General features: G+C 39.3%; 2 protein-coding genes, 4 non-coding genes and 2 pseudogenes across 6 annotated transcripts in view; 1 reads left to right on the forward strand and 7 right to left on the reverse strand.

Moving 5' to 3' along the window:
* The window catches only part of LOC122747172 (atherin-like), a 40,673-nt gene extending 33,222 nt beyond the window's left edge, over window positions 1–7,451 (reverse strand). The window contains exon 1 of the mRNA XM_043993362.1: window positions 7,419–7,451. Within this exon, the coding sequence (XP_043849297.1) occupies window positions 7,419–7,451 (33 nt within the window). The remainder of the gene's footprint in view (window positions 1–7,418) is intronic.
* A 7,273-nt stretch (window positions 7,452–14,724) lies between these two features.
* Window positions 14,725–15,261, forward strand: LOC122745523 (annotated as a pseudogene).
* Window positions 15,262–62,313: 47,052 nt separating this feature from the next.
* Window positions 62,314–90,949, reverse strand: NOP58 (NOP58 ribonucleoprotein). The gene is made up of 15 exons (XM_043995772.1): window positions 90,641–90,949; window positions 88,105–88,181; window positions 84,786–84,838; window positions 82,150–82,274; window positions 75,169–75,305; window positions 73,769–73,833; window positions 71,391–71,525; window positions 70,494–70,639; window positions 68,611–68,737; window positions 67,666–67,829; window positions 65,766–65,900; window positions 64,473–64,534; window positions 63,954–64,105; window positions 63,228–63,355; window positions 62,314–62,681 (listed from the first exon to the last, which is right to left on the reverse strand). The coding sequence occupies exons 1-15, from the start codon at window positions 90,683–90,685 to the stop codon at window positions 62,628–62,630; spliced, it is 1,605 nt and encodes a 534-aa protein (XP_043851707.1). The 5' UTR covers window positions 90,686–90,949; the 3' UTR covers window positions 62,314–62,627.
* Window positions 68,388–68,467, reverse strand: LOC122752444. The gene has a single exon (XR_006356180.1). It is a non-coding gene; the product is annotated as a small nucleolar RNA SNORD11 (small nucleolar RNA).
* On the reverse strand, window positions 70,356–70,440 carry LOC122752445. The gene has a single exon (XR_006356181.1). It is a non-coding gene; the product is annotated as a small nucleolar RNA SNORD11B (small nucleolar RNA).
* On the reverse strand, window positions 73,222–73,302 carry LOC122752401. Its single transcript, XR_006356147.1, has one exon. It is a non-coding gene; the product is annotated as a small nucleolar RNA SNORD70 (small nucleolar RNA).
* Window positions 84,602–84,689, reverse strand: LOC122752400. Its single transcript, XR_006356146.1, has one exon. It is a non-coding gene; the product is annotated as a small nucleolar RNA SNORD70 (small nucleolar RNA).
* Window positions 90,950–95,161: 4,212 nt separating the features above from the next.
* On the reverse strand, window positions 95,162–97,050 carry LOC122747173 (annotated as a pseudogene).
* Between the last annotated feature and the right edge of the window lie 24,846 nt (window positions 97,051–121,896).

Raw genomic sequence — 121,896 nt, forward strand, 5'->3', positions numbered from 1 at the left:
TGGAAAGAGGCTGTCTTTGAAAGGGTTTTCAATGTTTTCTGCTGTTTGTTCTTTGGTGCTTTCTTGATATTAAAATGCTTGCTATTTTGAGTAAATTGTTCTTGTTTTCCCTACAGTAGGAAGTCATACCATAAATTCTGGTTGGGTCTAAAAGGTAAAATTGTAACTTGTCTAAAAGAAAGGAAATTTGGCAGGCTGTGGCTCTGAAGATTTTGTGAGTAGTTTGAATCCAAAGCTGAGTTGATTCTCAGGATAATTGAAGGATAATATCTATCTATCTGTCTGTCTGTCTATGTGCAAGGCAATCTGGGTTAAATGACTTACACAGGGTCACACAGTTAGTAAGTTTCAAATATCTGAGGCCAGATTTGAATTCAGGTCCTTCTGACTCCAGGGCCAGTGCTCTATCTACTGTGCCACCTAGCAGCCCCTACAGTTGTTTATTTAGTTTTTTTTTGGTGAGGCAATTGGGGTTAAGTGACTTGCCCAGGGTCACACAGATAGTAAGCGTTAAGTGTCTGAGTCCAGATTTGAACTCAGGTACTCCTGACTCCAGGGCCGGTGCTCTATCCACTGTGCCACCTAGCTGCCCCCCTACAGATGTTTATTAAGAGCTGGTACAATGGCTCTGAAGTCAAGGGCCTGCATTCAGATGTTGCTTCTGATGCCATTTCTTGCCTCATTTCTTACCTACCTTTAATCCCTGGATGGGCGTTGCCTCAGACAAACTATGACCTGGGAAAGACCTTAGCTTAAAAAGACCAAGGTCTCCCACTGTATCTGGGGCCATCTCCAGTCATCCTGATCTATACTTGTGTCACTAGACCCAGATGGCTCCAGAGGAGAGAGTGAGGCTGGTGACTTTGCACTTAAATTCAATTCACTTGAAAGTCAAGACATCACCTTCCTGTTGCCATTGGTTTTCTTTGAGAATGAAGGACAAATAACAATAATAACAATAACAATGATGCTTAATACCTTTGTGACCTTGGGCAAGTCATTGAATCTCCTGGACCTGTTTCTTCATCTGTAAAATGTAAGGGTTGATATAAATTGCTTCTGAAGTCCCTTCCAGCTCTGTGTCTGTGATTCTGTGATCCTATGTCCTACAAATTCTCTCAAACCCAAACCCTATTTGGGTATGCTATCTGTCCTCTTTTTCAGATCCTTCCCCAGTTTATCCATAAAGACCTAACTCCAGGGACCTCTCTTCTAGTAAGCTTTTCCTAGTCACCCAAAACCACATCGATTGCTCTCTCCTCTGCAGCATGTCTGTCATCCTTACAGTAGATTTAGATTTCGATATCACGTACTTAGAAGTGGTAATTGAAGTCATCAATTCCATTGAAGTAGAGTGAATGCAAAGTGGATCCTTAATGAACACCCATATTAAGGTGTCAAGAAGATGATGAATAGTGAAGGATACAGAGAAGAAGCAATTAAAGAGGTAGAATCAAAGAGTATTATATTTCTAAAATCAAGGTAGGAAAGAGGATCCAATAAGAGGAAGTGATCAACAATATAAAAGCTTCAGAGAGGTGAGGGAGGATGAAGTTGGGGGGGGGGGCGGGAAGGCACTTGGATTTAGCAATTAAGAGGTCATTTGTTACTCAATAGAAAAATGTCAAGGGACACAAACAGGTAGTTCTTAAAACAAGAAAGGCAACCTATCAACAACTGTATTTAAAAATTGCAACAAATCACTAAGAAATACAAATTAAAACACTTCAAAGCTTCTATCTCACACCTATCAAATTGGCAAAGATGACAAAAAAGAAAAATGATCACTATTGGAGGGCGTTTTGTAGGACAGGTATACTAATGCACTGTCAGTAGATCTGTGAACTGGTCCAGCCATTCTAGAAAGTAATTTGGAATTATGGTTGAACAGTCAATAATGTAGGCATACTGGGGGCAGCTAGGTGGCGCAGTGGATAAAGCACTGGCTCTGGATTTAGGAGGACCTGAGTTCAAATTTGACCTCAGACACTTGACACTTACTAGCTGTGTGACCCTGGGCAAGTCACTTAACCCTCATCGCCCTGCCCCCCCTCCAAAATGTAGCCATACCCTTTGATTCAACAATACTACTACAAGACTTATACTCCAAAGAGATAAAAGAAAGAGGGAAAGGGCCTTTCTATAAAAAAAAGATTCATTTTATCATTTTCTTGTTATGGTAAAGAGCTGGAAACAAAGTGGATATATCTCAATTAAAGAATGACTGAACAAATTTTGATATATGAACATAATGAAATATTATTGAGCCATAAGAAATAATAAAAGGGATAGATTCAGAAAAACCTGGGAGGATTTTTACAAATCAATGCAGAGTGAAGTGAGCAAAACTAAGAGCATAATTTATGCAATAACTACTACATTGTAAGGAAAACAACTCTGAAAGACTTAAGAATTATGATCAACAGGATAACCAATTATGACTCCAGGAGATTAATAATGAATCATACGTCTCCCTTCTGGACATAAAGGTGATGAACTAGAGATGAAGAATAAGATATATTTTCAGACATGTTCCACATATGGAATTTTTTATTTGATTGTATTTATTACAAGGGAGGATTTTGTGGGGAAGGAGAGGTATAGGGAGTGTGTAGAGGTAGTGACAATAAAACAGAAGAAAGAAGCATCAGTGAAACGTTAAGAAGCAAAGAAGAAAGATCAGAAGGAGACACAAATAAACAGAGAAGTGTTGGAACTATGGTGCTAAATTTAATATATACTTCTCAGGAACCAAGCTTTATGTAATAGAAGTTCAATGTGTCACATATAATCTTATATTCTGTTCTTCTTTGTACAAGGAAATGTTCACATTTGTTGATGTTTTCAAGTTCAAAGTAATGAAAAAGATTTTTTTAAAAGGTCATTGGTGATTTTAGAGAGTTCCATTTCAGTAGAGTGGTGGAAATAGAAACTTTGAATTCAAGGGTCTAAGGAGAGAGTGGGTAAAAAGAAAGTGGAAGCATTTGTTTTAGACAGCTTATTCATAAAGTTTAACAAATAAAAGAGGTTAGAGAGGTAAGACAGTAGCCAGATAGTCTAGAAGAATCAAGAAAAGAAGTCTTCCTTATTGTTAAAAAAAGAAAAAGACTTGAGCATATTTGTTGGTAGATAGAAAAGAGTGAGTGAAAAGAGAGAAATTAAAAATATGTGTGAGAGAGAGAAATAGAGATAGGATAGATGGTCCTGGAGGAGATGAAAGGACCTGGGATCAAAGGTACAGGATAAGCCTTAGTGAGTAATAAGATTGTAAAGTGTTAAGTGTATACTTGTGAGATCAATCTCATTAATATGCGTATGTACATGTGTGTATATAAACACACATGTACATAAGTGCATATGTGTGTTGGTATTATTCATACCACATAATTCCCTGAGAAATGGAATTGTTTCTGAGAATCAGAACTGGAAGATATCTTAAAGATCATCTAGCATAACTCTCATCTTATATGTAAAGAATGTGTTAAGAAGTTTTCCTAAACTATCAGCATAATTGACCATATCAATAACAAAACCAACAGAAATCATATGATTATCTCAATAGATGCAAAAAAAGCCTTTGACAAAATACAGCACCCATTCCTATTAAAAACACAAGAAAGCATATAAATAAATAGAACTTACCTTACAATGATAAGTAATATTTATCTAAAACCATCAGTAAGCATTATCTATAATAGGGATAAGCTAAAAGCTTTCCCAGGACAATCAGGAGTGAAACAAGGATGTCCAGTATCACCTCTATTATCTAATATTGACCTAGAAATGTTAGCGATAGCAATAAGAAAAAGAAATTAAAGGAATTATAATACATAATGAGGAAACAATACTATCACTCTTTTCAGATGATATGATGTTATACTTAAAAAATCCGGGGCAGCTAGGTGGTGTAGTGGATAGAGCACTGGCCCTGGAGTTAGGAGGACCTGAGTTCAAATCCGACCTCAGACACTTAACACTTACTAGCTGTGTGACCCTAGGCAAGTCACTTAACCCCAATTGCCTCAGCCAAAAAAAAAAAAATCCTAGAGAATCAACTAAAAACTACTTGAAATTATTAACAACTTTAGCAACGTTGCAGGAAACAAAATAAAACCACATAAATGATCAGCATTTCTATATATTACCAACAAAGTCCAGCAGCAACAGATAGAAAGAGAAATTCCATTTAAAACAACTGTAGACAATATAAAATACTTGGGAGTCTACCTGCCAAGACAAACCCTGAAACTATATGAACACAAGTATAAAATGCTTTTCACACAAATAAACTCAGATCTAAACAATCTAAACAATAAAAATAATAAAAAATATTAATTGCTCATGGGTAGACCAAACCAATATAATAAAAATGACAATCCTACCTAAATTAATCTATTTATTCAGTGCCATAACATACTATCAAAAAATATTTTATAGAGCTAGAAAAAAATAATTACAAAATTCATCTGAAAGAACAAAAGCTCAAGGATATCAAAGGAATCAATGAAAAATGGGAAAGAAGGTGGTCTAGTAGTACTTGATCTTAAACTGTATTACAAAGTGGTAATTATCAAAACAATCTGGTACTGGCTGAGAAATAGAGTGGTGGATCTGTGGAATAGCATAGGTATGAATTACACTATAGTAAATGACTATAGTAATCTAGTATATGATAAACCCAAAGACCCAAGCTTTTGGAATAAAAACTCATTATTTGACAAAAACTGCTGTGAAAACTAGAAAACTGTAATGGTAGAAACTAGTTATACACCAACATCTCACACCATATACTAAAATAAGGTCAAAATAGGCACATGATTTACACATAAAGGGTGACACCATAAGCAAATTAAGAGAGTATGGAATGCTTTATCTATCAGATTTATTAACAGAGGAAGAATTTAGGACCAAAGAAAATATAGAGAGCAATACAATATGTAAAATAGGCAATTTTGATTATATAAAATTAAAAAAGTTTTGCACAAACAAAACTAATGTAAACAAGATTATAAGGGAAACAGAAAACTGGAAAAGAATTTTTGAAACAAGTATCTCTGATAAAGGTCTTATTTCTCAAATATATAGAGAACTGAGTCAAATTTATAAAAATACAAGTTATTCCTCAATTGATAAATGGTTAAAGGATATGAACAAGCAGTTTTCAGACAAAGAAATCAAAGCTATCTATGGTCACATGAAAAAATGCTCTAGATCATTATTGACCAGGGAAATGCAAATTAAAATAACTCTGAGGTATCACCTCACATCTATCAAAGTGGCAAACAACAAAAAAGTAAAAGGTTGGATGTTGGATGGGGTGTGGGAAAACAGGGATGCTAATTTACTCTTGGTGGAGTTGTGAAAAGATCCAACTATTCTGGAGAGCAATTTGGAACTATGCCCAAAGGGCTATAGAATTGTACATAGCCTTTGATCCAGCAATACCATTACTAGGTATAGGTACTAAAGATGTCCCCCCAAAAAGAGGAAAAGACCTATTTGTACAAAAACATTTATAGCAACATTTTTTTTTTGTGGTGGCTAAGAACTGTCAATCAAAGGAATGCGCATCAATTGAGGAATAGTTAAACAAGCTGTGGTATATGATGGTGATGGAATATTATTGTGCTATAAAAAAAATGAAAAGCAGGATGATTTTAGAAAGGCCTGGAAAGACTTGTATGAACTGATGCATAGTGAATTGAGCAGAACCAAGAGAACATTGTGCAAAGAGACAGCAATATTGTTTGAAGAAGAACTGTGAATGAACTTAACTATTATCAGCAATGCAATGATCCAAGACAATCCTAAAGGATTAATGATAAAGTACAGTATCCACCTCCAAAGAAAGAACTGATATTGATGGAAAACAGAATGAAGCATGTTTTTTTTCTCTTTCTTTGTTTTATTCAAGTTTTCTTGTACAAAATGACTAATATGATAATGTTTTACATAATTGCACATGTATAACCTTTATCTGATTGCTTACTGCCTAAGGGAGGGGGAAGGAGAGGGAGAAAGGGATAGAATTTGGAACACAAAACTTTAAATAAAATGCTTATCATTAAAAAAAGTCTCACTCCAACCTCATAAGATGTATGGTGTCCATTTCCTTCATCCATTGGCTTGGGTCTTATAATCCTCTCAACTTGATTAGGCAACTTCTTCACACATTATTTTGGACTGGACAAAAAAACACACCCCCTTAACACCTTCTTTACATATAGATGAAAAAACCTGAAGCTCATAGAGATGGAGTGATTTGCCTGGGGTTACCTAATAAGGAACTGAGTCAGGACTCCCATTCAGATCTTTTGATTCTTAAATACAATCCAAGACTTGTGTTTCAGTGTCTAAAATATTGCTTCACACATGGTATGTGTTTTTTTGTTTTTGTTTTTTTTGCAGGGCAATGAGGGTTAAGTGACTTGCCCAAGGTCAAGTAAGTGTCAAGTGTCTGAGGCTGGATTTGAACTCAGGTCCTCCTGAATCCAGAGCTGGTGCTTTATCAACTGCACCACCTAGCTGTCCCATGGTGTGTTTTTTTTTTTAATTAATAAAGTATTTTCTTTTTTTCCCGTTACATGTAAAGATCATGGTGTGTTTTTAATAACAGTTTTTTGAAATTAAATTTTGTTAAATTTCACTGCTCAATGGCACTCTAAGAAAAATCCTTTCCCAAAAGGAAATCTGCTTATCAGGGTTAGGAATGATGTACCACTTGATCTAAATGGGAATAACTGCTCAATATAAATTTATCATCAAAAATGAATCTCTTGTCCACAGGGGATAGATGTTGAACTTGATGATCAAAGATCTGCCTGATGCATAAAGGCATGGTGCCTAGGAGAGTTGGGGTTTGCTGAGAAGTAATAGTAGCTGAATGCTTGTACAGCTATTTGAAAGACAAACTGGAACAAGTTTGTGTAAGCCACCAGGTGAGAAGACAAAACTTAGATCAGCTTCAGTCAATCATGTGAAGCAATTGTGCATTTAAATATGTGAATGCATTTATCTCATCACAGAATTCTCACTTTACAGATGGAAAATGTAAAATCATGATAGAATAGGAAGAGGGACTAGACCTCTAATTTCATTGGCATAGGGAACTCTCAGGTGAGGACACTCCCTGGGTAGTTTGGAAAGGCTAAGTAACTTGTTTAAGATCATATTTAAAAACTAATTCCTTCTCCTAGTCAAGTCATAATCTACCTAACCACACATATATATACAAATATATAAATGTATTAATGTATTATGTATATATGTATGTGTATGTGTTAGTGTATCTGTGTGTGTGTAACCCACACCTCAAAGTCCATTTGCATGGGGACTCCCCTCACTAGTAGAGATTGGTTATTCAATTTTCCATGCCTTTATGAAGGATAGAGTTCATAAGAGTTTAGGAGAGATCCTACCTTTTGACTTCTTGCTTTGAGAAAGAAGACCATGATCTCGGAATCTCTTCAGGTCCCCGAAGGGAGAGAAAGATTCCAGGAAGGAAAAGAGCCAGCATCTTGCTCATGTTCCTAGTCCCAGGTTTCTATACCACAGACTTTGGGGAATAAAAGAAGATAATATTTGTAAAGCATCTAGCATAGTTCCTGGTACACAGTAGTTGTTATATAAAGTTATTTATTATAAAGCTAATTATTATTGTTATTACTATTATCATCAACGTCCTTATTATTTTCTCTTGGTTGAATTGAAATATCTCACTCCCAATTGGAGAGCTCATTTATTCTGTGTAGGAAGGTGAAGATAGGGACACAATTGAAGTGTTGATTCGTCTACATATTAGCAGCTTCTTCCCAGTCTTTCTCTCCTTTAAGATATCAGAAGAGAGTCTGGAACCAGTTTTCTTTCTCAAAGCTGGAAGGCAGAAGACTGGATTTCTTTTCTCCCAATTCTCACCAACTCTGCCTCTCAGGCAGACATGGAATACTGAATAATCAACCTCCACCAATGAAGATTTTTTTGTTTGTCATTCAGTTGTTTCAGTTGTGTCTGACTCTTCATGATCCCATTTGGGGTTTTCTTGGGAAAGATACTGGAGTGATTTGCCATTTCCTTCTCTAGCTCATTTTACAGTTGAGAAACTGAGGCAAATGGAATTAAGTGACTTGCCCAGGGTAACAGAGTTAGTGAGTATCTGAGGTCGGATTTGAGCTCAGGTCTTCCTGACTCTAGGCCTGCCACTCTCTCCATTGTACCCCCCAGCTGCCCCAATGAGGAGAGTCCTATGCAAATGAACTTTGAGGCATGAGTTATATGTGTGTGACTATGTGTGTGTTTGTATGTGTGTGTGGTTAGCTGCATGTCAAGATAATTTTTTTCTATCTACATTTTTGATATGGTATGGGTGGTATGGACCAGAGGACTAATAATATCTACCAGCATTTCCCCACAAAATGGATGACACTGACCCCTATTTCCCTCTTATGACAAGGATTTCTTTTCCCTAAAATGAAACAAAGTGGTCTAGAAACCTGATTGGCCACTGTTTCCTGGATGTCACTTCTTAAGGGTATAAAAAGAAAAAGAAAGTCAAGATGACCGGTCAAAAGACATATGTGAAAAGTTAGAGGAACTGACAGATATCTCTGGGATTCTGCTCATTCCTCTCCACAGATTTCTGCTTTGAAGGGAGCGGAAGTGTCACAAGGTAGTACTATCTCTTTTAATCTTGGAGAGGGCTAATGGATTAAAATGATATCTATCTGGGGCAGCTAGGTGGCACAGTGGATAGAGCACTGGCCCTGGAGTCAGGGCGACCTGAGTTCAAATCCAACCTCAGACGCTTAACACTTACTAGCTATGTGACCCTGGGCAAGTCACTTAACCCCAATTGCCTCACCAAAAAAAAAAAATTATATCTATCTGCTCTCCCTTAAATACTGCTGGTCTAGGAGCAAGATTTTGTTTTAAAACAAAAGTGTTTCTATTTTTGTGCTGGCTAAGAACTGAAAATCAAAGGGATGCCTATCAGTTGGGGAATGACTAAACAAACTGTGGTATATGATTATAATGCAATATTATTTTGCTATAAGAAATGAAAAGCAGGATGGTTTCAGAAAGGCCTGGAAAGACCTGATGAACTGATGTATAGTGAAGTGAGCAGAACCAAGAGAACGTTGTGTACAGAGACAGTAATATTGTTTGATGAAGAACTGAGAACGATAACTATTCTCAGTAATGCAATGATCCAAGACAATCCCAAAGGACTAATGATGAAGCATACTATTCACCTCCAAAGAAAGAATTGATATTGACTGAACACAGACTGAAGCATGCTATTTTCATTTTCTTTCATTTTTCCCCTTTTATTCAAGTTTTCTTATACAAAATGACTAATATGTTAATGTTTTATATAATTGCACTGTGTATAAACTATATCTGATTGCTTACTGCCTCAGGAAGGGGGAAGGAGAAGGAAAAAAGGATAGAATTTGGAACTCAAAACTTTAAATAAAATTTTTATTATTAAAAAAATTTTAATGGAAAGAAGTTTTTTTTTAAGTGAGGCAATTGAGGTTAAGTGACTTGCCCAGGGTCACACAGCTAGTAAGTATTAAATGTCTGAGGCCGGATTTGAACTCAGGTCCTCCCGAATCCAGGGCTGGTGCTCTATCCACTGTGCCATCTAGCTGCCCCTGGAAAGAAGATTTTTAAAAAATACTAAAGTTGTTTCCCTGATTACTGGCCTTTAGTTATCATTCACGAGTTTGGCTCCTTCTCACCAAATGCTAGTTATACAAGACCATCATAAATAGTGAATAGTGAGTCAATCCATTTATCCAAGGAAAACAGAAATAGAGAAGCTATACAGATTAGAATATGCCAGAAAAATATACAACTGAAAGAACTCTTTAGATGGGAGCAAGATGAAGTCTCAGATCAACCTAGAGAGAGGTCCAGATCTCATTCAAGGGGAATTCCCCAAAGTCTTCTTTTTTTTTTTTGTGGGGCAATGAGGGTTAAGTGACTTGCCCAGGGTCACACAGCTAGTACGTGTCAAGTGTCTGAGGCCGGATTTGAACTCAGGTACACCTGAATCCAGGGCCAGTGCTTTATCCACTGTGCCACCCAGCTGCCCCGTAAATAATCTTTTTTTTTTAATTCCCTAAAGTCTTGAGAGAAACAAATACAAATCAGGGATGTGTTAAGGAACCAGCTGTCACTACATATCTGAAGCTTCCAAAGTCTTTCTCTCTCTTCTTGTTTCTAGATTCAGTCCTGATCAGAGTATGGAACCATGTGTGACTCTCTTGAAGACAAAATGTCTCTCTTCTCCAAAATTCTTCCCCCTCCCTTGCTCCTTGTAGGTTCCCAGCCTTGTATCAACATTATCTCCACCAATCTGGAGTCATACTTAAGTAGCAGCATGCAAAACTCCCGAGGTTGTACTTTGGCTGCCTTACACAAAATGACTTGGAACTTATCAATTTTTTGATCTACTTTGTGAAAGCATTATGTTTCCTCATCTATGAAATAAAGATGTTAGACTATATTTGCTTTAAGACCCTTCCAACTTATCCTAGGTAAATGAGTATAAGAGAATCAGTTTTGAAAGATTCAAAGAGCCACCAGAGGGCGGCTAGGTGGCGCAGTGGATAAAGCACCGGCCCTGGATTCAGGAGTACCTGAGTTCAAATCCGGCCTCAGACACTTGACACTTACTAGCTTTGTAACCTTGGACAAGTCACTTAACCCCCAATGTCCCTTAAAAAAAAAACCCCAAAGATTTATACCAGGAATGCAGGGCTGGTTCAACATTAGGAAAACTATTAACATAATCAACCACATCAATAAGAAAACCAACCAAAATCATATGATTATCTCAATAGATGCAGAGAAAGCTTTTGACAAAATACAACACCCATTCCTAATAAAAACACTGGAGAGTTTAGGAATAGGGGGAGCTTTCCTTAAAATAGTAAACAGTATCTACCTAAAGCCATCAGCAAGTATTATATGCAATGGAGATAAATTAGAGGCCTTCCCAATAAGATCAGGGGTGAAACAGGGATGTCCATTATCGCCCCTATTATTTAATATTGTACTAGAAATGTTAGCTTTAGGGGCAGCTAGGTGGCGCAGTGGATAGAGCACCGGCCCTGGATTCAGGAGTACCTGAGTTCAAATCCAGCCTCAGACACTTGACACTTACTAGCTGTGTGACCCTGGGCAAGTCACTTGACCCCAATTGCCTCACTAAAAAAAATAAAATAAAAAAGAAACGTTAGCTTTAGCAATCAGAGAAGAGAAAGGAATTAAAGGAATTAGAATAGGCAAGGAGGAAACAAAACTATCACTCTTTGCAGATGATATGATGGTATACTTAAGGAATCCTCGAGAATCAACTCAAAAATTACTTGAAATAATTAACAACTTTAGCAAAGTAGCAGGATATAAAATAAATCCACATAAATCATCAGCATTTCTATACACGACCAACAAAGTCCAGCAGCAAGAGATAGAAAGAGAAATTCCATTTAAAGTAACAGTAGATAATATAAAATATTTGGGAGTCTACTTGCCAAGACAAACCCAGGAACTCTATGAACACAACTACCAAACACTCTTCACACAAATCAAATCAGATCTAAATAATTGGAAAGATATCAATTGCTCATGGATAGGCAGAGCTAATATAGTAAAAATGACAATACTGCCTAAATTAATTTACTTATTCAGTGCCATACCAATCAGACTGCCTAAAAATTATTTTATAGAGCTAGAAAGAATAATAACAAAATTCATCTGGAAAAACAAAAAATCAAGAATATCCAGGGAAATAATGAAAAAAAAATTCACAGGAAGGTGGGTTAGCAGTACCAAACCTGGAGCTCTACTATAAAGCGGCAGTCATCAAAACTATCTGGTACTGGCTAAAAAATAGAGTGGTAGATCAATGGAATAGACTAGGCTCAGGAAATGCAGTAGTAAATGACACTAGTAATGTAGTGTTTGATAAAGCCAAAGACTCCAGCTTCTGGGATAGGAACTCAGTATTTGACAAAAACTGTTGGGAAAACTGGAAGATAGTATGGCAGAAATTAGGCATAGACCAACATCTTACACCTTATACTAAAATAAGGTCAAAATGGATACACGATTTAGACATAAGAGGTGATACCATAGGTAAATTAGGAGAGAAAGGAATAGTGTACCTATCAGATCTTTGGAAAGGAAAACAGTTTTTGACCAAACAAGAGATAGAGTATATTATAAAATGCAAAGTGGATGATTTTGATTACATTGAATTAAAAAATTTTTGTACAAACAGAAGCAATGCATCTAAAATTAGAAGGGAGGCAGAAAACTGGGAAACAATTTTTGAGACCAATACTTCTGATAAAGGCCTCATCTCTAAAATATATAGGGAACTAAATCAAATTTATAAGAACCCAAGTCATTCCCCAATTGAGAAATGGTCAAAGGATATGAACAGGCAGTTTTCTGATGAAGAAACCAAAGCTATCTATTCCCATATGAAAAAATGCTCTAAATCTCTATTGATTAGAGAGATGCAAATAAAAACAACTCTGAGGTACCACCTGACACCTATCAGATTGGCTAAAATGACAAAAAAGGAAAATAATAAATGTTGGAGAAGCTGTGGGAAAATTGGAACACTAATCCATTGTTGGTGGAGCTGTGAACTGATCCAACCATTCTGGAGAGCAATTTGGAATTATGCCCAAAGGGCGATAAAGCTGTGCATACCCTTTGACCAAGCAATCCCACTTTTGGGTCTTTTGCCCAAAGAGATCATGGAAGGGGGAAAGGGACCCACATGTACAAAAATATTTATAGCTGCTCTTTATGTGGTGGCAAAGAATTGGAAGTTGAGGGGGTGCCCATCAATTGGGGAATGGCTAGACAAGTTGTGGAATATGAATACAATGGAATACTATTGTGCTATAAGAAACTATGAGCAGGAGGAGTTCAGAGAAACCTGGAGGGTCTTGCATGGGCTGATGATGAGTGAGATGAGCAGAACTAGAAGAACATTGTACACAGTAACATCAACATTGAGTGTTGATCTACTGTGATGGACTATATTCTTCTCACCAATGCAATGGCAGAGAAGAGTTCCAGGGAACTCATGATGGAAGAGGATCTCCAAATCCAGGAAAAAAAAAAAAAGAACTGCAGAGTATAGATGCTAAATGAACCATACTATTTCTTTTGTTTTTGATGCTGTTGTTTTTTTTCTATTTTGAGGTTTTCCATCATTGCTCTGATTTTTTTCTCTTATAACATGACTAATGCAGAAATAGGATTAATGTTATTATGTGTATGTATATATATATAACCTATATCAGATTACCTGCTGTCTAGGGGAGGGGGGAGGGAGGGGAGGGAGGGAGAAAAATCTGAAATTGTAAAGCTTGTATAAACAAAGGTTGAGAACTATCTTTACATGTAATGGAAAAAAAATACTTTATTAATTTAAAAAATAAATAAATAAATAATAAAAAGGAAAAAAAAAAACAAACAAAAAAACCCCCAAAACAAAGAGTCACCAGAGGCCCATAGCAGAACATCAGAGGTGCAGCAGCCTAGCCCTGGGGGTCCGCATAGCCTAGAGGGGTGACCTGCTTGAGCCAGCCAGTCCAACAGTAGACTGGAAGCTGAGAAACCAAGTCCTACGAACAGGGAAGTGGCTTGTTCAGTGATATGAGGTTAAATTGGAACAGGAAGGCTGCAGGAAACTGAGCCTGTATTAGAGAAGCAAAGGCAAAATAGAAGAGAATCTGGGAGACATTTCAAAGGCTCTGGTGACTGGTTGCCTATAGGGGAATAAGGGAGAAAGGGACGTCTGGTATAATAGGTAATGAATGAGGGGAATTTTTATCAAGGTCCCTGTGGTTAATGCTTTTGCCTAGTCTCAAAGGGGAGCACTACACAGACAAGAAAAACTGGTGTCTGCTGGCATGCTTTAAAAATTTTTTAAACATGTTTACATTTTTATATCATAATCATTTTCCTGTATACCTTCCTACCACCCCCACACCCTATCAGAAAACTCCTTTGTAATAAAGAAAACCAGTCAAGAAAAACTAATCAATACTACTGCATCATCATCTGAACCTTGGATTGAGGATTGGTCATTTCATTCATTTTTAGGTTCAGTTGCCTTTTTATTGACATTATTGTAGGCATTGTGTGAGATGGGCAGCAAAGTGGAGAGAGAGCTGACTTTTGAGTGAAGAACACCTGGGATTAAGTCTCACTTCTGGTACATACTAGCTATGGTAACCCTGGAGAAGTCAGCTACTTACCTTTATATCGAGCCAGGCAACCCCAAGATTACGAATGGCAGAATATATGTAAATATGCATGGGTAGAAGAGCTCTCTATATCCGTGTAATCATAGATCTCGACCCTCCCCACAAAAATAATTTTGGGTTTTTTGTTCTCCTGGTTCTAAAACTTCACTCTGTAGTCAATAAATCAATAAGTATTTATTAAGTATTGTGGTAAGGCCCTGGGATACAAATACAAAAAACAGAGAATCCCTGCCTTCTATTATGTCTCAATTTAACAAGGTTATCTTCCATTCAGAAAAGTTGTTGTTGTTGTTGTTTGTCCTTTGTTCATGAAGAGAACTATGACATGGAGATGATGTCATGACTTGTATTGAATTGGATTTTTTTAAGTAAGGGAGGGCTGTGCAAAGTCACCAGAACCATCTGGGTCCAGTGGCAAGATATATATCATGGCTTCCTTTCCGCCGGCTCCGCCATATTCCAGTGAGTTGCCAAAATGACGAACACAAAAGGAAAAAGGAGAGGAACATGTTACATGTTTTCTAGGCCCTTTAGAAAACATGGTGTTGTCCCTTTGGCTTCATATATGCGAATATACAAGAAAGGTGATATTGCATGGGCAAGGTTCAGCAAGGGTATGGGCACAGTTCAGCAAGGAATGCCCCACAAATGTTACCATGGCAAGACTGGATGGGTCTATAATGTTACTCAACATGCTGTAGGCATTGTTGTAAACAAACAGGTTAAGGGCAAGATTCTAGCCAAGAGAATTAATGTGCGTATTGAGCATATTAAGCATTCTAAGAGCAGTAGAGGGTAAAAGAAAATGACCAGAAGAAGAAGGAAGAAGGAAGCCAAAGAAAAAGGCACCTGGGTTCAACTGAAACGTCAGCCTGCTCCACCCAGAGAAGCATACTTTGTGAGGACCAATGGCAAGGAACCCAAACTGTTGGAACCAATCCCCTGTGAATTCATGGCATAAATGACTAAAAAACATAATAAAAAGATTCTTGGATTAAACAAAAAAAAAAGATATATATCATGATGACTAGAGATGGCCCTGGATGTGTAAGGTAACTGAGGTTAAGTGACTTGCTCAGGGTCACACAGTTAGTAAGTATCTGAGGTGAGATTTGAACTCAGGTCTTCCTGATTTTAGAGCCAGTGCTCTATCCACTATGCCACCTAACTGCCCCAATAAAGATTGAGAGGAGGCATCTCCTATGGTACCACCACAAACTTGGAGGGAGAGAAGGAAAGGGCAAGGCCAGCTTCCTCTGCCCTACTCCAAAATGTCTAATATTCCCAGTTAACTGAATGAAACAAACCATTGTAAGCTCTTGGCTCTGCTTGTACCTTCCTTTGGATCTGCCTCACTATTAGTTTTGCTGATGTACTTGCTATGGCTCTCAACTTTGATTCTGCCCCTACTCTCAATCCTGTGGCTTCCTCACCACCAAAACTTTGGGTTCCATTATGTAGATGTACTCCATTGTCTCTGACCTTTATAGATGATATTGACTTAAATGCTGCTGACTCCTGCATTATGGATAAAACCTGGCTCAATGTTGGTAAGCTGGTTCCATTTCCCAAGTATTTCACTCTCAGATTCCTAAGTTAGGTCTGACTTCTGAGCCACAGGGACTTTGGGCATCCCTGTGAAATCCAAGAGCATATACCCTGGGGGGCAACTGGGTGGCACAGTAGATAAAGCACCGGCCCTGGATTCAGAAGGACCTGAGTTCAAATTCAGCCTCAGACACTTGACACTTACTAGCTGTGTGACCCTGGGCAAGTCACTTAACCCTCATTGCCTGGCAAAAAAAAAAAAGGCAGAAAGAAAGAAAGAAGAAAAAAATCCAGAAGAACTGACAAGTCAGGCGTCATAACAAGATAAAGAGCTTAGAAGAATCTTGACCTTTAGTTTAACATATCAATTTCTACCTCTAATTTTCTGGCATTAGATCCTAACCTTGGTCAGAACCCAACTCCCCTATACTATGTTAATCTTATTTTTCCCACAATTCCTGACCTTACCCTGGAGATTCTCTGGCCACTACCTAGGACTGCCCTCTACCCTTAACTTTCTATCTAACTTTGCTGTGACCCTGACTGTCTGATGTCAAAGTTTCCTATATTTCTTGTTACCTGAGACTACCTGACACTGAGACCCCTAGAGGTCAACCAACCTATCATGAAATAGTCCTCACATTTATGTGCAATTGATATTGACAGACTGCCTTTCATTTTAGGACCTTTGAGGACATTATAAATTCATATTCTTTACCCGGCTTTTACAGTTACTCCAAATATCTTAAGAACTAAAGGTGATATATCCCCCTTACCCCCTTAGGGAGGGGGGAGGGAAAGGAGGGAAGGCGGAATAGAATTTGGAACTCAAAATTCTAAAGAAAAATGTTTATTTTCAAAAAAGAATTAAAGATGAAAGTTTGGGGGTGGGGAAACAAAACTAAACCTTTTGACTCTGAATCTGACATTTAAAAACTAGCCTCTTCTCTCTCTCTCTCTCTCTCTCTCTCTCTCTCTCTCTCTCTCTCTCTCTCTGTCTCTGTAAATAATGCTGATTTAAGGCATTTTCACTGTAAATTAGAATGGGGAACCATCACCCCCCCCAAAATTTAGGCAGAACATTTTTACTTAAAATGTGATCTGCTGACATTAATGACCAAAACCAAGCTATAAACCAAGGGAAGATGGCAGCATCTGTGGTGTATCAAACTTCATAAAGAATCAAGGGGAGTTCTACAGAAATCTCCAAATATCACATAGCTAAAGTATTTATCTTTAGAAATATTGGACAAGGAAAGGGTTAAATGACTTGTCTGCACATCCTGGCTTTACCACCAACTTCCTGAATTGACTCTGAACAAATCTACTTCTCTGGTCATCTCTCTGATGGCGAATCAGGAGGTTGGACTAGATATCCTCCAATGTCCCTCCTAGCTTTGTCATTCTATGAATCCTTGTTTTAAATCTAGGGCAGCTAGGTAGCACAGTGGATAGAGCACTTGTCCTGGAATCAGGAGGATGTGAATTCAAATCTCACCTCAGACACTTAATAGCTGTGTGACCCTAGGCAAGTCACTTAACCCCAATTGCCTTAAACATCTAGGGCCATCTCCAGTTGTCCTGATATATATCTTGTCACTGGACCCAGAGGCCTCTGGAGGACAGAGTGACTTTGATGACTTTGCACAGCCCTCCCTCACTTAAATTCAATTTACTGCAAGTCATGACATCACCCTGATATCATGGTCTTCTTTGGGAATGAAGGACAAACAACAACAAGGGTTTCTCTGCAAAAATCTTTGCCTTTATCTGAGAGAACTGCACTATAGGTTTCCATTACTGCATGCACTGGTATCTTCCTAACTTCAGTGTATTACATGGGTGATTTTTCATATTCAAGAGGGTGAGCAACCAACACTGCCAGGTCACTCCCGGTAAAGGCTTTCTGGGCCATCCAGGTGGCAGTTGGAAAGGAGGGCAAGTGAGTTAACAGTGTAGAGAAGGGGGCATTAAATGTCACTAGTTTGATGCATGCAAAGCAGACAGTAAATCCCAGCAGCAGCACAAACACCATGCTTGAAGGGAGGAGAAAACATTTGGTAGGAAAATGAGATTTCTAAGCTTCGAAGGGCATCTTCCAAAACAAAGCAGCGTGTGTGTTCGAATCATCAAATGCAAGAGAAATGTCATGAAATGGAGAGAGCTTAACACACATGGTGTTTGCTTGAATAAAGGGCCAAGCCATACGGCATGTTTCTGGCTTCATTTCTCAAATCACAGTGCCTCATTCAATAATCAGTTTCCAAGGGAAATTGCAGAATCTCCTTTCCTAGATACCTTTTACTTGTCACCTTATCCATGACTACTGGAAGCTAGATTGTAGTCAAAGTAGATGTAGATTAGGAGTCAAGAGACCCAGAGTTAATCTTGCCACTAACTGCCAGGGATATATCTTAGATTACTGAGACTGTTCCCCCTCCATACATTACCTTTCTGGAGGAGGAAGAGCCAAAATGGTGGAGGAAAGGCAGTATACATTACCTTTCTGTTACATTTTCCCTCCAAGACTACATTTTATATTCACTTCATTTTTTAAAGTGTTCTGTTGGTGCTTGTGTGTGTATGTTCTAAACACCACTATTAGTTCCCAATAGCCCCATGTCCCATAGAACCTTTTCATCATTCAATTGTTTTTCAGTCTTCATAACCCCATGTGAGGTTTTCTTGGCAAAGGTATGAGAGGGGTTTGCCATTTCCTTCTCCAGCTTATTTTATAGATGAGGAAACTGGGGCAAACCGGGCTAAATGACATGCCCAGGCTTACACAGCTGGTAAGTGTACGAGACTAGATTTGAACTTAGAAAGATGAGTCTTCCTGTATTTGATCCACTATGCCACCTAGCTGACTCTTTTCCTACAACAAAAGAAAAGCAATTAATCAAAACCAACCTACCACAGGCAAGCTGCCTTTGAAAATGTCTGCACATTCTATACCTATAGGCCATCACCTCTCTACTGAAGAGGCTTGGCATGTTTCATCATCCACCCTTTGGAATCAGTATTGGTTACTGTTTATAAAATGAGTTCTGTTGCCTTTTAGTGTTTTCAGTTACATTATTATAGTCATTGTGTTAATTAGTGTCTTCATTTCATTTTCTTTGTTCTATGTCCATCCATACAGATGTTTCTTTGAATTCCTTATATTATGTTCATTTCATTGGGGGGAGGGGGGGAGCAATGAGGGTTAAGTGACTTGCCCAGGGCCACACAGCTAGTAAGTGTCAAGTGTCTGAGGCTGGATTTGAACTCAGGTGCTCCTGAATCCAGGGCTGGTGCTTTATCCACTGCGCCACCTAGCTGCGTCCCCACAATGTCCATTTCATTTTAAGCAGATTTCTTCCTGGTACAAATAGTGGGGCAGAGAAAGTGCAGTATGATTTACCCAAGACCCTGAATTCCTCTAGTGATGACCCTCTATCTCATTTCCCCTTCCGAACCACTAGTTTTATCTTTGGGTCTTTGTTTCTCAGTTGGTTAAGTAGGAATAATGAAACCTTTCCCAGCTGCCTGATAGGATGATTATGAGTACTAAGTGAAATGGAATGCAAATATTTTAGAAAGATACTGTACACACCCGACACCTATCAGATTGGCTAAAATGACAAAAAAGGAAAATAATAAATGTTGGAGAAGCTGTGGGAAAATTGGAACACTAATCCATTGTTGGTGGAGCTGTGAACTGATCCAACCATTCTGGAGAGCAATTTGGAATTATGCCCAAAGGGTGATAAAGCTGTGCATACCCTTTGACCAAGCAATACCACTTTTGGGTCTTTTGCCCAAAGAAATCATGGAAAGGGGAAAGGGACCCACATGTACAAAAATATTTATAGCTGCTCTTTATGTGGTGGCAAGGAATTGGAAGTTGAGGGGGTGCCCATTAATTGGGGAATGGCTGGACAAGTTGTGGTATATGAATACAATGGAATACTATTGTGCTGTAAGAAATGATGAGCAGGAGGAGTTCAGAGAAACCTGGAGGGTCTTGCGTGGGCTGATGATGAGTGAGATGAGCAGAACCAGAAGAACATTGTACACAGTATCATCAACATTGAGTGTTGACCTACTGTGATGGACTATATTCTTCTCACCAATGCAATGGTACAGAAGAGTTCCAGGGAACTCATGATAGAAGAGGATCGCCAAATCCAAGAAAAAAAAAAAAAAGAACTGCAGAGTATAGATGCTGAATGAACCATACTATTTCTTTTGTTTTTGATGCTGTTGTTTTTTTTCTATTTTGAGGTTTTCCATCATTGCTCTGATTTTTTTCTCTTATAACATGACTAATGCAGAAATAGGTCATATATATATAACCTATATCAGATTACCTGCTGTCTAGGGGAGGGGGGAGGGAGGGGAGGGAGGGAGAAAAATCTGAAATTGGAAAGCTTGTATAAACAAAAGTTGAGAACTATCTTTACATGTAACGGGGAAAAAATTAAATACTTTATTAATTAAAAAAAAAGAAAGATACTGTACAGATCATTTAGTCCAATTCCCTCCTTTTACAGGCAGCTTTTACAGCCATATTGGGTGGGGTGATAGGTCTGGAGTCAGGAAGACATCTTCCAGAGTTCAAATCTGGCCTCAGACATTTCCTAGCTGTGTGACCCTGGGCAAGTCACTTCACCCTGTTTGCCTCAGTTTCATCAGTTGTGAGAAGAAAATGGTGAACCACTCCCAGTACTTTTGCCAAGAAAACCCTAAATGGGGTTATGAAGAGTTGGGCATGACTAAACAATAAACCTCATTTTACAGATTAGAAGATAAAGGCCCACAGTAATTAAATGGTAGAACCAGAGTTAGAAACCAGGAAAGGAGTCCCAGTCTCCTTTTACTACATCTCAGTAATGAATGCAGAGTATTTTGAGAACAGTGGTTCAGTGGAAAGAACACTGAATCAGGAGTTAGGAGAAGTAAGTTCCAGTCCTAGCACTGACACCATGTAGCTGCATGACCGTAGGCAAATCATTTAACCTCTATAACACATTGTAAAACATAATTGTGGGGCAGCTAGATGGCGCAGTGGTTAAAGCACCGGCCCTGGATTCAGGAGTACCTGAGTTCAAATCCGGCCTCAGACACTTGACACTTACTAGCTGTGTGACCCTGGGCAAGTCACTTAACCCCCATTGCCTAAAAAAAAAAACAAAAACAAAAACCATAATTGTGTTTTCTTGGAATATTCATCTAAGCATTAGTTTTTGGATTCCTGGACAGCTATGTTACATGCGACGAAGGGGGGAATTCACAAACCAATACACTCAGGAAGGACCTTTCCATTTAACTTTGTGTATTTTTCTTCCCCAAATAGAATATGAACTCCCCTAGGGTAGAGATCATCCCTTCTACTGCATCATAATGCAATGGGAAAAGTTGTGGACTTAAAATCTGGAAACCTTTGTTAGAAGTCTGGCTCAACACCAGCCATGTGACTGTGGGCAAGTTATTTAACCACTCTGAGCTCCATTCTCCCTCCTCTTTTAAAAAAAATTTTTATTGATGCCTTTTGTTTTTACATCATTTCCAAATATGTCTGCCATCCCTACACCCACCCAATGAGTCTTTTCTTATAACAAAGAAAAACAGTTAAGTCAAACCAACTGACATAGCAGCTGTGTCTGACAGAGTATGCAATATTCCACACTCAGAGTCCCCCATGTCTCCAAGAAAAGGAAAGAGGACCTCTGCCTCCTTTCTTCTCTGGTCCAAGATGGACCATTTCAATTACACAGCTTTTGATTTTGTTTTTTTTTTTTTTTAATTCTCTGTTTACATCACTGAGGTTGTTTTTGTGTTCTTTCTGTTTACATTACTGAGGTCATTATGAATATTATTTTCTTGAACTCGGGTAGCTTTTAAGAGACATGTACTTAAAAACAATAGCAACCAAAACCACAAGGGCTCAAACACATATAATGCAAATAAATTAGAAAAATGGGCCTCTTTTAATTGAAATAAAATCTCTTCCCAACTCATTCACAGGGAGGATTTATGTTTAGCATGCCAGAAGATACTTGATTTGCATTATTAATGTGTTATTAAATGGTGTGTGTGTGTGTGTGTGTGTGTGTGTGTGTGTGTGTGTAGGTGTGTGGGGGTGGGGAGTCATTAAGCTAGAGCCTAGGGCTGCTAAATTACTTGTCTCAGCAATTTCTTCCCTCTGGGTGCTGTAACAGGGCCCACTGCATGGAATAATATTCTCTATGTCTAGGACAAGCTCACACAAGGCCAAGAGAGAAGTAGTAGCTAAGGGCTTAGAAAAGTCCTTTCTGTTTTAAATCTGTATTTCAGACCTGCTTATTATCAGTGTTCGGGTCTAAGGGCTTGCTCTCAGCTCAAGCAGTAAGAAGAGCATTTTTTCAAAGTTTCCACATCAGCAAATCCCTCCAGCTTGCCCCTGGTCTGCAGCTTTGTTCCTCTGGCTCTGTTCCCTGAACACGCTAAAGATCTGACATAGAAAGGAACGCTTTCTCACTGATTTCCAATGTTAGCCTGGGGCAGTGCCACAGCCCAGGGATGAAGGCTCAAAGCGAGGCTCTGAGTTGGTGGGTAGGACATGCAAGCCAATGATTCTGCTTATCAGGTTTTCCCCCCTCCTCTACATGAAAGCACAAGGACACAATACCAAAGATAAAAGGCTTCATGTTAATACCAAACAAGTGGAAGCCAAAAAGATCTTTTGACCCACATGGTTAGTTTCCCAACTACAATTTCGGTTCAGTTATTGACTTTCTTTGTGGGTCTTTTTTATGGACTCAAGCCAGGTTTCTGACTCTTCTGGGCTATTTCCCAATCTATAGCTCTGGAGTACAGTGAAGATATGAAGTCTTCATGGTTTCCAAGGATTGGGAGAAGCAGCTGATGCCAAGACCCAGCCTCTAGGGAGGCGTTGGAACACTGAGAGCTGTCTTCTTCTCCCAACTGCTAGACAGTAAACATTTCACTTTTCCATATCAGAGTGTTAAGCAAAAAAACACTTAACTTGAAGGCAAAGACCTAGGTTTAATTCAAATAAATATTTATGAATCACCTATAATGCTCAAGTCTCAGCTCTACCCGAGTTCATTGATGTTAAGCAAGCTTCTTAATTTTTAAAAGGTTTTAAAAAATAATATTGTATTCTTTTCACAATTACATATAAAATAATTTTAAACATTGATTTAAATTTTAAAAAAATTTGAGTTCCAAATTCTCTCTCCTTCCTTTCTCCGCCCCCCTCCCCAGAGGGTAAAGGTCCTTAATTTTTCTTCTTTTTTTTTTGTGGGGCAGTGAGGGTTAAGTGACTTGCCCAGGGTCACACAGCTAGTAAGTGTCAAGTGTCTGAGGCCTGGGATTTGAACTCAAGTCCTCCTGACTCCAGGGTCGATGCTTTATCCACTGCACTGCCTAGCTGCCCCCAAGTTTCTTAAATTTTTAAAGCCTCGGTTTTCTCATCTGTAGAACAGGGATAGTATTGGTCACAGGCCTGTGATGAATTAATGCTTCCCAATAGCCTTAGCGGCATCTGATAACCTCATGAATGCCCCTTTCAAAAAAAAAAAGTCAATTATTAATGTGTAGAATTGTGATTTAGGAGGCAGTAGTTGCTGCTGCAGTGGGACAAGCTGATTCTAGGGCTGGTTTCTGAATAACAATTCATGTTTTCTATAGGTTTTACTTTTTTTTATGATTATATTTTTTTAGTTTCAAATTCTCTCCCTCCCTTTAGCTCTTCCTCCACCCAATGAGAAGCCAAGCAATATATCAATGATACATGTGATATCATGTAAAACATATTTCCATATTATAGGTTTTAAAGTTTCCAAAGTACTTTCCTTATAACTCCATGAGTATTAGACCCATTTTACATTTGGAAGATCTGACAAGTTAAGTAACTTGTCCAGAGACACTAGGACTCAAACCTAGGTTCTGTGACCTGGAAATCCAAATCTTCAATCCTCCACACTGAGTTGCCTCCCACTCTGGTGCTTGCAGGGAACTTATTAGGACCTTAGTTCACTTAGTGGGTTATTTAGTGTTGGGGTTTTTTTTTGTTTTGTTTTGTTTTTGCAGGGCAATGGGGATTAAGTGACTTGCTCAGGGTCACACAGCTAGTAAGTGTCAAGTGTCTGAGGCCGGCTTTGAACTCAGGTCCTCCTGAATCCAGGGCCGGTGCTTTATCCACTGCGCCACCTAGCTGCCCCCATGGTGGGTTATTTAGTAATAATAATGATGTTATCCCCCCTTAATTGATGGTAGAGATTTCTTTAAATGGGCAAATCCTCATTAATTTCTAATATAAAATGATTCCAACAGTCACACACTTTCCCCTCAAAATCTCACCCATTTCCACAGCTCTTTAAATACTTCTCAGAATGAATCAGAACTTTAGAGTCATCTCATCCACCCCCTCCATTTTATAGATTACAAAACTAGATGTGAAAAGGTCAAGTAATGTGCCTACAGCTGAGACTAGAACTCAGATATTTTGTATGTGGTTTCCTCTACACAACATTGGCTTTAATTATTCCATAAAACCAAGTTCTTTTATACCTATGTAATAGGAGCAGGAAGAGAAATATTGACTAATGAGGACCCAGGACTCAGAGAATGAATGATCAGATATATCTTTCTTGGTGAGCTATACAGAGCTGTGTAATATTTCTTCCCTAGTTTTGGTCAAACATGTGGAACTTTGGGGAGTCAGTTTCTGACCAAGAGTGTCTGAGAGGGTAATACCATGTGGTGATGAAAAGTTTTTTAATTGCCTAAGAAACTAGGACTAATGACTCAAGGCTGAGTTGGAATTGAGTGTACACATAAAGAGTTCAATCAGAAGATCTCCCAGTCTCTTCCAGGGAAGCTTTTAAGTGAGGAGAATTTCTGCTTTAGAAGGTTGAGGCTGGTATCTTTGTTTCTTTTATGTTTATTCTTTCCTGTTCATTGGTGAATGAATATCTGGACATGGAATTGACCAGGACATAACCTTGTAAACTTCAAAAGGTCAGAAAAGCTATTAGTGATCTTCTTACAACCAGAGTTGGTAACAGAGACTACCAGAGCCAATAGTAGCAGTAGCTGAGTGTGGTAAGGAGTTATCCCCAAGGCACAATCTGATTGATCTAGTCCAGCAGAGGAATTACCCTTCAACTGAGACACCACATCATTCAAGGAGGTAGTCTAGCCAATAAAGGTAGCAAGTTGTCTGTTAGTGATGCCATAACCAAAATAAAACTTCGTGTGGACACCCAGAGTCAGGAGTCTCAAGGTATCCCTCAGCCCCACTTGTTCCCTACATGTCTACTTCAGAACCTTTTTGTTTTAGATTGGAGCCCACTTTTCCCAGGAACTGTGTGCCACAAATTTGAGGGATTTTTCTAATTCCTATTCTTGCTATACCTCCTCAGTATTTGTCCCTTTTGTAAAAGCTAATTGATATCAGTTGACCAATATTGGCAGTAACACTCCAACAGGGGTTCCTGAGGGACAGTATAAGAAACTACAATCCATCCAGTTACCTATTGATATTACCCTGGGGGAGAAGTAGCTGACTGCTCTCTGGGTATCAGGCCCAGCAGAGTGAGAATTGGGACCATGAGCCCAGAGAAGGTGTTATACCTGCTTACCTCCTTTTTATTTTTTATTTTTTTAAGAGAGTGTGATCCCTAGGCTCAAGGTAATCTGTGGGCAGTAGAGGGAGAGCCACCATCTATCAATTAACTATAACAGAGCTGGAGCCACACAAGGGAGCAGGAGGCAGTGAATTTTTTAAATGGTGATTCCTGGAGGTGTGAGAGTAACACATTTCTTGATATTCTTTGGCTTCTTTTTTTCCAGAAAAAAGGGGGAAAGGATGTTATCCCCTCCTTACCTTCTATGGCAGGAAAAATCCAATTTAGAAATTAGAGATCTGAGAAAAAGAATCATTGAAGAACAGCCCTTCTTGGTGTAGGTAGAAGGATAGCTGCATCAAACTGATGAAGGAAAGAAAGAAAGGAAGGAAGGAAGGAAGGAAGGAAGGAAGGAAGGAAGGAAGGAAGGAAGGAAGGAAGGAAGGAAGGAAGGAAGAAATAAAGAAGGGAGGGAGGGAGGAAGAGAGGGAAGGAAGGGAGAGAAGGAGAGAAAGAAAGAGACAGACAGAAAGAAGGAAGGAAGAAGGAAGGAAGAAAAGAAAGAAAGAAAAAAGAAAGGAAGGAAGGAAGAAAAGACAGAAAGGAAGAAAGGAAAGGAAAGAAGGAAGGAAAGACAGAAAGAAAGAAGGAAGGAAGGAAGGAAGGAAGGAAGGAAGGAAAGAAAGAAAGAAAGAAAGAAAGAAAGAAAGAAAGAAAGAAAGAAAGAAAGAAAGAAAGAAAGAAAGAAAGAAGGAAGGAAGAAAAGAAAGAGAAAGAGTCTTGGAAAGAAGGAAAAGAGAATGAACTGTGTAAGATTTCACTTATCCAGGATTTTAAAGATGAAAGGAGCCCTCCAGTCCATTGTTGCACCCTCAGAGAAGTTCATTTACCCAAGGAAATGACAGAGGAAATGAATCAGTGAATAAAGTCCAGCTCAGTCACCCAACTCCACCCTTCCTCTGAAATCTCTGTCTGCAATCTCCAGGTCTTGAGCAAGTGCCTCCTTGCTGTCTGAGTATTTATTCACTAAGCTAAAGACCAAACCCATCCATCATAGAATCATAGAATTTTCGAGCCGGAAAGGCTATTAGAGATCATCAAGTCCAAACCTCTCATTAACATATGCCTAAGGGCATATGGCCCTAGAGTAGTTTATGCAAGATTAGCCTCCAGTTTCCCTTGTCTGGGGTCCTAGGACTCTTTCTACACCACCATACTTTCTACACCACCATACTTTTCCTTTGAATGGGCAAGGACTGTGCCTTGTTCATCTTTGTGTCCTCCAGGGATGCCTAGCACCTAGTTGGTGCTCAGTAAAATGTTTAGGAGAGCGACTAAGTGAACACGACCTTTCCTTTCACTTAGCAGCTCCAAGAAAGCTTCAAGTGTGGCATAGTTGCTGTAACATCTGTAGAACAAGATTGGATTAAAACTCCTCTGCTTTCATATATAAATTGGAATGGTAAAATTATTTTTCTTTTTCTGTACTTTTTGTTTAATATATTAGTCTTTAACTAAATGGATATTCAGCATCATGCCAGGATCAAAATCCTAATGGGGATCGCAGAGACAAAGAAACAATGGCATTTCTGTGGTTTGAAGGAAGTACAATGGACCTGGAGGGGAAATTCATTCTCAATACTTTTATTATTGTGAATAATAATGATGATAATAACAACTTACTGTAACCTAGTTTATTACTTTGGCAGGTAAATCATTACTAACCTCATTTTATAGAAAAAGAAACCAAAGACAACAGTAAAATCATTTAGGTGGAAATCAAAGAACAGGACAAATCATAGCAACTAATATTTATATTGTTCTTTAATGCTTAGGAAGCACTTCCCCAAAATTATCAAATTTTATTCTCAGAAGAACCCTGTGAAGAAGGTAGCACAGATATTATTATCATCAGGTTGAAGATGGGGAAACTGAGTCACAGAGAGGTCAAAGGACTTACCTAGGACCACTTGGCTAGTCAGTGCCTGCAGTAGAATTCAAAACTAGGTCCTCTGACTCTAAGCCCATCACTCTAGCGACTATGACACACAGCCTCCTTTTTTTTAGGTTAAAAAAATATTTTACTGCCAATATTCTCTCAGTCATACTACACAGAAGAGCATAATAAAACACCACAGTCTCTTAAGAATGAGAAGCAGGCCAAAGAGCAGTGGGAACATGCATGTTGGATGCAAGCAGGAATGTAGCCTGAAATGCTCACCCTCCTTACTTACCTTCACCTATTAAAAACTTGGGCTTCCTTCTAGTTTCCTCTCAAGTGCCACTTAAATAAAAAGGTTGAGTCTCTCTTTCTTGCCCAGGCTGGGAAGTGCAGGTGCCCTATCCCAATACAGCACAACAACCTACTCAATTTCCAAACTGGACCATTTTCCCATGTACCATTTTATCAGGCAAGCCAATGGTTCCCTCTCCTAGCCTCTTTTAATATGTATATTATGTTATGATAATGACAATATTTTTTCTTTTGAATAAAAGTATTTTATTATTTTCCAGTTGCATGTAGAGATAGTTTTCAACATTTGTTTTTATAAGATTTCCAATTTCAAATTTTTCTCCCTCCCTTCCCTCCCCCCTCCCTTAGACAGCAGGTAATCTGATATAGGTTATAGATATATAATAACATTAAACATATTTCTGCATTAGTCATGTTATAAGAGAAGAATCAGAGCAAAAAGGAAAAACCTCAAAAAAGAAAAACAACAGCACGAAAAACAAAAGAAATAGTATGGCTCAATCAGCATCCATATTCCACAGTTATTTATTTATTTTTTTTCTGGATTTGCAGAGCCTTTTCCATCATGAGTCCTTTGGAACTTTCTTATACCGTTGTATTGGTGAGAAGAATCTATTCTATTACAGTTGATCAACAGATAATGTTCATGATACCGTGTACAATGTTCTTCTGGTTCTGCGATGACAATATTTCTAATCAAAATATAAATAATTGCATTTTTGTTTCATTTGAAGATTTGTGCCATATTTGGTTTATGCATATTTGTTAAGGGTTTTAAAGTATTCATTATTTTTAAAAAATAGTTTATTTTATTTTTTTGTGGGGCAATGAGGGTTAAGTGACTTACCCAGGGTCACACAGCTAGTGTCACGTATCTGAGGCTGGATTTGAACTCAGGTCCTCCTGGATCCAGAGCTGGTGCTTTATCCACTGTGCCACCTAGCTGCCCCGTACTCGTTATTTTTTAAAAGAGTTAAAATCAGAAATAAAAAAGAAACTAAGGTTCAGCAGTTGTGACTTGTCTCAGATCACTTGACAGTAAATAAATAAAAGTTAGGAGATTCCAACCTGGGTGTAATGACTTCAAGCTCAACACTTCTTCCACTGTAGCCACACTGCAGACACAACCCTAACTCTTGAGATTTTTCCCTTTGCCTGATCAAACCGAAGCATGTGATTGGATATGAAGGGCTCCAAAATAACTTACTGATATTAGGATGGGCATCAAAACCCAGTGCCTGACGTGTGTTCTGCCTGGCCTCTTCAAGACAGGACTCTGGGGAACAGAGAGTGGGCTCAGCCAGTACTATCAGATGTGCACAAGAGTCTTATGAGATTCAACTGAGATAATGAATGTAAAGTACTTTATAAACTTTAAAGCCCTATGTAAATGCCTATTATTATAATTATTGTAATTTAACCCTCTTGCCTCAGTTTCCTTAGCTGTAAAGTTAGCTAGAGAAGGAAATGGCAAAAGCCTCTCTAGTATCTTTTTTTTTTTTTAATGAGGCAATTGGGGTTAAGTGACTTGTCCAGGATCACACAGCTAGTAAGTGTTAAGTGTCTGAGGCCAGATTTGAACTCAGGTACTCCTGACTCCAGGGCTGGTGCTTTATCCACTGCGCCACCTAGCTGCCCCTGCTCTAGTATTTTTGCCAAGAAAACCCAAAAAAAGGGGTCACGAAGAGTGAGACATAACTGAAAAATAACTAAACAACTTCCTGAATCCAGGTCCAGTGCTCTATCCACTGGACACTTAGCTGCCTAGTTGAGTTTACATTTACATCAATGAGCTTACATTCTCTTGAAGGGTGGGCAATACAAGTACAGGACTAGCACCTCTGGTATGATGGCTCCCTGAGCCCTTTTTTTTTTTTTTGCAGGACAATGGGGGTTAAGTGACTTGCCCAGGGTCACACAGCTAGTAAGTGTCAAGTGTCTGAGGCCAGATTTTAACTCAGGTACTCCTGAATCCAGGGCCGGTGCTTTATCCACTGTGCCACCTAGCTGCCCCTACCTGAGCCCTTTTTAGGGCTGTTCATCCATCCACCTTTGGTGTCCATCTCTCACCCAACCCATCCTGTGGCTCCAAGAAGCTGTAGCATGTACAGTGGTCACACGCTGGTAACCATTTCAGCAGACACCTTAAACCAAGTTGAGCATAACCATTAGGCCTCAGACCTGTTGGTAAGTTAGGGGGATGTCTACCCCAAGTATATGAAGACTTTCCACAGTTGGAATGGGTGGATGAGAACAATGTGTTCCAATGACCATAAAGGAAGTTGAAGCAGGCTTTGGGGGGCGCTTTAGAACTTGGTCAGACATCAAAGATGCCAAGGTCATTCACTGCATCCCAGGCCATTGCCAATAGTCTTGACTTTTGTCTTGCCCCTGAGTTTCCATGACTCTGGGAGAGCGAGTGAGGCTGACAACTTTGTGCATCTCTGCCTTACTCAAATCCATTTCACGTGCGAGTCAAGACATCGCCCTATGATGTCATTGGTCCTCCTTGAAACAAAGGACAAACAACAATATTACTATTAGGCCTTATGGTGATGCTTTCATTCCCTGAATCTTCTATGACACTGCTGCTGAGCTCAAGTAGTGTTGAAAGAGCAATAGAGGGACATGTTGTTAAATATTTCATACTGCATCTGGGAGGTGAGGGGAGATAGGGAAAAAATGTGCTCACACATACTTTTGAGTTTAATCTACCTCGTGAATTAACACTTTCTTAAATCTAGACAATCAACAAAGCAATAATAAAGTCTTGCTTTGTAGTAATTGCCAATTTCTGAGGTGTAAATTCTTACACTGAAAATTTAACAATGGTTCTTGGCAAGCTGGTTAGAGCTGGCTCCAGTACACCCCCTCCACAGTGCAATTCTAGAGATGATCAGGCCATCATTGCCTGCTCTAGAGAGGTTACACAATGCAACAGAAAGTTGGAATTGGAATGCTGAGCCTATGTGAAGTCATAGGGACTGAGTTTTAACCCTAGCTGTGCCACTTGTTGCCTGTATGATCTTGGACAAATCACTTAATGCTGGATCTCAGTTTTTTTCATGTCTAAGTTCCCCTCCAGCTCTCTTCTCCTCTCTTCCTTGTCTTGTAAGACCCTGGGACATCACTCCCCCTTCCCCATTTCCTTCTTTCCTCCAGTTTCTGAAGAGTTGGCTCTTCCCCTTGCCAAGGCCAATGAACGTAACCCTTTCCATGTTCTACAGAATATTCTTCCCACTATAATTCTCCTCAACCTTTAATCTTCAATATATCGGGGCAGCTAGATGGCGCAGTGGATAAAGCACTAGCTCTGGATTCAGGAGGACCTGAGTTCAAAGCCAGCCTCAGACACTTGACACTTACTAGCTGTGTGACCCTGGGCAAGTCACTTAACCCTCATTGCCCTGAAAAAAACAAACAAACAAAAATCTTCAATATATCCCTATTAACTTGTTCCTTCTCTCCTCCCAACAAATAAACTCACTGTCTCCCATTCCTAAAAAACTTTCACTCGATCCTACCAATCCCACTATCATCCTATAAGTTGCATCTCTTCCTCAATTAAACTCCTTGAAAATGTTGTATATATTCTCATTATAGACACTGCCTTCACTTCCTCTCATTTCAGTCTCTTCCTAACTCTTGCAAACTGGCTCCCTTCAATCAATCAGATATTTACGAAGTGCCTAATCTATCTAATGACATCTCCTTCTTGACATCTCTGCAGCATATGATACTGTTGATTGGCTTCTCTTCTCTTGGATACTCTCTTCTCTCTGGGTGTTCATGTCACTTTTGTACTTTACCTTCTTGTCTAACCACTTCTTTTACCTATGTCATCTTCAGTGTGGAGCTATCCCAAGGTTCTATCCTGGGTCTTCTCTCTTATCTCTACACCCTCTTGGTTACCTCATCAACTCTCATGGGTTAATTTACCATATCTATGTAGAAGACTCCTAGATCTACATATTCAACACTAGTTTCTCTTCTGAGCTCTAGTCCTACATCACAAATTACCTAGTGGTCATTTCCAAATGGATGTGTTATAGGCATCTAAAACTCAACATGTCCAAAATGAAATTTCCTCCCAAATCCACCCCTTTTCCAAACTTCCTTCTTATTGTTGTTGTTCATCTTTCATTTTTAAATAATATTTTATTTTCTCCAATTACATATTAAAACAATTTTTTAAACTTTTGAGTTCCCAATTCTATCCCTCCCTTCCTATTCTCCCTCCTCCCTGAGATGGTAAGCAATCTGATATAGGTTATATATGTGCAATCATGTAAAATATTTCCATATTCTTTTGCAAAAGAAGACTTGAACAAAGAAAAGAAAAAGTAACAATTGTATGCTTGAGTCTGTATTCAGACATCAGTTCTTTCTCTGGAGGCAGATAGGATGCTTTATCATAAGTCCTTTGGGATTGTCTTGGATCATTATATCATCTTTCATTTTTGAAGAAGACCAGTGACATCACAATGTTGGAGTCAGGGTAAAGTGTGTTTGGCTGTGGCTGATCAGACCAATATGAATTCAGAAGGCACTACCACAGATTGGGCACAAGTGGTCTTTTAGAGCTTTAATAATGGAAGTGGCTCTAGATTTATACAGCTCATGTTTCCTTTTGAGAGCACAATCACCTTTACTTAATGAGGTTCACAAGCTGTGTGTCCTGCTCCTCAATCTCATTCATCCCATATATTCATTCATTCATTCATTCATATACTTAGTCTTCATAATGCCTCTCTCATACATCTCTCCATTCACAGTCACCACTCTAGCCCCTCATCACCTCCCAACTAGATATTTCAATAATCTCCTGTTTGGTCTTCCTGTCTCAAGTCTATCTTTGCTCTAATCCATCTTCCACGCAGGCACTAAAGTCATTTTCTAGAGAGCAGGTCTGATCACGTCACATCTTCTCTTTAATAAATTACAGTGGCTCCATGTTGCTTCAACGATGAAATGCAAACTCCTCTGTTTGACATTTAAGTCTCTTTTCAACCCTGCTCCTTCCTACTTTTCCCATAATGCTTATACTTTAATCTCCTCTTTACATTTGAAAGTCCAGTATTATTAGCATCTTCCATGTTCTGTATACATGGTGATCCATCTCCTTACTCCTGCTCTTGGAATGTTCTTTTAAGGATCCCCTCTGTAATAGCCATGATGCATGGGCCAGTTTGACTTCACTATGAGTGAAAAAACCAGCAAAACTAGCAGCTTCCAATTTTCAGCTGTGTAGGCTTCAGGCAATATCAACACTGATGAAATGTTGGTACAGACTATTATATTTATATTTATTATTATTTTAACTTTTTGTCTTTTTTTTTTTTGCAGGGGAATGAGGGTTAAGTGACTTGCCCAGGGTCACACAGCTACTAAGTGTCAAGTGTCTGAGGCTGGATTTGAACTCAGGTCCTTCTGAATCCAGGGCCGGTTCTTTATCCACTGCACCACCTAGCTGCCCCCAAACTTTTTGTCTCTTGAGAACAACCTCCCTGCCTTTCCTGCTTCTTCTACAGGTAGTTCAGATCTATTCAACTGATACTTCTGTCAAAAATGATTTCCTCCTGGGGCAGCTAGATGGCCCAGTGGATAAAGCACCAGCCCTGGATTCAGGAGGACCTGAGTTCAAATCTAGCCTCAGACACTTGACACTTACTAGCTGTGTGACCCTGGACAAGTCACTTAACCCTCATTGCCCTGCAAAATAAACAAATACAAAACAAAACAAAAAGAACATGAAGGTCACTGATATCTGTGAGCTATATGAATGGGATGTGATAGACCCACTGTGAGTAGGAACATCCAGAAATTTCAAACAGCTTAATGGCAAATGTGTCAGAACAGTGCATTTAAAAAGATCTATAAAATCATAAGCTATTGCCAATTACCCATTGGGAGAAAATGAGGAAGAAATCAAGGAGTAGAAGGTTCTAAGAGATTCAATGTCTCTCAGAATTTTTCTAAGTGATATCATTGATAGGATAAAGTGAATGCCCACCAAATCTGTAGATGATGGTGGGGAGGAAAAGAATTCAAAATTACCTTGACAAATTTTTTAAAAAGTAGTAGGAAAAAGATAAATTCAATGGGGACAATGCATGGTGATCTAGATGGGGAAGAAAAATGAATTGCTCAAAAACAAAATGGAGACTAACTGTTGAGATATAAGAATGGGTCAGATTGGAGTACAAATTTGACATGAATCTGTCAAATGAAACTATTAGAAAAGAAAAAGACAAGCATAATCCTGGAATGCATAAACAGGTCTGTTAGTATGAGGCAATTTTCCTGCTATAGTTGGTATTTTTTTATGTGTTCTTTTTTTTGGGGGGGGGCGGGGGATGAGGCAATTGAGGTTAAGTGACTTGCCCCAGGGTCACACAGCTAGTAAGTGTCAAGTGTATGAGGCTGAATTTGAACTCAGGTCCTCCTGAACCCAGGGCCAGTGCTTTATCTACTGCACCACCTGGCTGCCCCAATATTTTCTGTTTCTTTTTCTTTTTCTTTTTTTGGTGGGGCAATGAGGGTTAAGTGACTTGCCCAGGGTCACACAGCTAGTGTCAGGTGTCTGAGGCCAGATTTGAACTCGGATCCTCCTGAATCCAGGGCTCGTGCTCTATCTACTGTGCCCCCTAGCTGCCCCTATAGTTGGTATTTTTTAACTGGCATGGTATAAGAAGCACAGGATTTGGAGTCTGGGTTCAAATCCTACTACTGCTATTTATTAGCTATGTGACCTTGAGCTAATGGCTTAACTTCTCTGGGTCTTAGTGTAAAATAAGGGAGTTAAAAGATAATCTTTCAGGCCACTTGCTGCTCTAAATCAATTAGATCTATGATTTCATTGATGTAAGAGACTCCTCCCCTGGAGGAAACTCTCTTTACCAAAACAGATATGCACCTGCTCTTTGACTCATGAGTTATCTGGGAAAATAAGAAGTGATTTGCCCTGGGTGACACAGCTAGTATGTGCCATAGGTAAATCTTGAACTTAGAGCTTTCCTGACTCCAAGCTCTCTCTCCATTACACTATGCTACCTACTATGGGTATTATTAATCTTACTTTACAAGTGAGGAAACTGAGGCTCCCTTGTGGTCATACTAGTTAAGGGTCAGAGGTAAGATCTGAGACCAGAACTCTGCTGATTCCAAATCCGTCACTCTTTTCTCTATACCTCATTTCCTGCCTCTAATCCCTGTGGAATGTCTGGGGATCATGGAAGACTTGGAGAGGAAGGCTATAAATACAACCAAAGGATTTGCAGAATATGGCCTATGACGAAAGTCTGAAGGAACTGAGATATTGAGCTCAGAGAAAACTGAAGAATTATTTAGCTTTATTTTATGTTACTCAGCTTTTTCCTCTCTACAATCTAGCCAGACTGGGCTTTTTGCTCCCTCAACACTCCTTCCTGACTTCTGCTCCCTCATTAGGGGTAGCTAGGTGGATCAGTGGAAAGAGCACTGGTCCTGGAGTCAGGAGAACCTGAATTCAAATCTTACCTCAGACACTTACTAGCTGTGTGACCCTGGGCAAGTCACTTAACTCCAATTGCCTTAAACATCCGGGGCCATCTCCAGTTGTCCTGATTTATGTCTTGCCACTGGACGCAGAGGGCTCTGGAGGAGAGAGTGAGGTTGGTGACCTTGCACATCCCTCCCCCCAATATCATGGTCCTCTTTGAGAAGGAAGGACAAACAACAACAACCTCCTTATCTTTGCACAGTCCTTGGAATGCATTCTATCCTTACCTCAAATTCTTAGAATCCTTTTCCTTCAAAACTCTGTTCAAGACAACCTCGAATGACTCAGAAGACTGTTCAATGCAGTGATCAATCATGACTCCAGAGGACTCACAATGAGAAACATGCTATTCACCTCTGGACAGAGAAGTGCTAGACTCAGAGTGCAGATTAAGGCCTAAGTTTTTGGATATGGCCAGTGTGGGACTTTGTTTTGCTCAACTCTACATGTTTATAAGAGGGGTTTTGTTTTTCTTGCTTTCTCAGTTGAGGGGAGAGGGTGGGGAATAAAAGTGGGAGGAAGAGAAGGCTGACTCTTGTTGATTGAAAAAGAACAACATGAAATTTTTTTTTAAAAAAAGGAAAAGAAAACTCTGCTCAAGCAATACCTTTTAGATAAGGCCTTTCTTGATTCCTTTAGCTGTTGTGCCTTTCCTCAAACTTGTACCTTGTAGCCTAACATCAAAGCAATGACCAGTCATGATGCCTACCAGAGTACTCACAATGAAACTTGCTTCCCACCTCCAGACTGAGAAGTGATGGACTCAAGGTGCAGAATGAGACATGTATTTTTTGGACATGGCCAATGCTGGTATTTTCATCGCAGGGGCAGTGGAAGAGAGGAAATGGATTTTTTGTTCATTAAAAAAAAAAGAAAGTTTAATTTACAAAAATGAACCATGTATTTATCTCGTAAATATTTTACATGCACTTTTTCATGAATATGTTGTCTTTCCCATAGAATGTAAGTTCTTTGAAGGCAGGAACTGTTTTGTTTCTGTCTTTTTTTCCTGAAGCACTTAACGCAGTACCTAGCACACAATTAATTGGTTCTTTTTATATATATAGTTTTTTGTGTGTGTGTGAGGCAATTGGGGTTAAGTGACTTGCCTAGGGTCATACAGCTAGTGTCAAGTATCTGAGGCTGGATTTGAACTCAGGCCCTCCTGAGTTCAGGGCTGGTGCTCTATCCACTGTGCCACCTAGCTGCCCCTATTAATTGGCTCTTTTTGTTTTGTTTTGTTTTGGTTTTGGTTTTTTTTGCGGGCCGACGGGAGTTAAGGGACTTGCCCAGGGTCACACAGCTAGTAAGTGTCAAGTGTCTGAGGCTGGATTTGAACTCAGGTACTCCTGAATCCAGGGCCGGTGTTTTATCCACTGCGCCACCTAGCCACCCCCTTAATTGGTTCTTAATAAATGTTCTATGTTAGTTTGAATATGAAGAGTTTTTCTATTGAAGCTGGCGATTGACTTGCAACAGGATTCTCCAAACCCTCTGAGGAAAGAATCAAAAATAGGCTTAAATCATTGCATAAGATTTGAGATTAGAGGAAATGATTATGTCCCTGTTCCTGATGGGTTGTTTTTGTGTATCTGTTGGATTTTTTTTTTTAAACACTGCAATGAATTACTGACAAAGATTGTGATAGCGGAGGTTGATTAATAAAGAATAAACTCTTATCTCTTTAGAGTAGTCTAAAACGGGTCCTGCCCCAACAGAGGAAGAAAGAATAGACTAGACACTGAAGGCGCCCTGAGGGTACCTTCCAGTTCTATGACTCTATGGTTCTCCACTTGGGTCCCAGCCAGACTTTTGCAGACAGCTGAAAAGGAGAGGAAGAAGGCTGTTAGTTGGGAGGGGGCCAAATCTTTTTCTCCAGGTTGAAGCCTTAAATTCCTGGCAGTTAAAGAAAGGATTTCCTCCAGAATACATTCCCAGCAATGCTCTAGCCAGCCAGTCCCTTGGTTTCACAGGGTGGGAAAACATCTGAGATTTGGGAACAGGAAACCTAATTCCTAAGGTTGATGAGAGACAGAACTAAAGGAAGGGGAGACAATGGAAAGAGAATAACATGTCTAAGAGTGGAGAACGAACAGTAAAGCCTTGATTTCTATTCTTTCTTCCCTTCACATTGTGTCAGGCACAAATCACAGTTCAAATCAGGTTTTTTGCATTTATGAAGGTGATGCCTTGTAAATATATTAGAGGGGAGTAATTCCATCTATCACCAGACTCACAATCTCTCTGGGCTTCTGCTTCACCAGCTACAAAATAGGGATGAGATCAAAAGGGGCTCTGATTCATTTTAAGGATGCAAGGCATAGTGATTGTGGGTCACTTAAAAATATATGGGATAAGAAGCAGACTATCTCTTTTCCCCCACATTCTCAATTTCCCTTTATGTTCCCCACTGATTCCTACAAAAAAAAACTAACTGGAAAAATTATACTCTAGGCCTCAAGAATTTTACAAAGCAGGGAGGAGGAAACTTACCCCAGCTTCAGAACTTGACACATACTAAGATTTTAAAAAAATTATTACAGACTTGTGATATCATTAGTAGGGAGAACTTCTAGTCTGGAAACTCCTTCCACCAATACAGATCAATAATTCATCTGCAATTTACAATCCTAGAGAGTTGCTTGGAGGAACTGAGAGGTTAGGCGATTTGCCTGTGGTCACAGTATTTAAACCTAATATTTTTAAACTCCAAGGCCAAATCTCTAGCCACAGTACCAATGCTGTCTCTCCACTACTAACTTTATTTTTTGGAGGCAATTGGGATTAAGTGACTTGCCCAGGGTCACACAGCTACTAAGTGTCTGAGGCTGGATTTGAACTCAGGTCCTCCTGACTTCAGGGCTGGTGCTCTATTCACTGTACCACATAACTGCCCCCAACACTAACTTTAAAAAGTGCTTTTACTCATTAGTTTGGTTCATCGTTTTCTTTGCTAAATTAATTCTGAAGGAATTTTGGATGATGGCAAGAAGAGGTGAGTGAAAGGAGGCAGGAGCTGTGAAAGCATTGGGAAAACTAATAGAAGACATCTTGTTTATTTTTTAGTTGGGCAATGACGGTTAAGTGATTTTCCCAAGGTCACACAGCTAGTAAGCGTCAAGTGTCTGAGGCTGGATTTGAACTCAGATTTTCCCAAGGTCACACAGCTAGTAAGCATCAAATGTCTGAGGCTGGATTTGAACTCAGGTCCTCCTCACTCCAGGGCTGGTGCTCTATCCACTACGTCACCTTGCTGTCCCTGGAGAAACTAATAGAAAAGGTGAAGAAAGAAAGGAGGCAGGTGGGGAGGCAGAAGCAGAGAAGCTGAGGATGAAAATGTGAATAGGAATAAGTTAATTGACAGCTACACGCATAGAAAAATAAAACAAACCAAAGAGAAGCAGTTAGCATTAGAGCTAATATAATGAGGACAGGAGGTAGAAGCAAACTGAAGTACTCTTAGGTTAAGGGGAGAGTGACCTTTGAAAGACAAGGGGCCTTGACCTTAAGATAAGGACATTTCTGAATTTTCAGATTCTGAGGGCTGAAACTATGTAAGCAATAAAGTTGGTAGTCAGAGTGTGGGACTAGCTCAAGGTTTAGGGAAATGGGAGCATGAATAAATGGGAATGTGGAGGGAAGGGCATGGCCAATGGTAGGGGTATTGTGGATATGGGAAATGAGACAGAAGTTTTATATATATATATATATATATATATATATATATATATATATATATATATACATATATAAAATATATATATAAATGTGGGAAATGGGAATTCTAGAAAACAGGAAGTTCTTTTTCCTTGAGAGCAGTGACTGTTTCATTTCCGGTTATATCCACAGTACCTGGTACTAAGAGGTGCTTAAGAAATATTTGTTGATTGATTGATGATTAATTGATTATATCTACCCCTTCTCCATTCCTCTAGGCATTGCATGGATCAAGCCCTTCATCACAATTTCAACAGCCTATCAGCTGGCCTCTATGAATCCATTCTCTCTTCCTTCAAACACAATAATCACCAGACTAATTTTCCTTTAATACTTTTCATTTTATCACTCTTTTCTAGAGCCTACTTTCATGTCACTTACTGCGTCGAATCTGAATTTCTTTTCTTGGCTTTCAGAGTCCTCCATAACTAGCCAGAACCCATGTATCCAGCCTTGCTTTTCACTGGTCCCCAATGTGGGGCTTCTTCTCTAGTCAGGTACATTTCTTCACTGCCTCACAAACACATCATGTATAGAGTATTCCCTTGTAAGGAATACTCTCTCTTCTCTTAACCTAGACCCTTCTTGATAGTCAAGCTCGAGCATCATGTCTTCCATGAAGGATTCCCTGACCACTCTAGCCTCATTCACCTTCCTTTTTCTGAATTCCTAAAGCATTTAGAATCTGTACCTTGTAATTTTAGGATCTAATTATCTACTCTCTTCTATCATGTATCATCTCTTCTATCATTTTGTTAGAGTTGAGGAGAGATCATAGATTTAGAACTAGAAGGGACCTCAAAATGAAGTAGTCCAGGGGGCAGCTAGGTGGTGCAGTGGATAGAGCCCTGGCCCTGGATTTAGGAGTACATGAGTTCAAATCCGGACTCAGACACTTAACGCTTACTATCTGTGTGACCCTGGGCAAGTCACTTAACCTCAATTGCCTCACAAAAAAAAAAATCAAGTAGTCTAACCTCCTCATTTTATAGATAAGGGAACTGGGTAGCAGAAAGGTGAAATGACTTGTTCATGGTCACACAGCTAATGGAGCTGGTTTTAGAACTGAGGTCCTCTGATTCCAGGGTCAGAGATCATTCTACTATATATCACACTGTCTTCTCTTGTGTCTTATACTCCTTCTTGAACCTCACACCACTTGGCATAGTGTTGTATATATAATAGGTATTCAATATAATAATGAGGTTGTGATGACGAGGAAGTGTTACAGTCAGTCAGTCAACAAGTACTTACTAAGAACTGTGTAAGGCACTGTGTTAAGCACTAGGGATAAGGAACTCTTCTAAGTGAAACATGTTAACAAGAATGTACACACAAGATGTATACAGGGTGAATAGGAGGCAATCTCAGGGACAAGGAAAGGCCTCTTGTAAAAGGTAGGATTTAGGCTAAATTCTGAAGGAAGACATGGAGGCTAGAGGTGAAGAGGCAGATGGATAGCCAGTGAAAAGGGGCAGCTTGGTAGTGCAGGGAATAGAGCATTGGACATGAAGTCAGGAAGACCTGAGTTAAAATGTGGCCTCAGATACTAACTAGCTGAGTGACCCTGAGCAAGTCACTGAACCTCACTTTCCCTTGGTTTCCTCATCTTTAAAATAGCATCTACCGGGGGCGGCTAGGTGGCACAGTGGATAAAGCACCAGCCCTGGATTCAGGAGTACCTGAGTTCAAATCTGGCCCATTGCCCTGCAAAAAAAAAATTAAAAATAAATAAATAAATAAAATAGCATCTACCTACCAGGATAGTTGAGAGGCTCAAGCAAGATGACAATTATAAAGCAATAAGCACACTTCCTAGCACATAGTAAGTGCTAATAAATGTTGCCCCACAAAAAACCCCCAAAAAACAAAAGACAAAAAATAAATGTTAGTAAGTGTAATAATAAATATTAGTTATTATTATTGGTTATTCTGACGATGATGATAGAGTCAGGAGATGGAGCATCTTGTTCAAGGAACATTGTAAGAATGGAAAGGACCAGGCTGTGAAGGGCTTTAAAAGTCAAATGGATGGGCAGCTAGGTGACACAGTGGATATAGCACCAGCCCTGGATTCAGGAGGACCTGAGTTCAAATCCAAACTCAGTCACTTGACACTAGCTGTGTGACCCTGGGCAAGTTACTTAACCCTCATTGCCCCCCCCCCCACACACAAAAAAAGTCAAACAGAGGATTTGATATTTATTTGATCTTGTAGGGAATGGGGAGCCACTGTTAGAGATGGGTCTTATTCTTAGGTCTTCCTGACTTTAAAGCAGCTTCTAGGCCATGGTGCTGTGTGACTCGCATTGACATTGTACCTAAGATTCCATTTCCACTGGAGCCCTACTCCGCTTCCCTATCTTGGTATGGAGGTGACCCTGAGAGCAAGGATGAATCAGCTCAGCCAAGTTCAGAGAGGCTTATCATGACACTGGCTGCCAGGGAGGAATTTTTTTTAGTCATAACAATTCTCAAACACTGTCTACCAAGCTGAAGGGGGGCTATAATCTCTATAAGTAGGAGAGGTACCTGCACTTAGGAAATTATTCTTGCTGTATTGAAGGTTTTAGGAGCATTTTCCTCATAAAAACCCCATGGGCTATGTAATATAAGTATCATTTACCCCATTTTTCAGGTGAGAAAACTGAAGGACTGGGAATTAAAGTGACTTGTCCAGGGTTACACAGTATGTATCAGAACTGGAACTTGAACTTAAATTTACATAACTCATCATTCCAAAGTCAGTATTTTTTCCCCACTCTAGACCATTATCCCTCCCAATAAATACCTACTAATCTGTTGAAAAGAAGGCATGGGTGGGAGTAAAGGAAATACCAAAGCCAGCCAGTGGGAGGGACCAAGTTCCTAATTCCCTTGCTTGCCTCTGAAACAGGAAACCTCTCAAAAGTCTTTGGATCAGGTTTTCCTTAACTCCATTCACTGCTTTCACTCCCAAATTACCCAGATCTACCTGGTGCCCTCCTGCCTATTTTATCTGTAACTTCTTCTATCATTCATGCCCCAACAGACTCTAGGACACAGACCTTTGTGTGTGTGTGTGCTCAGACCCAATGGCCTTGCAGTCAGTGACATTGACCCTGGCTAAGGATCAAATAACAAAAACATGAACTTCATCATCAGTCTCTGTCCAACAGGGCTTCAATGCTTCTCTGTCACCCAGGTTAAAATGAGTTGGGTTTTTTGGTTTGTTTGGTTTTTTGTTTTGTTTTGTTTTTGTTTTAACCTGGGCCAGAACCAGGGTCAGAGCCAAGAATAGGGGTCAGCAAAGTAAGTAGCTGCCTAGGGTACGGCACACCAGGAGAGAAAGGTCTGATGAAGGGCACTTTTGTTTTTGTTTTTTAGGGTTTTTTTTGTGAGGCAATTGGGGTTAAGTGACTTGCCCAGGGTCACACAGCTAGTAGGTGTCAAGTGTCTGAGGCCAGATTTGAACTCAGGTCCTCCTGACTCCAGGACCAGTGCTCTACCCACTGTACCACTTAGCTGCCCCGATGAAGGGCACTTTTTAGGAATATTTTAAATAAATTCACATATTTTCAGTGCCAGGAAATTCTATTCTTCATGGCACATGGGTATATATTTTCGATGAATCAAGATGTTATGTCTTCCAGTAAAGACTTAAGAGCTCTTCCCTCCTTTTCTTCCCTTTTATTATTATGAATTTTATCTGGGGGATGGGCTTTCATTTTCTCCAGTCATTTGGAGACTTCATTCCTTGCCCCTCCATAAATGCTGATGTGATCCTAAATATGAGTATGTAGAACCTCATTAGAGTATTCAAAATTGAATGTTAGATGGTTAGTACCACAAAAGCAGGCAGGGATTTTGTCTTTCTAAATTAGAAAATTTCATTGTATTTCATTGTATTTTTTAAAATCTGAAGTTTTGGATTTTTTGACTGTTTTCTCTCACAACCTAGCTAATGTGGGAATGTTTTCCATGACTATTCATGTATAACTTATTTTGAATTGCTTGAGTCCTTGTAGATGGGGGGTGGAAAGGGAGGGAAGAAGAGAAGTTGGAACACAAAGTTTTAAAAAATTGATGTTAAAGGGGCAGCTAGATGGCACAGTGGATAGTACAACAGCCCTGGAGTCAGGAGTACCTGAGTTCAAATCTGGCCTCAGACACTTAACACTTATTAGCTGTGTGATCCTGGGCAAATCACTTAACCCCAATCGCCTCACTAAAAAAAAGAAAAGAAAAAAGAAAAAATTGATGTTAAAATTTGTTTTTACACATATTTTGGAAATTAAAATTCTATTTAAAAGAAAAAAATGATCTCCACATATTTCACACTGTTTAATTGCATCTGTGTGTCATTTTCTTTTTTAAATTATTTCTTTTTTAAATTATTTTTCAGGGCAACGAGGGTTAAGTGACTTGCCCAGGGTCATATAGCTAGTAAGTGTCAAGTGTCCAAGGCTGGATTTAAACTCAGGTACTCCTGAATCCAGGGCTGGAGCTCTATCCACTGCGCCACTTAGCTGCCCCCATTTGTGTATCATTTTCAAGCCTTTTGCCCCAGTCTCTCATAGGTCCATATTATCAAAGCAAAATAAACAGTACTTCCTACCCCAGGTCTTCTTGACCCTCCCAGTTAGTACTCTTCACCCCTCTCCCCATTATGTTATTTTTACTTTCAGCATATTGTGTAACTAGTCACTCTTCTACGTACATGCTGTTGCCTTCCAGTAGAATATAAACTAAGGGCAGTGACTGTTTGGTTTCTCCAGCCCAAACATGGTGTCGGGTACATAGCAGGTGCTTAATAAGTGCTTTTTGGATTGAACAGCAAGGAAATAAATCGTTTACTTCCCTGGTAACCTGTAGCAGCACTGTCAATGTAAGTTAGAAGAGCCCTGGGCCATTAGCCAAGAGACTGGAGGTGCTCTGATCTAACAGGAGGGGCCACGAAATCCTGACCTATTAAAGTCTTTGGAATATAGCTGCAATCTCTTCTTCCCTTCCACCAGCATTGACAAGCAGGCCAGATTTGGGAAGGATGTGATCCCACCCTTCAGCTCGTTGCTTCATTTTCAGTCATATTCCTCAGATGTTGCGCCACCTCGGTTGAATAATCAGTGGCTTTAGTTTTTATATGGCTTGTTCTCTTTGTCTAGTTTTATAGAGATGCAGTCACAGCTGAACAAATAAGAATAGTCTGTCTCCCGGCTTTGAAGGCCATGTTTTCTGACATAAGCTGGGAGGTTTCTCAATTTAGAAAAATCATTAGAATTAAGTTTGTCCTTAAAGGAGTTCCTTCATTACTTCATTCACTTAAGCTTTTAAGCACATACTATAAACTCATCCCACCATCTGAGGGCACTTTGCCCCCCAGACCCCATACCACCACCCTCCCCTTTCCTTTTTTTTCTCTCTCCTGGCCTAGGGTACTCATAACCCATCTTGGCTACTTGGCTTGAATGAGATAGATGTTACCAACTCTATTCCTTCTGGTGAGACTGAGTTATCACCAGGCTTTACCATCCACCCTCCCTACCTCTAATACCCTTCAGATATCTGACCTGTTCATGTAAGGTTCCCATGGGCTTTGCTGTCTTACCCTGATGTCAAACCCTTTGGACTTTTGGACCTTTCCCTTAATCTTCAGCTGAGCTTTCTTTTAGGTACTGTCTCTCCCAATTACAATGCAGAGTGTCTAGGTTTTTTTTATTTTGTACAGCTAGTGCTTGGCACATAGTAAGCACCTCATATATGCTTTACTCACTCAGGCAGGCAGTATGCTGCGTGTTGGGGACACAAAGAAAAATAAGGTGGTTCCCACCTTTAAGAGGCTTATATGCTGCTATGGGAGAAATGAAATATACAGATCAATAAGTGCAAAATATATACAAAGATAATAAAGTAATTTTGGGGAAGCTTCAAGAACAGTGGGATTAGGATGGACCTCTTAAAGGATGTCTCATGCATTTAATCAGAGTACTAAAGGAGAGTAGGGATTCTAAGATGCATTGGTAAGGAGGGAGTGAATTCCAGGCTTAGGAGATAAACTGCAAAGGCACGGGAGGCAAGAGATGGAATGTTGTGTATCTCAGACAGCTAGGGAGCTGGTTTGATTGGGATGTAGAGTACACAAATTAAAGCCCAAAGGGCCTTGGTTCCTATCTTTGACAACATTCCTTTCTCAGTTTTGCCAAAGAAAGATTCCCACCTGGCATCATTGTTGAGCCCTACAGAACCCCTTCCAAAGCTGTTGGTTGGTTGCCACAAGATGTTCTGAAATCAGGGGCAACTAGGTGGCACAGTGGATAAAGCACCAGCCCTGGATTCAGGAGGACCTGAGTTCAAATCCGGCCTCAGACACTTGACACTTACTAGCTGTGTGACCCTGGGCAAGTCACTTAATCCTCAATGCCTCACAAAAATAAAAATAAAAAAAAGATGTTCTGAAATCAGCACAGCATAGGAAGTCCTTTTCTCCAAACACCAGTCACACAGTGGCATGTCAATCATCAGCGGTGAGCCCAAAGAACTTCCACCACTGTAAATAGTCCAGTGAGATCCTGTATGCCTCTTAGCCCCCTACACCTCTTTAGGCATCACATAGGCATAGGTCAACAACCAGCTAGAATTTTCTTTCATTTTAATTTTAAGATAAGATTCCTTCCACTCACAATTAATCTGTGACTAGTAGCACCTGCCAAATCTGCTTAATAATTATCTGTTTCTTGGGTCATAGATTTAAAGCTGGAAGGCAACATTCCAGGCTACCTTGTTGAATCCCTTTCTTTTACAGATGAGAAAAATGAGACCCACAGAGGTTAATTGACTTGCACAAGGTCAGGCACCTAGTAAATGAAAGATGTATTAGAACTGAGGTTCTTTGATTGCAAATTCAAATGTATCCTGTTAGTTCAATGAATGCATCAAGGCCCCTATTAAACTCCATTTAACCATGAACCACAGAAGCTAATTACTACAAAGTTCAGCGTGGTAGAGGTCCATATAATAACAATCACTTACATTTGTGTCATGTGCTTACTATATTACCTCATCTGATCCTTGCAACATACTTGTCCAGCAGTCAGGGATGGTATTACCTATTTAACTGATAAGGAAATTGAGGTTCAGAGAATGGCTTTCCATTATACCATGGTGTTGTTAATTGCTGATATTGGAATGTCTTGCCATTTCCTTCTCCAACTAATTTTACAGATGAGGAAACTGAGGTGTGAGATTAAAATTGGATATTAGATCATAAATCTCCCCTACTTAACCTTTCCCTTAATTTATCTCCCAGACTAGTAAATGGAAGAAGCTTCTGGTTTTCTAGATAGAGCCTTTATTGTATGGTAGTCACAAGGTGATGTTCATTAGAAGGATAGGAAAGTAGAAATACAATACAAATCGTCTTAAGTCTAGGCTTAGTCTATATTCTGTATAAAACTCACCAAAACCCAAGGCCACTTTTGGGGAGAGAGACCGAGTCAAGCGCGTGCTGTTAACTGAGAGCTGGCCGAGTCAAACTCCAGTCCGCGTCTGTCTGTGCAGCGCAGCCAGGAGACCAGCGGAGCAGGAAAAAAGCCCCCACTTCCGTTCTCTCCTTGCCTTTTAAGCTCGCACCCCGGAAGTCAGAAGTCAAGTGCTCAGCAGGCAATGCTGTTGGTCTCCTCCCCAAAAGGGTGGTCCTAAAAAAACCCAAAAACTGGCGTCTCTCCATTATCTAACCGACTGTTAAAACTTTTTACCACATTCCCCCCTTTTGTTCCTCAAGAAACAAAATATTTCCTTGACGGAACAGTAAAAAGAATATAATAACTATTGCTAACTAATAATATGTGAACAACAATGTAGAAAAGGAAGAGAGGAAAGTTTTGTCCAGAGGGGCGATTTTTTTTTTTTGTCCTCATGAACTGACACTTTGACATTAGTCTTGCAAAGGGAGAGCCTCTGCAGAGAGTACATGTTACAGATAGTGTATATTATAACAGAAAGGAGATAGTAAAAAAACTAACAAAACATATAAAGTCTCTGAGTTCTCTTGTCTTCTTGAAGTGGTAAGATGTCATCAGGAGGAAACTGGATTCTGGTCTGGAAAACTGGATTCTGAACTCTGCTCTGGATTCTGGTCTGGAAAAACTGGATTCTGGACTCTGGTCTGGAAAGCTGGATTCTCTTCTTTAACTGTTTGAATTGCTGTATTTTTACTAAACCTTAGCATAGCATTGTCAATGATCAAATTAATAAATTCCATTACATTCCCTCCTTTATATCCTTAGACTTCTAATAGAGGGTTGAGGTAGTTATGCAATCTGTAACACTTTTTACCACCATGTGTCTGGATCAAAGTCAAATTTAGTATGTGTTCATGATACCTGAAAATGTTATGGAAAGGTTATCATACCATATCTCATGGTTCTGAGACAGCCAGTGATTGTGCTAGGCCACAGGTGAGTTCAACTGAGTGAGATAAAAAGATAAATAAGTTCAGTTAAATTAGGTTAAATTAGGAGGGAGAGAGGATGAATACTGGACTGTGCCTAGTAATTGTGCTCTACATAGTCACCATCATAAGCAAACCATGGACTTACATATACCTGTCTCTCCTTTTGTTGCACATATATTCTCTCCAGGGCCTGCATCAGAGTTCACAGCAAGTTAGTCTCTGAAATGATAAGTTTCCATACTTCCGAAATCTCATTAATTTCACCAAAGACAGTATGATGGTAAAAATGCGTGCTATGCTGCATAACTGAGAACATATTAGTGATATATACAATAATTCCAAACCATACCCAGAGTATAATGACATATAAATAATAAACGAATGTAAATAGCTGATTATATTAGACATTGTTACATAATCTTCTTTTAGCAAGTAGACCACATCATCTTATACATGAATTCTCTAGTATAACAGTAGCAGATACTTAAAGTGGTGATTAATTCATCAAAAAGAAATAAGACTTCAGTTAGCAAGATTCAATATTCAATGTTTTCAGTGAGGTATCAAGCAATAGGGTTCAATAACCCTCTCTCAAAAAGAAAGAATAAAAAAAGGAATTCTGGTAGCTTCTGAGGCCCGATGGCCTCACCCACAGCATATACTTAAAATGCCTTTGAAAAGTCATTTAGTTTACAAAATTGGGTTTTTAAAGAAAAGCAAAAGAAACAAAAGTAAAAAAAAAAAAACAAAGCAAAACCAAAAACCAAAAATAAAAAGCAAAAGATTCGCTAAGCACCCTTTTGTTCTCTTAAAGAACTTAAAGGTGTGGTGAATTCCAGGTCTTTTCAGTGCCTTTCAAAAGTCAAAACAAAACAAAAACAAAAAGGATTTAAAAAAAAATAGGTATAGGGTAGGTAAAGGGTGGGGAAATTGAGGTGGGCCAGAAAACTAGGCCATGTGCTTCAGTGCTTTGCCTGTAGAAGGAAATGCTTGTTAAATTTTAAGGTATTTAAGCTGCTAGAGTTTGGGGTATGCCACATTGTTTTAAGTGGTTCCCCAATTCTCTGCATGCCAAAGTGGCAGGGGTTTCTGAATTGTCATTGGCCTTTCTCATGCTGTCATAATGTTCTTTATGGTAGAAAATGTGGAGTTCTCTAGCATCAGTTTTGTCTGTGCCACTGATTTTCAATAAAGGCTGATTTAACTGATGAACCACCATATTCAGCTGATGCTGCTTGGCAAATGCTACAATTGTATCATTTCCTCCCCACTTTCCAAATTTCTATACATGTTCAGGAGTTTCTAATGCAGCAAGCTTGGCTGCAGAATCGGCTCGTGCATTTCCCTTTGAAACAGGATCACTATTCCCTGTGTGGGCAGGGCAATGTACAATGGCTAGGGAAGAAGGCAGTTTCAGGGCATCTAAGAGGTCCTTGATAAGGTCCCCATTGGCAATAGCCTTGCCTGAGGATGTTAGGAAGCCTCGTTGACGCCAAATCATACCAATAAAGTGGCATATGCCAAAGCCATATTTCGAGTCAGTAAAAATGGTGGCACTCTTACCTTTGGCTGTATTACAGGCCTGGGTAAGAGCCACAAGTTCAGCAGCCTGTGCACTAAAATGGGAAGGCAGAGAAGCTGCCCAGAGGGTGTCATAATCAGAAACTACAGCAGCTCCAGTAAAACGGGTTCCCTCTCTCATAAATGAGGAACCATCTGTATAGAGGACAAGATCAGGATTTTCTAAAGGTGTATCAAAAAGATCATCATGGGGTTTTTCAGCCATATCAACTAAAGAAGCACAGTCGTGCAATGGTTCCCCCGAGAATGGTAAGTTAGGGAGTAGCGTTGCTGGATTGAGAACTGTGCAGCGTTTTAAAGTGATATTCTCATTACCTAACAGGGTTATTTCATACTTAGCCAGTCTTTGATCCGAAAAGGCTTGTGTCCTGTGACGTAGTAAGAGAGCCCCTACTTCGTGAGGGCATTGCACCGTTAGAAGGTTACCTAGGACCAAATCAGAGGCTTTTTCTACCAAAAGGGCTGTGGCCGCCACTGCCCTAAGGCAAGGTGGCGCTCTAGCCGCTACAGGGTCCAGCTGAGTTGAATAGTAGGCTATAGGGTGTTGGTTAGGTCCCAGTGATTGAGTCAGAACTCCAGAAGCCACCCCCCTTTGTTCATGCACAAAGAGAGTGAAAGGCTTACTATAATCTGGTAGTCCTAGGGCAGGTGCTGATAACAAGGCCCGTTTTAATTCTTTTATGGCTGAGAGATGCTGGGGATCCAACTGTAAAATGTCTGGGACAGAACTTTTTGTAAGAGCTATGAGAGGTTTAGTAATTTCACCAAAAGAGGGTATCCATTGTCTACAGTACCCGGCTGCTCCCAGAATGGTTCTCAACTGCCTCTTAGTAGTGGGGGCAGAGAGTTGTTGAATGGCCTGGACTCACTTAGAAGAGACAGAGCGAGTTCCAGCAGCCAAAATAAATCCTAAATATTCTACCTGGGGCAAACACCATTGTACCTTTGTCTTGGAAACCTTGTGTCCTCTCTTGTGCAGCTCCAGCAGTAAGTGACGGCTATCTTCCTGACAAATTTCAGCATTAGGAGAGGCCAAAGTAAGTCATCAACATATTGTACTAGTGTGGAGCCTTTAAAGGTAATAGAGGCCAGATCCTGCTGTAAAATTTGGGAAAAATAATGTGGGACTGTCTACAAATCCCTGTGGGAGTCTAGTCCAGGTCCACTGTCTATTTTTCCAGGTAAAAGCAAATAAATATTGGAAGTCCTCATGTACTGGTATGGAGAAAAAGGCAGAGCAGAGGTCTACCACTGTGAAACATGTAGATTCATAGGGAATTGATGAAATTATCGTAGCCGGGTTTGCAACTATAGAATGTCTAGGAATAACAATTATTAATCGCTCTAAGATCTTGCACAAAATGATAAACAGGTTTACCATCTGGCCCAGGCTTGGGTTTTTTAACTGGCAAAATGGGAGTATTGCATGGAGAGTGATGACTTTTCAAAGGCTCAATTATAGGGGTGATCCCTTCTATTGCTTCCCTAGACAATGGATACTGTGGAATGGAGGGGGGTGGTCCCCCCTTAACTTTAAAGGTAACAGGCATGGCAAACTTAAGGAGCCCCACCTCATTAGGGGATGAGGCCCATAAAGACTCAGGAATGTCAGAGGGAATTTTGGATACTTCCTTGAGCTTCTGTAAGTAAAATTGGTAATAAATGAACAGTATCCTCTGGCAATTGTAGGGAGACAGCCCCATCTGGAGCACAAGATATGGTTGCTCTAAGCTTGCAAAGGAGATCACGACGTAATAAATTTACAGGGGCATCAGGCATGAGTAAAAATGAATGTTCTACTGTTAAGGGCCCCATAGATACCATGCGAAGATTCAATTTTGCCACTCTCTGGCTCTTTCCTGAGACTCCCACTACATTCAAAAATCCTACAGGTATACACCTAGCATCTGGTTTGCTTACTAATACTGATTTAGAGGCTCCTGTGTCTAGCAGACAATTGGTTTTGTTTTTGTTTTGGTTTTTGGTTTTTTTTTTTAGTGAGGCAATTGGGGTTAAGTGACTTGCCTAGGGTCACACAGCTAGTAAGTGTTAAGTGTCTGAGGCCGGATTTGAACTCAGGTACTCCTGACTCCAGGGCCGGTGCTCTATCCACTGTGCCATCTAGCTGCCCCTCTAGCAGACAATTGTAATAAGTCTCCCCCACTTTTAGGGTGACATGTGGTTCATTACTCTGGGGAGGTGAATGGACTGGCACAAATGCATTCAAAAAATCCGGATCTGGGAATATATGACTTTCATTATCTATGTTCCATCATTCCTGTGTCCTCCTCTGAGGGGGACCTTGGTTACCATTATTCTGGTACTGCCTTTCTATATTCCTCTGAAAAGATCTATTTCTATTTTGATTTCGCCTGTAATTAGAATTTCTTCTCCAAGTCCTACATTCTCTCAATTCATGCCCCTCCTTACGACAGTAACAACACACCTTAGTGTCCTTGTTCCGGTGTTCACATGGCTGACTAGGAATCACTGGTGCCAGAATGCTCTGTTTAGGGTGATCTGGACCTTCCTCACGTGAGTCAAAGACATAATTTGCAAGTTCCTTAATCCTATCTACTGTGAGATTTCTCCAGTCTGGACATTGTTTCAGAAAGTATCTGCGTATTTCTGGCAGTGAATTATAAACAAATGTGTTGAGAACGATATAGGAATCTCTTAAATCTACTGGATCCAATCTGGTGTACTGTCTAGTGGCCTCACAAAGTCTATCATAAAATCTTTTTGGTCTTTCATTAGCCTCCTGAGGTAGGCTTAAAAATTTCTGCCAGTTTTCCGGTTTTCTAGAGCAAGATTCCATTCCCTTCAGAAGTGTTTCTCTAGCATCTTTTAATCTTTGGAAATCCCTATCATTATTATAATTCCACTCTGGATCCTTTAGAGGCCATTCCACATCGGCCTTACCCTTCGCAACAAGGGCATTTCCTGCTGAGATAATATCTGTAATCTCAGTTGGGGACAGTAAAGTTTCCATAAGGCAAGTAACATCAGCCCAAGTGGGTTGATATATATTAAATATAGTCCTTAACTGTGAAATTACAGTATTTGGATTTTTCTCAAAACTAGGGATGATTGATTTCCATGCGCTCAAGTCACTTGGTTTAAAGGGGCTATATTTTCTGTCTTGAATTGGTGCTCCTTTTTTGGTATGTTCTATAGTTTCCTGCAGGGGGAGCAGTTTCTGCTGATCTGATTCTAAACTTGGATCATCTCTAGTAGAAAGAGCCATCTTGAGGACTCTCTCCATATGTGACAATTTCCCCCCTATTATAACAATGATAATAGCAAAAATAAAATCCTTAGTCATATGAACTATGGATGTGGTATTAAAAGGTATTTCAATTGCAGGCATAAAATTTCTACTTATATTAAACGTATTTTCCCAAAGTTTCACACTTATACTATTATACAAAAAACTTTTTGCTGCCTGAATGAGGAAAAAACAAATAATGTTATGAAGGACCATTGAGTAAACTATTCCTCTAAGTCGGGATGTTATGCTGTCCCAATACATTCTGATGAGAAAAATCAAAGGGATAGTAGACTATTCGAGCATCTTGCCCTTTAAACTGGGCTGGCTTTTCTGTTTAAAGCAAGACTTTTAGAGGCCTAAAGCAAGGGAGATTAGGCAAATGAGGCAAAGTCAGTGGGGGTATTTAAGAGAAAGTCCACTAAATTAGGTGGCTCATGGCCAAACTAGGGAGGGTGGGAGGGTCCTTAAGATCCCTTCAGGGGTCGCCAAACTGTGAGATTAAAATTGGATATTAGATCATAAATCTCCCCTACTTAACCTTTCCCTTAATTTATCTCCCAGACAAGTAAATGGAAGAAGCTTCTGGTTTTCTAGATAGAGCCTTTATTGTATGGTAGTCACAAGGTGATGTTCATTAGAAGGATAGGAAAGTAGAAATACAATACAAATCGTCTTAAGTCTAGGCTTAGTCTATATTCTGTATAAAACTCACCAAAACCCAAGGCCACTTTTGGGGAGAGAGACCGAGTCAAGCGCGTGCTGTTAACTGAGAGCTGGCCGAGTCAAACTCCAGTCCGCGTCTGTCTGTGCAGCGCAGCCAGGAGACCAGCGGAGCAGGAAAAAAGCCCCCACTTCCGTTCTCTCCTTGCCTTTTAAGCTCGCACCCCGGAAGTCAGAAGTCAAGTGCTCAGCAGGCAATGCTGTTGGTCTCCTCCCCAAAAGGGTGGTCCTAAAAAAACCCCAAAACTGGCATCTCTCCATTATCTAACCGACTGTTAAAACTTTTTACCACAGAGGCAAACAGGGTGAAGTGACTTGCCCAAGGTCACATAGCTAGTAAGTGTCTGAGGCTGAATTTGAACTCAGGAAGATGAGTCTTCCTGACTCCAGGCCCAGTGCTCTCTCCATTGTACTACCTAACTGCCTATATAAAATCTTGTACCTAATTGCAGCACTTCAACAATGAAGAGCTGGAAATCTATGTTTAACTAGTCTAGAGGTATTGTGGTGTGCATAGAGAACTAGCCAAGAAGGGAGCAGCTAGGTGGCGAAGTAAATAAAGCACTGGCCCTGGATTCAGGAGGACCTGAGTTCAAATCTGGCCTCAAACACTTGACACTTACTAGCTGTGTGACGCTGGACAAGTCACTTAACCCTCATTGCCCCACCCCCCAAAAAGAGAGAGAACTAGCCAGGAAAAATTGAATTCAAGTCTCACCTCTGACACACACTGGCTGGTTGACACTGGGTAAGTCACAATCTAAATTTTAATGCTCTAGGCAACTATTTAAGACTCAAGTTTCAGAGAAGGTGCTGACTTGCTTGAGACAGCTAGGTCAGTGGATAGAGTACTATGCTTGGAGTCAGGAAAACCTGAGGTCAAATCTGGTCTTAGACACTTACTAGTTTTGTGACCCTGGTTAAGTTACTTAACCCTGTTGGCCTCAGTTTCCTAATTTACAATGAAGTGCAGAAGGAAATGGCCAAGAAAACCCCAAATGAGGTCACAAAAAGAGGGAGACAACTGAAAAGAGTGAACAACAAAGCTGACCTGCATTAGTAGGACTTCCCTCACCTTAAAGTTCACAAAACTAATGGAAATCACAGGTTCATTCCCTATCCAGCTAGTACACAGATATCAGGTAATCAGAGGGGTTTTGAGGTTAGCAAAATCACATGGGAACTTCCAGAGTCTCGAATCCATAAGTTTACTCTCTTGCTGACGGTTCTCCCAAAGCATCTGGCTTTATTCCTGTGTGCTATTGCCCATGTTTCACACCTGACTTCTACCATACTGACTACGACTTTTTTATCTTTGAATACATCGAACCCAATTGAATTATAGCTTTTTTTTTTGGTAGGGCAATGAGGGTTAAGTGACTTGCCCAAGGTCACACAGCTAGTGTCAAGTGTCTGAGGCCGGATTTGAACTCAGGTCCTCCTGAATCAAAGACCAGTGCTTTATCCACTGTGCCACCTAGCCGCTCCCTTGAATTATGGCTTTTGCTTTTAAACCAAATACATGACATGCTACTCATCTGAGAATTTATCTGAAAATTGTTCTGTAAAAGTAATTATTTTTTATTTCTTTTCTTCATAATTCCACTTTTATTTTTCAGTGAGAACAGCAATGGACACTTTTATGACTTGAAACTAAGTAGTGTACTCCTATCAGAAAACTCCTTTTCCTTACCAAGACCATTTTAGTCATTTAGGAATGGGAGGGTGGTTAATTGTTGCTAAGATCAATGGGTAGAATTTTATTTGGCTAGTTTAGAAAATAATGATAATATGAACTTGGATTTTTTCAAGTTAATTTTATCTAAAATTTAAATCTAAGCAGGGGGAGGTTATTAGGGACTTAAGTGAATGTAATATCAGAGAGATATAACATACACTCCCCTATCCCAAATGGCTATGATTTTCCCCAATTATTTTTTTAAACCATAAGCCAATATCATCACGAATATTGACACAAGCATTTTTATTTTATTTTTTATTTTTGCAGGGCAATGAGGGTTAAGTGACTTGCCCAGGGTCACACAGCTAGCAAGTGTCAAGTGTCTGAGGCTGGACTTGAACTCAGGTCCTCCTGAATCCAGGGCCTGTGCTTTATCTACTACACCACCTAGCTGCCCCCTTCCCCAATTATTTTTATTTTTTTTCAGGGCAATGAGGATTAAGTGACTTGCCCAGGATCACACAGCTAGTAAGTGTCAAGTGTCTGAGGCTGGATTTGAACTCAGGTCCTCCTGAATCCAGGGCAGATGCTTTATCCACTGTGCCATCTAGCTGCCCCTATTTTTCCCAATTATTTATGCCAGTGCCTATTGATGACTATCTAAAGGTTCTGTTTTAGTTGTTTTTCCTTTGGTTTGCCAAGTAATACATGACTGAATATTCTTGGTATTCAAATTAAGCTCTGGGTTGCCAGAGGATAACCCAAGTTTGGAAAACTGGAGACCTTGCAGGTAACACACAACAAATTACTTCTCTATGAAATGCTTCAAAAAAGAATTGCTATTTTTGTCCTGCAAAGTACTGAAAATCTAATATGACTAACATATTTAAAAATGTACCTGCTGTATGTTCTCCTGCCTAAAATCTTAAATCTCTCATCATTGCCTCTGTGATAAAATACAGACTCCTAAATTTGGCATTTAAGGGCCTCCACAATCTGGCTCCAACCTAATTTTTAAAAAAAATTATTTTCATCGAAAACTTAAATATTAGCATTTCTATATACTAAGGACAGGAAAAGAAAATTATACATGCAAATGTGGATGTCATATGGTTTTTAAAGTACAGTTATCCCTTCTATATTGCAGGGGTTAGGGGCGTGGCACCCCCTTGATGTGGAAAATCCAAGTAAAAATTCTTGGCCCTCCCTTCATACCAGAGAAGAAATCTAGCTTCATGGATTTCCTTCTACTTTTTATTGATTTTTTATGCATCTCTGAGTTTCTAAACTTTGTTCCCAATTAAGTGCTCTCTCTCCCCTCAAATTTCTCTTCCTTCTCCCTGTCTTGCATTCTGTCTGTTCATGTCATATCAGCTTTGGTAGAATGTAAGCTCTCTGGGGGTAGGGAATCTTTTTTTTTTTTTTAATTTTGTGGAAAACTGGCCTGAGTCATGTTCAGGTGTTGCCTCTGATGCTTACTGGTTTGAGTGACTCATGACCCTTTTAATTTCAGTGATCCAGGCAACTATCATGAGTCCGAATTGGAAACAGGTCCTGATCTGTGTTTTTGGTGGTACTTCCCTTACTGGCATTTTCCTTTAACCAATAAAATCATAAAGTGGTAGTCTAAAAAAAAATCTGCAGCCTAGCACATAGGCAGCTTCTAAGTTGTTGGGTTTGTTTTTGTTTTGTTTTTGTTTTTTGAGCAGGGGAAGACACAAAGTCTGAATAGCTCAATAGGAAGACAGCCCTAGCAGTAAAAAAAAGACTAGAGAGGGCAGCCTATGTGTAGTTAGGGCTGTTTTGGATATAATAGCTCATGAGAGATGCAATGAGAGCCTGAACTAGGATGGCAGTGGTGTAAGTAGAGAAACTGCAAATGTCAGTTGTAATCGGCAAGCCACTAGATGGGGTCAAATTGAAAGAGGGGGAAGGTTGTTTCAGGGTAAAGATGTTTATTTTGGTTTTGGACATGTTGAATTTGTAGTGCTGACTGGGGCATCCAAGTGGAAGTATAATAGTTTTGTATAAGGCCAGAGTTAGAGATGAAGAATATGGTAATTATCACCATAGAGAATTTTTTTTTTGGGGGGGGGGGTGAAGCAATTCAGATCAAGTGACTTGCTTAAGGTCACACAGCTAGTAAGTGTCAAGTGTCTGAGGCTGGATTTGAACTCAGGTCCTCCTAACTCCAGGGCCAGTGCTCTATCCACTGAGCCACCTAGCTGCCCCAAATTATCACCATAGAGGTGATAACTGAATGGGATTCAATTTAATTCAACAAACATTTATTAAACATTTACTACAAGATAACCTCTGGGAATAGGAAGATGACAATTCAGTTGTCCTCAAGAAGCTTACATTTTACAAGGGTGGGGGTAGAGGGGAGAGGATTTAATTCATACACAAATAAGTATGTCAGAATGGTAAGGCAATCCATCCCAGGTCATGCTATTTGCCCCAGGGCAGGACATTTCAAGGCCCTCTAAGGAAGAAGAGGGTTGATAGAGCTGTGGTTTGATGGAAGCTGGGAGATGCAGGGTATGAACAAAAATCAATGCCGCCAGAATAAGGGAATTTATTGGGGTTTTTTTTTTTGTTTTGTTTTTGTAAGGCAATTGGGGTTAAGTGACTTGCCCAGGGTCACACAGCTAGTAAGTGTTAAGTGTCTGAGGGTGGATTTGAACTCAGGTACTCCTGAATCCAGGGCCAGTGCTCTATCCACTGCGCCACCTAGCTGCCCCATAAGGGAATTTATTAAATGGGAATCTGAATCAAGCATCTCTGATAAGAGTTTGACATTTAAGAAAACATATAACTGACACATTTAGAAGACTAAGCCATTCTTTAATTTCATTTTTAAAAATTCTGAACTTACCAAATAAAACAAACACTTTAATATACAGTACACTGGGGAACAGGAAAGAATTGTACATGAAACAGTGAGTAATACAAGCTACTTTCCAATAGATAAATGGTCAAAGGATATGAAAAGCTGTCAAAGGAAGAAATGCATCCGTCAAAAAACACTCAAAAAAGTTCCAAATCACTTAAAGGAGAAAAAAAAGATTGTTAAAAATTGATGTCTTTTGTTTTATGTCACTTGTTCCTCCTTTATCCACCAAGCGCTCCTTCCTTTGGGATGAAGATTTAAAAAGAGAGTAAGTAGTTTAACAAAACCAATGAGCATCAACCATGTTTGATAAGGCATGCAATATTGCACAACCATGGGCCTCCCCTCTGCAATTAAGGGGAGGAGGTACATTTTCTTAAATATTCTCTAAGCCTTTAATTATATTTTTTAATTGTTATGTTTGCATTGGTAGTCATTATGCATATAGTTTTCCTGGTTTACTTCGCTTTCCATCTGGTCATATGTCCTTTGATGCTCTTTTGAATTTTTCATTTTTATAATTCCTTATGGTGCAATAATTCTCTTACATTAATGTACAATTTGTTTAGTCATACATATTTAGTAAGCACCTACTGTGTTCCCAACTGATGGACACCTACTGTTTCCAGCACCATGAAAGGTGTTGTTATGAATATTTCAGTATAAATGGATTTTATCTTTCTGTTTTTGAACACCTTGAGGCGTATACCTAGCAGTGGGATCTAAATCAAAGACTACTTGTGCCAGGAATTAGGCTAGGCACTTAAGTAATTATCGCATTTGATCCTCACAACAACCCTGTGAGGTTCTATTACTTTCCCCACTTTACAGTTGAGGAAACCAAGGAAAACAGTGGTTAAGTGACTTGCCCAGGGTCACACAGCTAGGAAGTATTTGAGTCCGGGTTTAAACTGAGGTCTTCCAAACTCCAAGTCCAGAATTTTGTTCGTTGCACCACCTAGCTACATACATAATAACATTAGGCTGTCTGTCCCCAGTGTCTGGAACGGCCCCATTACCTAACATCAATAACAATAAAGCTAGAAATTAGGGTTTTAAGGTTGGAAAAGCTTTATTTATTATTGCCCCCATTATTATTATTCTCCTGTTATTCTTCCCATTTAACAGATGAGGAAACTGAGATTCAGAGATGTTAAATGACTTGCCAAAGAGCATACTGCTAGTAAATGTTTGAAGCAGAATTTGAATTCAGGTCTTCTTGGCCACAAATCTAATATTTCATTCATTTTGCCACCTAGCTGCCCCTTTCGCATCGTACTTACCAACCCAACTGGCCTAACTGCTGCATATATAATGACAATGAATTATCATTAACTTTTTCCTTTCTCATCCCATACCAAAGCCCTAGAAAATCCACCTCCACATCGTCTCTCTATTCCCATGCTAGTATAGGCCCCCCATGCCTAATACAATTGATAGCTTCTTTTTCTTTTTTTTAAGTGAGGCAGTTGGGGTTAAGTGACTTGCCCAGGGTCACACAGCTAGTAAGTGATAAGTGTCGGAGGCCACATTTGAACTCAGGTACTCCTGATTCCAAGGGCCAGTGCTGTATCCACTGCCCCAGTCGATAGCTTCTTGATGGGTCTGCCTACCTGTTTCATCCTTCAGTTATCAGACTTGGCCTCTTCTTATACAGAAGTGACCACATCATTCTTCTAGTTCAAAGTCCTTCAAAATCTCGTTATGGCTTTCTGAGCAAGTTCAAATGTCTTTTGCCTGGAAAGCGAGACTGCACCAGAACAACTCCCACCACTTTAAGGTGGACCTGTAAGGTTGGTACATTTTGGCCCCTCATTACTTTGCAGGCTTTATCTCATGCCAACCCCCAAGTTCTCCATGTTCCAGCCAAATGACACAACTCCCAGGCGCTTCTGTGTGCCTGATGCTTTTCTACCTTTGTTCCCTTCTTCCCTTTGCTTGGAATGCCCGCTCCAAACCCTTTCTTAGTCAATTCCTAGCAATCATTTAAAGCTCAACCCAAATGCCTTTCCTCTCCTACGCAGTCCTTCAACTCACAGTGCACTTTGCCACATTACCCTATCCTAGACTGTAAGTGAATGGGCAGTGCTATGTCTGAACGGTACTTGCCTGGGATTATGCAGCAGGCAGAGACATTTGCTGAAATACTGTATTGAATGAATGCGTGTGAAGGCAATACGGTAAAAGGTGGTATCCTTTCTGGAAGTTTGGCAGTGATGGGAGGGAAGAGAAAGACAAAATCGTTTGAGATTGCAAAATCAAGGGAGGCATTCTTAAAGATGAGAGAGACCTAAGTATATTTGCAAACTGAAGAGGATTGGTGATGCATGAGAAAGAGGAGATAATGAGTAGAAAAAGGTCATGGAGGATACTGAGACAGAATCAAATGAAATTCTCAAACACCAGCATGGAGGATAAAAACAACACTAGCATTTCCTCTACAAGCCCTTAAGATAAAATCATTCATGGGCTTCCCTTAGAATCTGTTTTGTGGAGTTTATCATACTCAGATTTAAAAGTTTTCTTTTAATTGGCTAGTCAAAATTAATATTAAAAAATGAGTGTTTTTAATCATTTTACCTAAAAATTCAGTCTCTTTAGCAAAGATGTCAAACTAAAATACCTTTTAGTTAGCAATTCTATTGCCAACAGGTTGGTTATTTTAATTATTTGTGGATCTCAGTTTTTCCTGACAGCAGGGCTGAATTTGCTTATTTGTAATTTCTGCTTCTGTCTTCCAGAGCCAGATGGAACACGAAGTCACTTCTCACCTGACGCTCTCCTTTCAAAGACAGCTCTCATATCCCTTCTGTCTTTTCTTCCTCAGATGAAACATACCCTTTACATAATTTGCATGTGCCATGAACTAAAGGTCCTTCCCCATCCTGCTCACCCTATTTTGGACCCTGTCCAGATGACCAATATCCTTAAACTATAGCACCCAGAACTGAAAGGAGTACTCCAGATCAGAGGTGATGAGGGCAGAGTGCAGTGGGAATATAACCTCCATTCTTGGAAGTGAAGCCCCTCTTTATAAAGTCAGAGAATGTTCATATTTTTGGATACTACAGCATACTGCCAACTAATACTGTCTACAGTCAACTACACCCCACCTCTCCTATCTTTTTTCAAGACTTGCTGTACCTTCTAGCTATTGGCAGATCTATAAGCTTCTGAGAAGGTCCTTGACATTGACACAAGCTAGGGTAGGCAACTTTATGGAGAATGAATAATCCACAGCAAAACTCAAGTCAAAAATAACTCAGTTTGGTTTTCATCCTTGGAATTCAGATGCCAAAATAGTTCTTACTTTTACACAGATTTCTGGGTGGATCTGCCTTTCCCAGTGAATTCAAATAACTTTGATTGGTTACCAAGGCTTTTTATTTGACCCACCCAGTCCCTTCCAAATGGCTGATTGTCAGAAACTGACCTTCCATAATGAAAGGGTATTTACTATTTAATTTTTCTTGTTCTTTTCTCCAAGAATTTTCAATAAAAATGATTTTAATCTGCATTAAAAAATATCTGTCAGGGCAGCTAGGTGGCGCAGTGGATAGAGTACTGGCCCTGGAGTCAGGAGGACCTGAGTTCAAATCCAGCCTCAGACACCTGACCCTTACTAGCTGTGTGACCCTGGACAAGTCACTTAATCCCAATTGCCTCACTAAAAAAACAAAACAAATAAAGCAGACATGGAAGGTACAGATTGTGAAGGGTTTTGGATGTCCAGAAGGACTATGGACTTGTTGACAGAGGAAAAGGGGAGCCATTCAGGCAGTGTGATTTGGTCAGACCTGTACATCAGTAAAATCGCTTTGGCATCTGTGTGGAATGTACACTGGAGAGCTTAAGAGAAGTGAAAAAGACCAACCAGTACAGGTCCAAAAGTACAGGTGAGAAGTGAGAAGGGCCTGATAGAGGTGATACAGTGGTAGCTATGTGAATGGTGAGGAGGAGACAGTTCTAAGAGAAGTTGTCACTGATGAGACTCAGCAATTTTGTGGAGATTGAGGAGTTAAAGGTAACAATTTAGGTTTCAAACATGCATGACCAAAAAGATGGCCATCCTCTAGGGAGAAACCAGAAGTTTGGAGGAAAAACCAATTATTTCAGGTAAGTTGAACTGGAGGTACCCACAGGACATCTAGTTCAAAATGTCCAATAGAAAGCTGGTGTTGGAATACCAGAGCTCACACTGGAGAGAATGAGATTCCCCAAAGAGCATAGAGCAAAAGGAGAAGAGGACCCTGGACAGGGCCTTGGGGCAGTCAGTTAGCAGGCATGAGGCATGATATGGACAGGGAGCCAGCAAAGGATACTGAAGAGTGGTCATATGTTGGAGAAGCTGCAGAAGGTGCCCCAAACACCTAGAACAAGTTTTTCTAGTTTTTTCTTGCCTTCCCTTTGATATAACGGCTCTCCACGTTACCCTTAACAACCATACCAGGCTGAATGGCAGTGTGAGGACAGCCTAGGAGCAAACTGGCCTCTGGGCTGTAGTTTCAGCATCAAAGCACAACGTGCCAAGGATCAAAGATGAGCACGGACTACTAGAAAACCTGACACTGGAGGAAAAAGGGCTGGGCTCCAGACTAAGCCCTGACCCTCCAGGCCTTAAATGTTCTCATCTGTAAAACAAGGGGAAATTGGGCCAGATAACTCTTCTGATTCTTTTTTACTCTAACATGCTATGCTATTATGGCATTAGGTCAGTGAATGAGGATGCCAATGCTGGAAGGTATGAAAAATACAACTGATTCATGAGACAAAGAAAATATCTTTACTTGTATATCAACGACTCTAGGACTCGGAAGAGTGAAGTAATAAGGGTTTGTTTTTGTTTTTGAATCAGAGAAAATGTCAAAAAATTAAGTGTCCGGTTCAGAGTTGAGAACCATAAAAAGAGTCTAGCTATTTTGTCCTCTTGTCCTGGTATTTCCTTTTTTTTCTTCTTCTTTTTTTTTTGTTGTTGTGGTTTGTCCTGGTATTTCAAAACCCATCTCTGGCATGTGTCGAGCTGAACTGGAAGCAGACACTACTCAAGTTCTCAAAACCTTTAAGTTGTTCCATGTCATTCATCCACAGTCTCTTTCTTTTTCTTCTTCTTCTTCTTCTTTTCTGGACTCTGAAAATAATTAAACAGGATAGAGAATTTTTTTAGTGAGCTCTGAAAACAACTCTCAATTTATGCTAGCAAATATTTTTTTTAAAAATTCTAATAAATAAGCCTTTTACGATCGTTATTTAAATCTAGAAATGTGACATCACAAGCTCTCTCACCCCCAAAACTCTTTCCCTTTCTCCTGTTCCAGGGGGTTGGCAAACTACAATTCAAAATGTGGCCAACCACCTTCTTTTGTATAGCTCCTAAAAATGGTTTTTACATTTGAAAATAATTTATTGCATTAAAAAATGTAAAAGCCATTCTTAGCTCACTGGCTGTACAAACTGACTCTTGTTCTATTCCAAACCCTCAGTAAAATAATCAGCCACAAAGTAATGGAGTTTCGTAAATACAAGTACCAGAAGAAAATCAAGTTGTAAATGATTTTGCCTATCCATCAAAAAAGATGAATATTAGATGGCTGTGTATGGTACCAATATATAATGATTTACATGTAGGCTTGTTTCCACAACCAGAAATAATACAGTAATTAAATTTGAATCATACTTCAATGACTATACTAGTGGATGGCTCCTCCTCTGAAGGAATTTCTTCTTTAACTTTCTTCTTTTTTTCCTTTTTATCCTTTTTCTTTTTCTTCTTTGCAGAATCAATTTCTACTTCTTCATCTTCCTCTGTAAAGAAGAAAAAATACAGATCATGTAGTCCAACTTTTTCTTTTAAACAAGTTGACGGCTTGAGGTTTGTCAGAATTCCTCACAATGGACCTCAATGCCTTCAGGATCCTTGCAGCCAAAAAGAGCATCTACCTCCAAAAGACATCATTTGACTTTTTGACATGAACCCATGGCAGAAGTAGAAGAAACCAGAAAAACCATCCAATTTCTTCATTTTACAGAGAGCAACATGAAGCAGCTCCTATGAGTCCTTGACAAAGGGACAGCAATGTAGATGAACTTTTTGTGCTCACAGCATTTTGTTTTTAGTGCTGGTTTAAGAGGACTCACTCTCACTCCCCCCCCTTTGGGGCACCCACTTAGGAACAGCTGTCTTAAGAAAAGAGATGTTTTATGACACTGAAAGAGTTTCTCAGTTACAAATTGGCTAGGCTTTATAGGGGCCTAACTCCAAACCCTGACATCACAAGCACCCAGCTCTAGCAACCAAACTTAGAATACTATGATTATATTTAAGGTCCCCTCCAAGATCACTAATCAGCAACTAACAAAGAAACTCAAGTATAGCTTAGACAAAAGAGAAATTCAAAACAACCTTTAACTTCTACAATCTTGGGTTTTTTTGCTTTTACTTCAACCTTCGGTTCATCATCATCATCTTGTTCTTCTGACACTTCTTGAAACTTGCGTTTCTTAGACAATGTTGGAAGAGTTGAGTCACCGGATGGATCATAAGTTTTTATTTCACTGAAAGAGAGCCAAGTAATTTCATAAAGCTCTACAGATATTTGTGGATCTTTTTAACTGGAAGATTTTTGGAATTCTATACAGGGTGCCATAATGCAGGTTTTAACACTAGAGAGTGTTATGACTTGTATTTAAATGTTTAGGGAGGTGTATGAGTCAAATATTAAAATGAACTTTTCAAGAAAGTCTAATAGCTAAATAGTGGTGAACTAGCGGAATCAATGTTCCCCCATTTAGAAGTCACAATGGCACAAAATCATCTTAAGATCTCCGTCTAGATTGCCAAGAAGATGCACCTTGTGACAGTTAAGTTTACAGCAGGTGCAGCTGAGCCCTCCCCTTATACAATGAGCACCCGCCCACTTACCTTTTATGGAAATACTTTTCTGTTTTTGCTAATGCCTTTCCTGTGCCACTGATTTTTCTTATCTGAAAAGGAAAAGAATAGTTACCCACAATCAAACTATCCATTTGGTTTCTCATTTATCCATATTACCTGTACTTGTAGACTTTATGCTAGTGTCCAATGAAATCACTGAAATAAGACAAAAAAAGTTCACAAGGGACACAGGAGGACTGGGTTAACTTTTTGTGAATGTGTCACTTATATACTGCTTTATGGTTTACAAAGCAATTAATAGACACTTGTGCATTTACAACTTGCAATAATCATGTGTGGTAGGTACTAACACTATCGCCATCCCCATTCTATAGATGAGGAAAGTAAAACTCTCTATGGCAACCAGGTAGTTCAGTGAATAGGGTGTTGAGGGCCTAGAGTCATGAAGCCAAGAGGTCAAATCTGGCCCCAGACACTATGTGACCCTGGAAAACTCATGTAAGCGCTGCCTGCCTGCCTCAGTTTCCTCAAATGTACATCAGGGATAATAACAGCACCTACCTCCCAGGGTTGTTGTGATAATCAAGTGAGCTACTGTCTGTAAGATGCTGGGTACGACATAAGCAGGCACGTAATATAACACTCTCCACACCCATCCCCTGCTGGGATCACACTGTTAGTCAATGTCAGAAAAAGACTTTGAAGCCAGGTCTTCTTGACGATGTCAGGCACTCCACTATATCCTGTACTTGGTTTTGTTAGACATAACACAAAGAAGAAACTCTTCTAGACTTGTAGTGGAATGCCAGGATGATGCCGGTTGATAAACTGTTCCTGGCTTCTTACCATTTAAAAACACACACACACACACACACACACACACACACACACACACACACGACTGAGCATGGTAAACATAAAAGATACCATTTATTTCTTTTTCTTTTTGTTGGGGTAATGAGGGTTAAGTGACTTGCTCAGGGTCACACAGCTAGTGTCAAGTGTCTGAGGCCAGATTTGAACTCAGGTCTTCCTGAATCCAGGGTTGGTGCTTTATCCCCTGCACAACCTAGCTGCCCTACTTACTTCTTAAAATGGTGAACTAGTAGTAAGCTTTAGTAAACCTCAGAAAAGACGTACAGTGATCTGCACAGGTATAAGCATTTAAGAATTCACAAAACTATTATTTTGCTCTTTGCTTGCTTTATTTAGGGCCTTAATTTTGTCCTTAATTAAAATGTACTAAAACTTCAAATTAACTTCTTCCCCTGGTAACCTTCTATTTTGTTGTTTGAATATTAGCAAGGACATAGCTCTTACCCCTCTCTCTTCCAAATGCCTCAGCCGAGCTTCTAATTTGGCTCTGTTTTCAATTCCCATCTCAGCACTAGAATCCTCTCCAAAAGCATCATAACGGATAGCCAAAGCAGTTTTGGCTGCCAACATTCGAGAAATCTGGAAGAGACACAGAGGATAAGGACATTTGACACACCAAGATAATACAGTTATACTGCCCTCTCTGCATTCTTTTTCTTGTCATTTCCAAGCTTCTGTGACTAACACCTAACCTAACCCATGTTTTGACATTACCCAATGGGGGCTTGAGCATTCATGTTTTTGAAACACAGTAGCAGCCAAATCACCTAGCTGTTCAGTCTCCTTTTCCACTTTACTCCATGCTCTATTATCTCCCAGAAGTTAAAACTCCATTTTTGGAAAGCTGGTGGGTCATCACCAAGTGCCTGTCACATTCTCCATCCATGAGACCTCTGGCTCCCTTTCCTCAACATGGACCCCATGGCCTACCCCATTCCTGAGTGTTACACCAGTTAAGATTGTTCCAACAACCCTTGCTTTCTTGCCTATCCTTCCTTGATTCTTTCCTTGTGAACCTCCTTACTAGTCACACCCCCCCTATCAATTTTCTCTTCTTTTGTTGTTTCTGGGATTAAGTATCACTGGGAAAAAAAGCACAGCACCAAATGGATTCCAGCCACTACAAATGTCTGCTCTATAGCCACCAATGGGATCTCCGTATTTCTAGACAATACTCTTGCATGCATAGTTTCCTCCTCCACTGTCAATGTCTTGCTCTTCAGCTAGCTTATTCCATTTACCTACAAATTTCCTAAGGTTTCTTTAAGTCTAAAACAACCTTCCTTTGAGCCTCTTAGGTCACATCTAGCTCACATTCCATATTTCTACAACTGAAAAAATATGGCTATACCCAGAGCCCCTCCTTTCTCACCAACCACTTCTTCCAACTCCTGCATTGATTTCTGACTAATGAAACTAGTTCAAAGCACCCTCCACACCCCAACCAATCTTGTTTAAGAAGACTGACTAGCCTGTGCCTAAGGTTATTATGCAAAATGATGGAACCAGGATTTAAACTCTTGCCCCCAAATTCCTAGTCCAGTGTTTTTTCCTTATGTACCATGCTGGCAGTCCATTCACCCCTTCCCTGCCAAATTCCTTCATTACTCTAAATTAAACGATTAGTTCTATGCAGATATTTCACATTTTTATCTATTATCCAGTATCTTGTGCTATTTGCACCAGAGAAAAGATACTGTAGAAACAGCACTGAAGAGTCAAAGATGGGGAAAAGAGACTGATCCTACTGTGTAGGTACTGCAGATCCTGTTAATACCAAAACAAGGAATGTCAGTAATTATGGGCACATATGTTTTCTCTTCCACCTATACAAAATTCGCACAAGTCATCTACGTGTGTGTGTGTGTGTGTGTGTGTGTGTGTGTGTGTGTGTGTGTATCAAAGACCTCCTCAATTAGGGCATTAGGAAACAGACTTTTACAAGACAGTCGGCAGTGACCCACATCTTTACTAGTGCAAAATTAACTGAAAGATGTAGAGAATCAAAGATCTTGTTTATTATCTCTGTTGATTCTGAAAAAAGCAATGGATTCAGAATTAAAAAAACAAAGCAAAGCTTTCACAACAAAGCATCTTTACCTACATTACTCCAAAAATATTCAGCTGATGTTTTTAACCCCTCAGAAATTCTGTTAATAGACATCTCTCATTCTATAAAAAGTTGCTATCTCCTCTCCATTTGCATGGAAAAGAAGGCAATAGTTGAGACAAACTATGCCTGCTATATGATGGCAACACACGAAGCAAGACACTTCCTAGAAAGAAATTTTTGTTAATGTTTCTTCTTGAAAAACAGGTATCTGAGCAACCTATTGCAACTCACTTTTCCTTTGTTTTTGGGGGTGCTTTGGCCCACAAGGGAAGCATGATAAATCAGGCCATATTTAGGGGTATCCCGTCTTGTCTTCAGGGCTCTAAAAAGGGCCTTCTCAGCTCCAAGTATTTGCACGGTGGAAGCTGCATGCTTTGCCAAATTCAAAAGGGAACCTAGGATAGAAAGAGGTTACAAATAGTACTTAGTTTTAAACATGCAAAGTGTGTGAAATCTTGAATTAAAGTGTGGATGGTCTAGCATTGAAAACTGTAAAGATATTCTGTACCAGTGTGTATAGGTCTTTTTCTACAGCTGTTTAAAAATAAGAAGTAAAATACCAAATACTTTACCAGCAGCATTTAAGTTTAGGGTATACAAAGATCAGAGGAAGAGAAAAAGGATGTGTTTGAATAAACAATTTTAACTAAGGATAACATTTGCTCAAGTTCAAAAAGAACACTGATTATCCCCTTTTAGTTACTACCCTGGAACCTCACTATCCTATCATCTGAGTTCCATGTTGTGAGATTGGCATAATCATTGGCTAAGTGAGGTCCTTTTATATTTCACTAACTAAATCCCACTGGATCTTAAGGTGAACATTCTATTTTGAATTTTACCAGGTAGGTAGTGTTAATGCAGGGTTCTCGTCTACATCCCTGTGCTATTTAACCACCAAAGTTATAAGTCACGTCACAAGCTTCTAATCCAATCTAACAAAGGGGCCAGAAGTGTCTCAGAAGAGGTAGTGACTAGAGTTGCCCTCATTGAAAAGAAGTCAGGCAAACAAATTAAAATCATCATTGATCACTTTAGCCCTCAGTTTGAAAACCCACAGGACTTGTAAAAACTGTTCAGTAGCTTTTCTTTCATCTTACTGTAAGAACTCCTAAGAAAGCTCCTGGATGCTTATCACTAAAGGACACACAAAAAATTCAAATGACAATGACTTACCTGCATGAGAAATAAGCCTAGCTCCAACTAGCTCACCGACCATCACTGTCACATTGGGGGCTATGGCCATCATCCTGTTTTGGAGATATTCATACAATTGGTTTCGATACTCTGAGATCTCAATCACCTAGTACATACACACATACATAAAAAAAAAAAAAAAGGTTAAATATCCTCTAACAAACTGCTCCAGTCCAACTGAAGATTAAAAACAGCTATTACAAAAGGGAGTCTGGGAATACAGTTTTTAGCCTTAAATATAAAAAGTAACTGGCAATGGTATATATTATAGATATACATTTGTAATGAAGTAATATCTACATACACATAAGTATATTATGCATGTGTGTGTATATATATCTATATCTATATCTGCACATGTGAAATTGTATCTACATGAAACAAGTGAAATCATATGCACTAAAAAACAACAACATAATGGTTCCTTAGTCCTAAAAGTCAGTATTTTAGAGAAATTTTCCCTACTACTCCTGCCTTGTAAATATTCATGTACTCAAGAATTCCTCCTTGAAGAGACAAGACAAGCAGTGTATTACACAGCTGGCCTTGAATTCTGAAAGGTCTGGTTTTGGGCTCTGCCTCAACCATGTACCAGCTGTGTGATCCCCAGGCAACTCATTTAACTTATCAGTGATCAATATACTGGCATGGTATTTCACCCCCCAAAATTCTTCAAACTAATAGTCACAGGGTATTGACAAAGAGAAACAAAAATATTCCTCGGTCTGAGGAGTACAAGACAATTTAATAATACAGTACTAAGATGATCCAGGGTGAGGGGCAGCTAGGTGGCGCGGTGGCTAAAGCACCAGCCCTGGAGTCAAGAGGACCTGAGTTCAAATCTGGCCTCAGACACTTGACACTTACTAGCTGTGTGACCCTGGGCAAGTCACTTAACCCCAATTGCCTCACCAAAAAAAAAAAAAAAAAAAAAAAAGATGATCCAGGGTGGTCATACCATCAAATGGCAGGGAGGCCGAATATTGGGAAGATTAAGGAAATCCAAACAAGTGGCAGAGAAGAAAATGGTAAACTATTTAGATTTGATTGTAAAATATCTTTGTGATTTGGGAAGCTTGGAACTAGTGTAATAAGCACCTGGGAACAGCATCTGTTAACAAGCAGCTAAATCCAGATCTTTATAGCACTCTCATGTAGTCAGCTTCCTATTACGTTGTTTTGTTGCCAAGTGTGTTGGTATTAACGCTCTCAAATTAAACTTTCTACTTCAGTGACAATATTTGTCTTCTAAGTTAGGACTGCTGTATAGGTCTTCAAGGGAAATTATAGCATAATGCATAACCAAAGAATTGCTATTTGGAGGAGGATGGTAAGACCATGACCATAGGCTTGAGAGCTGTTGGAGGGGCCTTTAGGTCATCCTATTCAAATTCTTCTTTTTACACACAAAATCTGGGATTTAAACTTCTAGCTCCGAATCCAGTCCTTTCCCCAGTTCTATATTACTCCTCCTGCCCCTCATTTCTCAATCACTCTACTATTCTGAAGCTGATTATCTAGACTTGGGGTTACAAGGCTCCCTTACTTTTTTCTTTCTCCTGCCTCTAACTTGCCATCCTTTGGAGAGTACAGAGAGGAAAAATGGTAACAACTTATATAAAAAATTTGCTAGGAGTTTGAAATTAATTCACCTTGTGATACTCCCAACAACTCCTTAGGAGTGTGCAGACCTTTCCATAATTATTTCCCAAACGTGCAATTCGAGATGGCATCAGATGAGGTAGTGACTGCAAACCCTCATATTTCTGTATCGGGTGAGAATCGATACAAAAATCATCACTGCCATCCCTACGGTTACTCATGCTAACTTCCTGGCTGAGCACTCACTAGAACTGCTTTACCTGGTTGCAGAGGTGCAGGATATTGTTTATGTCTTCTTCTGAAACTTCAGTTCCCATAGAAATCTCTGCAGCTGCTTTCACCTCAGCTTCAACCTCCTCGGATAAAATTTCAGAAAGATCGGAAGAAGCAAAGTTCTGTCTGTCTCCTGGGGAGGGAAGAGACCAATCAATGATTGGCGAATGGATGAGCACACACATGACATGACATCAAAAGGTTAAAGATAAAATGGCCAAAGACCCAAATGACAAAATAAGAAATCAGTGAACAAATTTGGTTCTGTGGTTTTCCCTCTTATGACAGAGCTTTAGATACACTTGAGATTTTCTAGTTTTCTAGTTATTTAAAAAGTATTTACTCTAGGTAACAAGGGCAAAGCCAAACTCTCCGAGAGTATAAGGCGGTACACAGTAAGAAAAGAACTGTTTGTTTTGGCAAAAGCAGATTTGTAAACTTCCAAGAGATAAGAGCCTGGAATGTGCTGTAGTGAGCCAAGTGGTATCAGGATATTCTACTGTGACATACTAATGCATCATGAAACCATACAAAGAGTCAAACCCCACCAAGTAATTTCCATGTATCATAAACAACCCTCTCCTTGCTTCCTTATTAAACTACATGGGGAGCTTCTTTTAAAGCCTTCATCTGGCATCAATAAACTGCAAACTGACCACAAGAATCAATAGACATTCTTTGTTGTGGAGGAGTGATGATAAAATCACAGTTCATCAAAACGATCCCCAAATCAAAGCCCAAGTCAGAGTAACACCCTCCCTGCCAACAGTATTTAGAGAGCTGTATCGCAGATTTTTAAATGCCAGTGCATACTATTGGAATCAATGGTTAAACTTTAATGACTGTTCTTGTCCTAAAAGATAAGTGATAAATAATTCACTCACCAACTTTCCGCAAACATTTGCAGTAAGTTAAGTTATCTGTAATGATTTTTCCCAATTCGGGGAAATGCCAACCGTACCATTCTCTACACCGCATAATATAGTTATTCAGTTCTTTATCCAGGTCATCTAATAAAGCTGTAACAGGTTAAAAAAAAGAAGAGAGAGAAATATAGCAAGGCCATTAGATGGTATTACTTTGCAGAGATAGGAGACTATGGCTACTGAATACTGCATTCAATGTTGAAGTGTTGGTTACTTTTGCTAAACCATTTCCCCCCTTTGTTGTAATAGATGGTTCTTCTGGGGAGGGGAGGGACATATTGGCAAGTGATACTTATATAAAAATAAAAACTATCGATTTTTTTTGGTGAGGCAATTGGGGTTAAGTGACTTGCCCAGGGTCACACAACCAGTAAGTGTCAAGTATCTGAGGCCAGATTTGAACTCAGGTACTCCTGAATCCAGGGCCAGTGCTCTATCCACTGCGCCACCTAGCTGCCCCAAAACTATCGATTTTTAAAAGGCATACATATAACTGCTAAAATATTCTAAATCACTATTGACATCTTTAGGCTGTACTTCATTTTGCTTTTTCAATCAAACAAGTCCTGTCTTTGCCAATCATAGAAAACTGTTCTCAACATCAGAGAAAACGGCCTTGACAGAACACAAGAATTTACTTCATCAAAACACCAGACTGGGAGACTTACTAGGTAGATCTGTTTATGGAGAAAAGGCGCTAGCCTTAGGTCCTACCTGAATTCCTTCATCTACTTTAGCTAAGAATTCTCTCCCTGAAAGAAGGCATTTCTTACTGTACTCTACCCCAAGGTCTTTAGATTAATATTTTGTTTTGCATTTCTCTCCTTATGACTTGTGGCAACCTTACCCTAACTTCTGAGGTACAAAAGATGGCCAAGAAGGTAGGTGACTGCTGGAAAAGTTTAAATCAGATTTTAAAAAACTGGGTGGAGATATTTTCTAGAATATTAACTGTAGTAGTTTCTAGTCTATTAATAAATTTACAAATGATTAAGCCATAAAATTTTTTTTCTGTATGTCAAGAGACCTTAAGCACAATCAATATTTATTTTAATGGGTATTTTTTATTCAAAGCCAGTATTCACAAGAATCCAACCTTAAGAAATGTTAAAATATTAAATTCTTCTAGGACATGACCTATCGTTTGGCTTCCTAATAGTTTAGTATTATTATCGTGGGCTTGAAAAACTTCTCACGTCTCTTAGCATTATCAAACCATTTTCCTTTATTTGTCTGATGAACCCCTCTGCTAAAATATTGTCAAACTCACTGTAATCTATCAATACTATTCCACCCTACCCTTTTATTGCTACCTAAAAAGCCTACTAGCACATTGCCGAACCACAGCAAAGCAGGATGTAAAGCAGGATGAAGTATGTATGAAATCTAAGATCAAATAAGTTCATTTGTATTATCCAAACAACCACATCTTTACTTCCCCTTCTCAAGTTGTTTATTTGAATATTACTTTCACCCTTTCTTCCTTTTTATTTCTAAAGGAAACATTGTGTTCACATTAGCATGATTGGCATTCAAGATTATACAAGTCCACATTTTTTAAACTTAAGCAAAAACCAGTTGCAAACAAATTGCTGAGAAAAGCAAAATTGAAGTATAAGAACTCTTTTAAACAGATTAAAACCCCCTAAGTAAAAAGACAACAACTCTTGCATACTCAGAAAGAGGATGGAACACTATACTACTCTCTAGAACATCATAATACAAAACAAAAAAGTACTGAAAGCATATGTCTTCTCTCTGACAAACAGAGAACCAACATATTGTTATTTTCCTTGTTGTCTCAGTGGTAGTGACGAATGTCAAATCATTTCTTTTCATTCAACAAAATTCCATCACTGACAACAAAATATGGAAAATTAAAGAGTATCAAAACATGTTATGAAAATGACCTATTATAGAGTATTCTTAGTAAATTAGGACAATTAAACATTTTCACCTGGGACACTAAAGTGTGGGGTTGTTTTTTTTTTGGGGGGGGGGTTTGAGGCAACTGGGGTTAAGTGACTTGCCCAGGGTCACACAGCTAGTGTCAAGTGTCTGAGGCCAGATTTGAACTCAGGTACTCCTGACTCCAGGACTGGCACTCTATCCACTGTGCCACCTAGCTGCCCCAACACTAAAGTTTAATCCCCTTATGTTATATATAAGGGAAGTGAGGTCTATTAACTTGCCAAGATCACAAATCTAATCTGTGATAAAGCCAGGAATAGAAACCAGATTTTGTGGCTTCCATACACAAGCTCTTTCTACTATATCACATTGCATAGAATGGGACAATTAGGAAAAAAAAAGCTCTGCATAAATACTTTACTTACAGATTGCCTGAACAATCATGGTATCCACTTTATCAGCACTAAATTTCAGCTTATACCGAGAGAGGCTGTGAAAAGCAAAGAAGTAATTATTCTCCAGAAAAAGCATTTCCTTGCAATCCTATTGCCAGGATTTATTAACATTAAAAAAACCCTATAAGACAAGAGAAAGCATGCCGATAGTTTGTGACAGCTTCTGAGTTTATACTGAGATCTACTTACAGTGTTAGTGAAGAGCTATTTTTAAATGTACTGTTCCTATTAGCAAGGCAGATGAGAATAACACTAATATATATACACACTGTACATTTCTATGAACTACACATTAAAAAATCAATTTGATAATTACAGCATCTTATTGCTAAGGATTCATTCACTGGGTAACTTAGGCTTCTAATCAGTAATCAAATATACAAATCTAAACTCAATTCAACAAAGATTTATTTATTACTTATTATGTGTAAAGAGCAAATTCAAAGAACAAGAAAATATTCCCTGCATTTAAGAAACTTACATTCTATAGGTGACACTCAACATCTACGCTGCTGTAAGGGCCAAATTTAGTATGGGGAGAGTTATGGGAAGGTTACCATACCACTGTTATATATAATACAAGGTTAATAAATCAAGGACAGAAGAGCAGGTTTGGATAACTATCTGTTAAAGATGTTGAGGAGAGGAGCAGCTAGGTGGCGCAGTGGATAGAGCACCGGCCCTGGATTCAGGAGTACCTGAGTTCAAATCAGGCCTCAGACACTTAACACTTACTAGCTCTGTGACCCTGGGCAAGTCACTTAACCCCAATTGTCTCAAAAAAAAAAAAAAAAAAAGATGTTGAGGAGAGATTTCTCCTGGGGGTAAAAGGTTAGATTAGGTGACCTCAAAGATTCCTACCAATTCTTAATATTTATTTGTCATTCTTTGGTAGGGCTAGGAGCCAATAAAGAAAAAAAAAAATGAAGACATACAGGCAAAGAAAGACTCAGAGTGAGATTCAGAAATAGGAATAACAGGGACAGCTAGGTGGTGCAGTGGATAGAGCACCGGTCCTGGAGTCAGGAGTACCTGAGTTCAAATCCGGCCTCAGACACTTAATGCTTACTAGCTGTGTGACCCTGGGCAAGTCACTTAACCCCAATTACCTCACTTTAAAAAACAAAGAAAAACGAAATGCCTAGTTATCTAATACGAAAACAATCCATGTTTAAAAACAAAAGCAACCCCCCCCCCCATATTGAAAATTTTCTCTCTTAATATGTTCCTGCCTTGGGAATAACTGAAGAGGAAAAAGTTCTAGTGTTCTCCCCCTTGGGTGATTCCCCTTTCTAAATTTTAGTCTTTAGACCAGAAATTATAATGCAGTTAAAGGCATGACAGGATACCAAAGAACAAACAAAACTCACCTGTGTGCTAATCCTAGACACATAGCTGCCATTTCCCGTGATGGCAAGCCAGTGATTAAGCCTTCTATCTGTGAGCGGATTCCTCTCATTAGTTCAGTTATGGTAGGGCTGTGGATACAACTGAGGTTCAGTTTGTCCTATAGGAAGAAAAACAATCATGAGATATAACAAATTTTCCAACATTTCACAATACACAAAAGATCACTGGCAAATAATCCCCTTATCTCTGGGGCACACCAACATGCATAGAAATATACAGGGGCTGTATATATTTAGTAGAGGTTCTGCAGAACAGTATGCGCTCAATGTTTACGGACTGACATGTTTTCACCTCATATATAGGTAGACCAGCTTGTTGTTCAATCGTTTTTCAGTCATGCCTGACTCTTTGTGACCTCTTTTGGGGTTTTCTCAGGAAAGATACTGGAGTGGTTAGATATTTCCTGCTCCAACACATTTTACAAATAAGGAAATGGAGCCAAACAAAGCCAAGTGACTTGCCCAGGGTCACACAGCTAGTTAAATGTCTGAGGCCAGATTTGAACTCACAAAGATGAGTTTTCTTGATTCCAAGCTCAGCACTCTATCTACTGGAGCACTTCACTTAGCTGCCAACTTGTAAATGAGCTGTTTACTTAAAAAAAAAAAAGTCAGTTGGAATTTTTATATTAAGGGTGTTTAATAATGGTGGTTAGGTTCTTGTGCTATCCACAAAAGTCACATTAACTCCAATTTCAAATTCCGCAAGAAACTATAAATAAAACATTAATAATAGAACATGACAAGTTTAATTGGAACATGTAGATGGAAATTTTGGTGGATTTTAAGAGACCATAGTGCTGCTTCACTCATTACAGAAACATCTCATTAAAATAAAATGATCAGGTAATGAAGTGCTTTACTTAATTCAATTTTCCTGAAAATGAAAGTTTATTTCTATAGGCATAACAACTTATTTTAATCAGTTTTAGATAAAAAATTTTTTCTAAGACATTTTTCAGGGCTTGGGAAAAAAGAAAACATCAAAGTACAAAGGGTGCCTCAAGTCTTTCTGCAGTGTTAAGCTCATACCTGTATTCCAAATAGATCTGTGATCCAATGGATAGTTACTTCCTTCTATTGATATATATTATTAAACCCATCTACACTTGTCCATGTCTTTACACTAAGTTGTCACGAGGGTCTGAATCTGTACATCTTACTGGGAATCCTTGAATTCTCCTAAAATCTCAGAAATATCAATGGAGCACACAGGTTACCCACTGATTAACTCTCACTCGAGCTACATATGAGTTTTCTTTTTCACTCATACATTTCCTTGATAATGCTGTTTCTTCATTTCATTTGGAATGTGTCCTTAACTGCTGATGCCCACTATGCACTTCTCAACTATCCTCTGGGTGGACTCTAGCTTAAAATTTTAGGAGCCTAGAACATTCCACCATAATTCATGGCCACAGGCCCCCACCCCCGCCACAGGCAAACTATAATCAACATGTTGGTCTCCAGTCTATTTTCTTAAAGTGAGAAAACTAATGTTTTTATATCTTAAAATGAAGTTTTACTGTATTAAAAATGTAAAAACCATTCTTAATACATAGGCCTGGTCTGCCTATTTGGCCCTTGGTCTGTAACTGGCACACCCTTGAGGCAGAGGCTTAAAGAACCTTGCATTCTCCTGCTGAATTCTAGAACCAATGTATCCACCATTTGTAGCCTCTATCCAAGATGCCAAACATGCGTATGGATGAACTCTACAGGCTCTTCTGTGTCTACTGTATCAGAACATATTAGACATAATATAACCTCTTCTTCACAAGTCAGTAACTTAATTATGTGCACCAGTTACTGTGTCAGACTACAATAATGTCCTTAAGGACTACTATCATATGTAGGACTGGTTGCCCCGTAACTAAATCCACTTTTCCCCTCCATTTTTAGGTCTTATGGATATATATTTTAGTTTTTCTGACTCCTTCCTGTCAGCTATCACTTCCTGTTCCTGTATGTCTGTGTATCTATTTCTCCTAGCTCCACTATTTCTTACTTGCTATGGGCGTGGAAAGCAATAAATCAACTTTGTAGGATTAGTATGCAAAATAAAGACTATACAGGCCATTCCTCATTCAGAAAGACAGCTGATGGGTAGAGGGCTGGAAGTCAGGAAGACCTGAGGTCAAATCTATCCTCAAATACTCCTGGCTATGTGATCTTGGAGAAGTCACTTAACCTGTTTGCTTTAGCTTCCTTAACTGTGAAATGAGCCTAACAACCCCTACCTTGCAGGGTTGTTGTAGGGATTAAAGATGATATTTGCAAATATGCTTAGCAGTGCCTGGCAGACAGAAGGTACTACAGAAATGCTTATTTCCTCCCTCTGCTCTCTATTTTAATAGGTATCTACCACCTGATAGCATCCTTTACTGTTAAGTTCTCTAAAGACCGGTTACTGTATTGATTGGAATTTTTATATCTTCAACATTGTTTTCTTTTATTGTGGCCATTATCGTGTATTGCTCCTAGTTCTGCCCCCAAAGGCCAAGAACATTCTATTGCACTGGAGTGCATTAAAACATCCAGAATCTTTTTCATCTGAATTCTTGCCTGACCAATTAGGAATGGTGTCAATGAGTGTCTCAGGATCAAGCAGGTATCATGATCTTACTTCATTTGTAATATTTCATGAGTTGCTAACCCTTTCTTTGTATAAATGAGTTACGGTTCTGACTGGGTTAGAAGGGATGTGTCACACCTGTCAGCCACCAGAAATGTGAACTGAAGGGCCTATTCCCTGAGACTTGGGGAATGAGGAGGCAAGAAGTTGAGAGGGGCAGAAAGATAATCTGCATACACACAGTAATCCCTAACAGTAACACCAAATGGAACAGCACCAACTGTTAGAAGCTTCAGTTCACATCAGATCTTAAATTCATGCTCTGTACCACAAAGACTTAAGACCCTGGATCCAGACTTCCCAAATCATCACCTCAAGATTGGTCCCAGTGGAAGCATGAGTAATATATCATCTATAGTCTGTGTTTTGTTTCCCAAACTTCTTTGTCTGCTTGTATAAGTGGTGGCCATAAGGAACTAAACAAGCCAGACTATTTTCTTTAGAACTCCTGGGTTCAGAAAGGTCTTTTACTTCACCATAGATGTGGGTGCACAACTTTGTGGTTAAATGTACTCTTCTGTCCATTCCTGTGGGGTGCTGACTCCATGAAGGCAAGGCCACATAACTAGGGCTCAATGGAATACACAAGTTCAGGGAAGATTTGAGTCTTTATCAGTGAGGCAGTGTCTTCAAACTGATTATGACTGGGCAAATCCATAGTAACCACACCCTCACAGCCACCTACAGACAGTGCTGAAGCAATCTAAGAGTTATGGAGTCAGCTATTTTGTTTGGTGTGGTCATGTGCCATAACTCTAAGGGGAGGATGGTATTGGTATTGGCCCAACTTAAGGTTAGGGGCTAGCAGTGCAAACTGGTTCTTAAATTTACAAAACAGAAATACTGGATTTTCCAACACCCCTGGTCGCTCAGGAGTTTATCTGCAAACCACTGTATCTCATTAAAAACCATTGTATGGGAGAGATACCCTTCCATTATTCTGGTTCTCTCCCTGTGGTCACGCACAGTATTGCAATAAAACTTAGGAAACTGAAAACAAACAAAAAAACCCCATTGTATGAAGACCAAATCCTCCAAGAGACCATGATCAAAGAAAGGAACAGACAAATACTAATAAGCTGACTTTCCAGAGGCTTTGCACTCACAGCCACTGCTTTTGAATAGAACTTTCCAATTCTCTTCTCAGGATGTCAGTTAACTGACCACTCCCATTTGTCTACCCCTACTAGATAGCAGAGATTATCTCACTTTCAGTATTAGTTCCCCCAGTCCTTAGTGCAATACCTGGTGCATGCAGGCACTTAAGTGCCTTTTCATGCCACATAAGTTCTTTTAATGTCCTCCCAAGTTTTTTCTAAATTCTTTGATTCTATAATTTGGGGGGGGGGGGGGGCTTTTTGGTAGGGCAATGAGGGTTAAGTGACTTGCCCAGGGTCAAACAGCTAGTAAGTATCAAGTGTCTGAGGCTGGATTTGAACTCAGGGTCATCCCGAATCCAGGGCCTGTGCTTTATCTGCTGAGCCACCTAGCTGCCCCGATTCTATAATTTCTTATGGTACAATTATATTCCATTTTATTCATGCACCACAAGGGGTTTAGTTACTCCACAATTAAGGGGCACTTATTCTCCAGCCAATTCTTTCCTATTAGTTATGTTTGTCATGATTAGTTCCCTGAACCAACCACCAGGTGGCACAACTGTCTTATGAAAGCTTGTCTGTTACAAGACTATCTGGGTGAGTATGCCACCTACAGGTCTTGGCTTGGGAATGAAGCCTGCAGGTATAGAAACAAATGTACACAGACCCGCAGAATGCTTGAGAAAGGGAAATAACAGCATCTCAGACTGTATGTAAAAATAAGTCATGCACTCATTGGGAGAGATTATCTCAAAGGGGTGAACATAAATAAAAGTGGCTAGTACAAAAAGCAAAATTAGGGTTCTTTGTGTTCTCTAAACCCATCTTTAAATAATCCACTTAAAACATAATTCGGGGGCAGCTAGGTGGTGCAGTGGTTAAGTTACTGGCCCTGGATTCAGGAGGACCTGATTTCAAATCTGACCTCAGACACTTGACACTTACTAGCTGTGCGACTCTGGGCAAGTCACTTAACCTCCCAACTGCCTCACCAAATAAAATAAAATAAAATAAAAAAACCCACACCCAACCCCGTCCCCCACCAATAATTCGGCTTGTAAATAGTACCAGTCTGAAGAATACTTGAGACAATGTTGGATAAAATTACTGGGGGGGGGGCCTGCAGGGCAATGAGGGTTAAGTGACTTGCCCAGGGTCACAAAGCTAGTAAGTGTCAAGTGTCTGAGGCCAAATTTGAACTCTGGTCCTCCTGAATCTAGGGCCAGTGCTTTATCTCCTGTGCCACCTAGCTGCCCCCAGATAAAATTATTAATGAAGATTCTGAATGTCAATTTTCTTGGGGGAGACAATTATGTAAAACATTATATTACTCATTTTGTACAAGAAAATTTGAATAAAAGGAAAAAAATGAAAGAAAGTCAAAAATAGCCTGCTTCAGTCTGTTCCACCAGTATCAGTTCTTTCTCCGGAAGTGGGTAGTATGTTTCATTGATAGTCCTTTGGGATTGTCTTAGATCATTGTATTGTTGAGAATAGTTAAGTCATTCACAGTTCTTCACCAAACAATATTGCTGTCTCTGTTTTCTGTATACAAGGTTTATATAAGTCCTTCCAGGTTTTTCTGAAATCCTGATGTCATTTCTTATAGCACAATAATATTCCATCACCACCATATACCAGTTTGTTTAGCCATTCCCCAATTGATGGGAATTCCTTTGATTTCCAATTCTTAGCCACCAAAAAAGAGCTGCTATAAATATTTTTGTACAAATAGGAATGACAAATTTTTGAACCCAGCTCAGGGATGTTTTAAATGATCACTAAAATCAATTGGGAGGTGGGGGTGAGAGGGGGTTAGATTGCTCATAAAAGGTCAGTAAAAACAACTTTCATCAAAAACAAACAAAAAAACCAAAAAAACAACTTTCATTTGGTTTAACCCTGTTAAAATGTACGGTATGTTAATGGGCCTAAAAGAATTTTGAACTGGAAGGAATTTTAGAGGTCATTTGGACTAAGCCTCTCATTTTTCAGATGAGGAAATTGAGGCCCATAAAGCTTAAATAATTTAGCTAAGGTGCGCAGAAACCAGGATTCCAACCCATGATGTCCAAGAGCAGGTAGAGTGATTTCCCCACTAAGATATTACTTATTAATTTATTCTTTGTCCTATTAAGCTGATACTTTAATTATTAAACCTACCACTAAAATCTGGGGAATGCTTGGCACTTTTGATCTTCATTCACTTCAGAGGAAGTAAGGGATTGAAGAATTGTCTAAGGTCATTTCACAGAGCAACAATGGTTGGCTTATATGGCAAACAAAGTGAAATGGGTTTGATTTGCCTTTTGGGGGAGGGGCAGGGGGTGGTGTGGGGCTATATATATATAAAATTCATGTATATTTAAGCTTTTTTTTTTTTTAAGTGAGGCAATTGGGGTTAAGTGACTTGCCCATGGTCACACAGCTAGCAAATGTTAAGTGTCTGAGGCTGGATTTGAACTCAGTTACTCCTGACCCCAGGGCTGGTGCTCTATCCACTGCACCACCTAGCTGCCCCTAAGCTTTTTTTTTTTTTTTACAGTGAATGTGTGGGTTATGAAAGTACTTTTATTTTCTGTAGTAAGTATATATATATATATGTATCTTTACTTATTTTCCACATTAATTTAAATAATTGAGAAAAGGGTAAAAATGTATTTTACAATGAATGTGGAAAAACAAATCAGTATTTATAAACCTGGATCAACAAAACAAATTATATAAAAAACTACCCCGAACCTCTAGGGAAACTATATAAAAAGTACTCAGTGTAATGAGCTCTCACTGTCAGGTGGGAGAGGATTAAACTCAATGCAGAAAACACAACTGGGTATACTTCAATTGAGGAATAACCGAACAATTCAAATAGGAATTTGTTGGATTATTTTACTGTAAGAAATGAAAGAGACTTGGGAAACCTTGCATGAACTCCCAACTGTATGGCATTTTATGCTATTTTACAATAATGTAAAGGCAAGAATGAATAATTCAAATCAATGCAATGACTGCAGTGAACAAATAGAGAATTGTACTTCTTGTCTTTTTCAAGGGTAGAATGAGACATTTTCGGACACAGACAATGGGCAGGGATTTGTTTGGTGTGACTATATGCACTTGCTACAAGAAAGGGCTGACATTTCATTTTGGAGGGTGATTGGATAGTGATTTAGTGACCGACCCCCCAGGAACAAAGTCCATTCTTACCTTTATGACCCCGCCTAGTTTGGCATCAGCTACAGCTAGCTGTTCATGGGCTTCTTTTGCAGCTATCTTCTTCAGGACCTTCTTCAAATTCTTACTGAGTTTACCTTCTACCAAAGCTGTAGAGGCTTTTTAGGAAGAAAAAAAAGTAAAAACCCAGAAGTTAAAAAAACCTAAAATTAAACAAAAGTTACTTTATACTACTAAGAGCAAAGCAATGCTCCTTACAGGAGGCCTCAATGTCAGGAAAAATCTATGTCCTTGAAAAAAAGGGTACAATTAAATGTAACAACAGTAAAGCAAACAATTTTACTCAAAACCCTATATTAGGTTTTGAGAGAATCAAAATTGGATATATGGAGCTTTAATCTTTCCCTTTTATATATACAGCCATCCACCCATCCATCTATCTCTATATCTCTATATCTCTATATCTCTATATCTCCCAGGCCAATAAGAAAAGGAGCCTCTGAGCTTTAGTTCATAAAGGATCAGGTTTTATTGCTTGGGAATTAATTAGAACACGAAGGTGAAACCAATTAAGGAAATAAGTAGAAATTTGGATATCATTAACTCACCAACCCAGAACTTAGCAGTCTGCAGTAACTCAGCAGTTGCCCAAACAGAGTATGAAACACACGCTCTGCCAAGTCCCCGGACACCACCAGCCTGAATTCCCAGCCCTAACACTGATTTATGTTTTTCAAAACATAATGGGATTATACACATAATTTAATTTTCTGAACTCTATTAATAAGGATTATTGCTATTTTATGGATGTCTTTGTTGTTTCAAACTCTTCATGACCCCAATTGGTGTTTGTTTTGTTTTGGGGGGAGCAATGGGGGTTAAGTGACTTGCCCAGGGTCACACAGCCAGTAAGTGTCAAATGTCTAAGGCCAGATTTGAACTCAGGTCCGCCTGAATCCAAATCCCCCCATTGCCCTGCAAAAAACAAAGAAAACAAGATACTGGAGTGGTTTGCTATTTCCTTGTCCAACTGAGGCAAGAGTTAAATGACACAGCTATTAAGTGTCTGAGGCCAGATTTGAACTCATGAAGCCATGACTGATTATGTCACATACACCAACTTATCCATGCTTCTACATCCTAAATTACACATTTCACCAACAGAAAAAAAAAGTGTGTGAAATTATGTATGTGAAAATTTGTGGAGGAGGGGGTTACTCACTGTATCCTAGGCTCGAAAGTAGAACCATCAGTGAGAGCTGGCAATGATGACAGCCACAAGGTGATGAGTAGAGGGGGTTATAAAGCATGGCCCTCGAGATACTGGAGTCTAGTTAGGTTATAACCACTCTGGGGGGCATGGATGGCTCAGTGGCAGAGTGAAGGAACAGTGAAGGGGACTGGTGTACTTATGTGGAGGACAACACAGCTATGGAAGAAAGGAGATGATGTGACCAATCTTCTTGGATGGCTGCACACCTTTTAGAGTTAAGCCATGACACCCACCGAGAAGGATGAAAGGCTAAACTAAAGAAAATAGGTGCAAGTCAAACCTGAATGATAGTAACAGACATTTAGATCATACTTTCAAGCTTGCAAAGTACCTTAGAAGAGCCTCATAACAACCCTGTGAGATCACTGTTATCAAAGGTATCAAAAAAGGTTAACCACTTCCATTTTATAGACTTTACAGGTTAAGTGACTTACTTTGAACTGAATGGTACCATTGCTACCATTCAACTTGTCTGACCCCAGCTTAAAACCCAACACTGTACCAGTACAAACTGTTGTGTGAGAGAGAGAGAATGAATCTATGTATGTATATGTGTATGGATTCCTCCTTTTCACAAAAGAGTGACAATGATGAATAAGTGCAAAAGCTTCTGTGATAGCAAACAATTTTAGTTTTTTTGACCCCTGGATATTTTAAGCCTATTATTTTAGCATACTTTATCCATTTATAACCACTATTTTTAATGAGTTATATAACTGACGGCTAATGACCTCACATCACTTAATCCACCTGACATCTTAATAGCTATCTTTGAATTAGATTTAACTGAAAGGAATAATTTCAATTCTGGAATTTTCCCTCCAAAAAAGGAAGCCATTACTTAGCATCTTATCTGTAGATAGGAATTACAAAGTAAGAATTCATTAGGTGGTGATTCATATCAGAAAAGGATTTAACATCAAAGCCAAAGAGTTCCCATTTAAGAGTTTGTTTAGAAAATATTAAGCAATCTGACAAGAGCTGGAGGGATTGGGGGAATTGATACAATTTTAAAGTTGTCATTCATGAAATTTCAGTGTCTTAATAGAAAAAGCATATCATTTGATTTAGAAATTTTTCTGCACAATCTAAATGTATCATACTGAAATATACTCTCTATATATCTCACATTTAAGTATACTCCACTTATTTGAGAATTCAGACAATTCTATGAATTGTCTCTCCCATCAATCGCATTTTATTCATTTTAACTTCATTGTTGTCTCAGTGGTAGTGACGAATTGGTGAATGAAATCATTTAAGATTCAGTTCCAACATATGTACATCATTGACAACACAACCCTGGCTAACTCCTAACTGATGCAAATAAACTTTTATTACAAAAAGCAGATCACAAAAATAAAATCAGACAAGGTTTCTTCTTTTTTCCTTTTACCTGCTAATGCTTCGGTTGTGTCCTGGAACTTCTCAAAATGTTTTAGTTTTACTCTGAAAGGAAAAAGATACTCATGTTATCACAAGTACACTTTAGCTTTAGGTGGGTCCCACCCTCCAATAACTGCTATTTATATAGAGAACTTTGCCAAGTGTTTCACATATATTCTCTCTCATACTGAGGTATTATCTTCCTATTTGAGAGTACAAGGAGACCCTGACTTGCTCATGGTTAGTTAGCATATTTCAGGTTTATCTGAACCCTTACTCCCAAGTCTAATGCTCTAGTACACAATGCTCTTTTTCTTCATGCAAAAAACCTTCCTGCCTTAGCAGTCTTTGGCTCTGTGGCCAAAAAACTTTCCCTGGAGAACAGCGCACCACCCACTGAATCAGCCCACCTGAAAACCTTCCCATTTGGTAATACCTGCCATAATTTGTGCTCTGCTGACACAGCCATCTTCATAACAAAATTAAATATACCAAAATCAACATGGAGATGGCAGAACAGAAGGCCTTATCATGGATAAGATAATAACTGAAGTACTTTATAGATCACACAGAAAACCTATTAGACCACCTATTATTAGCTTATGTCTGAAAAAAACCATTCTTTAAAAAAAAATAGATAAGAGTATGGCAGCTTTTAAGCTTGAAACTCTTGTGTATAGCCTTAGAATAACTGATGAAGGGATGTCCATTAGCACCTCTATTATTTAATATTGTACTAAAAATGTTAGCTTTAGCAGAGAAGAAAAAAGAATTAAAGGAATTAGAATAGGCAAGGAGGAAACAAAACTATCACTCTGCAGATGATATGATGGTATAGAGAATCCTAGAAAATCAACTCAAAAATTACTAGAAACAATTAACTTTAGCAAAGTAGCAGGATATAAAATAAATCCACATAAACCATCAGCATTTCTATACATGACCAACAAAGTCCAGTAGCAAGAGACAGAAAGAGAAATTTCATTTAAAGTAATGGTAGATAATATAAAATACCTGGGAGTCTACTTGCCAAGACAAACCCAGGAACTCTATGAACACAATTACAAAACACTTTTCACACAAATCAAATCAGATCTAAATTATTGGAAAGATATCAACTGCTCATGGATAGGCCGAATAATAAAAATGACAATTCTACCTAAATTAATTTACTTATTCAGTGCCATACCAATCACACTACCTAAAAATTATTTTATAGAGCTAGAAAAAATAATAACAAAATTCATCTGGAAAAAGAAAAATCAAGAATATCAAGGGAAAAAATGGAAAAAATGCACAGGAAGGTGGGTTAGCTGTATCAAATCTGAAGGTCTACTATAAAGTGGCAGTCATCAAAACTATCTGGTACTGGCTAAGAAAAAAGGATCAATGGAATAGGCTAGGTACAGGAGACACATTAGTAATGTACTGTTTGATAAACACAAAGACTCCAGCTTCTGGGATAAGAACTCAGTATTTGACAAAAACTGCTGGGAAAACTGGAAGATAGTATGGCAGAAAGTAGGCATAGACCAACATCTTACACCTTATACTAAAATAAGGTCAAAATGGATAAATTATTTAGACATAAAAGGTGATACCATAGATAAATTCGGAGAGGAAGGAATAGTCTACCTTTCAGATCTTTGGAAAGGAGAGCAGTTTATGACCAAACAAGAGATAGAGAATAATTATGAAGTGCAAAATGAATGATTTTGATTACATTAAATTAAAAAGGTTTTGTACAAACAGAAGCAGTGCACCCAAAATTAGAAGGAATGCAGAAAACTGGGAAACAATTTTTATGGCCACTACTTCTGATAAAGGCCTCATTCCTAAAATATATCGGGAACTAAGTCAAATTTATAAGAATCCAAGTCATTCCCCAATTGAGAAATGGTCAAAGGATATGAACAGGCAGTTTTCTGATGAAATCAAAGATATCTATTGCCATATTAAAAAATGCTCTAAATCACTATTGATTAGAGAGATGCAAATTAAAACAACCCTTAGGTGCCACCTGACACCTATCATATTGGCTAATATGACAAAAAAAGGAAAATAATAAATGTTGGAGAAGCTGTGGAAAAATTGGAACAGTAATGCATTGTTGGTGGAGCTGTGAACTGATCTGACCATTCTGGAGAGCAATTTGGAATTATGCCCAAAGGGCTATAAAGCTGTGCATACCCTTTGACCCAGCAATACCACTTTTGGGTCCTTTTCCCAAAGGGATCATTAAGAAAGGGAAAAGGACCCACATGTACAAAAATATTTATAACTGCTCTTTTTGTGGTGGCAAGAAATTGGAAACTGAGGGGATGCCCATCAATTGGGGAATGGCCGAACAAGTTATAGTATAGGAATGTAATGGAATTCTATTGTGCTGTAAGAAACGATGAGCAGGAGTTCAGAAAAACCTGGAAGGACTTGCATGAACTGATGAGTGAGATGAGCAGAACCAAAAGAACATTATGCACAGTATCATCAACATGTGTTGGTCAACTATGATAGACTAGATTCTTCTCACCAATCCAACGGTACAAGAAAGTTCCAAAGGACTCATGATGGAAAAGGCTCTCCAAATCCAGGGGGAAAAAAAAGGAACTGTGGAATATGGATGCAGAGTGGACCATACTATTTCTTTTGTTTTTGGTGCTGCTGTTTTTCTTTTTGAGGTTTTTTTTCTTTTTGCTCTGATTCTTCTAACATGACTAATGCAGAAATATGTTTAATGTTAATATGTACATATACATAAAACCTAAATCAGATTATCTGCTATCTAGGGGAGGGGAGAGGGAGGAAAATTTGAAATTGGAAATCTTATCTAAACAAATGTTGAAAACTAAAATAAATAAATACATTTTAAAAAATAATACAGAAAGAATAACTGATGAAAAAAGTAATTATAAAGAACAAACTTGGACACACAAAAAGACATAAACACACCTCCCTTCCCCTTCATATTGATGGGGGAAAGAGGGGAGCCCCCTCCCCAAGGATGTTATATATTTTCAATATTGATCAGTTTTATTTTTTTTTCTCTTAAAAAATTCTCCAGGTGGCTCTCTGGAGGAAGGGACACTAGGGGAAATCTCGGTGATGCCAATACAAGAAATATCAACGAAATCTATATTTAAAATGTAATTACTGGGGGCAGCTAAGTGGCACAGTGGATAAAGCACTGGCCCTGGAGTCAGGAGGACCTGAGTTCAATTCTGGCCTCAGACACTTAACACTTACTAGCTGTGTGACCCTGGGCAAGTCACTTAACCCCAATTGCCTCACTAAAAAAAGAAATTAAAAAATAAATAAATTTAAAGGCTTACATTTTATTTGCTTTCTCTGGAGTTTCAAATTCTTTCCACAAACTGTCCACCTCTTGTAATTTCTTCTCATTCAGAACCTGGAAAAGATCAGTTAAATTAATTTTTTAAAAATGCAATAGCTAAGGTTTCTGATGTGTTCATGTTTTCTTCTTTACTAAATATGTAAGGATAGTAGAAACCAGTTCCCTCTTCCATAAATGCATGTGGGAACATTCATATTTCTTCTCTACCTGGTCCTTATTTTTCAATTAAATTAACTAATATTTACTGTGAACCCACCATTCTAAAACCTTCACTAATTTCCTACTCTGATGTCCCATGCTGGAGGTGATACTAGGTCACTGAAAGCTAAGTGGAAGCTCTAGCAGGTTGTTCCAAACTGGAAAGGCTTCAAATATGAACTAAATTATAGAGGCACATCAAGTTGGCTACAAGCCTTGACCATCAACTAAGCTACAGAAGGGAGGTATCTTGTGTCTGGAGATTACCCACCCTGAAGAAATTACAGATCCTTGGGGGTGTTGGAAGTGCAAATCCAAAGAACTCAAATCACTTTATAAATGTCTTAAGACAGATAAAGGTGATAATTACACACAGCAAGAACTCAGGAAATATTTGTTGAAAGAATGATCTAGGGGGGGCAGCTAGGTGGCGCAGCAGATAAAGCACTGGCCCTGGATTCAGAAGGACCTGAGTTCAGATCCAGCCTCAGACACTTGACACTAGCTGTGTGACCCTAGGCAAGTCACTTAATCCTCATTGCCCGGCAAAAAAAAACCAAACAAACAAAAAAACCCCACAAAAGAATGATCTAAGATGCTGCTGAACCCCACTGTCAGTAAAATATGTACTGTGAGACCCGAGTTTGTGCCTAGCAAATTATATCCTTTTACCTTGTCCTGTTGTAGAGGGCACACATTTTCAGGTCTACCTAAAATCAAAGGTAGCATAAAGGCTTGAATGAAGTCTGACCCTCCTATTTTTACAGAGGAGGAAACTAAGACCCCAAAAGGTTAAGTAATTTGTCCAAGACCACAAAGTAGTAAGGCAGCAGGACAAAGGATCTGAACCCAGGATGAAATCAGCCATAACTGCTCATTGAAAGGGGAGGTCACACCAAAACTGTCTAGTCAACAACAAAGACAAGGAAAGAGATTCCCTTATTCTCTGGCCTACTTAGCCCTTTTCCACCTTCACTTCTATCTTCTATATCCTGAAGTTAAAAATGAGAGGAAAAAAAGAATCATTTGTCTTCTTCACACTCTCAGAACACCACCACCAACATAGTGTCCAAAAGACTTCAGATGAAAACTAAAGGCCACAACTAAATGTTCTTTCTACAGCTACTCAATAAATGTCAATTCCATGTCCTTATGCCCTAATTGCCTTTCTTGGGGGGAGGTATTGGTCAATGTAGCTGATAGGTTACTAGGTAGCACTTGCCACTCTTTAATGTACCAAATAATGGTTCACCCCCTCCCCATTCCACACCATTACCATAAGGGAGTCTCATACAGGTAGTGCACTTGTATTTTAAAAATCATTCAGTAGTTCGATTCCAACCTATTTTTATACAACCCCTACTCAATCAACTCATTTTAATAAAGAAGTGAATGCTTTGGCAATGTTAGCGTTCCTCTTGCTAGTTTATCCTTTCCACTCCACTCCATCTAGTCAATAAACATTATGAGCTTCTACCAAGTGGGCTAAATGCTGGGGATACAGAGAGAAGCAAAGGGCAGTCAGTCCCTGCCTTCCAGCTCACAATCTAATGGAATGAACCCCAGGGCTATGCCTACATTTCCTGGCACATTAAACAATGTGGCACCGTGGCCACGGGAGCCGGCAGTCAAACCCGAGTACAAATCCAGTCTCAGAAACTTATTGATGGCAGGTCACTTAATCACTGCCTGCCTCAGTTTCCTCATCTGTAAAACGGGCATAATAATTATAGCCACCTCCCGGGGTTGTTGTCAGGATCTAAGGAGTAACAGTAAAGCGCTTGGCACGTAGTAAGCGCTACAAACGTTAATTATTATCAGGATTAGTTTACTTGCTACGAAACCTCTTCCTCTGAAATCCACCTCGGGCGCCACCTCCTCCCTTCTCTTCCCTAACTCCCGAGCTTGCCGCCCGGGCCGGGGCCTCGCTCAGTCGGTCATGGTCACGTGAGAGCGTGGTCGTGGGGCAGCACGCAGAGGACGCTTTATCAGCGTCCCACAGACTCGGGCTCAGGTCACGCGGTTTCCCGTCCGCGACACGGGCCAAGCAGGAGGCCGGGGAGGTCGTGCTGGGCCGAAGCCCTTCTGAACCGGGGGCAGTCCCCGCAGCTCCACGAGGCCGGGCGGTCCCATCCCCTTCCCCGCTTCCCCCGCGCTCAGGCCCGTTCCAGGGCTCCGCAGCCCCTGGGGCCACGTGCTCGCGGAGCGGCTCCCCCGTCCCCCCACGCTGCAGCTCGCCGCACGCACCCGAGGCCCGGGCCGGCCAGGGTCCGACCCCGCCGCTGCCCCCACAGCACCTTGTCTCAGCGGCCTACCTTGAAGATGGCGTAGCCGGCCGCCGTCTCAAACAGGACCAACATGGCGAGGCCAGAGCGCGAGAGGCCGGGCGGCCCCCCGCACACGTAGAACCCACGGAGAAGCTGGAGGGGGCGGGGGAGCGGCGCCCCGGCCTCAGCGGCCCCCTCGGGAGACCCTTAAGTCAGTCTTACTGCCCTGGGCCGGCGGGAGATGTCTGCAAACTCCCGGAGAGCGAAGCGCGCGCAAACTTCAGACCTCAGAGCCCAGCACAAGTGGGCTCATGGGAAGGCAAGAGAGGGGAAGGGGTAGACACCGGATGAAGGTACAGAGGCTGCTGGGTTGCGGACCGCCACTTCCGGGAAGAAAGGCCCATGCGCGTGCTGGTGCGCACGCGTAACAGACAAAGGTGGAAAGATAGGTGGTTAGGTGGATCTAGTTCCTTGGGCGGATCCGAGGGAACGAGCCCCTCCCCCAAACCCGGGTTTAGGAAATGAATGGTTAGAGTCCCGTGTTTAGATGGGCTGGAGATTTTGAATTAGCAGATTAAAAACCTGGAGATTAAGGTGGGGCGCGTGACACGAAGTATGCCCCATTACTGGTTTTAACAAGTCTTAAAATGTAGGAGCAGGGCTGGAATGTAGTCTCTCTTTCAGCCTGTGTATTCCAGCAATTTCTGAGGACCTCTTCTTAATGACTTTGTAATTGACTTGTTATTTACATGTGATTTTGACAAATTGCCCACGAAAAATATATACGTACTAAATATTGTATGCATATGTAGGCACTATATACACCATTATGTAATTATATAATAACTTGTTTAATTTTATATTACATACTTGCATATTATAAGAATTGTCTCTAGAAATGATATATATAAAATATAGAGATATGCCTTTGTAGTATATAGACATCTATATACCATATCTATGGAATGTAGAGGTAGTGTATATTAAATATATAACAATAGACATATATAGTATAAATAATGATAACTAATAATTACTAATGAACTACTAAACTAATAATAAACAATAATAACTAATACATATAAAATATCTGTATATTGGAAGTGCAAGCATTTTATTTGCAGAGACAGTGTGGTATGGAAAACGCTGTGTTTTAAATTCAGAGCTAAGGCTCTGTTTCTAGTTACTACTCGTGTGATAACTGGGAAGGGTCACGCAGAGCCGCACTCTGCTCGTTTATAAAATGAAAGAGTTGACCTAGAGGCTTCCAAGGTTCCTGTTATGCATTTGATCTGTGATCCAGAAGGGCTCCAGCCTATTTAGAAGGAAGAATGGGCTCAAGCACATAAAAATTTCATTAAGTACTTAGCACTCTCCACTCTTTAATCAATCGGAACTTTTACTAGGTGCAAATCAGCATTACAAAGGACAGCAGAAGTATACCTGGACAATTTCATTTGTTCAGTCAAGTCAAAAAGCATTATTAAATGCGGGGCATTTAATGCTGGGGATATAGTGAAAGGTTAAAAATAGTCCATATCGTCAAGGAACTCACTTCTCCCCTACCCCCCCCCCATTTTAATAGTATTTTATTTTTTTTCCAGTTACATGTAAAGATAGTTTTCAACATTCATTTTTATAAGATTCTGAGTTCCAAATTTTCCTCCTTTCCCCCTTCCCTCCTTCCTCCCCAAGACAGCAACCAATCTGACATAGGTTATATATTTACAATTATGAAACATTTCCACTTTAGTTATGTTGTGAAAAAAGGATCAGTATAAAAGTCAAAGACCTCAAAAAAGAAAAAACAAAAATTAAAGTGAGAATAGTATGGTTTAATCTGCATTTAGATTCCACAGTTCTTTTTATGGACATGGAGAGCATTTTCCATAATGAGTCCTTTGGAATTGTCTTGGATCACTGTATTTTGGAGAAGAGCCAAATCTATCACAGTTGAATCATCCCACAATGTTGCTTTTACTGTGTACAATGTTCTCCTGGTTCTGCTCACTTCATTCAGCATCAATCCATTTACATCTTTCCAGGTTTTTCTGAAATCTGCCTGCTCATCATTTCTTTTTTTTTTAATAGAATTTTATTTTCCAAAATATATGTAAAAACAAATTTTAACATCAATTTTTTTTTTTAAATTGTGGTCCAACTTCTCTTCCTCCTCCATTCTTACCCCCCCACCCACTAGAACTCGAGTATTTCAAAATAAGTTATACATGAGTAGTCATGGGAAACATTTTGCTCATCATTTCTTATAGCCCAATAGTATTCCATTACATTCATAAACCACAACTTGTTCAGCCATTTCCTAATTGACGGACATCCCCTCAAATTCCAAATCTTTACCACTACAAAAAGAGCTGCTATAAATGTTTTTGTACATGTGGGTCCTTTTCCTTTTTTTTTCTGATCTTATTGAGATATAGACCTAGTAGTGGTATTGCTGGGTCAAAGGGTATATGCACAGCCCCATAGCCTGTTGGGCATAGTTCCAAATTATTATCCAGAATGGTTAGACCAAGGAACTCACTTTCTTAAATGTCGCCAAATTATGCATGCCTTTTGATCCCAATATATCACTACTAGTAAGTTCTTTGAGGGCAAAATAGTCTTTTTTGCCTCTTTTTTTGCCCTGTGCTTAGCACAGTACATATTGGGTACTTAACTGGGTGATTGATTGATTTACTAGGAATAAGATATAAAAAAAGAAAACCCCCTTTTTTTTTTTTTTTTAGGGAGGCAATTGGGGTTAAGTGACTTGCCCAGGGTCACACAGCTAGTAAGTGTGTAAAGTGTCTGAGGCTGGATTTGAACTCAGGTCCTTCTGAATCCAGGGCCAGTGCTCTATCCACTGCACCACCTACCTAGCTGCCCCAAGAAAAGCCCTTCTAATGGGGGAGACAGCATGTATAGTGGTAGACTATAAAGTAGATATAGAGTTACAGAGGACATGGAAAGTAATCTCAGAGGGGAAGGCCTTAGTAGCTGAGGAGGGAGGGTTGAGGGAAAAGTCTTGCAGAAAGTCAGATTTTCAGCTGAAACTTGAAGGAATTCAAGAAGACTAAATGTTAAACTTGAGGCTAAAATAGGAGACATCTAGTCTAAAAACACTGGGACGGGAGATTTGAGTGGTATATTGGAAGAACAGTAATTCTGTTCATGGAGGGGTGTAAAGGTGGGAAGGGGGCAGGTTGTGTAGACCTTTAAATGGCAGAGGACTTTATATTTGATCCTGGAGACAATAGGGAGTCCACTAGAGTTTACTGAAGAGTGGGGTATGTAACATGGTAAGGCATACACTTGAGGACAATCACTTTGGCAGTGAAATGGAGGATGGGTTGGAATGGAGAGAAACTTGAAGCAGGAAGACCAGTTAAAAAATTCTCCAAATAACATCACTATCTCCAACATTCTCCTGGGAAAAGTGACAGCCGAAGTCTGTCACTGCCCCTGCCCATGCCTCAGCCCAGGTCTTTCTACAGAACCCTAACAATAGAAACTATGAACTTCTCTCCTCATTTTTCACCCACTACTAACCATATGATTTATCCTGTTTCTCACCTTATCATTGTAATAATTAATGGCCATTTCCAAGAAAGTTGTCCCTTGCCCTTTCCTCATGTTCTTTCCTTCACATAGTCCTCAACCTGATTCTATTCATATCTCAACCCAATCCTTTCCACCCCTTCCCCTGGAATTCCCATTTAATACTGAACAAACTCTTCCTTCTGGATTTTTCTTGTACTCTTTCCATCTTTTAAGGCCTTGTTGAGACCTAGCTCCTTTCTGATGACACTAAATCACTGATTATCCTCTCCAGCATTGGTTTTAGCTCCTCTTTCTTATACATATTCAGTGGTATGGAGAAAGTAAAAATATTCCTTGCTCCCCATTATCACTTCCAGACTTTCCCTCTACCTCCTTCATTCAGTGACCTGTCCTCTTTGGAAGCCTACACAATTAAATTTTCCCATCCCATCAGAATTATGGTAGCTGTGGTGCCAATCCTCAGATTATTCTTGTCCTTTTTCAAGGAGATCAGCCCTAGGTTGATATCTTCCCTTCCTCCATAACTCCTGTCCCTATACTAGAGGACTTTAACATTCATGTAGATGTTCCTTTAAACTTCCTAACCTCTCATTTCCTTGAATTTCCCAAGTCCCCTGACCTGTTCTTTCACACTAATTTAGCCACACATGACAGACACTAGATATTGCCATTATTCAAAAGGGTTCTACTTCCCTGATTAGATACTCTTTCTCTATTTGACCATGATTTCCTGTCATTCCAGCTCTCCTTCTGCTTTGTCCCTCTTACATTCATTTTTTGCTTTCATCAAGATTTCCATTCCCTCCACCTTTAAATACTTTCTCAGGTCATGATTCCTTATTTGACTTCCTTGTCTTCCCTCTCTATTCTCGACCCAATAGTTAGCCATTTAAACTCTATAGTGTTCTTTGCTCTTGAATCCCTTGTTCCCTTGTCCTATCACCACTCATTTCTTGCCAAATCTCAGCACTGGATTTGGTCTCACTGGATTGGATCTGCTTCCTCCACTTTTTTTTTTCAAGGGGAGGGGGGGAGAGAATTTATTGCCCCGCTCCCTCCCCCCAACCAGGTAATTTTTCCTTTCGTCCACCTCTCCAAGCTGCCCCGGCAAAACTCCCTGTAGTGGGGGGTAGACCGGATTAGGAGGGGTTAAGGAGGGAGAAAATTTCAGAAAACAAAAATAAAACCACCCAGCACTCCTTTAATAAAAGTCTGCAGTAAAAAACAAAACGAATTAGTCCTATCTAGCTGCCGCATTAAAATGGTAGCTAGTGCAGGGGTCTTTGCCTTCGGGAAGGGGAGGCAGAGGGCCCCTTGACTGCTCCTTTTTCTTTTGGCTGCATCCAGGGCAAGAGGAAGGCAAAGCATATGGCAGCAAGGGGCAAGGAAGCCCTGTGCTGACCTCTGGAGTCCATCTGCCTTCCCTGCACACCACGGACTGCAAATCCAAATGCGGCATGTGCCCGCTTTCAGGGCTGGGAGCTGCCTCCCCGCCTCTTCTTTGGGGGCGGCTTGCTGCATGTTTACGCCTCTTCTGATTGTCAATGTCCAGACCAATAAGACTGGGCATCAATAAATGTCTCCCAAAACATACCACTCTTGGTCTTTGCTGCTTCTGTTGCCATTGCCAACCAAAGGGAGGGAAGGGCTAGGGTAGGTGGTCATTCAGCGATGTCAATCACGAGGTCATCATCGCCGTCCAGGGCATCGTTTCCACTCCCTGCATCACTGAACATCTGGCGCGGTACGGTGCTCAGGATGGTATGTGGGGGCAGCTTAGGAGGCCCCAGTGGGGCCAGGGTTGCCCCTACCCCAGCACCACCAGCTCCCCGGCCTGGGAAGGTCAGTGAACCCCCCCACTGGACACTCAGATGGCCCCACTGCCATCTTGAGCTTCCGGAGCAGGCGGGGCCCTTTCTCCCGCTTGGGTCTCAGGGGGCTGGGCTCAGGCAGCTGCAGGGCCAAGTAGTCGGAGGGGAAGGGGGAATATGGAGGGGAGGCCAGCGAGCTCAGGTACGGAGAGGGGCCCCCGGAGGCTTGTAGGGGAAACCCTGAGGATGGGGGTAGTGAAAGGCCAGAGGGGGATGGGGCACCCCCCAGAGGGGGACTTCTTTTCCTCTTGGGGGCTGGTGTCTCAGTGAGTTTGGGTGTGCCCTCTGTCTCACAGTTATCTGAGGATGCTGTGGCATCTGAATCAGGCATCTGAATGAGAAGTCTTCAACCACATTTTCATACTGCAGAAGACGATCCAAAAGGAAACTTTAGTCCGGGACACCTTCAGCAGCTTTCTCGGCGCCTTCCTTAGTTCCTCCCGAAAACACTCATGCTCATAGATTAGGAATTTGAGTTTCCGTTTCAGGTTCCGGTATTTCTTCTTGTAGTCCACCTCGACGTCCGCTTGCCCTTTCGTGGCTGGCCGGGGGAATTCACACTCACCCCGGGCGTCCGATGCTCGATCCTAGTTAGGCTCGGGCGACAGGCCTTGCCGGGGAGGCCCCAGAACTTTCCTGCCCGGATGGGTCTATTACAAATTCATGTTATCCAACCTCGACTTAATTCTCATTGCATTAAGGCAGTCATTTATTCCACCCTAATACATTCCTCACAAAAGCTATTGCAGAGCTTCTCTTCCCTTCCAAAACTCCTCACACCTCCTCCTCCTCTTCTCCTTCTTTCTCTCTCTCTCTTGTTTTTTTGCGGGGCAATGGGGGTTAAGTGACTTGCCCAGGGTCACACAGCTAGTAAGTGTCAAGTGTCTGAGACCGAATTTGAACTCAGGTACACCTGAATCCAGGGCCGGTGCTTTATCCACTGCGCTACCTAGCCACCCCTCTTGCCCTTCTCTTAAAGCTGAAGATCTTGCCTCTGACAAAGAGGCCATTCAGTGTGAGTCCCATCGTCTCCCATTTTCTTAATTTCAAAACCCATTGACATCATCTTCTATTATCTTCTCTTTACTTTTTTTTTAATTTTTAGGAAAATATATTTTTAATTTTTTAATAAATGTTTTTATTTACAGTTTAGGGTTCCAGTTTTTATCCCTCTTTCCCTTCCTCCCTTCCCCTCTCCCTGAGGCAGCAAACAATCAGATATGGGCTATACATGTATGATTATATAAGACATTACCATATCAGTCACTTTGTACAAGAAAATTTGATTAGTAGAAAAAAAATGAAAGAAAGTACAAAATAGCATGTTTCAGTCTGTTCCATCAATATCAGTTCTTTCTTTGGAGGTGGATAGCATTGATGTGGGCTGGAATTTGGGGTCAAATTGATTGTGAGTCGTCCCAAAAGAATTACAAGACTCAGTGACTCAGTTTACCAAATTTTATTGCAATGCTGTGAGTGATCACAGGGAGAGTACCAGAAAAGTGGAAAGATATCTCTCAAATAGTGAAAGGAAAGACGGTTATATTTATAGTATGGATAAATTGATTATCAGTCTCATTATAATAATCTCTACCTTGGGGAGGTACAGGAGAGGGCCTGTCTTTCACATTATAATATTCTCCACCTAGGGGTGTTACAAGGGAGGGCTTATCCTAATTTGGAGTTCCTAGGGTCCTAAGCCAACCCCTAAGGCGGGTACCTTTTTCAGTGGAGGTGTGTTTTTGGGGTTTACATGTCATAAGGTGAATCTGGGGACAAATTTGGCCTTTTCTGCACATGTCTCTTTCTGATTCCCATGGCTAGTTTCAAAATAGAATCATTTTTCATTAGAATTTCTATAGGTTGTCTTTTTCCTTTATTGTTATTTTGACTTGACTCGTTCTGGTCTGTTATGGATGTTGATCACTATGGGTATGAGAATCTAACATAAGCTATCCATTAACTGAGATGTGACTCCCTTTTAGAGCTAATATCTGTACTAGAGCTTGGATCTTAGGTTTTTCTATTAACCCTTTTTTGCCTCCTACATCAGTATGTTTCATCAATAGTCCTTAGGGATTGTCTTGAATCATTGTATTGTTGAGAATAGTAAAGTCATTCACAGTTCTTCATCAAACAATATTGCTGGGCAGCTAGGTGGCCCAGTGGATAAAGCACCGGCCCTGGATTCAGGAGGACCTGAGTTCAAATCCAGATTCAGACACTTGACACTTACTAGCTGTGTGACCCTGGGCAAGTCACTTAACCCTCACTGCCCCGCACAAAACAAAATATTGCTGTTTCTGTGCACAATGTTCTCTTGGTTCTGCTCACTTCACTAGACATCATTTCATACATGTATTTCCTGGCCTTTCTTTCTTTCTTTTCTTTTTCTTTTTTTTTTTTGGTGAGGCAATTGGGGTTAAGTGACTTGCCTAGTAAGTGTTAAGTGTCTGAGGCCAGATTTGAACTGAGGTCCTCCTGACTCCATGGCTGGTGCTCTATCCACTGCGCCACCTAGCTGCTCCTCCAGGCCTTTCTGAAGTCATCTTGCTTGTCATTTCTTATAGCACAATAATATTCCATTACCATCACACATCACCACAAAAAGAGCTGCTATAAATATTTTTATACAGATAGTTCTTTTTCTCTTTTGGGGGATATCTTTGGGATAAAAACCTGGCAGTAGTATTGCTGGATCAAAGGGATTACTCTCCAGAATGGTTGGATCTTTTCACAACTCCACCAACAGTAGATTATTGTTCCAGCTTTCCCTGTCCTCTCCAATATCCAATATTTTCCGTTTTTGTTATATTTGCCACTCTGATAGGTGTGAGGTCTTCTCCTTACTCTTGACAAAGGTCAACTTTTCTACTTGTGCTCTTGATCCCTATTTCTTCCTTAGAAGATTGCATTGTAAATCATTCTCCTTTCTTTCAAATCTTTAACCTCTTTATCAACACGCCCAAGTCTCTTATTTCCTTAAAACACCTTCATTAGACACTACCATATCCCTCAAACAATTATCCTATATCTCTCTTCTTTTCTTAGCCAAATTCTTTGCAAAAATTATCCACACTTGCTGCCTCCATTTCCACTCCTCTCATTCTTCAATCTTTTGTAGTCTGATTTCTGGCATTATTCATCTGAAACTACTTCCTCAAAAGTTACCAATGATCTCCTATAATGGCAGACTGGAGCATGTCTATAGTGCCCCAGATGGCATTTCCACATGGAGGATAATAGGGAGAACATGACATTTCTTTATGCAGAGAGAGGATGCTGCTTTTGGGAGAAATGTGATGAAGTATTAGGGGACTCTCCCATTCTTGGGGAGCATAGTAACTGGTAAAGGAAGTGGAGCCCATGACCTTGTGAGTTCAAAAAGTCTGGAGAGCACCTCAACATCCTATTTTTCTGGAGTTTGGGTTTGAAAGCAGAAAAACATCTATGACCTGAAGAGCAAGGAGCAAGGGACCCAGTGGTGGCTAAGATATCCAAAACTAAACATAGTATACCCAGTGGTCTAATGAAAACAGAGTACAGAGGAACCATTACCTCCTTACTCCTGCAAGCTATACCTGTCTTAATGCAACTCATGATAACATTAGTTTTTTGGCTGCTATATCACACTGCTGCCTAATAATTAACCTTACAGAATGCTCTGAAATGCTCAAGTTTATTATTGAGGCTTTCAGCATGGTGACAGCTTTATTGTGAAATCTTGGTATTCATAGGACACACAAGCTAGATCAATGGAAGCTCACTGCATACCTAGTTTTGGAGAGATTGGCCAACTTACCTGTTCACAAAATAGTCCCAGAGCATGGGGGTCCTGTAAAGACAGTCTACCACAATCACTTATTGATAATAGATGAGTTGGTTGGACTTCGTGATGAGCAAATTGAGACCAATAGATATTCATTTTATTGGAATCCAATTGAAAGATACCACCGAGGCAGCTAGGTGGCACAGTGGATAAAGCACTGGCCCTGGATTCAGGAGGACCTGAGTTCAAATCCAGCCTCAGACACTTGACACTTACTAGCTGTGTGACCCTGGGCAAGTAATTTAACCCTCATTGCCCTGACCAAAAAAAAAATAATGGCTCATAAACCGATATTTCAAGTGAACAGTTCACATACTGTATTTCAACAACTAGTTGAAATAATAGGAGAGGAATGAACCCAGAGGTGATACCTTTTTGCCTAGTACTTCTTTCTGTACAGCTCCCTAGGTACAGATTTGCCTTTTGTAACATAGTAACATTACACTGCAGTCTAGGACCTCTATGAATTCCTATTTAGGAAGTCAGGACTATAATGTTGATAATAATTATGAGCATTCCATACCAACAACTAGGACTGGGATAAGGTAGATAGGTCAGTAGGTCTCAGAGTAAGGAATATCCAATCAAACCTTTAAACAGGGCTCACAACCTTCCTGGTAACTCCATTTTCCTCAGCTGCTCTGCTTGACTTCAACTCCATGGAATAATATGACCCAGTGCCTTGTATTCCCTGACCACCTCAGGCCCCCTTTTCAGGTTCCTTTTGTGTGTTGTCTTTCCCTATTAGATTAGATTGTAAACTCCTTGAGGACAGAGACTCTCTTTTTCTCATTTGTATCCCCAATTTAGCACAGTGCCTGGCATTTAGTAGGTGCTTAATAAATGCTTATTGAATTGAATTGAATGGTTTCATGAAAGACCCATTTGGTAAGAATGGTGGCCTGCCCCAAGTGGCTTGTGAGGTTGGTAAAATTTTCACATATGTTATTTCATGTCACAGTTATATTCCATTACATTGAGATAGCGCATTTTATTCAGCCTTTTCCCAATTGTTGGATGCTTTGGGGTTTTTTTTTTTACTTATTATAAATAAATTACAAAACTGCTACAGAGATTCATAAACAGAGCTTTTTCTGTTACAACTACTATTTATAATCAAAATCATGGTATATTGATTAATAATAACTCCCATTTAAATAGTGCTTTAAAGTTTACAAATTGATCTATGTTTTGTATCTTTTCTCATTTTGATATTCACCACAACTCTGTGGGAGGCATAAAATCTTTACAATATAGTTGTAGCACAGGGGCAAAGGGAATGAGCAGTTTTGACACTTTTGCTATTTTGCAGATTGTACCAATTCAGAGCTTTAACAGTGTAATTGTATACTTATGTAGGGAAACCATCAAGGTTTGTCAGATGGCAAGAATGTAGAACAACGAACAGTGTTTTTGTTGCAGGAAGACATGTATGATAAGGTTCAGAAATTTTGAACAAGGAACCTAAAGGAGAGGCAGACAGCTATCAGTTCTACCTAGCTCTTTTGTTCCTGCTTTGGCTTAATTTGCTTGCCTTCTGGGAGCAATGATTGGGGGTGGGGGTGGGATACACAAAATGGATAGAGAGAGACACAATCAGGGATTTTGCAGAAATTTGAAGGAATTTTCTAACCTCAAGTCAAATTATTGCCTGGAACTATTAAGGCATGCTAGACACAGAAAATATTCAGCCAGGTACTCGAGGTGTGGGGAGAGAGAGAGAGAGAGTTTATTGCTCGCAGGCCCAAAGGGGGTTTCAAGCCTCCAACAGTGGACCCCGAGTTTTGTAGCCCACCTGGTTATATACAAAAAGAGTAGGTGTGGTATAGTGGCAAGTTCAGTTATTCACCTAACAAAGGATGCATAGTGGCACCTAGTGGTTTAGTCATCATTACAGGAATACCTAAGAATGAGGTCAATGGTTAAGGGAGGCCTGTCGTTGCAGCTGGGGTACCAGAGCCTGTCTGAGACAGACAAGGTCAGAAGACAGAGATTACAGGCCTGCAGCTGGAACTGGAACACAGCAAGGCCAAAGTCTGTTTAAGACAGACAAGGTCAGAGGCTATGTGTGATTTTCTACATCAGAACCAGGGACTTTGAATAAGAACAGATTACTTGTAAGAAGAACAGACAATCTTAACCTCAGGGGTTCTTCTGATAGCTTGGCTTGGATGTAGCTCTCTTTATTATAAAGATGCTATCTCTCCCTTACTGAGGAGAAGACTACTAGCTACTGTATTCCATCAGATGGTAGAAAACAGCCAACACCATTTCTTTTTTTCTTTTTATTTTTTTTGCAGGGCAATGAGGGTTAAGTGACTTGCCCAGGGTCACACAGCTAGTAAGTATCAAGTGTCTGAGGTTGGATTTGAACTCAGGTCCTCCTGAATCCAGGGCCGGTGCTCTATCCACTGAGCCACTCAGCTGCCCCAAGCCACTTAGCTGCCCCCAACACCATTTCTATAGACCAGTGGAGATGCCCAGCAGGGATTATGGTATTCCCAGAAAAGAGAAGACTCAAAGAGCAGCATGATTATATCACCTCATGATGTCAGTGGTTCTGTAGCATTGGAAGAATGAATCACCCCCAGTGAAATCTGTGATGTTTAAAATGTTTATCAATGATGTACATAGTAAAGGCACAGATGGTATTTTCATTGTAGTGGCAGATGACACAAAGCTGGGAGAGACAGCTAAGATGCTAGATGAATAGTCAAGATTCGAAAGGATCATGACAGGCTAGAACGTTGGGCTGAATCTGACAAGATGAAATTCAGTAGGGATAAATGTGAAATTTTGTACTTGGATACAACAAGAATCAAATTCACAAGGATAAGATGGAAGGAGGATCCATCATATGACAGCAGTTGCTGTGTGAAAAAACATCTTTTAAGGGAATTTGCTAGATCTTGTGCGATCCTGACTGTGGCTCCATGATATTATAATTGTTTCTTTCTGGTTGTTTTCAGTATTTTCTCCTTAATCTGGGAACTCTGGAATTTAGCTATAATGTTCTTGAGAATGTTTATTTTTGGATCTCTTTCAGGAGGTGATCAGTGGATTCTTTTTATTTCTATTTTACCCTCTAGTTCTAAGATATTAGACAGCTTTCTTTGATAATTTCTCTTTTTAAAATAATAAATATTTAAATTTAAATTTTGAGTTCCAAATTCCATCTCTCCTTCTCTGTCTTTCCTGCCCCCTTCTCTGAAGTAGTAAGCAATCAGATATAGGTTATACATGTGCAATTATGCAAAACATTACAATATTCGTAATTTTGTATAAAAAAACTTGAATAAAAGAAAAAAATGAAAGAAAGTGAAAAATAGCATGTTTCAGTCTGTGTTCAGTCAATATCAGTTCTTTCTTTGGAGGTGGATAGTATGTTTCATCATTTGTCCTTTGGGATTGTCTTGGATCATAGTATTGCTGAGAATTGTTAAGTCATTCACAGTTCTTCATCAAACAATATTACTGTCACTGTACACAACATACTCCTGGTTCTGCTCACTTCACTATATATCAGTTCATATAAGTCTTTCCAGGCTTTTCTGAAATCATCCTGCTTGTCATTTTTTGTTTGTTTGTTTTATTTTGTTTGGGTGAGGCAATTGGGGTTAAGTGACTTGCCCAAGGTCACACAGCTAGTAAGTGTTAAGTGTCTGAGGCCGGATTTGAACTCAGGTCCTCCTGAATACAGGGCCGGTGCTCCATCCACTGTGCCACCTAGCTGCCCCTACAATTATTTTAAATGGAATTTTCCCTTCTATCTCTTGCTGCTATGCTTTGTTGGTCATATATAGAAATGCTGATGACTTATGTGGGTTTATTTTATCTCCTGCAACTTTGCTAAAGTTGTTAATGGTTTCAAGCTGTTTCTCTAGGATTTTCTAAGTAAACCATCATATCATCTGCAAAGAGTGATCGTTTTGTTTCTTCCTTGCCTATCCCAATTCCTTCAATTTCTTTTTCTTCTCTTATTGCTAAGGCAAACCTTTCTAGTACAATATTAAATAATAGAGATGATAATGGGCATCCTTGTTTCACCCCAATCTTACTGGGAACACTTCTAACTTATCTATATTACATATAATGTTTGCTGATGGTTTTAGAAAGATACTGTTTATCATGTTAAAGAAAGCTCCATTTATTTCTACCCTCTCTAGTGTTTTTAATGGGTGCTGTATATTGTCAAAAGCTTTTTCTGCAGCTATTGAGATAATCGTATAATTTTGGTTAATTTTGTTATTGATGTGGTTGATTATGTTGATAGTTTCCTAATATTGAACCAGCTCTACATTCCTGATATAAATCCCACCTCATCATAGTGTAGTATCCTGGTGATAAATTGCTGTAATCTCTTTGCTAATATTCTATTTAGAATTCTTGCATCAATATTCATTAGGGAAATTGGTCTATAATTTTCTTTCTCTGTTTTTGCTCTTCCTGGTTTAGGTTTTAGCACCATATTTGTGCCATAAAAGGAATTTGGTAGTATTCCTTCTTCCCCTATTTTTCCAGATAGTTTGTATAGTATTGAAATTAATTGTTTTTTAAACATTTGGTAGAATTCACTTGTAAACCCATCTGGAGATATTTTCTCAGGGATTTTATTGGTGGCTTGTTCAATTTCTTCTTCTAAAATGGGCTCATTTAAGGATTTTATTTCCTTTTCTGTCAATCTGGGCAATTTGTATTTTTGTATATATTAATCCATTTCATTTAGATTGTCAGATTTCTTGGCATATATTTGGGCAAAATAGATCCTAATTATTGCTCTAATTTCCTTTTCATTGGTAATGAATTCACTCTTCATTTTTGATACTGGTAATTTAAAAAAAAATAAATTAACCAAAAGTTTATCTATTTATTGTTTTTATAGAATCAGCTCTTAGTTTTATTTATTAATTTTATAGTTTTCTTGCTTTCAATTTTATTAATCTCTCCTTTGATTTTCAGAATGTCTAATTTGGTATTTATTTGGGGATTTAAAAATTTGTTCTTTTTCTAGCTTTTTTAGTTGCATGCCCAATTCGTTGATCTCTTCTTTCTCTTTTTTATTCATGTAGGCATTTAGAGATATAAAATTTCTTCTAAGAACTGCTTGGGCTGCATCCCCTAAGTTTTGGTATGCTGTCTCATTATTTTCATTCTCTTTGATAAAATTATTGATTGTTTATATGATTTGTTGTTTAACCCACTCATTCTTTAGGATGAAATTATTTAGATTCCAATTAATTTTTGGTCTATTTTTCCATGGCCCTTTATTACACGTAATTTTTATTGTATCATGTTCTAAAAAGAATGCATTTACTATTTCTGCCTTTCTGCATTTGACTGTGCCTATTCTGTTTTTTAAGGAGTCCTTGTCTTCAGTGAATTTTTGTGCCTCTTTTGTCAAGGTGTTGATTCCCTTTTTATATTGTTCTTGCATTCCTCTCATTTCTTTCCCATTTTTCCTATACTATCCCTATCTCTTTCTTTATTTCTTCCAGGAATTCTTTTTGGACTAGGGTCCAATGAGCATTTTTCTATGAGGATTGGCTTGTGGCTGTTTTCATGTTGTTGTCTTCTGAGTTTTGTGTCTTGGTCATGTCACTTTTTGAGTCCTTCCCCTTTCACAGCAGTTTCGCATGGGGCTAAAGTTCAAAGCTGTCTCAGCTTCCTCCCAGGCTGGCAGACATGGTTCCCCAGCCTACTAGTCTCTGCTCCAAGTGACTTTTGGGGTGACAGAACTGGCCTCTGTTGGATGTGGGACTCATTCCCTCAGGCTTTTATGGAATCCCACACAGTCTTCCACACATGTGTCATGCCCCAGTTCCCTCTGTTCCTCAGTTCTCTAGCCAAGCTCTGTTGCAGTATAGAATCCTCCCATAACTTGCTGCTGCTTTCACAGACTGAACAAATTTCATCTGTTTGGATCTCCGTGGCACTTGAGTTGGGGGAGGAAGGTTGAGATATAGAGTTGCATTCCATTGCAAGTGTATGGATTGGCTTACAAAGCCCTACTACATGAGTGTGGTAAGCTGTGGTGGAGGGGATGATGAATAAGTCATTAGAGGTTAGGAGTTAGCTTTCTCTGTTGTTCATTCATTGAGTTTTTGTCTTGTTTGTGTTCTTAGTCTTCTAGACTGTGAAAGCAGTCAAAATGGCTTTATTTCTGGTTCACAATTTTTATTTTGAAGAGGCTTGAGATATTATAAGGAAAAAGCTAGTTTTTTATCTTGTTGGTCATGTGTCCTGGAAGATTTAACCCCACCCCACTGCCAACTGAATTTTATTGTTTTTGTCTATCTTTTCCAATTAGGTAAACATTGGTTGAATTGGATTGGTTTGTCTATATCAAAGGGCAGCAAAGGGTGGAGTTTGGGGAATAAACCCACAGGGAGTGTCATAATCTTCTCTTCCTCCTCATTGACAATGTCATTAGACAGCTAGGAACTGAAATAGGACAAATTAGATACTTTAAAGAAAGGTAGCTTCACGGAAAATGACCTTTTGGGGAAGGAGAGTAGTGCAGGCTACTTTCTGATGCTCACCATTTCCTCCTATTGTAATTAGTGCACTTGCAATGGCAGAAAATTGTATAATAAGTTAGAGAGAGAGAGTGTGAGACCTGGATCCTAGTGTCTCAGGATTGACTCTCTATTTTCATTGCCTTTGAGTTTCACACTTTGTGTTCATTCACCATTATCAGGGTTGTAGCATTCAGTTGCTGCTGTTGAAGCTGGGCTTTCTGATTACCATGTGGGCAAACTGACTTTGACAGTCACTTCTGAATGGTTTTGCAAGAGATGGGGAGTGGAGAACCACTGCCATCAGAATGAGACTATTGGAAACCAGCCTGTGAATGTGATGCAGATACTGAAGTAGAGTAAGGGAGCTGAGCTCAAGGAGCAAAGACTTTACTTCCTAAAACTAGACAGTGCAGAGGGATGATATTCTTTTATCACTCTCTTCCTAATTTCCTTTGGTATGGTTAATGCCCTGGAGCTGTGGTCCTGGAATGTACCATCTCTCCTCCCCCCAACCCCCTTTTCCTACTATCTGTAGGAGCAAATGGTTTGGAGATATCTTTCTGCCATCCTGAATATCTGGAAGAGAAAGCAGGAAGAGGCTTTGGAAGATATATGCCTCCATGTAGGAATGACTAACCATTTCACTTCCATTTTCAATATAACCATACTATATTGATTTTCTGAATCCTATGAATGTTGGGAGATTGTGACTGTATAGAGGAGAATCCAACTGCTGGGCAGGGGCTCTAAAACTATGGACTTCATTTTTTAAACATTTAGTTAAAAATTTTTATTTATTCTCAATTACATGTAAAAATATTGAGTTCCAAATTCTTTTCTTCCCAACTGTGAGATTTAAAATTGGATATTAGATCATAAATCTCCCCTACTTAACCTTTCCCTTAATTTATCTCCCAAACTAGTAAATGGAAGCAGGTTTTAATTTTCTAGATAGACCTTTTTATTTATATTTATGATAGTCACAAGATGATGTTAGTTAGAAGGATAGAAAAGTAGAAACACAATACAAATCGTCTTAAGTCTAAGCTTAGTCTATATTCATTATAAAAACTCACCAATCCGAAAAAGACCACCTTTGGAGAGAGAGTCTGTGCCGCGCCGTCAGGAGTCCCGCCAAGCAGGAAAAAAGAAAGCTACTCCTACTCCCCCAAGCTGTTTTTGGAAGCTTATTTATAGATCTGGAACAGAGGCGGTCCTTATACACTGCTTCAAGGTTATTGGTTGGCATCATCCAAATCCATTGTCTTTGAAGGTGTTCTCAAGTTGAGTTCACAGTCTAGTTTCTGAGAATTACACCTTCTTAAGGGATAACCAGGTATGATCACAATCCAATTAACTTGATATAATCCAATTAACTTGAAGTAGGCTTAATCAGCAGTCAATCACTCTCACTTGATTTAATCAGTCTTGATTAATCTCCAGGTGGGTCTTTGAGTATCTGCTAAATCCCATTATTTTATCACATTCCCCCCTTTGTTTCTTCTAGGAACAGGTGTTCCTTGATGAAACAGTAAAAAATAATTAAGTCTTTGGAAGTCTTTTCTCAGTTCTCTTGTCTTCTTGGATTGGTAAGATGTCATCAGGAGGAAGCTGGATTCTGGTCTGGAAAGCTGGATTCTTCTTCTTTAACTGAATTGCTGGATTTTTTACTAAACCTTAGCATAGCGTTGTCAATGATCAAATTTAGTACATTCCATTACATTCCCTCCTTTATATAATAGAGAGTTGAGGTAGTTATGCAATCTATAACACTTCTTACCACCATGTGTCTGGATCAAAGCCAAATTTAGTAACATGTTTATGTCATCTGAAAATGTTATGGAAAGGTTATCATACCACATCTCATGGTTTCGAGACATCCAGTAGGCCATAGGTGGATGGATTCTGACTATGCCATCAGACTTAGTGAAAGAAAAAGAAAAATTTTAGAAGGGAGAGAGGAAGAAACTGGACTGTGTCCAGCAATTGTGGTCTATATAGTTGCCATCATAAGCAAACCATAGACTTACATGTACCTGTCTCTCCTCCTGTTGTACATATATTCTCTACAGGGCCTATATCAAACTCATTGTAAGAGCAGTTAGTCTCTGAGATGATAAGTTTCCATAATTCATAAATCTCATATTAATTTCACCAAAGACAGTATGATGGTAAAAATGCATGTTATGCTGCATAACTGATGATGTACTTGTTATATATACAATAATTCCAAACCATACCCACAATGTACATAGTCACAATGACATGTAAATGATATATGAATGTAAATGACTGATAATATTAGACATTATTACATAATCTTTTAGCAAGTAAACACATTATCTTATACATGAATTCTCTATCTAGTATGACAGTAACAGATACTTAAAGTGATAAACAATTTCATCAAAAAGAAATGAGTCAATATTCAATATGTCCATTGATAAATCAAGCAATAGGTTTTAAACATAATACCATAAACAGACTCATTAAACTCATGGTTCAAAAAACAAACAAACAAAAAAGCAGTTTACCTGCAGAAGGAAAAGCTTGTTAAGGTTAAAGTATTTAAGCAGTCAGAATTTGGGGTATGCCACATTATTTCAACTGGTTCTCCAATTCTGTGCATGTCAAAGTGGCAGGGGTTTCTGAATTGTCATTAATTTTTCTAATGCTATCATAATGTTCTTTATGGTAGAAAATGTGGACTGGCTTGCTTACTAATACTGATTTAGAGGCTCCTGTGTCTAGCAGACAATCATAATAAGTCTCCCCCACTTTTAGGGTGACATGTGGTTCTTTACTCTGGGGAGGTGAATGGACTGGTACAAGGGCATTCAAAAAATCTGGATCTGGGAATATATGGCTTTCATTATCTATGTTCCATTCCTCCCCAAGACACCGTCATTCCTGTGTCCTCTTCTGAGGGGGACCTTGGTTACCATTATTCTGGTACTGCCTTTCTGTATTCCTCCGAAAAGATCTATTTCTATTTTGATTTCGCCTGTAATTAGAATTAGAATTTCTTCTCCAAGTCCTACATTCTCTCAATTCATGCCCCTCCTTATGACAGTAACAACACACCTTAATGTCCTTGTTCCGGTGTTCACATGGCTGACAGGAACAACACACCTTAGTGTCCTTGTTCCGGTGTTCACATGGCTGACAGGAACAACACACCTTAGTGCCCTTGTTCTGGTGTTCACATGGCTGACTAGGAATCACCGGTGCCAGAATGCTCTGTTTGGGGTGATATGGACTTGTCTCACGTGAGTCAAAGACATAATTTGCAAGTTCCTTAAGTCTATCAGCTGTTAAGCTCCTCCAATCTGGACATTGGGTCAGAAAATATTTGCGTACTTCTGGCAGTGAATTACAAATAAACATGTTGAGAATAATATAAGAATCTTTTGAATCAATTGGATCTAATCTGGTGTATTGCCTAGCGGTCTCACAAAGCCTATCGTAAAATCTGCTTGGTCTTTCATTAGCCTCCTGAAATGTGCTCATAAATTTCGTCCAGTTTTCGGGTTTTCTAGAGCATAATTCCATTCCCTTCAGAAGTGTTTCCCTAGCATCCTTTAATCTTTGGAAATCCCTGTCATTATTATAATTCCACTCTGGATCCTTTAGAGGCCATTCCACATCGGCCTTACCTTTCGCAACAAGGGCATTTCCTGCCGAGATAATATCTATCATCTCAGTTGGGGACAGTAAAGTTTCCATAAGGCAAGTAACATCAGCCCAAGTGGGTTGATATATATTAAATATAGTCCTTAACTGTGAAACTACACCATTTGGATGTTTCTCAAAACTAGGGAAGATTGTTTTCCATGAGCTCAAGTCAGTTGCTGTAAAGGGGTGATATTTTCTAACCTGAACTGATACTCCCTTTTTATTAAATTCTATATCTTCCTGCAAGGGAAGTAGTTTCAGCTGATTTGATTCTAAAGACTGGCCAATATCCGTTTCTGTAACTGGGTTACCTCCAGTATGGGGAGCTATCTTAGCGTCTCCCTCGCCACGTGGTGAGGCTGGGTTACCTTCAGCAGAGGGAGCCATCTTAGTGTCTCCCTCGCCACGTGGTTTACCTTTAATCTCCTTCCATATTACAACTATGATAATACCCATAATGAGAGTTACAGTCATGTGAACTATCGTGAGTATGGTATTACAATTTATTTCAACTGCAGGCAAAAAATTCCTACTAATATTAAACACATTTTCAGTGGAGACAGTTACACTCATACCATTATACCAAAAAGATTTTGCTGTGTGAGTGAGGAGGAGACCTATAACACAATGAAGGAATACCGAGTAAACTAGATGTCTAAATTTGGACAGTATGGTACCCCAACATGCTCCAATGCAAAAAAACGAAAAAACCAAAGGGAAAATGACATATTCGATCATATTTTAAACTGGGCTGGCTTTTTCCTTTAAAACAAGGCTTTTAGAGGCTTAAAGTCTTTAAGGGAGATTAGACAAAGGGAAATTCCGTGGGGGGGGGGTATTTGGAAAATCCACCGAATTAGCTGGCTTGGCCAAACTAGGGAGGGTGGGAGGGTCCTTAAGGTCCCTTCGGGGTCGCCAAACTGTGAGATTTAAAATTGGATATTAGATCATAAATCTCCCCTACTTAACCTTTCCCTTAATTTATCTCCCAAACTAGTAAATGGAAGCAGGTTTTAATTTTCTAGATAGACCTTTTTATTTATATTTATGATAGTCACAAGATGATGTTAGTTAGAAGGATAGAAAAGTAGAAACACAATACAAATCGTCTTAAGTCTAAGCTTAGTCTATATTCATTATAAAAACTCACCAATCCGAAAAAGACCACCTTTGGAGAGAGAGTCTGTGCCGCGCCGTCAGGAGTCCCGCCAAGCAGGAAAAAAGAAAGCTACTCCTACTCCCCCAAGCTGTTTTTGGAAGCTTATTTATAGATCTGGAACAGAGGCGGTCCTTATACACTGCTTCAAGGTTATTGGTTGGCATCATCCAAATCCATTGTCTTTGAAGGTGTTCTCAAGTTGAGTTCACAGTCTAGTTTCTGAGAATTACACCTTCTTAAGGGATAACCAGGTATGATCACAATCCAATTAACTTGATATAATCCAATTAACTTGAAGTAGGCTTAATCAGCAGTCAATCACTCTCACTTGATTTAATCAGTCTTGATTAATCTCCAGGTGGGTCTTTGAGTATCTGCTAAATCCCATTATTTTATCACACTCCCCACCTTGAGAAGGTAAGCAGTTTTATATAGATTATAAATGTGCAGTCATGCAAAACATTTCCTTAGTAGCCATAATGCAAAAGAAAACATAGACCAAAAAAATCCCTAAGAAAAAAAAAGTAAAAAAAAGTATGCTTCAATCTGTATTCAGACTCTCTCAGTTCTTTCACTGGATTGCATTTTTTATCCTAAGCCCTTCAGAGTTGTCCCAGATCATTGTATTGCTAAGAATAGCTGTCATTCACAGTTGCTCATTATATGATATTGCTGTTACTGTGTACAAAGTTCTCCTGGTTCTGTTCACTTCATTTTGCATCAGTCTATGTAAGTCTCCCCATGTTTTTCTAAAACCATCCTGCTCATCATTTCATATAGCACAATAGTATTCCATCACAATCATATCCCTAATTGATGGGTATCCCCTCAATTTCCAATTCTTTGCCACCACAAAAATATAGATTTTTTTCCATAAAAGTATTTTACTATTTTCCAGTTACATGTAGAGATAGTTTTCAACTTTTTTTTTTAATTTTTAATTTTTTTTTTTTTTTTGCTGAGGCAATTGGGGTTAAGTGATTTGCCCAGGGTCACACAGCTAGTAAGTGTCAAGTGTCTGAGGCCTTGACACTTGAACTCAGGTCCTCCTGACTTCAGGGCTGGTGCTCTATCCACTGTGCCACCTAGCTGCCCCACCTTTTTTTTAAAAATAAAAACATTTATTAGGAGAGGAATACAGCCAGGAACCAGATCACCTTGGTGGTGAAATGTCCCACTGTAGTAAGAGAAGGCCTGGTCTTTTGTACCTTTACAAAACAAGGAAAGTGGAAGGAATTATAAAGCAACTGGGAGGGAAATGCAAACAAGGAGAGGATTTTGGAATAAAGGAACATCAGTAAGATAAACAGCACCCATCCATATCTTGCATATCATCTTTCAGACTTTGTTATTGCTTATCAGTGTACTGAGGTCATACTCTGCCATACCTCATAGGAGGTTGGAATCTTTTGGATTACTTGGAGTTCCAATGCATTCCCACAACATTCCTCCCTGCCCTTATTTTCTTTTCTTTCTTTCTTTCTTTCTTTCTTTCTTTCTTTCTTTCTTTCTTTCTTTCTTTCTTTCTTTCTTTCTTTCTTTCTTTCTTTCTTTCTTTCTTTTTTTTTGCAGGGCAATGAGCCCCCTGCCCTTCTTTTCTTTTTTTTTTTTTTTAAGGCAATTGGGGTTAAGTGACTTGCCCAGAGTAAGTGTTAAGTGTCTGAGACCAGATTTGAACTCAGGTCCTCCTGAATCCAGGGCCCGTGCTCTACCCACTGCGCCACCTAGCTGCCCCCCTGCCCTTATTTTCAACATTTGTTTTTATAAGATCTCTAGTTTCAAATTTTTCTCCCTCCCTCTCTTCCCTTCCTCCTCTCCAAGACAACAAGCAATCTGATATAGGTTATATATGTATAATCACATTAAACATATTTCTGCATTAGTCATGCTGTGAAAGAAGAATCAGAGAAAAAGGAGAAAATCTCATAAAAGGAAAACAAAAAAAAATAGAAATAGTATGGTTCAATCTGCATCTAGATTCCATAGTTCTTTTTTTCTGGATTTGGAGAGCATTTTCCATCATGAGTCCTTTGGAACTATCTTGGACCATTGTATTGCTAAGAAGGGACAAGTCTATCAGAATTGATCAACACACAATGTTGTTGATACTGTGTACAATGTTCTCCTGATTCTGCTCATCTCACTCTGCATCAGTTCATGTAAGTCCTTCCGGGTTTCTCTAAAATCTGCCTGCTCATTGTTTCTTACAGCACAATAGTATTCCATTACATTCATATACCACAGCTTGTTCAGCCGTTCCCCAATTGATGGGCATCCTCTCAATTTCCAATTCCTTGCCACAACAAAAAGAGCAACTGTAAATATTTTTGTACATGTGGGTCCTTTTCCCTTTTTTATGATCTCTTTGGGAAAAAGACCTAATAGTGGTATTCCTGGGTCAAAGGGTATGCACAGCTTTATAGCCCTTTGGGCATAGTTCCAAACTACTCTCCAGAATGGTTGGCTTAGTTCACAGCTCCACCAATAATGTTTTAGTGTTCTAATTTTTCCACAGCTTCTCCAACATTTATTATTTTCCTTTTTTGTCATATTAGCCAATCTGATAGGTGTGAGGTGGTACCTCAGAGTTAATTTGCATTTCTCTAATCAATAGTGATTTAGAGCATTTTTTTCATATGGCAATAGATAACTCTGATTTCTTCATTAGAAAACTTCCTGTTCATATTCTTTGACCATTTCTCAATTGGGGACTTGGATTCTTACAAATCTGATTTAGTTCCCTATATATTTTAGAAATGAGGCCTTTATCAGAAATATGGGCTACAAAAATTATTTCCCAGCTTTCTGCCTCCCTACTAATTTTAAATGCATTGCTTCTGTTTGTACACCCCCCCCCTTTTTTTTGCAGGGCAATGAGGGTTAAGTGACTTGCCCAGGGTCATACAGCTAGTGTCAAGTGTCTGAGGCCGGATTTGAACTCAGGTCCTCCTGAATCCAGGGCCAGTGCTTTATCCACTGCGCCATCTAGCTGCCCCCTGTACAAACCCTTTTCAATTTAATGTAATCAAAATCATCCATTTTGCATTTCATAATATTCTCTATCTCTTGTTTGGTCATAAACTGTTCTCCTTTCCATAAATCTGAGAGGTAAACTATTCCTTCCTCTCCTAATTTACCTATGGTATCACCTTTTATGTCTAAATCATGTACCCATTTTGACCTTATTTTAGTATAAGGTGTAAGATGTTGGTCTGTGCCTAGTTTCTGCCATACTATCTTCCAGTTTTCCCAGCAGTTTTTGTCAAATACTGAGTTCCTATCCCAGAAGCTGGAGCCTTTGTGTTTATCAAACAGTACATTACTAAAGTAATTTACTATTGTCTCCTGTGCCTAACCTATTCCATTGATCTACCACTCTATTTCTTAGCCAGTACCAAATGGTTTTGATGACTACCACTTTATAGTAGAGCTTCAGATTTGATACAGCTATCCCACCTTCCTGTGCATTTTTTTCATTAGTTGCCTTGATATTCTTGACCTTTTGTTTTTCTAGATAAATTTTGTTATTATTTTGTCTAGCTCTATGAAATAATTTTTAGGTAGTGTGATTGGTATGGCACTGAATAAGTGAATTAATTTAGGTAGAATTGTCAAAAAATATAGATATTTTGTACATATAAGTCCTTTTCCTTTTTCTTTGATTTAGTAGTGGTATTGCTGGGTCAAAGGATATGCACAGTTTGCCCCAAAGGATATGCCCCTTAGGCATAGTTCGAAATTGCTCTCCAGAATTGTTGGATCAGTTTATAACTCTACCAAACTGTGCATTAGTGTCCCACTTTTCCCATATCCTCTAGAACATGTCATTTTCCTTTTCTATCATATTAGCCAATCTGATAGGTGTGAGGTGGTACCTCAGGGTTGTTTTAGTTTGCATTTCTCTATTTAATAGTGATTTAGAACATTTTTTCATCTTACTATAAGATAGCTTTAATTTCTTCATCTGAAAACTGCCTTTTCATATCCTTTGGCCATTTCTCAATTCAAAGACTTGTATTCTTATAAATATGATTCAGGGGGCAGCTAGGTGGCGCAGTGGATGAAGCACCGGCCCTGGATTCAGGAGGACCTGAGTTCAAATTTGACCTCAGACACTTGACACTCACTAGCTGTGTGACACTGAGTAAGTCACTTAACCCTCATTGCCCTGCCAAAAAAAAAAATGTGGGGGGCAGCTAGGTGGCACAGTGGATTCAGGAGGACCAGAGTTCAAATCCAGCCTCAGACACTTGACACTAGCTGTGTGACCCTGGGCAAGTCACTTAACCCTCATTGCCCCACAAAAACAAAATGTGATTCAGTTCTCTATATATTTTAGAAACACTAACTCTATTGTTATTTTAAGTGGAATTTCTCTATCTTTTGCTGCTGGATTTTGTTGGTAACATATAGAAATGTTGATGATTTATGAGGGTTTATTTTATGTCCTCCAACTTTGCTGAAATAATTATTTCCACTAGTTTTTTAGTTGATTCTTTGGGATTCTCTAAGTATATCATTATATCATTTGAAGAGGGTGATAGCTTTGTTTCTTCCTTGCCCACTTTAATTTTTTCAGTTTCTTTTTTTTCTCATTGCTATAGTTAACATTTGCACCATATTAAATAATAGTGGTTTCATAATGGGCATCCTGGCATAACCCCTGACCTTATTGAAAAGCCTTCTAGCTTATCCCTATTACATGGAATTAATATTTTTTATCAATATTCATATTATTAAATTAAATTCCAAACTTGTGTAATTTTGGGTTTAAACTATTCAGTGTCGCCCTGTGAAGCTACATTCAGGCTGAGGGGGAAGTCTGTGATGATGTAGTGTAAGTACCCTCTGGTGGCCAGAGGGAATAATACAACTACATGGGAGTTTATTCTTTTTTGGTCTTTTTTGGATACTATATATCTCCCACTCGGGTATCTTTGCCAAGAATATCCCAAGTAGGGTCTAGATGAGTCTGACACAACTGAAAATGACTCAACAACAACAACAACATTACAGTATATCCCTTTGTACAAGATAATTGATATAAACTAGTTAATCAGTGTTGGAAGCAATCAGTATTACACATTGAATGGTAGGGGACTCATAATTTATAATACTAGAATCCCCAACCCCTCTGGGTTGTCAGTTACTATCTGGAGAACCAGACTTCCTGAGGGAGTGGGATTTGGGAGAGTGAGCCCAAATGGGTGGGGGTTTGAATCTATGATATTTCTTAAATTCTACTCTTACTTTATATTTATTAAGTTCTATTCTAGTGTAGATCAGAAGTATACAACACCTGGGTAGCCCACAACACTCCTGAGTTTACCTGAACCAGAGTAATATGTAATTGGGAAATATTTAGCAAAATAAATATACTGTAAAACATAGATAATGTTAAGATGTAGTTTTCTAAGTCAATATGATGTGGCAGGGATCCTTCTGTACGGTGTAGTGGCCCTGTTTCTATTTAAGTTTTATACAACTGGTGTAGATCAAGACATCTGAAGACAAAAACTTTGCTTATTAATCCAAATAATCTTTTTAGGTGAGTGCTTTTCTCCCACTGGCACCATAGAATAGCATTAACTCAGGCCACTGGGGTACCACTTAATAAATATAGTAGAGTTCTATTTACAATAATAAATGGACTGAAAGTCAAACTTTCTTGTGGCTAACATGCCCCAAGAGTCAGGTTGTTTGGGTTGAAGTCTTGACTGTCACTATCTTATGGGAAATACAATCTTTTTCTGCCTCAGTTTCCTCAAATATAAAATAAGCAGATTGGTCTAGATGATTTCTAAGGTCTCTTTTAGTTTGAAGATTTGACATTTCTATGCCTATTCAAGTAGTATACTGGATTAGCCACATGTTCTCCTTACACAGTGATAAAAGTTGCTCAGACTGCATTGTACTCTCATAAGAGAAAAGGATATAACTTCACAACAGTGAAAATAAGTGCCTAAATGCCACTGAATACATAGTAATCTCATAAGTTTTTTTAGTTAGAATATAGCAACTAGAAAAGTGTTTACTGAAATGCATCATATAGTCTAAGAGAAACTACAGAGAACAGTTCTTTCTAGACACCTTCTATATCATTGGAGTTTTAAACTCAAATAGAAGCAACTTCCTGAAAGCCACATATCGATTTAGAAAACCACACATTAACATTATCAATGTTGTATTTTATTTTATTTTAATTAAACATTTACAAATTACATTTTAAACTGGTTCTGAGGCCAGGGGTTTGACACCTCTTTCTTACATGAATTCCCCAACTGGTAGTACCTTGGCACAATTTCTGAATTACCTATTATCTATTTTACATATATCCTTATATGTATATGTATAGTGTCTCTCCCAATAGTATCTGAGGTCTTGGAGGAAAGGGACTCTTCCATTTTTCTTTATGTCCCCAGCACCTAGCATAGTGTCTGGCAATATAATAGTCGATCGACTGACTAAACAAACTTTATATTGGGTCTTTCAGGGACAGTTAAAACTTCAAATAATAGTCTTTTTGACAGTGCTCATGTAGCTTCTTCCAGAGAAAGGCTGACTACATCTCCCCAAGTGTTTTAGCATAAGCTAGAGTGCTGAAGTATATCCATTCTTGAATGTTTTTAGTTCAAGCCCCCATTTTAGAATGTTTCTTCCCCACTGTTAACAGCCTCAGTTTCATTTAACCAATTCTTTCACAAAGGGATATTTATTTTATTTTTAAATTTTTTAAAAATTTATTTTTGCGGGGCAATGAGGGTTAAATGACTTGCCCAGGATCACATAGCTAGTAAGTGTCAAGTGTCAGAGGGTAGATTTGAACTCAGGTCCTCCTGAATGCAGGGCCAGTGCTTTATCCACTGCACCAGCTAGCTGCCCCAGGGATATTTATTTTAAAGATGGAGTAAAAACAGAAGTTCCAAACATACCTCTGTCCCCCACCCCCATGCCTGGGTGTACAAGTTCCTCTATATCATTTAAGTCCTTCACTCCTTGCAAAGACTGGGCTCAGACTTAAACCAGCTGTAATATAGCATTTGCCTCAAATTCATTTCCAAATACAGCATGACCAATGGGTAAATGAGTCTGCATTTCTGTTACTGTAAGCAAGTTGCTCTGAGACTTTGCTCCTCAGTGTTTATTTTCCCCAAAATTCTGGCATGGACATTCTCTGGAATTGTTTTGAAGCTCACCATGTCATAGCTATCTCTAACATTTTTCAGGAAGGATTACATTAACAGAGACAGAAGAAAGGCAGACCCATATGTTCTCTGCTTCAGGCCAACTTTAGGGGAGTTGGTGAATTGGACCGGAGGTCTTTCTCCAACCTTGAAGGATATAGCAGCTCTCCTTCTTTCTCCAGAGACAGCCAAGCAGTGAAGGGCCAGCTCCAAGACTTGCCCTGGTTTACTAATGTCTTTGAATGCACACCAGTTCTGACATTTTAGATAGTTGATGATCCAACTCTTCATCTTGTGGTGAACAGACAGGAACCAGCTCCTCAAGTCTGTGCATGCTCCAAATCGGGGAGCAGGGCACTTCCATCACATTTCAACATGCTTTTCTGGAAGCAGGCTCCCTAGCCTCTTCCATGTGAAATGTTGCATTAACCCCTTCTCCCTTAACACTAACAAAGATGGGCAGGCTGGCATTTTTTCTTAAGAGAAATTGACAGCTCTGGATGTAGAACAGAGAGTTCTTAACCTTTTTTATGGACCCCTTGTCAGAATAATGTTTTTAAATGCATAAAAATATAGGATTACAAAGGAAACTGAAATACATACCTTTTTCCATCCAAGTTCAGAGAGTTCAGACTCCCCCAAATGGGATCCCTAGGTTAAGAATGCCTGATCTAGGGGCAGCTAGGTGGTGCAGTGGATAGAGCACCGGCCCTGGAGTCAGGAGTACCTGAGTTCAAATCCGGCTTCAGACACTTGACACTTACTAGCTGTGTGACCCTGGGCAAGTCACTTAAAGCCAATTGCCTCACTAAAAAAAAAAAAAAAAAAAAGAATACCTGATCTAGTGAGTATTCAATTGTGAAAAACTTTAAGATTGTGCTCAATTAAATTTTTTTCAAAGGTGTTCCTTTTATTTTCTAAAGATTCCTTTAGTTTAGATTTTAAATTCCTGGAGGCCAGGAAATGTCTAATGTCTTTTTTTGTATCCCCAGCAGCATTTAACCAAACTGTGGCCTGGCAATCAATAAATATTTGTAGAATTGATTTAAACCTGCTTTGATATGTCTTTTATTTGAGACTATTAAAAGCTAAGAATTTGCCTTGAATTTGAACTTACTGAGTAGAGCCCACAGTGATAGGTTTAGTTTGATATACGAATTTTAAAAAGACAAACTACTTTGTACCCTTTCCCCCTCTAACTTATAGTTTCTGTGAAAAAAACATTGAACTCGTAGGTCACAAACTCAACATGTTTGGTTTTTTTGAGGGGCAATGAGGGTTAAGTGACTTGCCCAGAGTCACACAGCTAGTGTCAAGTGTCTAAATCTGGATTTGAACTCAGGTCCTTCTGAATCCAGGGCTGATGCTTTACCCACTGAGCCACCTAGCTGCCCCCTCAACATGTTTTTGAATTGAAAATGTTAGCTGAGTGGAATGCTTGTTAAATGTTCCTTTTATTAATTTGTCTTTAAAATTATTTTAATTAAGGTCTTAGGGGATTCTTATCTTGAAATTTACTAATCTTTGGCTTATTTATTACTAGATAAGTGGCTATTTTCCTTTATTCATTATTTGTCCCTGTTTAATCATTGTGTCATCTCTAACAAAATCAACTCAGAGACTAGAAAAATACATGAAAACCTGGATATAGTATTGTTTGTTTCATTACAGAGCAAGGCTCAATATAATGTTTTTGTTGTTGTTGTTGTTGTTGTTTTTTGGTGGGGTAATTGGAGTTAAGTGACTTTCCCAGGGTCACACGGTTAGTAAGTGTCAAGTGTTTGAGGTCACATTTGAACTCAGGTCCTCCTGACTCCAGGGCCGGTGCTCTATCCACTGTGCCACCTAGCTGCCTCTCAATATAATGTTTTAATCTGCCAACATTTTGTCTTTTTCTCCTCTTTTCTATTATCTTAGCCTATCCCTTTCATTCATAGATATTGCTTACTTTCATTGGGGAACATAAAAGCTGCTCTAGACTTGAAAATATGATTTTGATTACTTAATCATTTATTGATCTGTGCATAGGATGCTAAACCTAGAATTAGTCTGGGAAAAATCTGTTGCCCTATTTCTTTAAAAAAAATAAATTAAAAATTTTAATTTTTATTTCCAAATTCTCTCCTTCCTTCCACCTCTCTCCCACCCATTGAGAAGCCAAGAAATATGATACTATGAAGTCATGCAAAACATTTTCACATTAGCCATGTTGTGGGGGGGAAGCAAGAAAAATTAAGAAAAAGGAAAAAAATATGCTTCCATCTGTACTCAGTCCATTAATTCTCTCTCTGGAGGTAAATAGCAATTTTCACCATGAGTCCTTTGGAATTATCATAGATACTGATCAGAGTAGCTAAGTTTTTCCACAGTTCATTATCACTATAATATTGCTGTTACTGTGTACAAGGATCTCTTGGTTCTGCTTATTTTATATATATACATATATATATATATATATATTTATTTATTATTAAATTTTTTTTTTGGTGAGGCAAGTGGAGTTAAGTGACTTGCCCAGGGTCACACAGCCAGTAAGTGTTAAGTGTCTGAGGCTGGGTTTGAACTCAGGTCCTCCTGACTCCACTGCACCACCTAGCTGCCCCTACTTATTTAATTTTACATCAGTTCATATAAGTCTTTCCAGGTTTTTCTGAATGCATCCCCATCATCATTTTTTAGAGCACAATAGTATTCTATCATAATCATATACTACAACTTGTTTAGCCATTGCCCAATTGGTGGACATTAATCCCATAAATTTCTAATTCTTTGCCATTACAAAAAGAGTTCCTATAAATATTTGTGTACATATAGATCCTTTTTCTTCAATCTTTTTGGGGTACAGACCTAGTTGTGGTATTTCTGGGTTAAGGGTGTGGACAATTTTATAGCCCTTTGGGTATAGTTCCTCATTGTTCTCCAGAATGGTTGAACAAGTTAATAGCACCACCATGCCCTGTTCTTTTTGAAAAAAAAACATTTGCCAACAAAACCTTGGGCTGGTGTGAATGGAAATTAAAATTTCTAGGAACCCTCAGCACTGCTCACTGCAACTGTCCATCTTGAGTCAGGGCATCATGATCTTTTTTTTTCTCCAGGGCAATGAGGGTTAAGTGACTTGCCTAGGATCATACAGCTAATAAGTGTCAAGTGTCTGAGGCTGGATTTGAACTCAGGTCCTCCTGAATCGAGGGCCAGTGCTTTATCCATGCCACCTAGCTGCCCCATATCATGATCTATATCTTTCTGTCCATCTCTGGTCTCATGCCCCCCCTGCAAATTTTAATTGCCTTGTTTTCCATCCCCATACTGAATCTGACTGCCTCACTAACCTTTTGTTGAATAATCCCAGTCCGTCTCCACTAAAGTCCTACTTCAATGCCTAATTCTGGAGGAGGTGACCTTGAATTCTCAATAACTATTCCAAAAGAGTGTCAGGTAGATTCTTTTGTTGTTGTTTAGTTATTTCAGTTGTGTCTGACTCTTTGTGACCCCATTTGCAATTTT

This window comes from Dromiciops gliroides, chromosome 3 (assembly GCF_019393635.1).
Source record: "Dromiciops gliroides isolate mDroGli1 chromosome 3, mDroGli1.pri, whole genome shotgun sequence".
Taxonomy (NCBI): domain Eukaryota; kingdom Metazoa; phylum Chordata; class Mammalia; order Microbiotheria; family Microbiotheriidae; genus Dromiciops; species Dromiciops gliroides.

Coding starts and splice junctions, on each gene's coding strand:
- NOP58 (XM_043995772.1), bottom strand. CDS start 90,685: ATGTTGGTCCTGTTTGAGACGGCGGCCGGCTACGCCATCTTCAAG. Junction 64,535..65,765: donor GGCATTTGGAAGAGAGAGGG/GTAAGAGCTATG, acceptor TTTCCTTTTCAG/ATAAGAAAAATCAGTGGCAC. Junction 64,106..64,472: donor GAAAAGTATTTCCATAAAAG/GTAAGTGGGCGG, acceptor GCTCTCTTTCAG/TGAAATAAAAACTTATGATC.